The sequence below is a fragment of the Oncorhynchus keta genome, chromosome 25 (genome assembly GCF_023373465.1).
Source record: "Oncorhynchus keta strain PuntledgeMale-10-30-2019 chromosome 25, Oket_V2, whole genome shotgun sequence".
Taxonomy (NCBI): domain Eukaryota; kingdom Metazoa; phylum Chordata; class Actinopteri; order Salmoniformes; family Salmonidae; genus Oncorhynchus; species Oncorhynchus keta.
In genome coordinates, this window is record NC_068445.1 from 16,674,436 (window position 1) to 16,791,357 (window position 116,922).

Here is a 116,922-nt window from a genome sequence, read left to right on the forward strand (position 1 = left end):
CCCAACACTCTTAAACCCTAGACTACCTTCCTCCCTGATATAGAGCATATTCTGGTGACTTTTCTTTTTTTTATTTTTTACAATAGGCCTAACGTTACCATATGTTATTTGATTCAAATGATTTTTACTTTTTTGATTTTAAGTGATTCAACCATTGACTGCTTTGTGTCCTCAAGGTCAGGAATGTAAGGAATCGACCTGTTGTTAACGATGTAGGCCTCAGTGGACACTGTCAGAGGATGTGTGCGTGTGTGTGTGTTTTAAATAACATGAGGAAAATGATTGCAGTAGCCTACTTGATCATCAGCAGGTGCACACAGTGTTTGTATTTTAGAGGATGAGTCTGTCTGAGGTTACCATTCATGCATTTATCTGTGTAAGTTTGCATCAATACGTGCATTGATTGTGATATTTTATTTATGAATGGGCCCCAGCCTCCCCGTAAGACAATGGGCCCCACCCTCCCCCTCCTCACCGATGCAGCTGTTTAGTGGATCCGGCCTGTTATTCTACTTAGCCTTTTGTCTTCACATAATGTGTTGCTGATAGCACTGCACAACCAAATGTTGCTGTCAATAACCATTAGCTACCCATTTGCATAGTTTTACCCCTTGACAGCTTGATTTAGCTCTCACTATTTTTATGGTGATTTCTCTGTGCGTTTTGCTCTGTCATTGTTCCCATGTAAATTTCACACGGGTTCAGCCAGGACAATTGCTATGACATTTTTTGCATTATACAGTATTTGGTTTCTGCTAACCATCACAAAATATATCTTGATTTGATTCTGCAAAATGTCATATCCCCCATCGAAACAGTAGGGTAACTGCAGAGGGCTTTAGTAGTCAGCCCTCAAAAGTAGATTCTCCCAAAACTGATTGGTGGTAGAGAAATGATTGGTACAGTTTTGGTATACATTTGCATAGCACAACTGCTATCCATGTTTGTGGCATGCACAATACAAAGAATTTGCAAAAATAAGTCACAACAAAATAAAAATAATCTTAAACAATAATTGGGTGTTAAGAGAAGGTTTACTATAGCTACAATTCATTTAAGTTAGTTTTACAAATCTAATGCATATAAACATTTTAACATGTAACTACACAAATCAGATACAGATAAGGTACCTACAATGTAATTACACTGTACACACTGTACCGTCTACCATATAAATATATAGGTATTAGGGACAGTTATTGTATATTAGTACAGCATTTAGGTTTATTTATGTTGGGGAATGTTGTTCTCTTTCAATTACTTGCTCATTGTCTGCTTCATCTACAGGTGCAGGATCATAATTTAATCACCTCATTGTTGCAGGAAATGTTCTGCACAGCGGGAAAATGCAAACTCGTACTGCATTCAAGGTTTAAAAAGGCTTCTAAAATGTGTAATTTTCTCTTTAAAATTTCAGACTTGATTTGCCCTAACAAAACATGTATCAACCCCTACAACAAATTAATATGAATTCTAATCCACACAATAATTCACATTTCCAGTTACTGAAGGATTATTTCCCTGTTTTGAGAAACTGGTCAAATTAAGATCCTACACCTGTAAGTGATTAAAAGATTGGACCACTTACTTGGGTATATATTGAGCGGTTTATGTACTTAAATACTTTTGAATAATTTGACACGGTTTTGTTTGATCCGAGCATTTTTGTGATTTGTGTATTCTTAGGTTTATGATTCAGTGTAGGCCTTACTTTGCATGGAGTAAAGATCTCTAGTCATATTCAGGTTTACACTTTTGCCGTGTTATAACCTTCCACAAATATAATCTCAACCACAAATGGATTACTTTAATGTATTAATATATATTTTTTAAATCCTTTGACATAGAGACCAGTCAAATGAAAAGGAATTCTGCAAGCTGTGAATAAGGAACACAATATTGCCATCATGTGACAGACCTTTGTTATTACAACATAACTTTTCTTGAACGGCAGCAAAACAACAACTCAGGAAGTGGTATACAACTACTGTCAAACACCATAGAGAATCATAAAGGACTCTTCATTGTATCGGTATGGCATATGTGAGCGCACTGACAGCGCCATTGAGGCCATTTCTATTTTTTAAGTAGTCAATTTTCTTCTACTACAACTTTTATTTTTTATTTGATTTATTTCACCTTTATTTAACCAGGTAGGCTAGTTGAGAACAAGTTCTCATTTGCAACTGCGACCTGACCAAGATAAAGCAAAGCAGTCAACACATACAACAACACAGAGTTACACATGGAATAAACAAGCATACAATCAATAATACAGTAGAACGTACAGCATGTGCAAGCGTGTGCAAATGAGGTAGGATAAGAGAGGTAAGGCAATAAATAGGCCATGGTGGCAAAGTAATTCCAATATAGCAATTAAACACTGAAATGGTGGGATGTGCAGAAGATGAATGTGCAAGGTGAGATACTGGGGTGCAAAGGAGCAAAATAAATAAATAAATACAGTGTGGGGATGAGGTAGATTGGGTGGGCTATTTACAGGTGCAGTGATCTGTGAGCTGCTCTGACAGCTGTTGCTTAAAGCTAGTGAGGGAGGTAAGAGTCTCCAGCTTCAGAGGCCACGGAAGGAGTGTTGTATGGCATTGAAGCTCATCTGGAGGTTAGTTAACACAGTGTCCAACGAAGGGCCAGAGGTATACAGAATGGTGTCGTCTGCGTAGAGGTGGATCAAAGAATCACCAGCAGCAAGAGCAACATCATTGATGTATACAGAGAAGAGAGTCGGCCCAAGAATTGAACCCTGTGGCACCCCCATAGAGACTGCTAGAGGTCCGGACAACAGGCCCTCCGATTTGACATACTGAACTCTTATCAGAGAAGTAGTTGGTAAACCAAGCGAGGCAATCATTTGAGAAACCAAGGCTATTGAGTCTGCCAATAAGAATGTTGTGATTGACAGAGTTGAAAGCCTTAGCCAGTTTGATGAATACGACTGCACAGTAATGTCTCTTTTTGATGGCGGTTTGATATCTTTTAGAACCTCGAGCGTGGCTGAGGTGCACCCATGACCAGCTCTGAAACCAGATTGCATAGCGGAGAAGGTACGGTGAGATTCGAAATGGTTGGTAATCTGTTTGCTAACTTGGCTTTCAAAGACCTTAGATAGGCAGGGTAGAATAGATATAGGCCTGTAGCAGTTTGGGTCTAGAGTGTCTCTCCCTTTGAAGAGGGGATGACTGCGGCAGCTTTCCAATCTTTGGGAATCTCAGACGAGATGAGGTTGAACAGGCTAGTAATAGGGGTTCCAACAAGTTCAGCAGATAATTTTAGAAAGAGAGGGTCCAGATTGTCTAGCCCGGCTGATTTGTAGGAGCCCAGATTTTGCAGCTCTTTCAGAACATCAGCTATCTGGATTTGGGTGAAGGAGAAGTGGGGAAGGGTTAGCCAGGTGGAAAGCATGGCCAGCCATAGAGAAATTGTTGACATTCTCAATTATTGTGGATTTATAGGTAGTGTCAGTGTTTCCTAGCCTCAGTGCAGTGGGCAGCGGGGAAGAGGTTCTCTTATTCTCCATGGACTTTGCAGTATCCCAGAACTTTTTTGAGTTTGTGCTACAGGATGCAAATTTCTGTTTGAAAAAGCTAGCCTTAGCTTTCCTAACTGCCTGTGTATATTTGTTCCTAACTTCCCTGAAAAGTTGCATATCACAGGGGCTATTCGATGCTAATGCAGAACACCACAGGATGTTTTTGTGCTGGTCAAGGGCAGACAGGTCTGGAGTGAACCAAGGGCTATATCTATTCCTGGTTAAACATTTTTTTGAATAGAGCATTCTTATTTAAGATGGTGAGGAAGGCACCTTTAAAGAATAACCAGGCATCCTCTACTGACGGGATGAGGTCAATGTCATTCCAGGATACCCAGGCCAGGTCGATTAGAAAGGCCTGCTCGCTGAAGTGTTTTAGGGATCGTTTGACAGTGATGAGTATACTGCCACCTGCAGTATACTGTTTGAAAAGGTATAAAGCCAAGTTTGACGATTTCCTGCCACCTGCAGTTATGGAATGTTTACTCACAAGTATAATTCATTGGCTGATCCCTCCTGATGACCTGGATGGAATTATGTGATTCTTCCTTAACCTTTAGGAATTGACTACTTCAAATGGGGAAAGTCCACAATGGCGCTGCCCATGCTGAAACATGCTTTTGGGCACAAGAGTCCTCTATCAATCTCTATGTCAAACACCTTCTATTTAGAGAACATTCCTGTGCTTGAGTCATGGTATTATTAGGGGATATTCCTAAAATCTCAATAATGCTGATGAGAGACAGATTTAGGCTCAAGAGACCATTGTGTAGGATTGTTTCATGAACAGTCTATCACCCCAGGTGCAAGCTTTATGTAAGCATTATATAAGCATAACATCTCAGTTTGGTGTCGATAGGGTCGATGAATCAGTCAAGCAGACTGGCATGTATGTCTTGTCCTCCCTACACTCTAATTAGCAGAACTGCCTGTAACCTCTTCATCCTGTTCTCACCTAATGCTCTAGTTTAATGAGATTGCATCATACACTCCTAGAGAGAAAGCATGACTATGAGCAGAGATAAATAGTACTCAAATACTGGTGTTTTCATATTCAGTCTACCAAATGGATTAATGGTTATTTTGAGAAAAAGTCAACTGTTGTCCTACTACAGTATGTCTTAAGCAGCATGTTTTCCCTTCTCTTTCCATGTCAGAGGCCCAACCGCAAGATGTGCTGGGATGTAAAGGCAGCCTGAGCTACAAACACTGAGCTAAATCACTTCTATGTTCGCTTCGAGGCTAGCAACACTGAGGCATGCATGAGAGCATCAGCTGTTCTGGATGACTGTGTGATCATGCTCTCCATAGCCCACGTGAGTAAGACCTTTAAAACAGGTCAACATACACAAGGCTGCGGGGCCAGATAGATTACCAGGACGTGTGCTCCGGGCATGTGCTGACCAACTGGCAGGTGCCTTCACTGACATTTTCAACATGTCCCTGATTGAGTCTGTAATACCAACATGTTTCAAGCAGACCACCATAGTCCCTGTGCCCAAGGACACAAAGGCAACATGCCTAAATTACTACAGACCCGTAGCACTCACATCTGTAGCCATGAAGTGCTTTGAAAGGCTGGTAAGGGCTCACATCAACACCATTATCCCAGAAACCCTAGACCCACTTCAATTTGCATACCACCCGAACAGATCCACAGATGATGCAATCTCTATTGCACTCCACACTGCCCTTTCCCACCTGGACAAAAGGAACACCTTTGTGAGAATGCTATTCATTGACTACAGCTCAGCGTTCAACACCATAGTACCCTCAAAGCTCATCACTAAGCTAAGGAACCTGGGACTAAACACCTCCCTCTGCAACTGGATCCTGGACTTCCTGACGGACCACCCCCAGGTGGTGAGGGTAGGTAGCAACACATCTGCCACGCTGATCCTCAACACTGGACCTCCCCAGGGGTGCGTGCTCAGTCCCCTCCTGTACTCCCTGTTCACCCATGATTTCATGGCCAGGCATAACTCCAACACCATCATTAAGTTTGCATACGACACAACAGTGGTAGGCCTGATCACCGACAACGACAAGACAGCCTATAGGGAGGAGATAAGAGACCTCTGGTGCCAGAATAACAACTTCTCCCTCAACGTAACCAAGACTAAGGAGATGATTGTGGACTACAAGAAAAGGAGCACCGAGCACGCCCCCATTCTCATCGACAGGGTTGTAGCGGAGCAGGTTGAGAGCTTCAAGTTCCTTGATGTCCACATCAACAACAAACTAGAATGGTCCAAACACACCAAGACAGTTGTGAAGAGGGCACGACAAAGCCTATTCCCCCTCAGGAAACTAAAAAGATTTGGCATGGGTCCTGAGATCCTCAAAAGGTTCTACAGCTGAAACATTGAGGGCATCCTGACCGGTTGCATCACTGCCTGGTATGGCAATTGCTCGGCCTCCGACCATAATGCACTTCAGAGGGTGGTGTGTACGGCCCAGTACATCACTGGGGATAAGCTGCCTGCCATCCAGGACCTCTACACCAGGCGGTGTCAGAAGAAGGCCCTAAACATTGTCAAAGATCCCAGTCACCCCAGTCATAGACTGTTCTCTCTACTACCACATGGCAAGCGGTACCGGAGTGCCAAGTCTAGAACCAAAAGGCTTCTCAACCGTTTTTACCCCCAAGCCATAAGACTCCTGAACAGGTAATCAAATGGCTACCCGGACTATTTGCATTATGTGCTTCCCCCCAACCCCTCTTTTATGCTGCTGCTACTCTCTGTTTATCTTATATCATAGTCACTTTAACTATACATTCATGTATATACTACCTCAATTGGTCTGACCAACCAGTGCTCTCGCACATTCGCTAACCAGGCTATCTGCATTGTGTCCCGCAACCCGCCAACCCCTCTTTACGCTACTGCTACTCTTTGTTCATCATGTATGCATAGTCACTTTCACCATACCTACATGTACATACTACCTCAATAAGCCTGACTAACCTGTGTCTATTTTCAAGTGTCTTTTTACTGTTGTTTTATTTCTTTACTTTCTTTACTTTCTTTACACACACACACACACACACACACACACACACACACACACACACACACACACACACACACACACACACACACACACACACACACACACACACACACACACACACACACACACACACACACACACACACACGCTACTGTTATTTTCAAGTGTCTTTTTACTGTTGTTTTATTTCTTTACTTTCTTTACTTTCTTTACACACACACACACACACACACACACACACACACACACACACACACACACACACACACACACACACACACACACACACACACACACACACACACACACACACACACACACACACACCTGTTTTTCGTACTATTGGTTAGAGCCTGTAAGTAAGCATTTCACTGTTGTATTCGGCGCACGTGACCAATAAACTTTGATTTGATCTGTTTGGTGTGTTCCTTACTCGTCAACAAGGTGGCGGTGAGTAGAGCCTCTGCATCAGAGGACGATCATAAACAACTCTTGTCCTCCAACCATCTATTCAAAGATGAGATCATGAAGGGATCCCTTATATGATCCCTTCTCCCATGGATGTTTCTGCATTTCTCCAGTGAACCAAGGAGGCTAAAATACTTATGAGTAGTACAGTGTATACACAGTACAACACTTTGATATTTACATTGTTTTCCCAACAGCAAATCAGGTGATGATTTGAGTTGTTATGTTTGCTTTGGGACATTACCCTTGTAATATGACATACACATTAAGTCCAACTTGTTAACTTCCCTTTTTTTTTAATTTTTTTTTTATACAGAGAATATGTGCTGGTATCAATTTGATACGCATGCTGTCTCCTCATTCACTCTTTTGTTTCAGGAAGAAAGGGAAGGTTGGAGGGAGGAGCTGTAGAGGATAGGGTGAGCTGAGGACAAAGAAACTACAGAGGGGTAAAGAGGGAGGTGGCAGCTGCAGATTTTGGGGAGATGGCTTTCTAATACTGTATGTAACAGGGCCAAAGGTCAAACATAGAGGACTGCATGTTTTTTTTCCCCCTCAGTTCTGCTGTTAAGTTTAACTTTTGAGAGCTCTGTAGCATTGTAGTCCAATTGTTGGTGTAAATAGCATAGTGTGGGTTATGCCATATATTACAAAGGAATACAAGTTTCTGTGACTGTTTTGGAGAATAAAATGAATAAAAATGTGAAGAGAGAGTGATGATGGTAAATAAACCATATGTCATCTCAGAATAACAGTGACACTAAAGAGAGGGAACTTTAGCCAAACAATCAGAAGATTTATAGCCACTGCAGAAATTAAGACCCTCTCTGTGTCCCTGTCAAGTAAAACTGATATCCTTGAAAGAACAAGTGTTCTCCTTCTTGGGGATACACAGCCACAAAATTCAACTTGATATGAATAGCAACAAGTCACATATAGCCCATGGTATGTATGTAATCATTTAGCATTCATACAGTGTTCCTGTATGTGTATGAATGGCTGTGCATTTCCGCCACCAGTGTGGTGCAAAAAGAGTGTCTGGAATAAAACAGGACCGTCCTCTGTCAAGATTTAATGCAGTAGGATTTTCCTCTCTTGTTTCTCTAATGGAATTGCTTTTTGCTGGCATCCTCCATCAGTAGACATTTGGCCAGATTCTTTGGTGCAGCACCAACTTAGCTGAGTCATAACACTTCTGAATTATGGCCAGTGATGTAAAGGAGAGTGAGCTAGCAGGAAAAACACAGGACCTTATGAGGACACACACACACACACACACACACACACACACACACACACACACACACACACACACACACACACACACACACACACACACACACACACACACACACACACAAAGGCTCCTGCTCTCTACTTACTATCTGTCAATTTGAAAAAATAAATATCGAAATGTCTTTAATTCTTTTTCATTGTCTGTCAAAGGGCCATCTAAGAGGGCGTCTCTTAGATGACACATACAGGTCGTAGGTACATTGTGGAGAAATTACATCATCTATCAACCAACCTATAATTGAAACAGTTGTTCTAATACACGTCCCTTTTATTCTAAAAGAACATCCTGATTCGGCAATGCTATTATCTATATACTCCATACACTTATTGCTGACTCATCTGGCCAGTCATGAAAATGAGTAGTAACTTCATAAGTGTAGTGAATTGAGTCGTGCCATAATTCATGTTTCATGTCTTTATTTGTGTTCAGTACTGTACATCATGGATCCCACGAACAAGATTTGGTCTAAGGCATTTCAAATCAAGTATTGAACACAATGGTGTTCTTATAGGCATATTGTGGTGACAGAAAAGCACATAGGTTTTTCAAACAAATATTTCACAGACTAATACAATACAGTATTTGCTCACAAAACTCCACACATGCTCTCTCTTGTTTCTCGCACCCAATAATTAAGCAATCATATTGAATTTATTTTGATGTATTTCATATACAGGTATTTGCTTTTTATTGTTCTGAAGAGCACCTTGCAGGCACACACATGCATACACTCTCATGCTCTGCTTCACTCAGTGTACAGCCATACTGTTTATTTGAACTCAAACATAAAGGCCTCTGCTGTATATACAGTGGTTTCCTGATTGATTGTACTGAACTGATCTATTTATAGAGCACCTCGATAGGGAACAATCAATGTGTCATTCATTCTTGATTTAAATATTTTGTTCTTTTGGCTTCTCTTTTTCTTCTGCCACTTCTACTTCCTGTTTGCTTTCTTCCTCTTCTCCCTTATCATCCCCTTCTTCTGTTTCAGTGGCTCCATCCTCCACTCCATCTCCTCCTTCTTGGCTTTCATCTTCTCCATTTTCTTTAGGCTCCCCTGCTTCCTCTTTCTCCATATCTCCATTATCACCTGTAGAGACAATGTGATTGGTTGTTAACCGCAGTAGGCAATGAACCTGACAATGCAAAACCATTAAAAAAAAGAAGTGAAATCACATTAATTCAAACTCTAGACAACACTGACCTGCTTTTTGCTCTTCTTCCTCTTCCTCTGCTTCCTTGACTCCCTTCTTCTCTTCTTCCCCCTCTTCTTCCTGAGGACTTGACTCAGCAGGCTGTGCTTGACTGGCAGCTATAATCTCATCCGCAGAGGAGAATGATGAGCTGTACATGCGTAGGTAGGGGGCAGCAGAGCTCAGGCTGGACTGCATGAAGAACATGGGGCGGTTGTAGGATGGGGCAACACTCAGGCTTTGGGAGTAGACACTGGACATTTCCCCATGTCCTCCAGCACTGAAGCGATTCTCCTCCCCTTCAAGCAACTTCCTGGAAACAGAATAGATACATAGATCACAAGAGATGGCCCTGGTTGGCACTCAGTTAAATTTGTTGTACTGTAAAACACATATAATCCAATCTATGATCATATAGTAATGGTACAATTATAAACTTCTGCAGGAAGTTCCTCTCTGCGAAGTAGACACAACATGCAGGTCTAATGTTATGAGTTACAGACCTGTAAGCTGCTATCTCGATGTCCAGAGCCATCTTAACGTTCAAGAGGTCTTGATAGTCCTTCAGGTACCTGGCCATTTCATTCTTAGTTGTCCTCAACTCGTCCTCCAGCTGGCCAATTGATTCCTATTTTGGAGATATCATTAATATGATTCATGAGGTGTTGATTGTGGAATATATCTGATGTATGTAAAGGTTTTTCCAAACATCATGACCAAACAACATATTCTATAGGCCAAAACTTACTTTGTTGATCTAAATGATGCATTAAGCAGCATTTCTGTAGAATATTCATTGTGCGCATTTGTCTGAAAGATTAGGCTCAGCAGAGTCTGCTACACTACTCATGCTGATGCAGATATTTAGACAGGTTAGATTTTTCATTCATGCTGCTCTGGCACTGACACTGACCTGTAGGGCTGCGATCTCAGCACTCTGTTTCTCCTCCACCTCTTGTAGCTGATTCTCCAGGGACTGGTTCATCCCACGGCATGCTTCAATCTCCAGGTTCCGTGTTTTGATCAGGCGCCGGTACTCCCCGGCCTCGTCTTTGGCACTGCGAACGTTGTCTGTGTTGCGGGTGGTGCCTTCTGTCATCACACTCACCTTGCTGCGGAACCATTCCTCGGCTGACTGGAGGTTGCGGTGTGCCAGTTTCTCATACTGGACACGGATGTCTCGGAGGGCTGCGGACAGGTCTGGCTTGGCCACTTCCATCTCCACTGACACCTGGGCATTGTACTGCACCTGGGCCTGCAGCTCCGCTATCTCCCCCTCATGGAGACGTTTCAGGAAGGCCAACTCATCCAGTAGTGTCTCTGTCTTCTTCTCCAGCTCAACACGGCCCAAAGCAGCCTCATCCGCCCTCTTCCTTGCATCCATCAGACGGCCTTCTACCTCTTCTCTGCTGACTACCTCCTCTTCATAACGGCCCTGTAGACTCTGCAGCACCTCCTCCATCTGGTCCCTGTGGTTCTGGGCAGCCTGTTTCTCATCGCGGGCCTCCTCCACAGCAGCACGGAGCTGGCGGATCTCGTGCTCATACAGGGACCTGAGGTGGGAGGGCTCGCCATGCTTCTGCCTGAGGATCAGCAGGTCAGCATCCAGCAGCCTGTTCTGCTGTTCCAGCTCGTGGACGCGCTCGATAAAACTGGCAAAGCGGTCATTCAGCTCCTGCAGCTGGGCTTTCTCCTGCGTCCGCACGGCCTTGAACTCAGTGCTGACCTGCACCGCCTGGCTTATGTCCAGTTCAGCAGTGGCAGCAGATCTGGGGGTAGACAGCAGCATGGAGGAGCTACGGCTGTATGTTGGGTAATGCAGCCGGGATGACCCATGGGATGAGAGGGGGGCAGAGAGGCTGGAATACACCGACCTGGATGTCATTCCTCCTGCACTGCCTCCATACCCTCCACTGCGCAGCGTCACCCTCCTCTTGTGGGAAGAGGAAGGAAAGTAAGGGTCGTAACCAATGGAACTCATGACTGAAACAGGCAGCTCTATGTTTGATGGAGTTGCTGGGTCGACTGCACAGTGGGATCTGCATCACCGTGGCTTTTATAGGGCTGTAATGACTGTGACGCAAACCTTTTAAAGCACTGACAGCAGGGATTAATGACAGCGCCAGCCAGCCAAGTCTGAGCTGTTAAAAAAGGGATTGAGAGATAGGGTGAGAGGAAAAGAGACATATGTAAGGGGCGGGGATAACCAGTGGAGAGAGAGGGAAGGCAATGAGGTCAGTCTGTAACGACAAAACATACATTTTGCTGTGAAGCATGTCTGTCTTTCTGAAACAGGATGAGTAGGAAATGTTACTTTTAGCCCTAAAAACAAACTATAGCAGTGCATCAGGCGACTGCAGTGCAGAGGCTTGAAACTACAGCGCTGGCAATTGAGGGAGCAAGTACTTTTGCCAACAATGACTCAGCACTGCACCATTTTGCCACTCCCATATAGCTGGGTAAGAGTCCATAGCATTGCAGAAAACCTCATTCTTGTATCAATGTATATTTTGCTCAACATTTGTATCAGTATTAAAAACCTTTGTCATAAAATGTAGTCCTTAGTGCAGGCTTTATAATGACAGCACTACTGGACTCACAGGTGCACGTTTCTGGGTTAAAACCTATTTGGGCTTGCCTGAATTTTCTACACTGGTGTCACAGAGGAAAATCCCACTTGTCTGGCTACTCAGACTCTATTCTAGATATAACACCTCTCACAGACTCCAAAACAATCTCTACATGATGGTCACAGGATGGGGACGTCTTTTGAACAAAATGTAAAGTTGTGAAAGCAATAGTATTCGTGTGCAAATGGTTTAATCATCTAAAAACATGAATTTAGGCTACTCAGACTAGACTAGATATACTGTATCATACCAGCTTTCACAGACTTCTTACAAATATCTATTTAAAGTTAATGTATTGAGGAAGCTTTATGAAGACAATTTAAAGTTGTGAATGTAATTATATTTTTGTGAAAATGTGTTATTCATAAAAACAACATGGATTTTCCTGTATCTGGGTACTCAGAATAGGCACAAGATATACCATGCCACCTCTCAAACGCGCCAAACAATCTCTACACACAGTGGTCACAGCTTGGGGAAGCTTTCTGAAGGCAGGCTAGAGTTGTGAATGCAATGATATTTTATTTTTTATAAATCATTTTGACAGTAACACCCTGAAAACTCTTTCATAAAGCTGATTCATTTCCATATGTACTAGGAAGTTAGGTGTTAAAAAAATAAACTGATTGAAAGTAAGGGGATATCGGTGATCAAATGCCGTGGTCAAGGCTACGATGGCGCCAGTGCAATGAGTTGAGCTTACTCAGGTATTTAAAAGCACATATTAGACCAAGAGCCTAAAAAACGATTTATGCTTGATCCGGAAATGTGGTCCAGAGGCTCCATAGGAGGGTGTGGCCCAATTACGGAGCCTCCAGAGGCTTGTGTTGGCCAAATCAAGCTCGGTACCACATCGCCGTGCCCCTCCCAAATTCTGTTACAAATGCTCTGTATAGCTACGCATTGACATAATTGGTTGACTGTAGTTGGGGGCAGTATGTCCTGTATAAGCACAAACTCACTTCTTTCACAACAGCTCTGCAACATGCAATTAGTATGAATGCTCTTACTTCTGCAGAGGCCACATCGCAGTAAATGCTGTACGGCCAATACAGATGCCAGATTGACCATGAATCGGCTTTAATGCTTCTATAGTTCTTTATGAGTTTTAGTGTAGAAAATGATCTTCCCGCAGAAGCGACAGTTACAGGGATGGTAAAAACGACTCGATTGCCATAGCAACATAAGGGAAACTGGGCAGAACGGAGTGGTGCTTCAAATACAACAGTTCTGTTGCCTTCCTCAACACATTACGGAAAGAAATTAACTGTATAGGAAGCTCTGGGGAAAGGTCATCTGGATACTGGACAGCCAATAAATTGGCAGATGCAAAGAGGTTATCACGATTAGCTGTCACGACCTCCTCCGAAGTCGGTCCCTCTCCTTGTTCGGGCAACGTTCGGCAGTCGACGTCACCTGTCTTCTAGCTATCGCCAATCCACCTTTCATTTTCCATTTGTTTTGTCTTGTCTTGTCTTCCCACACACCTGGTTTCAATTCCATCAATTACATGTTCTGTACGCACTCCATACATTAGCCAAGGGAAGCCAGGCCTCCGCAAATATTTGACCAATAAAAAAATACAAAACCTTAATTTCTCTTTCGTCTCTCTCTTTGTTTTCGTAATTTTACGCCAATTAGCAAGTGGCTGAATCTCACCTGAGAAATCATCTGAGCGAGGGAAACAGCGCACCTCTGTCCTAGTATGTGTAGCCCGTGTATCTGATGCTGTCTGAACCAAAAGAGTATAACATCTTGAGGCCGTAGCATTTGATTGATTGATGCCAGCAAGTTTTTGGTCACCCTTGATAAAATAATTATAAAACAATTAACCAATCAGCATTGAGCTGGGCTCAGCTCAATGTAATTAAATACATGTTTTGCTCCATGAAGTAACCCAACAATGTGTACGCCGCCATCTTGTCTTTTTCAAATCTTAATATCTTATTGATTGAGACAGGAGGGTGTCCACCCCAAAATGCTGCATGTCATGAGTGCAACTCGGAAATCAAGCGTCACGTTGAATGACATTCACCGTCCTCAATCTATGAGAAGATTTGAAATAGACAAGATGGCGGCTTACACATTGTTTGACTACTTCATAGAGAATTTTTTTTATTTTAATTTAATAACAGAAAATGTTCTAAATTCAAACGAACCACCTGCAACTAGCCATGAAAGATTAGAAGACATACTTTGTATAGTGAAGTAAAGGTTGGAAGAAAATTATCTGTGCTACACTTCACACTACCTAAATTATAACCAGTGGTGGGAAAAGTACCCAATTGTCATACTTGAGTAAAGTAAAGATACCTTAATAGAACATTACTCAAGTAAAATGATAGTCACACAGTAAAATACTACTTGAGTAAATATAGCTTACTTAAGTATCAAAATTTAAAGTATAAATCATTTCACATTCCTTTTATTGAGCAAACCAGACAGCAAGGTTTTCTTGCTATTTTAAGTTATGGATAGCCAGGGGCACAGTCCAACACTCAGCCATCATTTACAAATTAAGCATTTGTGTTTATTGAGTCCAACAGATCAGAGGCAGTAGGGATGACCAGGGATGCTCTCTTGATATGTGTGTGAATTGCACTATTTTCCTAACCTGCTACGCATTAGAACTGTAACAAGTACTTTGGGTGTCAGGGAAAATGTATGGAGTACAAAGTACAATATAAATAGTAGTGTATAGTACAGATGACCAAAAAACTTTACACCACTGGTAATAACGCCAGGATTGTAAACTGTCATGGTGAACACATACTACAGTAGCTAAGATGGGGAGAAGTCTGTCCATAATAAAGTGCTGCTCTGCCTTTTTAACAACACTATCAACAAGGCAGGTCCTACAGGCCCTAGTTTTGTCACATCTGGACTATTGTTCAGTCATGTGGTCAGGTGCCACAAAGAGGGACATCAAAAAAATTGCAATTGTCTCAGAACAGGGCAGCACGGCCTGCCCTTAAATGTACACGGAGAGCTAACATTAATACTATGCATGTAAATCTCTCATGGTTTAAAGTGGAGGAGATATTGACATCATCACTACTTGTTTTTGAAAGAAGTGTTGACAAGCTGAATGTACCAAGGTCTGTTTAAACTACTAGCACACAGCTCAGACACCCATGCATACCCCACAAGACATGCCACCAAAGGTCTCATAACAATCGTCATCGGCCTTTTTGGACGCAGATTTTGGCCGATTACGTTGCAATCCACGAGGAGACTGCGTGGCAGGCGAGTGCGGCGTCAAAAGGACCTTGTGGCTGCAAGGAGCCAAGGTAAATTGCTAGCTAGCATTAAACCTATCTTTATAAACTATCAATCTTCACATAATCACTAGTTAACTACACATGGTTGATGATATTACTAGTTTAACTAGCTTGTCCTGTGTTGCATAATCAATGTGGTGCCTGTTAATTTATCATCGAATTGCAGCCTACTTCAACTTCGCTAAAAGGGTGCTGATTTAAAAAAGCACAATCGTTGCACAAATGTCCCGAACCATAAACCTCAATGCCTTTCTTAAAATCAATACACAAAGTATATATTTTTAAACCTGCATATTTAGTTAAAATAAATTAAAGTTAGCAGGCAATATTAACTAGGAAAATTGTGTCACTTCTCTTGCGTTCAGTGCAAGCTGAGTCAGGGTATACGCGACCATTTCTTCCTATGAAAGGCCGTTATTAATTTGCCAGAATTTTACATAATTATGACATAACATCGAAAGTTATGCAATGTAACAGCAATATTTAGACTTAGGGTTGCCACCCATTTGATAAAATACGGAACGGTTCCGTATTTCACTGAAAGAATAAACGTTTTGTTTTCGAAATGATCGTTTCTGGATTTTACCATATTAATGAGTCAAAAGCTCGTATTTCTGTGTGTTTATTATATTATAATACAGTCAATGATTTGATAGAGCAGTCTGACTGAGTTGTGGTAGGCAGAAGCAGGCGCGTAAGCATGAATTCAAACAGCACTTTGCCAGCAGCTCTTAGCAATGCTTGAAGCACATTGCTGTTTGACTTCAAGCCTATCAACTCCCGAGATTAGGCTGGCAATACTAAAGTGCCTATAAGAACATCCAATAGTCTACGGTATATGAAATACAAATGGTATAGAGAGAAATAGTCCTCGTCATAATTCCTATAATACCTACAGCCTACAACTTCTTAACTGGGAATATTGAAGAACTGGTAATATTGAACCACCAGCTTTTATATGTTCTCATGTTCTGAGCAAGGAATTTAAACGTCAGCTTTTTTACATGGCACATATTGCACTTTTACTTTCTTCTCAAACGCTGTTTTTTTGCATTATTTAAACCAAATTGAACATGTTTCATTATTTATTTGAAACCAAATAGAATTGATTTATGTATTATATTTAGTTAAAATAAGTGTTCATTGTTCATTCAGTGTTATTGTAATTGTCATTATTACAGAGATGACTCACGTTTTTGCCGAGGAGATCTTGGTCATGCAATTTTATATCTAACAAATGTGTTTGGAGCAGTATTTCTTAATGAAAAAAATGTGTATGAAAATGAGTCGTCTCTCGACAAATCACCGACGAAGGGGCGCAGACTTCTGCTACCGACTTCGGTTTCCCTCAAGAAAAAACGGCGTGCCCAAACAACCCTTACCAAAGTCCAAAACGAGCAAAAAAACGTCACCTCATAATATATGCACAAACTCTTCTGAACTGTTTCGTCTGGGAAGCATGCGGACGCCTTTTCCCTAACCCTTATTCTAAACCTAACCTTAGGTAAGTAGTTGCTTATAAACAGATAGTTTGTTGATAGTATGACCATCTGTAGAGCATCTATAGATGGACTTTCCGGACTATCCAAGTAAAGTGTTACCTAATTATCTATCACAATATTTTCCAGGCTGTTTGTATTTCCTCAGCAAAGCTTTGAAGAGCAGCCTTTTTTGAAGAGGGACTCCGTGCAAATGTTACTGAAGTGGTACGGCCCTACTTCTACTGTCAGGGGAGACCGTTGCTGTTAATATTCATACATGCATTTGTTTTTTTGCAGTTGACTCGCTTGCTGTTCATTGTGATTAAGGGTAAGAATGCATTGTTTTAATTGACGAAAAGCATTTTGGACTTATTCTCATATGGGAGAGAGCCTCCTTGCCATGTACAGACATCAGACAACCTTGCGAGCCACCATGCCCAAGCCTGGGCCGCAGGATCAACCTGTCCCAGTACTGCAACCCCAACTGCCTCCAGGCCTTGCCTCCTGAGCCCTGCCCTCCTCCTGTCAGTGAGTTCCAGACCATCCCCAGCAGCAGCCCCAGCATCTCCCTGCCTCCACTCCCTGAGCCATCACCACTGTCCCAGCCCAGCCCTCTGGTTCAGATCACACAGACTACAGCCCCCTCTGTTGGTCAGTAGCTTCTTTTCATCTAATTTAACATGTCAATTCCATTGATTTGCAAGCATGAAACCATTTATACAATGTCAAATTGACTGGTTTATTGTATACTCTGATAATGTGTTTTATTGTTTAAGGATCAATTTGTACCCTCACAGCTATGGAAACCTCCCTCACTGAAAAGGAGAAGGTGAAGAAGGCCCCTGAGAGGAGACACTGCCAAGTGCAGCTCAGGTTGGGTCATAAACACCAAGTGCAAGGAGGAGAAGATGGACTTCCAGGAGCTGCTGTTCAAATACCTACCATCCAGGTATTGTCATGAAACCTCAAGGGGAAAACTATCAACACATTGCAAGTATATATTCTTATTGGATGATAACTAGGCTCTTCCGTTCCACTCAGACTGAAGAAGTTTGACCTTGAGGAAAATGATGAGAGCCTGAGTAACCTGGAGGCCCAGCGTGAAATCAAGCAGGACTTCCAGCTGCTCCATGGCGCAATGCTGCATGCCTTTCAGACTACTGATGGGTGTGGAGGCACTTGTCATCTCCGTCTGTTCTCTCCGTGCCATTAAACCCCGCTCCTCCGCTCTCTCCATCAGGTACATGTCTTATGTAAATGACGTCACGCTGCTTGCTTAGTGAGTACAGCTTCCTCCTGATTCAGTTTATACTGAGGCTCGAACCCAGGACCTCTGCCTCACAAACTGCATCATGTACTCGCCCTCCTGTGGCGTCTTACACATTCATCCCTCTGAAAAGATAGCTTTTCAGCAGTGCAGGTGGAGTGAGTTTCACAGATCCCCATCTGCAACATTTACACAATTCCCTGACTGAAATGCAGAGTCGGATGTCAAACATCTCATGGGATTTACATTGTCTTACTCTTTCCTCATCCCCAGAACAACAGGATATCCACGACTTCCTGCTCAATAATATGAGCAATGGTGGGATATTAGAGATGACGATGTGCCATCTGAAAGCGGTGGGTCAGAGGTTCATGGAGGAGTGGGCTGACTGTGGGCTGACTGCAGTGGTGCAGGAGGTGTATCATAGTTGGAGGAAGCACAGTAGTGGCCTGACCAACCCTCTACTCCGCAACTGCAGTAATTAACACAAATGGGTATAGGACATCTATTCTGACTCTTTTGATATATTACTTTATTGAGAGTGTTTTTAATTGAGAAACTTACATCTCTGCCTGTGTTTTTTACATTCCACCTAATGCGAATGTCAAGCTGTCGGTAAAAGACTTGTGATTGGTGTTTTATGCAGGAAATGTAGCTGATGAGCCTATCATGTCAGGAGCAGTGGTCTCACAGCAAAGGCAAGAGTGGTACGTGTCAAACACATTGGTGTACTTTGGTATTCTTTATGAAATACAGTTTTCTGTTGGTTTCTTTATTTTGCATGAACCATATTGGTATATTCCTTTCTGTGTTTTTATTGTGAAGGGTCCCCAAGAAAGTGCAGTGGGGGCCAGAGCAGTGTTGGGTGTGATGCAGAGTTCCCAGGGCAGCACTCTGAGGGGGACCTGTTATAGCTGAGGAACCTGTTTGAGGAGAACTGGATGGCTGTGGTGGTGCGTGTTTCCTTGCTCAAGGCATGCTTCTTGGCCCTGCAAGTAACCTTCACATTCATCCTGCAACATAATTTACCCATGTTTCCTTGACTATTTACCATAACACTTGAATATTTGTTTCTAGTATGATACTGAGTTGACCTCTTTCCTCGTACATCTCACATATTAGTTTCAATGATTAAGACAAATCAATCTGATCTACATTTGCTATTGACATGTGTAATCCATAACCTAATGTGCTTGTGACATCTCACAGGGAGACCTGGACCAGGCCCTGGAGAGCTATGATGTGTGTGTGTGCAGGCATACTGCAGAGATTCACGCACGGACCACAGAGGAGGAAAGGTACACCATCTACCTGCCCAACCTGCGTGCAGATGCAGCCATCTCGGTGGAGGAGGTCAGTGGAAGAGCTGAACAGTAAAACTATAGCACAAATAGTCTATTTGAATAACATGCACTTGGCCCTCAACCATCCCATGAGAGCATGTAGTTCCCCTGTGGTTTTGAGTTGTCTGGTTCATCAGAAAGTGTTCCCTTCTCCCCATTGCATGGACAGATTGATAAGAAGATGGTGTCTCTGGAGCATTGTCAGTCCCTGGCGGAGATCCAGCGTCTGAGTCTAGGGACTATGAGTCTGTGGTGTGGCTGCTGCAACCCACCCTCAGCTATGGCTCTGGGCGGGTCAAGCCTCTGGAGTTTGTCCAGCTGCTGCAGTTTACCTTCTGGATTAATACAGCAATAGATCATTTTGTAGATATACTGTAGTATTTGTCTTTATATGGTTCTTTTAGTTTCAACAAGTCTTTCTCTTTGAGGCATGGTTTTCACTACTAATCAGTGTAGTACCGATGTAGGAAAGCAGTATTAAATGTACAAATATGTACCATGATGACATTTTTCCTCTTCCTGGCGTCTGCCCCAGAACTCCCTGTTGAAACTGAAGGACTACCGTCGGTGTCTGGAGTGCACAGAGGTTGCCCTGAATGAAGCCCTGCAGCAGCTCAACTCTGTCCCAGTCAGCTCTCACACGGCAAAGGAGGTGTGGTTCTCTACCATCACAACGCTGCTGGGAGGCTTCGAGGTCTGCTTCACAGAGGACCCTCAGCTTCCGAGCAACGTCAACCACTACACAAGCATGGCCCGGCTGGCCAACAACCTCATCCGGGTCAACACTCGCACTAATATACCTGGTAGAGACAAAGTGTGTTTGGAAACAGAAAATGATATATAAATGTGTGCTGTGTCCAGCTCAGCCCTGCCCTGGATTCTCCTGCACCACATCATCAAGCACGAGGAGGCTGCCTTCAACTGCCTGCTTCGCCAGCACATATATTCGTAGGGGATGATGAAGGTACATTACATGACCAAAAGTATGCTCATCGAACATCTCATTCCAAAATCATGGGCATTAATATGGAGTTGGTCCCGCCTTCGCTGCCATAACAGCCTCCACTCTTCTGGGAAGGCTTTCCACTAGATGTTTGAACATTGCTACAGGGACTTGCTTCCATTCAGCCACGAGCATTAGTGAGTTCAGGCACTGATGTTGAGCGATTAGCCTGGCTCACAGTCGGAATTCCAATTCTTCCCAAAGGTGTTCTTTGGGGTTGAGATTAAGGCTCTGTGCAGGCTAGTCAAGTTGTTCTTCACCTATCTCCACAAACCATTTCTGTATGAACCTCGCTTTGTGCACAGGGGCATTGACATGCTGAAACAGGAAAGGCCTTCCCCAAACTGTTGCCACAAAGTTGGAAGCACAGAATCGTCTACAATGTCATTGTATGCTGTCGGGTTAAGATTTCCCTTCACTGGAACTAAGGGGCCTAGTCCGAACCATGAAAAACAGCCCCAGACCATTATAAACCTTTTACAGGTGGCACTATTTATTGGGGCAGGTAGTGTACTTCTGGCATCCGCCAAACCCAGATTCGTCGATCGAACGGCCAGATGGTGAAGCGCGATTAAAAATAATCAAATCAAATGTTATTGGTCACATAAACATGGTTAGCAGATGTTAATGCGAGTGTAGCAGAATGCTTGTGCTTCTAATTCTGACAGTGCAGTAATATCTAACAAGTAATCTAACAATTCCACAACTACCTAATACACACATCTAAAGGGATGGAATAAGAATATGTACATAGACACATATGGATGACCGAGCGGCATAGGCAAAATGCAATAGATAGTGTAAAATACAGTATATACATATGAGATGAGTAATGTAAGATGTGTAAACAGTATTGAAGTGGAATTAATTAGAGTGCATTGTATAAAGTGACTAGTGATCCATTTACTAAAGTGGCCAATGATTTGAGTCTGTATGTAGGCAGCAGCATCTCTGTGTTAGTGGTGGCTGTTTAATAGTCTGATGGCCTTGAGATAGAAGCTGTTTTTCAGTCTCTCGGTCCCAGCTTTGATGCACCTGTAATGACCTCGCATTCTGGATGGTAGCGGGGTGAACAGGCAGTGGCTCAGGTGGTTGTTGTCCTTGATGATCTTTTTAGCCTTCCTGTGACATCGGGTGCGGTAGGTGTCCTGGAGGGCAAGTAGTTTGCCCCCGGTGATTTGTTGTGCAGACCGCACCACCCTCTGAGGAGCCTTGCAGGTGAGGGTGGTGTAGTTGCCATACCAGGCAGCCCGACAAGATGCTCTCAATTGTGCATCTGTAAAAGTTTGAGGGTTTTAGGTGACAAGGCACATTTCTTCAACCTCCTGAGGTTGAATAGGCAATGTTGCACCTTCTTCTCCACACTGTCTGTGTGGGTGGACCATTTCAGTTTGTCTGTGATGTGTACGCAGAGGAACTTAAAACTGCTGTCCCATCGATGTGGATAGGGTGGGTGGGGGGAGTGATCCCTCTGCTGTTTCCTGAAGTCCACGATTATCTCCTTTGTTTTGTTGACAGGAGAGGGGGGACCCGCAGTCCTTGGTAGTAGGCCGCGTCGGTGGCACTATTATCCTCAAAACGGGCAAAGAAGGTGTAACTCTCCGTGGTTAAACGCGGTGGTTCGCAGTTTGTTTTGCGCGAATTCCGTCTATCCACGGTTTCTGGTTAGGGTAGGTTTTAATATTCACAGTGGGTACAACCTCTCCAATGCACTTTATCACTCCAGAGAACACGTTTCCACTGCTCCAGAGTCCAATGGCGGCGAGCTTTACACCACTCCAGCTGACGCTTGGCATTGTGTATGGTGATCTTAGGCTTTTGTGCGGCTGCTCGGCCATAGAAACCCATTTCATGAAGCTCCCGATGAACAGTTATTGCACTGATGTTGCTTCCAGAGGTAGTTTTGAATTCGTAGTGAGTGTTGCAACCTGACGACAGATGATTTTTAAGCGCTACGTGCTTCATCACTCGCTGGTCCCGTTCTGTGAGCTTGTGTGGCCTACCGCTTTGTGGTTTAGCCATTACTGCTCCTAGATGTTTCCACTTCACAATAACAGCACTTACAGTGGACCAGTGCAGCTCTAGCAGGACATACATTTGACAAACTGACTTGTTGGAAAGGTGGCTTGTTAGAAAGTCACGGAGTTCTCCGGTAAGGCCATTCTACTGCAAATGTTTGTCTCTGGAGATTGCATGGCTGTGTGTTTGATTTTTTAAAATATATCTGTCAGTAACGGGTGTGGCTTAAATAGCTGAATCAACTCATTTGAAGGGGTGTCCAAATACTTTTGTGTGTGGTGGTGGTGAAGTCCATCCTGTTCATAACTGCTATAATGCCCTATTTTTAAATCAATGCTGGAAGCCCTAAAATGTCTTGCTGTTTCCTGTGACTCTCTTCAGATTGCTCTAACACCCCCATTCTGGCCTCCTCCCTGATGCTGCTCAACCTGGCCCATGAGTACCTGGGCCGCCGCTCCTGCTGCTGCAAATCAGATGGAGCTCTGTTCAGGTGCTATGTGAGTCGGTCAACAGAGCTGAGATTGTGTGGACATTCTCTGTTTTTGTTTTCCTATGATATGGTTTGAATTAGTTTCTAATATCTTTCAAAGTATTTGTCAAAGATTAATCAGGATAGAACTAACCTCATTGTTGTATTCATGTTCATGGTTCAGGTTCGTGTTCTGGGGAAAGGGGCGTCTCCCTCAAGTGGAGGATACTCATCCGTACAAAGATAAGATGATGGGCGTTGAGCAGTGCTTCTACTGCCTGTATGCTTACCCCAGCAAGAAGATCATGGCCCGTTATCTGGAGGAGCACTCTGCTCAACAGGTCAAACACCCAGCCCTCTTAATGGTATATTACTGACTGTCAATCTTTCAATGCCGTTCACATATCTGAGGATTAGCTAACAGAGATCATGTAATGTGTTCCAACTGGCCACTAGGTGGCGGTCAATTCCACATTAGGTTGTTTACTCACTGGGATTGGCTTGTAGTGTAACTGTGATATGCAGTAATTGCATGATGAATAGACTCTGTTCCAAAGGGACAAGGTTCATTAGTTAATGAATGCAGTCCCCCGACTAATTAACTACTGGTTGGTCCACTGAGTCATACGACCCAGGAACTCCACTCGAGCAGGTCAATACAGGAGGAAGAAAGCAATTGAATGAGATTAATTATCTGACTGCCTCTGCATCATAATGTACCAGCCTGTGCTGTTAGTCCCTTATCATGCTAGAGGGAATCACCAGGGTTTCACTTAGGAAGAGTTGAATCTTAGGGCAAACTCTTTGGTGGTGAGTTTTAAAAAGTGTGTGTGCATGCGTGCGTTAGTACTAGGATTTTTTTTAACAGTACAATAAATGTTTTGCTTATCATCATAACTAACTGTGTTTTTCTAAGGAGGGCAGGTGGAACTCCTTTGGAGCCACGCCCTCTTCATGTTCCAGTACTTTAAGCCTTTGAGGTACTTTGAGGTAGTATGTACGTGTAGATATGGTTAAAGTGACTATGCATATATGATGAACAGAGAGTAGCAGTAGCATAAAGAGGGGTTGGCGGGTTGCGGGACACAATGCAGATAGCCTGGTTAGCCAATGTTAGCACTGGTTGGTCGGGCCAATTGAGGTAGTATGTGCATGAATGTATAGTTAAAGTGACTATGCATATGAGATAAACAGAGAATAGCAGCAGTGTAAAAGAGGGGTTGGGGGGGCACACAATGCAGATAGTTTGGGGAGCCATTTGATTACCTGTTCAGGAGTCTTATTGGGGGTAAAAACTGTTGAAGCCTTTTTGTCCTAGACTTGGCACTCCGGTACCGCTTGCCATGTGGTAGTAGAGAGAACGGTCTTTGACAATTTGTAGGGCCTTCCTCTGACACCGCCTGGTGTGGAGGTCCTGGATGGCAGGCAGCTTTGCCCCAGTGATGTACTGGGCCGTACGCACTACACTCTGTAGTGCCTTGCGGTCGGAGTCCGAGCAATTGCCGTACCAGGCAGTGACGCAACCAATCAGGATGCTCTTGATGTTGCAGCTGAAGAACCTTTTGAGGGTCTCTGGACCCATGCCAAATCTTTTTAGTTTTCTGAGGGGAATAGGCTTTGTCGTGCCCTCTTCACGACCGTCTTGGTGTGTTTGGACCATTCTAGTTCGTTGTTGTGGACACCAAGGAACTTTAAGCTCTCAACCTGCTCCACTACAGCCCTGTCGATGAGAATGGGGGTGTGCTCGGCCCCCCTTTCCTGTAGTCCACAATCATCTCCTTAGTCTTGGTTACGTTGGGGGATAGGTTGTTATTCTGGCACCACCCGGCTAGGTCTCTGACCTCCTCCCTATTGGCTGTCTCGTCGTTGTCGGTGATCAGGCCTACCACTGTTGTCCTATGCAAACGTAATGATGGTGTTGGAGTCGTGCTTGGCCATGCAGTCGTGGCTGAACAGGGAGTACAGGAGGGGATTGAGCACGCACCCCTGGGGGGCTCCAGTGTTGAGAATCAGCGTGACAGATGTGTTGCTACCTACCCTCACCACCTTTAAAGGTCAGTGTGGGGCATTTATGAGTCACAAATGCTAATTGACTGGACGTAGCCACAGCCTGACTTTACATGTTGTCACGTTGAACAGTTTAGCAGAGTTGGGGTTAATTCCGTAAATTCTATTAGAATTAAATTCCCTCTAACTGTAAATTCAATTTAAATTCCAGGTCACTCCCAATTCAATATTATCCAGAAATCCAAATTTCCTCAGGCTTTCAGGCCGATTATGTCACTGTTTAGATAGCCTAGCGATACTAGAAATATAGTAATATAAATTGAAATGATTTTTAAACATATCCAGAGTTCCATTTTTTGTGCATTAATTCCATTGACTGTGAACTGTGCAAATATTGAATTCCAAAGAGGACTTTTTTTTTACTATTTCAATTCCAATTCAAACACTCAAGTCTCATTCCAATTCTGTAACTTTAAAGACTGTTGAAATTTGAATTGATTTCAATGTAAATTCTCTACTTCATGAGTGAATTTATTGGAATTGACCACAACCCTGCTGTTTAGGCCTATACATCACGTCATGACCATTCATTATAGGTGATGACACTGTACAAGTCATTATGCATTGAAATATATAGGTAACTGCCAAAATAAAGGAAATACCAACAGTGTCTAAATAAGGCGTTGGGCCACTACAAGCCGCCAAAACAGCTTCAATGCACCTTGGCATAGATTCTACTCGTGTCTGGAACTCTATTGGGAGGGATGCGACACCATTCTTCCACAAGAAATGACATAATTTGGTGTTTTGTTGATGGTGGTGGAAAACACTGTCACAGGTGCCGCTCCAGAATCTTCCAGTGTTCAGTTGGTTTGAGATCTGGTGACTGACTGACACCTACACACTTTAAACCCCCTATGCTCCTTTTTTGAGACCCCGCACTGAGATCTCTTCTACCCATGGTAGCCAAAATAATGGGCAACTGGGATTTTTTTTAAATACGTGGCCCTAAGCATTATGGGATGTTAATTGCTTAATTAACTCAGGAACCACAGCTGTTTGGAAGCACCTGCTTTCAATATACTTTGGATCCCTTTTTTCCTTTTATTTTGCCATTTTACATGTCTGATTTACAAATGGAATGCACCTGCACAATAGCTGAAAACTTTATAAATCACACATTGATCTATATGGGAGACTTGGGAGTACTTGTCAGGACCTATCATCTCAAATCAGGATTAGAGAGGATCTCTACATGTATCAGATTCTAGTTGAATCTGTAAGACTGCTGTCAGACCTGACAGTAGCAGCATCCAGTCTTTGTGTTCCCACCCAGGAGCCGGTACATTGCCTTCCTGAGAGGGGCGCTCCAGCACCCCCTGTTGTCGAGATCTTCTCCCTCCTGGCTGACTAGTTCTTTGAGAACAGTCCAAGGCCGTTAAGTTCTATATGCATGACATCTGTGTCCAAACAGGTCAGGAAAAAACAAGTCAAATGTAATTGTGGTTGTGCTTTTTAAGATACTCATATTACCTTGAGTTGCTTTAAGTATTTCACCTTACAAGTGAATTTCATGTCATGATGATAATGACATTTCCTTGGCATGCTCAATGCTGTGTGTGTGTGTCCTGGACAAGTTAAACTCTATTTAAACTGAAGAGCGATGGCCCCATCCAGGACAAGATAAACTGCAACGAACTGAAGAGCGATGGCCCCATGTGGAAGCACTCCATGGCTGTGTTCAACTGCTTTAAGAGGGCCCTGGAGATGGACAGCACCAACCTGGCTCTGTGGATCGAGTACAGCACCATGTCCTACGCCGTGTACTCCTTCACCTCGCGCCAACTCAAACAGTGGAGGACTGAGCTTCCCTCCGAGGTCATCAAACCGGTGCAGTGGACAACCAGTGTACAGAATACTCGTATATATATATATATATATATATATATATATATATATATATATATATATATATATATATATATATATATATACTGTTTTGTGTTCTACTTTTCTAAACTTCACTTCTAGTCATGCTGTGTGAATTCATTGTTCAGTAAATTGATCACTGTTGACAGTAGCAGTTTGTGTGTGTGTATATTTCAGATGGAGGAGAGAGACCATGCTGGAGACGTGTTTCCAGGGGACGTCTCTGTGTGAGGGGGGAGGGGATAGGGATGAGGAAGAGTGGTTCATTCACTACATGCTGGGGAAGATAGCTGAGAAACGCAAGCAGCCACCCCGGGAATACATCCAGCTCTACAAACAGGTGCACAGCAGGGGAAACGATCTGTGGACTCAAGTGATTCATTAGTCTGCCTTGCAGACTAGATTTATACAGACAGGGGAGCCCTAGGGCTCAACCGAGCAGAAATCTTCATGGAGGTCAGTACAGTGGAAGAGGGGGAAGGGGATGTGAGTTATAGGGAAACTAGGAAGTCAGAGGTCCGATGAAGCAGCTCTGTCTGTGTTTCCCTGTTACCTTCACTGCGTATTCACCTCTCCAGACCCAGTACTTCCATTCTATAGCTCCATTCTATAGCTTACACTAGAATCACTATGTATCTGTTTGTTTTTCCAGTACATTAAATGCTGACATTTGACCATTGAAAGATATTGACCATGGCAACCAGCTTTTCATCCTGTGTTATTAACAGCCATCAGATGAAGATCTGATGCTCTCGTCTCTTTCTCTTCCCATGAAGGCCGCACATTATCTGCACAAGGGAGCTGCCAGATACACTACCACAATTCCCCTGACTTGTCTATGGAGGCCCTGGAGGTACTTGTTTTAAACCCAAAGTCTAGTCTTTTGTTCAATAATAGATATATATATATATAGAGAGTATAACTGTATATAGAGAGTATAACTGTTATTAAAGCTGTGTGACTCTCTGGCATCTCTCTCCCCCTAGCTGTACTTCCATCTGAGCGCCACTCTCCTCAAGCTGCTGGAGTCAATCACCACCTTCCGGAGACACCTGAAACCCCACCTCTTTAAGGAATACCTAGGATAGGATAAAGTAATCCTTCTCACCCCCCTTAAAAGATTTAGATGCACTATTGTAAAGTGGCTGTTCCACTGGATGTCATAAGGTGAATGCACCAATTTGTAAGTCGCTCTGGATAAGAGCGTCTGCTAAATGACTTAAATGTAATGTAAATGAGTCTGAGGAACCAGACCTGGAGCATGATCTTCTTCAACATCCTGGCTGAGGTGGCCACTGGACCCTTTGCCAGGGGGGGAAGAGAAGAGAAGAGAAGGGCAGGCCCAGGTCCAATGAAAAGTGAGGGACCTCAACCTTTGCCTGGGATCTATGCTCTGTCTTATAAAACTCATTCTGTGACTCGACTACAAACCAAAAGGAAAAACATAATTCTCCCCCTCTGGCCCAACCTTTTGTTTTGTCCCCACCCCCTCTCTCACCTCAGGGAGAAGCCCCTCTCCATGATGGACGAGGACTCCCACTGCTGTGTGTCATCTGTGTGTGATGGATGTTCATGGGGCCTCCCTCCCCTCCAACGCTGCAGGTCTGACGTCCCCACCTTACACGGCCACTCTGGTCGACCACAATTACACCAAACGTAACAGCCTCCGGCAGCAGCAGACCAAACGTAACAGCCTCCGGCAGCAGCAGACCAAACGTAACAGCCTCCGGCTGCAGCAGACCAAACGTAACAGCCTTCCGGCTGCAGCAGACCAAACGTAACACCCTCCGGCTGCAGCAGACCAAACGTAACACCCTCCGGCTGCAGCAGACCAAACGTAACACCCTCCGGCTGCAGCAGACCAAACGTAACACCCTCCGGCTGCAGCAGACCGGCTGCAGCAGACCAAACGTAACACCCCTCCGGCTGCAGCAGACCAAACGTCCGGCTGCAGCAGACCAAACGTAACACCCTCCGGCTGCAGCAGACCAAACGTAACACCCTCCGGCTGCAGCAGACCAAACGTAACAGCCTCCGGCAGCAGCAGACCAAACGTAACAGCCTCCGGCTGCAGCAGACCAAACGTAACACCCTCCGGCTGCAGCAGACCAAACGTAACACCCTCCGGCTGCAGCAGACGAGGAAACAGTATGAGGAGGAGCTGATGGTACAGTCCCAGTCCTAGACTCTGGTTCTCTGGGGTTGGGCCCATTCTTCACCGGGCTGGGGAGTGGTGTTTGTTATGAGGATAATCACTATGATGATAATGGCTCTGGTTCCAGTGATGACTCAACTAGCACTGGGTGATTGGGATGTCTTGGGGAATTGGGCAATATGGTATCTCAGGTTATTTGGACATTGTTTTACTGCTCTATAAAAATGCAATGGCATTTAGTTCAGGCAAACAGAGGTGTGAAGGTAGAGTTTGGTAGAGGGCGTCCTGGCCTGTGTGTGTTAATATGTAGAAGTTTGTGCTGGTCACCCTCTTCCTTTCTTTCCCATTTCCCTTGCCTTTTGATGACATTGTTTTCTATTGTAACTTCAGCAGAGCTTGTATCCATGTGTAACCAGTGTGAAATGGCTAGCTAGTTAGCACTGCGCGCTAGTGGCATTTCAAACGGTGATATCATTTTCTCTGAGACCTTGAAGTAGTTGTTTCCCTTGCTCTGCAAGGGCTGTGGAGCGATAGGTAACAATGCTTAGATGATGGCTGTTGTTGCTGTGTGCGGAGGGCCCCTGGTTCAAGCCCAGGTTGGGGTGAGGAGAGTGACGGTTGTCATCACCTCTTATGAAGCAATTTAGATTGAGAATAGATCTTGGCTTTTGATTTGATAAAGTTTTGGTTTTAGCTTCTAATTGTAAAGACCAATGCAGTCAACTTGATTTTCCTGTTTTTTATATATATATCTATTTCCACTTTTTAAAATTATTTATTTTATTTAACCTTTATTTAACTAGGCAAGTCAGTTAAGAACAAATTCTTATTTACAATGACGGCATACCCCGGCCAAATCTGGATGACGCTGGGCCAATTGTGCACCGCCCCATGGGACTCCCAATCACGGCTGGTTGTACAGCCTGGAATCGAACCAGGGTCTGTAGTGACTGCTCTAACACTGGGATGCAGTGCCTTAGACCGCTGCGCCACTCGGGAGCACCATGAGGTGGGAATAATAATGTGATAATTTCCTTTTTAGTGTGAGAGTTGTTTAAAAAGAGCCTGCAATTGCAGCCTATTTTGGTGGCCTGCCAATAAGAAAGAGTTCCAAACCTCCCTGCCAATAATAGTTAACTTTCAATTTTCCCCTCCCATTTCAGATCACTCCCAGACAGTCCTAGCAGCATTCTTGATTGAGAAATTGCTCTTTGCTACAAAGCAATTTTTGTTTCTCATTTGAATTGAAAACAATCACAGTAAGATACTTAATTGTTACCCAGAAATGATTTGATATTGAGATAAAACCGGATGCGCTGGACCTTTTTTAACTTTTGATTTCATCGTTTTTTTCTGATGACTTCTTACTAATCAAATCATAGCAGGGCAATTATTTTATGAAAGAATGCAAGCTTGCTGGCTATCGCTTTAGACTTGGATATCGATATGTTCTCTGTAAGGTGTGCTGTCTTTTAGAGGGGGAAATGGCCAGTAAAAGAGAGCTCTGTTCTGGACACAGCAGGCTTTTAGTGTGTTGACTCTAGACTCATATGACCAACACAGAGCCACAGGCAAGACACAGCCAGGCTTCCATTGAGAGGTTTTACCTGATCCCAGGGAACAGTTGCTGCATTGTCCTGGCAATGACATCTCACTACAGGTTCACTTGGAACGACTGAGCTGAATTTAAGATTTTGTCACACTGACAGGACACTTATAGAGGGAGGCAGTTTACTTGTCCTAAGCTTGTCTTGATATAAATATTATGTGTCAAAGAACGTTTGGTAGCTATTCTGACACTTTAACTGGTTTCTGTAATATGCCTCTCACTGTGTGCAGATTCATTACTAAACCAAAGTCTAGTGCTGCTGAGTGTTACCTGTCAGTTGGAACAGTCGAGAAGGGGCTGCATTTAGAGTACACATTAATGTCCTGTTTTAAAATGCTAGAGTGGGGTGAATCACTCACCTTGTAAAGAGTCATTTAAATTATTCTACTTTACTAGACCTATACTGTCCAAATATAGATGATATTGACAGACAATATAAGAGCATGGTTAAAAATCCTTCACTATGAAAGGGGTAGCTTTTCAAAATGAATTACCAACACAATATGATATCAGTTAATGCACTGATGCAACTTTGCTCTACATTTTAACACTTAACATTGCATGACAGTAGTGTGATGACAGACACAAGCAGTTTACTCTTAACCCCCAATTTGTTGTTGTTGAGCTGATTGTCTCCTTCACCACAGTGTGTATTCTGCATCTTTTAAAAATGTGCCACATCTAAGTGCACTAAACCTACGTTTAAATGTATGAACCATTTTTAAGAGCATATTTTAGAGGGGAAGCAATCGTAACAACACTGTACAAAAAAAGTGTGTTTGTGTGTGTCAGTTCATACTTAGTAGGAAATTAGGACAGATTTGCCTAATATGTTCCTGAAAAAAGCTGAAATGCAATGTATGAAGCAGTATTCTTAGTAGCTTTTCCCTTATAGAAACTTAGGGCTACATACAGGAATGTACAATTGGCTCCGGTTACCTTTTCTCCAGCATGTCCCATAACTGAAATGATATTGACATCAGCATTGTGTAGTTGTTTACATTGTTGCAAAGACGTCAAGGGTAAACACAAATATTTGCAATAAGTGAAACAATGTCATTAAATAAATGCTGTTGGTTGTGTATATTGAATGTAAACTGACCATTCATTACAAATGGCTTTGCAAAATATCTTTGCACTATACTGTAAAAACATCCTTTAGCATGTTGTTTCCCCCCTATGCCCTATAGCTTGAATGTCTGAATACTGCAGCCATGTTGCCCTGTAGCTTGAATGTCTGAATACTGCAGCCATATTGCCCATGTTGCCCTGTAGCTTGAATGTCTGAATACTGCAGCCATATTGCCCATGTTGCCCTATAGCTTGAATGTCTGAATACTGCAGCCATATTGCCCATGTTGCCCTGAAGCTTGAATGTCTGAATACTGCAGCCATATTGCCCATGTTGCCCTGTAGCTTGAATGTGTCTGAATACTGCAGCCATATTGCCTATTGTTGCTGCAGCCATATAGCTTGAATGTCTGAATACTGCAGCCATATTGCCCATGTTGCCCTGTAATGTCTGAATACTGCAGCCATGCCCTCTGAATGTCTGAATACTGCAGCCATATTGCCCATGTTGCCCTGTAGCTTGAATGTCTGAATACTGCAGCCATATTGCCCATGTTGCCCTATAGCTTGAATGTCTGAATACTGCAGCCATGTTGCCCTGTAGCTTGAATGTCTGAATACTGCAGCCATATTGCCCATGTTGCCCTGTAGCTTGAATGTCTGAATACTGCAGCCATATTGCCCATGTTGCCCTGTTGCCTGAATGTCTGAATACTGCAGCCATATTGCCCATGTTGCCCTGTAGCTTGAATGTCTGAATACTGCAGCCATATTGCCCATGTTGCCCTGTAGCTTGAATGTCTGAATACTGCAGCCATGTTGCCCTGTAGCTTGAATGTCTGAATACTGCAGCCATATTGCCCATGTTGCCCTATAGCTTGAATGTCTGAATACTGCAGCCATATTGCCCATGTTGCCTGCAGCCATATTGCCCATGTTGCCCTGTAGCTTGAATGTCTGAATACTGCAGCCATATTGCCCATGTTGCCCTGTAGCTTGAATGTCTGAATACTGCAGCCATATTGCCCATGTTGCCCTGTTGCCTGAATGTCTGAATACTGCAGCCATATTGCCCATATTGCCTGAATGTCTGAATACTGCAGCCATATTGCCCATGTTGCCCTGAACCTTGAATGTCTGAATACTGCAGCCATATTGCCCATGTTGCCCTGAACCTTGAATGTCTGAATACTGCAGCCATATTGCCCATGTTGCCCTGTAGCTTGAATGTCTGAATACTGCAGCCATATTGCCCATGTTGCCCTGTAGCTTGAATGTCTGAATACTGCAGCCATATTGCCCATGTTGCCCTGTAGCTTGAATGTCTGAATACTGCAGCCATATTGCCCATGTTGCCCTGTAGCTTGAATGTCTGAATACTGCAGCCATATTGCCCATGTTGCCCTGTAGCTTGAATGTCTGAATACTGCAGCCATATTGCCCATGTTGCCCTGTAGCTTGAATGTCTGAATACTGCAGCCATGTTGCCCGTTTCTGTCATTCTTTCCTGCCTGCTTGTTTCTGCCACCTGCTTTGTCGTTTATATGCATGTAGATCCCAAGGAATAATGCTGTCACTGGACAAATTCAGTCCTCTCTCAAACAATCCATTGAATGGTGTGACTTGGACCGTGGGCTACTATTTGACTTGTGTTTTGGTGTTGGCTAACGTTTGCAACAAAGATCTTAAACCTATTTGATTGTATTTGAAAGATATGCCATAGTTAGTGTTTTCTATTGAAATTGTGTTCAGTTGATATGATGATATAATGCCAAATCAGTCAGAATGTGGTTGGCACCTCATTGGCACACATCCTTTGATCTAGATGGCAGAAATGAACCACCATGTGCAGGCAGGTTTGCCAGTGGGTGCCAAGCCCTTCTTGCTTAATGCCTGTTTAAAACACGTCATGCTAACAGTAAGCAATCTGTCAGCAATTACGAGGAGTACTATTGTCAAATCAGGAATGGAGTTTTTTTTTGTGTGTTTTAAAACAAACTCCCGATATCTTTTAAGTCACCCCAGAACTTGACATGATTACTGCCTTCCCAGGTGTCCAATGTAGCTGGCATCCCTGAATTGTACTGAACTTACGTCCCTCCCACAAACTGCTCTTAAATCCATCTTCAGGACATTATTGATATGCACAATTTTAGGGGAAACAATTATTCAATGTAAAGGTGTCCCGGAATGTTCACAACTTAGTCACTACCCCACACTTCTCTTTAAGGGGCAATCCTTCTTGCAACACCTCTATCGGCTACATTTTTGGGCTGTAATTACAGGAGGCCTTTAACAAGTCCCCAGAGCTCCTTTCATAGAACTGTGTTTCCCTCCTGCTAATTTGATTATTGTCTGCAGAAGACTGCAGCTTCTTGCTGAGGATGCACAATGTGCTTAGGAAGAAGGCAGGCACCTAGTTTTTCATTGGCTTGGGTGCTGACTAAGGTCTAGTGCTTTTTATGTTTGTACGATTACTGTAATTGCTCTCCTGCTGATGATCCTGGTGTGTATAGAGATTTTACACTGCTATGCACACTTTACCCCCTTTCATGGGATCTACATACCTATTTTATTCCTGAATGGTAACCTTAACAGCTTTGTGATTGATCCCTTGAGAACCCAGAGGATGGTCCATGGGTGTGACTGGCACCCAGGCCAGGCTCAGAGTTGGCCACATGACCTGTGTTTGTGACTCCTGGCAGAGCGCAGTCAGGATAGCGTGGTGGCGACGCTGTCGGTCTCCAACTCCACCCAGGAGGCCTTCACAGACCCTGCCAGCTCCCAGGACAGTAGCCATGTTAAGCTTCAGTCTGGGAAGGGCAGTGCCTCTTCATCTGAGAACATCACCCCCATCAAGGAGGGCCAGCCTACAGTTGAAGACATAGGTGGATTTTGTTGGTTTTATCCTGAAATGCAGTAATGGAAATGCATTCTACCCTTTATTAGTTCCTAAATGAGATGTTCTTTAGTGATATTGTGGAAGTCAATGTTGTGTTTAAGAGAGGGTATATTGAGACTGGATCATGTTAATGTTTGAAAATCTCCTCTTTAAACCCTGAATTGCTCAAGTTCACGTGGTTGGAAAAAAGCAACGAGGACGGGACCGTAAATCTTGCTGGAAGACCAAGAAGTAGTAGACTCCGTGACAGTACCTGAGGCTGATGCGCTAAAGCCAACCATGGAGCCCTGCTCTCATCCACTGCCTGTTCCATCCACCTGACCAAAGGCCTAGTCCACTCACCAGGACCCCCCCAGAGATGGTTGAGGTGCCCAAGGCCCTCCCTACTGAGCATTGTCGCATGCTGTGGGACGTGTGTGTCCGTAGTGTCTTCTTCTGCCTGAGCTGCTTCCCTCAGCACGACAAGAGCCTCTACCGTCTGGCCTTTTCCATCAACAGCAAGGCCCAACAGGTTAGTTTGTCCACCCTCCCTCCATATCATATATGGTTCGCTTACATTCATTCACAGAATGTTTTGACAGGAATATTCGCCCCTACTCTTATCATCAGTGGCATTTCCTGCAATTAACTTTGACATTTAAAACCCTCAGATCTGATACCATGAATCTAGTTTACACCATTTCCTCAGGTATGGTATATTGGTATTCAAATAGATGGTGTTTTTCTAAGAATTGCATGTCTGTAGTTTGTTTGGCTTGGACTCTGACTTCCTCTTATCAATTGTGCTAGTTTGCCTGTGGGACTGTGGGGTTAATGTGACCGTATAGTACAGTAGGTGCTGAAACAGCAGAGTGTGAATTGGACACAAGGCTCTGTGTGCAGAGGTGTGCGTGGGTGGCAGCAGCACAGTGCTCTCTCAGCCAGGTTTGGCACAGCTAGACTGTTTAGTGTCGTGACGCCCTACAGTCAGCACTTTGCCAGTCAGACCCTCCTATGGGACTGCTGATCCCAATTCAATGAGGTTGGGTTAACCAATTTCCAGGGCAGAGTTTTGGTCACTGATAACAGACTAGTGAACTGTTGCTGTTCTCTTTATTCACCTATTGAGACCGTTATGTAGCTGTTCTCAGAGCATGCTTTTCATATTTAGATTAGGATTCTTTCAGTCAGCTGGACTGACCTGGGCCCCTGACTGGCTGTAGTTTACTGCTCCATTGTTTTAGGATTGACAAAAATGGATTAAGAATCTCAATCGCAGAGCTTGCACCTGTTTTAAGAAGTGAGTATGTCCTAAAGGTAGGTGAAATAATTGGTTCTGTATTACATTTCCTTTTGGAGCTGAATGAAAAACAAGGAGTTGAGCTGTTCTGCTAAATTGTCAAGTAACTACCTACGGCTCAGCGTTACAGACCAGAGGCAGCATTGTGGCTGTTCAGGTCTATAGCCCTCTTGGTTAATAAGTGACAACCCTGTTTGTTATTCACTACAAATCCTACGTCTTCTGGGGTTTGAATTACAAGCTAATGTAATCATACGTTTCTCAGCGAATACTAAATTCATGTTATGGGTTATTATTGGGCAAATTACATGGTAACAAAGTGATGCAGAGTCATTTAATTTTTTTAAACTTTGCAATCATTGGTTTTTGTTTGGTTTATATTTTAAAGTGAAAAATCTGAGTTTCAGCATCACCCTGTTACGTTGAATTGCCCTATTGTAACAGGAATGTGTGGTGGATGGATAGTTGAGAAGTTAAATAGCCTACCTCTGATTCCTTTATGCAGAACCTAAAAATAATTCAGATGGCTTTCATAGATTTGTCATGAAATATAATCATTTACATCTGTCCACAACACTTGACTTTGGTATGGAATTTCATGTACAAGGCCATTCCTGCTGAAACAGATGTCTGCTGAGCTTTCCTGATAGCTGGTCCAGGAGAGATGCCAAATGCCTGGACCAACTTTATTGATATGATACATTATTGAAACACAGAAAACAACACTGGGAGAATCATAGTTGTTTGAGGATGAACTGCACCCTTCTACTAAAGCCTCTGCATGTCTTTAGCTCCCAGAAACAGTTAGGCTAAACCTGCATGGGCTGGGACCGTCAGTGTGAGACTCATTAAGGAAGTCAGGGATTGGCAGGAGGGCCTGTAAATCTCCGACCATTTGGCACTGGGTTTTTACAGCTCAGTGTCTAGAGTTGGCTTTTCAAAAAGGCAGTGATGGAAATGTCTTGTCAGCGATATGTTCTATCTGAATGGCCATTCCTCTGCCTAACCCAACCTCTCCACTATCTAATAAAAACATCAGTGCTGATTTAAAAGGAGTACCCCTTGCATGTCAACAAATTGACTTCAGCTACAGTCCCCTTGTACTGTTAAACTACAGTTAATGGACATTGGAGCTGCTATGACAGAACAAGGTAACAATACAGTGATGTTAGGTACTGTAGTGGATGATTCATCTGAAAATGATTGATTCAATGAAGCTTGTGGTATGATGTAACATTTGAACCTTTTTCTTTGTCTCGTGTTTGTGGTTTGTGGTCTTCCTCTTGAGGGGCATCCCCCACGTTTTCTGATCATTTTTTTGTGTTTTCGCAGAATCTGCGGTGGCCACGTGATGTGTTGCTAGGAAGCAGTGTCCCATGGCAACAGCTGAAGCATATGCCAGCACGAGGACTTTTCTATGAGGGGAACAAGACAAAGCTGTTCATTGTAAGTTTCACAGTTCACCAAGCCAGCTCCGCCATCAAGTTTCTGCTACCCTGGCTGGCTCACCTGGCTAACATTACTATGCACTAGTCCTGGTTGTTAGTTAGTTTGTTTGTTAATATTGTTTTTAAACAATGACCGATAGCTTGGCAAAATCAGGCGGAGGTTCCGATATCCTTTTGCAATAACAATCACGGTCCTTATCCTTAATATTATACCAACTATGGGGGTATGTAATCTCGCTGAGACCTACTTTCCAGGTCTCTGATAACTATAGGCTATGGAAAATTGTTTGTATAATTTGAACTTTGGTTGTTCATACATGCATGTATGTGTGTATATATATATATATGTGCAGACGCAGAGAGTCAGGTAGAATCCATTGTGTTCCATGATACACTCCTGTGTACACTCGAATGATGGCGTTTTTATCATACAGGAGGGTTTAAGTTGACCCCCACTGCCTCCACCACCTTGTCCTCTAATACCCAACTGTTGAACTTTTGGGGCCAGTTTTTCCAACAGACCAACACCCGTTTTTAAAAATATTTTTAAAAACATTTTCTCTCTTTTGATTCCTGAATTTCCTCCACGTGAAAGCCGTTGTCTTTACCCAAGTGTACCTTCTGTAGTTCCTTCTCATAAGCTATAAGCTCCCCATCATAATCTTTTAACTTGTAGACAGGGGGTATATGTGGTAGACATTCGGTAACTGAACAACTCATTGCTGTAACCGTGCTCATATTTTTTGTCAAACACCCCTCAACTTGGATATACCTACCAAGTCCCCCACTATGCATTTAAAATCAATGATTTTCTTACGATGAAGGGGAACAAACCATACAGATTTTTAAAGACCTCGGAGGGTTTCATCCGCATACTCTTATGGTAGTTGTAACCCTTTACTAAATCTTGAACTATATCGATATATCTATGCGTGTTGTGAGCTGTAAAGTATTTCCACATCCTCTCCTTCAAAGTTATGTTAAAGCGTTCCACAACTGAAGCTTTCAAATCCGAACCTGTAGTAAAATGTACGATATTGTGCTTTTTCATGAGTTTCTGAAAAGTATTATTAAAAAGAAAAACTCTGTCAGTCTGCACTTTCTTGGGTGCTCCTCCTTCCTTTAAGATAGTCAAAGGCCCGGGTCACCTCTGCCCCAATAATTTTTTTTTAAGACCCTTACAAATGCTATTTTAGAGAAAATGTCTAACTGTTAGCATGTAGCGATTTCCATGTTTATCTGCAAGGGCCTGCATATCACACAGATCTGCCTGAAACTGGGACAAGGGATGGGTAGGAATTGTTTAAGCACAGGTTTATGCAGAGTGTGAGCATCCTGCTCTGCTCGCCATTCATTCACTTGAGCAGCGCCTAACCTGCTACCTGTTTCTTCGTCTATAGCTCTATGGATCCACTCCTTCCCCCCATAAGACCCTGGGTTAGAGGGGGTATATAAATGTTTTTCAAAATCTGCTCCGCCATCCTTCTTGCCTCTCTGATGTACAATAACATTAATGAGCCCCTTTTAAATAACGACATTTCATTTTAAATTTTATTTTTGCAAATATCAAGTATTACATATGCAGACAAGTCAGGATACATAGCAGGATATTAGTGCCCGTTTTCTCAACGACCCATGCATGCAACACCTTGTGTACTTGGTTTACATTTACAGGCTTGTGTCTCTGAATTTTTAAAACACACACATCTGTTATATAAGCAACATATGACACATGTTACAATTAAATGGTGTTTCACACAAATAAAGTCAAATCTTAGACAAGGGTGTTTCTAGTTCTTCAGAATCATCCAGTAGTGTCCATTGTAGACTCTCGCTCGTATCTTACATGATTCATGATTTGCTCCATTTTTAGCACACACTCTGCAGTAGCCCATGTATTGTGGGTTGTGTAGAATGATAAATTGTTCACTTTGTTTTCAATAATTTGCTGCATAACATTTGTAAGTTCTCTCAAAAGAAAACATGTATTTATTCTCTAACATCATATGCATATAGGTACCCATTGCTTTACATCTAAATAAAACATATGAATTATTACTCGTTCTCTTGGTTTATTGAGCCAGAAAGTCACCACATCAGCCACCAAAGCTTCCTTGTATTTGTTGTCGTCCACCAGTGTATGCCGGATTTCTTTGAGTTTCTCGTGGATGTAGATCACCTCCTTCAAATCAAATTTATTTATATAGCCCGTCGTACATCAGCTGATATCTCAAAGTGCTGTACAGAAACCCAGCCTAAAACCCCAAACAGCAAGCAATGCAGGTGTAGAAGCACGGTGGCTAGGAAAAACTCCCTAGAAAGGCCAAAACCTAGAGAGGAACCAGGCTATGTGGGGTGGCCAGTCCTCTTCTGGCTGTGCTGGGTGGAGATTATAACAGAACATGGCCAAGATGTTCAAATGTTCATAAATGACCAGCATGGTCGAATAATAATAAGGCAGAACAGTTGAAACTGGAGCAGCAGCACAGTCAGGTGGACTGGGGACAGCAAGGAGTCATCATGTCAGGTAGTCCTGGGGTATGGTCCTAGGGCTCAGGTCCTCCGAGAAAGAGAGAAAGAGAGAGAGAAAGAGAGAGAGAAGGAGAGAATTAGAGAACGCACACTTAGATTCACACAGGACACCGAATAGGACAGGAGAAGTACTCCAGATATAACAAACTGACCCCCCCCGACACATAAACTACTGCAGCATAAATACTGGAGGCTGAGACAGGAGGGGTCAGGAGACACTGTGGCCCCATCCGAGGACATCCCCGGACAGGGCCAAACAGGAAGGATATAACCCCACCCACTTTGCCAAAGCACAGCCCCCGCACCACTAGAGGGATATCTCCTTCAGTTCATGTAGGAAAGCCTCGGTTACCCTGTAAACTCTGGGAATAGATGGCACAAGACCCATAGACTCCAGGGCTCTGACCATTGATGGTATAAAGCAGCAGGACCACAGTCTTTTCACCAGCTCCTCAGGGTTGTTGAAGAAGTAGTACCGGGGTGGGGCATATAAACACGGAGGTCGTCGTTGGCTGGGATGACTGATCTCACAACCGTGGCATTGTTCTCTTATATACTCTCCAATAACCACATCTAAAAGTGCAGCTGCAGAGGCCTTGATGGTGTCCACAAAAATAGTACTGACCACCACATCAAAGACATCCTCAGGCGGTGTACATGTCGGGGGGGCTTGCCTAGGGGGAGTAGAATGGAGGGCTGTGAGGCATAGAGTTCTTAGGGTCTGGTACACATGACGTATCGATGGGATATGAATATCCATGGTATATGCTGAAATGATGAACCAGTGGCTTTATGGTCACCCCTTTTATTGGTGAACCATTCCTTTGGTATCGGGGCGTGGTAAACATAGCAGCCCTTACTTATTTTTCTTCCGGGGCTGACCCTTCTGAGGCTGAAACTTCTTGGGGTTCCTTTGAATCATAATCCTTAGGATTCGTATATATCATGCACTTCCTTAGCTGAACAATGCTCTGCCATTTTTGGCTCTGTACAAAAAGAGCATCCACTAACTCTAACATTTTCAATTCCATAATATCCCAACTTTTAAAAGGAATAAGCATATGCAACCTAAAATCCCCACTCAGGCCACCATCACTGTTTTCGTTGCGGATTTCGTCGTTGCTGATATAAAACTCCACGCATCCACATGGAAATCCATTCTTTCTTTGTATTTTCACCCTATGAAATATTCTTCCTGAGGAGTCAGGGGCACCTTCCCATTGGGTCTCGTAGCCCGTGAACAAGCTATACCCCTTTGATAACTCTGTTCGGGACACACCACCTGGCGAAACACCTGCCAGTCTTCAAGCCTGTAGTCCTCTCCTAAAGTCTGGTCTGTATATTCTTCTCCTTCGGCTACAGTATAGAGTTTCACTCGACAGGCCGGATAATCAAACAGAACCCCATAACTGTCCATTAGTCATCACTTGATCTTTCAGCGCAGTTGTGGGCGGTATTTGGGTTCTATACATGTTTAGAAACCTCTTTTTTGGCGCATCGTATATTGATGCTTTATTTCTCTGTTTCAACCGAGACCCTGCTTCCGTTGTTACGGTCATCACGTGTGTGTCACTGATCACAAAATCCATGTTTAATTTCTTTAGTGGTTTATCGTGGTCGCTTGTTTGGTGTTCTGGGGTTTATTTACAATGCGTCTTCCCCCACAATAACTCCGGACATTCCTGTTTCATAGACAACAGCCCTAAGGTCATTACAACAGGGTGGGGGCCATACTCTTTGAAATGTTCAAACACATCCCCCAGTTCAACGAGGTTCCTACACATCAATCATCATGACAGTGCATCTGTTCCTTTGAAGCTATCAGGTTAAATAAACACCCTCCCCCTATCGTGAGAATGGAAGGGAGGATGTCCTGCAGAATGCCCATATATGGGCATACACACCTGACCCATCAAGTAGGGTCATAAATCACACGTTTGACGTGTGCGGTCTACTGTATTCTCTCTGAGGTAAACCGCTGATTTAATCAGACAAATAGTTTTGGGGTAAGTCAGTCACAGTGAATAATTTCAGGATGACCCATAGGATAGCAAGAGGAACTCATTACATGAGGATAAAGGGATGTAAAATCTACATCCTATTGTCTCATAGGGTTGCGCTACATACCGTAATGTCAAAGCATTGGTACGACCTCCATACAATGCCTGTCGGGGTTCCAAGGGTTCTGGTGTGTCAAAGCTGGAAAGGAAAGCTCGAACATGAGGATCAGACTTTTTGAGTTCTGTCCACTCATGCTCCCACATCACATTCACTTTCAACCCATAAGTAGCCTGTAAAGATTCCAATTTGTCTTGGAACTCCTTGTACATATCCCCAAAAGTCTTTTGGGTTAGGACACACATGGCCCGGGGCACAAAGCAACCGTGGAAGAAACAACCGTTGTACTCAAACACTGTCTCAACACCGTCGATCTGTGTATATACATCTACGTGATACGGCCCAACAGCCTTCTCCCCACTATTCAAAGCATGTTGAATAAAAATGTTTTTATCCTGGGCCAAGTACTCCATCCATTGAATGGACCAGCTAGAGTATGACTTGAATTGTCTTCGGTTTCCTTCTCTGACCCCCTCCACCTAGGGGTTGACGTACGATTTGTACAATGAGCTCTAGGGTCCTATCAGCTATGATGGATAAATTAGATTGAGCAAGTCGTTCCAGCAGGGCTATAAATTGTTCAAGATCTGCGGCACCATTGGGTAAAACAAGAGAGAGTATGCCGAATTCCTCCTCGATCTCGTCCTCTTGACATATTGGGCCTTCTGTGTTGGTATACGCCTGGGAGGAGTCTGGAAGAAAAATATATACAAAATAGGGTATTAAAAATAAAATATATTATATAAACATTTCAGATATATTAACAATATATAGTTAGAGGTCATTTGTTTTTTTGGCGCTTGCTGTTCTGAGGAAGCCTGGATAACACGGGTCCTATCCCAATGTCCTCTGGCTTTGTAGATTCTGCAGGGTTTGTATAGCCATCGTTGGAGTCTGAAAAAAAACATTTATTTGACATTGTTTTAACATATTCTATCAAAAAATGTATAACTAAGAAATTTTTTTATAATAGGGTCATACCGTATCCATAGAGAGCATGTTCTTGAATCCAATCGTTTTCAGACCAGTCGCCTTGGCCGATTATGTAGCGATTGGCTGGAGGTTCTAGGGGGTGTGTAGCTGTGTTAAAACGGCGCTTCTTGGGTTGTTTGGAGTTCTGGTAAAGCCGTTTGTATTGAATGGTAGAATATCATCTGTTTCAGCGCCCCCGAAGTCGTTCAGAGGTAGTCAATAATGCTTCTGGTATTCTTGTTGGGGTTCTGTCGGCTGTGAACACAAGATTAGCTTTTTAAAATAGTGTACACACTTTTTTTGTTTCCATGTATAAATATTATTACGCATTTTATTTTTGGACTTACGTCGAAAATAGCTTGATGGTGACGGGCTGCGTAAAGAAGAACCGGGCACTGTTTGCACCTCTGTTTCCTCATCTAATGTTGGATGATCCAAATCAATTATTCCCGGTAGCAGCTGTATAAATGTTGGGTATCCTATAGACGTTTTTTAAATCATATTTAAATATATTTACACGAAATATATACATTTTAACTTTTTTTAAAATACAATAGACATAAAAACATACCTGAAAATTCAATGTCCACCCCTTTTAGAATATCTGTAAAAACCATATATAACAACGGTTTAATATTAGAGTTCCAAACAGTGCAGTAATGTCAAACATTTCCCACAAACTACCTAACGCACACATCTAATATATGAATTCCAAATCCTCACCTTCAAAATTCTCCATGTGTATGGGTTTGCAGAAAGGCTGGAAAATACTTTCAGATGAGCAGCTGTGTCCGAACGGAGAACAAATATATGAAATGAATTTACAGACCTGGGGGATTGTTTTTTTGCTGACTGTTTTGTTGTTGTGTGGAGACAACCTATGTGCAAATGACCCCCTAGTGTTGGTATTGTTTTGGGAAAAACACATTGTTTTTAAACCTTAGAGGTGTCAAGACCTATTCTTTGCTGGTTGGTTGGATTGACTTTTGATCCCCAAACATCATCGGGGAACCGACCAACGTCTGTTTTTGAGAGGCTTATGTGCAAATGACCCCTAATTTTGAATTGTTTCAAGCACAATTGTTGAGACACACACACACACCCCGAAAACCCCAATGTTTTGAAACACGCACACACACGTCTTTCCTGAAGCCGTTCCAAGACACACACACTTAGAGAAAAAAGGCGAGATACATTTTTAAAACCCTATATTTAACCCTTTATTTAATTCTACATATTTAGTACAGACGTTTTCAAACATGTTAAAATGTTTTTAAAAAAAATAAAAAAATTACAGCGCAATATTTATCCATGCCAGAATGTTTTTATACACATACAAAATAACTTTGTTATACAAACTATATACACTGCTCAAAAAAATAAAGGGAACACTTAAACAACACAATGTAACTTCAAGTCAATCACACTTCTGTGAAATCAAACTTAGGAAGCAACACTGATTGACAATAAATTTCACATGCTGTTTTGCAAATGGAATAGACAACAGGTGGAAATTATAGGCAATTAGCAAGACACCCCTAATAAAGGAGTGGTTCTGCAGGTGGTGACCACAGACCACTTCTCAGTTCCTACGCTTCCTGGCTGATGTTTTGGTCACTTTTGAATACTGGCGGTGCTTTCACTCTAGTGGTAGCATGAGACGGAGTCTACAACCCACACAAGTGTCTCAGGTAGTGCAGCTCATCCAGGATGGAACATCAATGCGAGCTGTGGCAAGTGTCTGTCAGCGTAGTGTCCAGAGCATGGAGGCGCTACCAGGAGACAGGCCAGTACATCAGGAGATGTGGAGGAGGCCGTAGGAGGGCAACAACCCAGCAGCAGGACCGCTACCTCCGCCTTTGTGCAAGGAGGAGCAGGAGGAGCACTGCCAGAGCCCTGCAAAATTACCTCCAGCAGGCCACAAATGTGCATGTGTCTGCTCAAACGGTCAGAAACAGACTCCATGAGGGTGGTAAGGAGGGCCTGACACCCACAGGTGGGGGTTGGGCTTACAGCAGGTTCACACTGAGCACGTGACAGACGTGACACAGTCTGGAGACGCCGCGGAGAACGTTCTGCTGCCTGCAACATCCTCCAGCATGACCGGTTTGGCGGTGGGTCAGTCATGGTGTGGGGTGGCATTTCTTTGGGGGTCGCACAGCCCTCCATGTGCTCACCAGAGGTAGCCTGACTGCCATTAGGTACCGAGATGAGATCCTCAGACCCCTTGTGAGATCATATGCTGGTGCGGTTGGCCCTGGGTTCCTCCTAATGCAAGACAATGCTAGACCTCATGTGGCTGGAGTGTGTCAGCAGTTCCTGCAAGAGGAAGGCATTGATGCTATGGACTGGCCCGCCCGTTCCCCAGACCTGAATCCAATTGAGCATATCTGGGACATCATGTCTCGCTCCATCCACCAACGCCACGTTGCACCACAGACTGTCCAGGAGTTGGCGGATGCTTTAGTCCAGGTCTGGGAGGAGATCCCTCAGGAGACCATCCGCCACCTCATCAGGAGCCTGCCCAGGTGTTGTAGGGAGGTCATACAGGCAGGTGGAGGCAACACACACTACTGAGCCTCATTTTGACTTTATTATATCATTATATCAAAGTTGGATCAGCCTGTAGTGTGTTTTTCTACTTTAATTTTGAGTGTGACTCCAAATCCAGACCTCCATGGGTTGATAAATTTGATTTCCATTGATAATTTTTGTGTTATTTTGTTGTCAGCACATTCAACTATGTAAAGCAAAAAGTATTTAATAAGAATATTTCATTCATTCAGATCTAGGATGTGTTTTTTATTTTTTTTTGAGCAGTGTATAATTATTACAGTACTAGACTTTAATATCCTTTAAATTATTATATTTATAACTGTCTGTTGTAGGAAAGACTTCATATATATTTTAAAAAAACACTGTTTTGAAACACACACCTTTCCCAGAACGCCTTTCTCTGAGACAGACTGAGAGAGAAACTGAGATTCCATTTGTTAAAGGTGAGATACAATTTGAAAACCCTTTATTTAATTAAATGATTTAGTACATACCTTTTAAACGTGTTATAATTAGTTAAACAATTGTACTATTCCTTTCTTACAGAAAAGGGGGAGGCTAAATGGTTAACCCAGACACATGCCTGTGTCTAATTCCCCATCTTCCCGAAAGTGTCTCTTCCCTGCACGATGTCCAGCACACTCCAGGTTCAGTATGTTTTCTTTACCTGGATAGATCGAACGTCTTGCCTTTAGACCCAGGGTCTATCTTAAAGATAGAAGCGCCCAGCGGTGTAATTGTTCACGATGTTGGAAAAGATTGTCCAGCTGTTTTATCATGGCCAGCTCCACTTAAAGCTAAAGACAGGCACAAGATGGTTCACATCCTTGCAGGCTTTGGAAAATACATACGAACTAACTGATTTTGTAGCATTGGAACTATTGAATTGGGCACATGCTAATTGTCACTTTGGAGTCTGGACTATATGCCACTGAAGAGATTCTTATGGCTTTCAAATCATCTCGCCTGCACACTTCCTCTTCCAGCGCGTACCCGGGCAGGGTTGTCCCACTCAGGGCGTGTTCGATCTGGCATAGCGCCAGCCGTATCTTAAGCCATTCTCTCATATGCAGCGCAGGAGAAAAACTCCCGGGTTTTGTTTGATAAAGGGGACTGTGGCCGCTGTCTGTGAAAATCTTCACAGTTGAATCCTCGGGTTGGAAAATGTCCATCACTCATATCCTGCACTTCATTAAAACAATCAGGGGCATCACACAGAATGTCTTCAATGTTTTTGTCATTGTGTTCTTGACACGAGGCACAAAGTACACCTACAATTGGCCTAGGAGACATGTTTAATTTGTTATTTAATGTTCTGGGTTTATTGTAATTTCTTGTATAGTATTTTCTGGGGTTTATCGAGGTCGCTTGTAGTGTTCAACTCTTATTTATAATGCGGCTGCCCCCAATAAACCCGGACATTCCTGTTTCATAGACAACAGCCCTAAGGTCAGTACAACTGGGGGGGGGGGCATACTCTTTGAAATGTTAAAACACATTCCCCAGTTCAACGAGGTCCCTACACATCAATCATAGTGCATCTGTTCCTTTAAAGCTGTCAATATCTGGTTAAATAAACACTCTAAAGCGTGAGAACTTGACAGGATGTACATATATGGGCACTCCCTAGAGAGCGTGAGAACTTCCTGACAGGATGTCCATATATGGGCATACACATGTGACCCATAAAATAGGGTCATAAATCACATGTTTGACGTGTGCCGTCTACTGTATTCTCTCTTCTGCGCTGTCTTGTATTGCTTCCCATATGAGAGCTTTGGTAGAAAATGTGTGATCAACAAACAATATGAGAGAAGATATACGGACGTTGTTGTTTTTTTATACAGAGTTGGTCCCCGTTAAGATACCTTGCTATTTAAACTATTTCCTCTCAATGTCCCTGTTATTCATGAGCTGACCTGCTATCTGTATAATCAACTCAATTTAGCCAAATAGGAGATATTCTGTCATTTGTTGGAGGTTATCTAGCAAGCTTAGTAATTTTGGTCATTTGACTTTTGTTTTATTGCCGTTGCAAAGTCTGTATGATTCGACAACGCTATGGCCTACTCGGGGTGTTTCGAGATGGCCTACTGCTGAAATGTGCTGAATTAATTGAGGAACATGATAACGCTCTGAGTGACACTGCCTGTTTTTCAATTCACAACAATGTCATTGGCTATCATTACTAAATATCAGTTTCACTTGCTGTGAAGTCTTTTTACATAGTGGAGAGCTGCCAAGATGGCAATGTGGCGCAGCGACAATCTTATTTTGGGAGAACCCTGGCGTAGTGACCATATCTTGGTTTTAAATGCTTTAAATGGGCACTTCTGATTTTTGCACTATGTCCCGGAACTCTAGGGATAAATGTGAATTATTCCCGCTTTTGAAACTTGGTAGATTTGTTGTGACCTTACTTTACAATTTGGAAAGTAAAAAGTTATTTTGAATATTGACAACTCAAAAGTGAATAACAGCAATTTCAAACAATTTCACAACAAATCAGAAGTAAATGATTGGAAGGAAATGTTTAGAGTACAAGTTCCGCATTCATTTGGCATGTCATCCAACAGACTTCCTCCTCGACTTATAGCAATAACATACTGCACCAAGAGACCCTTATTAATGGCTAAAACAATGGAGTGAGAACTGAGACATTCTAACATTGCATCAGTTGTTTAAATCTTGAAAATAAAAAGCCTACTTTTGGGAAAGACATACTCCGTGTCCACCATCTCATTACATTTGTTGTAGTCCTATAAGATAATTCCCCATGCTGCAACTATTTTTATTCCCCGTGATCCATGCAGCAAGTTTACCTTTTTTTTTAGCATGCTGTGGTATGGTTGCTTTTAGCCTAATTGTGGAATCCTAGGTAGCACTGTCATGAATGTAAGCCCATGTGGAGGGAGGCCTTGCTCTATTGTGTGCCTGGTAGGATGATTAGGTCTGGAGGATCTGTAGAAGAGATGACTGTGGTCATCTCTTCCGCACACCAGTAATTTACAGTGCCTTCAAAGTATTCACACCCCTTTTTCCACATTTTGTTGTTACAGCCTGAATTGATTAAATTGAGAGTTTTTGCCAAAGTGGAATTAGGTTTTTGGACATTTTTACAAATTAATTAACAATGAAAAGCTAAAATGTCTTGAGTCAATAAGTATTTGACATTTTTGTTATGGCAAGCCTTAAGTTCAGCAGTGAACATTTGCTAAACAAGTCACATAATAAGTTGCATGGACTCTGCAATAATAGTGTTTAACATTATTTTTGAACCAGTGACCACCATTTCCCTCATGCAGCGCAACACATCTCCTTGGCATAGAGTTGATAAGGTTTTTGATTGGCCTGTGGAATGTCCCACTCCTCTTCAATGGCTGTGCGAAGTTGCTGGAATTTGGCGGGAACTGGAACACGCTGTCGTACAGGTCGACCCAGAGAATCCCAAACATGCTCAATGGGTGACATGTCTGAGTATGCAGACCATGGAAGAACTGGGACATTTTCATCTTCCAGGAATTGTGTACATGTCATTGTGACATGTGGCTGTGCATAATCATTCAGAAACATGAGGTGATGGCACGACAGTGGGCCTCATGACCTCGTCATGGTATCTCTGTGCATTCAAATTGCCATTGATAACATGCAATTGTGTTCGTTGTCCGTAGTTTATGCCTGTCCATGTCATAACCCTACCGCCACCATGGGGCACTGTTCACAGCGTTGCCATCGGCAAACTCCTCTCCCACACATCTGCCATCTGCTCAGTAAAGTTGATTCCGGGATTAATCTGTGAAGAGCACACCTTTCCAGCATGCCAGTGGCCATCGAAAGTGCGCATTTTCCCACTGAAGTCACAGATGAAGATGCTGGATGTGGAGGTCCTGGGCTGGCGTCGTTACAAATGGTTTGCGGTTGTGAGGCCGGTTGGACATACTGCCAAATTCTCTAAAACGATGTTGGAAGCGGCTTATGGTATATAAATTAACATTAAATTCTCTGGCAACAGCTCTGGTGGACATTCCTGCAGTCTGCATGCCAATTGCACGCTCCCTCAACTTGAGACTTCTGTGGCATTGTGTTGTGTGACAAAACTGTACATTTGAGTGGCCTTTTATTGTCCCCAACACAAGGTGCACCTGTGTAATGATCATGCTTTTTAATCAGCTTCTTAATATAAGGGAAAATGCTCACTTCCAGGGATGAAAACAAGTTTGTGCACAGCATTTTAGAGAAATATGCTTTTTGTGCGTGTGGAACATTTCTGGGATGTTTTATTTCAGCTCATGAAACATGGGACCAACACTTTACATGTCGTGTTCAGTGTACTTGAAAAGCTATTGCAAGGCCTGAAACTGGTTGTCTAGCAATGATCAACAAGCAATTTGACAGAACTTTAAGAATTTTGAAAATAATAATGAGCAAATGTTGCACAATCCAGTTGTGGAAAGCACTTAGAGACTTACAGCTGTAATCACTGACTCAGGGGTGTGAATACTTATGTAAATTGGATATGTCTATATTTCATTTGCTAAAATGTCTAAACATGTTTTCACTTTGTCATTGTGTGTAGATGGGTGAGGGGAATAACATCTATTTAATCCTATTTGAATTCAGGCTGTAACACACAACAAGATGTGGAATGAGTCAAGGAGTATGAATATTTTCTGAAGACACTGAACCTCCTTTCAAAATGACTTGAATGACAGCCCCATGGAAGCAGCTATTAGTGCTTCTTTAAAGTGTGCATCATGAAATGGATATGTGGTAGCGACACGTCGTAGCCTTATTATGGGAGAGGAAGACATTTTGGTCCGAATCCTATTTTTAAATCTGCATGTCCAATTTGAACTTTCATGCAAGATCCTTTTGACACACAAGCAATGTTTATTGCGAAGTCTAAAGAGTTACGTGTTATGTTAAATAAGGGTTTGGTCTTATTTTGGTATCTTGCGTTGAGCTGGTGTAGTAGGAGGGACCTCGGCTGTGGTATCCTCTCCATAAAGCTGTTAAACAGTGTGTGAAAGCCATGCTTAGGCTGATGGAGGGAGCATGCAGCACAGCCCTGGCTCCATCTGGACTCAGCAAGCTACCCTGCCTGACAAACCGAGTGTTAGTCACTGACAGTCAGACTCTTTATTAAAGGGCACAATAAACCTCACCCTGAAATACTAATTGTAGCCAAAATAAGATTCTGAAAGCCACGCTGCTCAGGGTGCCACACTCTTGTCTTTGGGAACTGTGTGGGCGGGGGGGGGTGCTCAATTTGCCAGACACTCCTCAATCATGAAAATAAGCAGGCGAGCCACCCTACAGCTGCTGTCTGACATAGCCTGCCCAGTGGTATCACTGAACCTCGAGCCTGACCGACAGATCAATCATTGTCGGTAATATGTGTTGTGCCTTTTGTATGGCAGACAGAGGGGACAGTCATTGCTGTTCTGTGGTCCCTCAGTGACAGAATGGCCAAATGACTGGATGGGAAATGATAGCATAGGCCTACAGTACAGTGTGGCTAGATCAGACATGAGATGGTAAGCTACATGATGGGACTTGGTCTTCAGTGGGTGGCCAGGCCACCTGACATGAGTTTTCTGTAGGTCACTCTGTCCTATAGTGTAATGTAGGTCTGACTGGCCTAATTTTCCTCTGGGTTCAGCTAGTGCATTATCAACTGGGCCACCATTAAGTGTCGCCTAACCCATGATCTGTTGTTTTGACACGTTCCAGCTCAGTTGGGAGTGACTGTTGCATAATTTATTGCGCTGATCAATGCCAAGGTTTCTGTTTGACTGGTAAGCCTTCAAATAACTGATCATTTCAGCACAATAATCCTGTTGCACCAATTCCAAATGCTGTTATCGAATAATGCTTTAATGCCATAACTGAACAAGTTTAATTGTAGGGATATCAACATAGAAGAGAATAATTTTTTCAAGTTGAGCGTTTCAATCAATCGTGACATTTTTTCTACTTGTGTTGGATTGTGTGATTTCCACTCTAATTTCCATGTCTTCTTTGTACATTGAAACATATTAGGCTACAAATAAATCAACCATGACAATGAATCCCCAGTGGAAACACAGCTGTAGATGGACAATAATATGATGGATTAGAAATGGCATAGATATACAGGTAACTGCCAAAATAATGTAAATGAGAAATACAAAGTGTATTGAAAACAGGTGCTTCCACACAGGTAATTAAGCACTTAACATACCATCATGCTTAGGTTCAAGTATAAAAATGCTGGGCAGGATATTATTTTGGCTACCATGTTCATGCCCTCATAGGATGATAATGGCCCCATCCACTTGGCTCGAATGGTCAATGAATGTCCGTCTCAGGTACCAGATCGCAACCCAATCTAAAACTCATAAAGGACATTCTGGAGTGGTGCCTGAGACAGTGTTTTCCACCACCATCAACAAAACACCATATGATGGAATTTGTTGTAGAAGAATGGTGTCTGATTTCTCCAATAGAGTTGCACCAACTTGTGTAATCTATGCCAAGGAGCATTGAAGCTGTTCTGGCTTGTGGTGGCCCAACGCCCTATTAAGACACTGTTGATGTTTCCTTTATTTTGTCAGGTACCTGTAGATATAACCTACAGTGCATTCTGAAAGTATTCAGACCCCTTGACTTTTTCCACATTTTGTTACAGCCTTATTATAAAATTGATCACATCGCCCCCCAGACTTGTCCCGAAGCCACTCTTGTCTTGGCTGTGTGCTTAGGGTCTTTGTCCTGTTGGAACGTGACCCCTTTGCCCCATGTGCCTTTTGACTCAAATCGAATGTTATTTGTCACATACACATGGTTAGCAGATGTGAGTGTAGCAAAATACTTGTGCTTCTAGTTCCGACAATGCAGTAATAACCAAAGAGTCATCTAACCTAACAATTCCACAACTACTGTCTTATACACACAAGTGTGAAGGGATAAAGAATATGTACATAAAGATATGAATGAGTGATGGTACAGAACGGCATAGGCAAGATGCAGTAGATGGTATCGAGTACAGTATATGAGATGGGTATGTAAACAAAGTGGCATAGTTTAAAGTGGCTAGTGATACAAATATACATAAAGATGCAGTCGATGATATAGAGTACAGTATATACATATGAGATTAGTAATGTAGGGTATGTAAACATTATATTAAGTGGCATTGTTTAAAATGGCTAGTGATACATTTTTTACATACATTTCCATAATTTTCCATTATTAAAGTGAGCTGGAGTTGAGTCAGTATGTTGGCAGCAGCCACTGATTGTTACTGGTGGCTGTTTAACAGTCTGATGGCCTTGAGATAGAAGCTGTTTTTCAGTCTCTCGGTCCCTGCTTTGAGGCACCTGTACTGACCTCGCCTTCTGGATGATAGCGGGGTGAACAGGCAGTGGCTCGGGTGGTTTGTTGTCCTTGATGATCTGTATGGCCTTCCTGTGACATCGGGTGGTGTAGGTGTCCTGGAGGGCAGGTAGTTTGCCCCCGGTGATGCGTTGTGCAGACCTCACTACCCTCTGGAGAGCCTTACGGCTGTGGGCGGAGCAGTTGCCGTACCAGGCGGTGATACAGCCCGACAGGATGCTCTCGATTGTGCATCTGTAGAAGTTTGTGAGTGCTTTTGGTGACAAGCCAAATTTCTTCAGCCTCCTGAGGTTGAAGAGGCGCTGCTGCACCTTCTTCACTATGCTGTCTGTGTGGGTGGACCAATTCAGTTTGTCCGTGATGTGTACGCCGAGGAACTTAAAACTTACTACCCTCTCCACTACTGTCCCGTCGATGTGGATAGGGGTGTGCTCCCTCTGCTGTTTCCTGAAGTCCACAATCATCTCCTTTTGTTTTGTTGACGTTGAGTGTGAAGTTATTTTCCTGTCACCACTGGCTTCCGTCTGGCCACTCTACCGTAAAGGCCTGATTGGTGGAGTGCTGCAGAGACGGCCAGCTCTAGGAAGTATTGGTGGTTCCAAACTTCTTCCATTTTACAATGATGTAGGGTAAGGTGTTCTTGGGGAGCTTCAATGCTGCACACATTGTTTTGGTACCCTTCCCCAGATCTGTGCCTAGACACAATCCCGACTCAGATTCTTCCCTTTTAAAATGCATGCCCAACAAAATACAATGATTCCAAAGTTAAACCATACAACTCTATGCACAAGGACTACTTATTAACAATTTTCCTTGTGCGTAGAGTTTTATGGTTTGTTTAACTTTGCCATCATTGGTTACTGTTTGGCATGCATTTTAAAGGGAAGAATCTGAGTTTCAGCATTACTCTGTTATTGTGGAATTGCTCAGTAATAAAGGTGTCAGTCCTCTGGTCTGCTCCCTCAGGCTGTGCTCTGCTGTACTGTGCAGGGCTTACTGCTCTGATTTGCTCTGTGATCCTGCAGAGTCACAGTGTGCTTGCTAAGGCATGGTGTTGCCCCCACATGTATGTGCTTACATATTCATCCGCCCACACATGCACTCTACTGCAAGCTCCAGACAAAATGGATGTCATCTTACTGGATCCTAATTCAGAGGAATTACATTGTTTTCTAGTCTTTAACATTTGTAAATAAATCTTGTGTCTTTTATCCTCACTTTAAACCGTTGTCTTCATTGCGCTGAGATGCTAGCTAAGTGTGTTTGTAGCTATAAAACAACGTGTTCTTTAGCCCAGTACTTGTATAAACTATAGTGTTAATTGGGTGTGTTTTGTTAGCCGAGGAGAACTAGTTGGTATGAGCAGGCAGGCAGGGGAGGGGAGGAGTGTGAAGGCTGGGGAATATGTTGTAATATATGGACTATTTTGATGTGGTTCTTTCTCTGAGGTCATATCTGGCGTTGTAGCAGTTACTCCTCTGCAGTACCGTCTGTCTACCCTCCCTGCTGGAGAGCTCATGTCAGCAGATTTTTATGTTTTTTTTTAAACACTAACAACAGGAAGCAGGAAAAACAAGGTGTTTGCGTTAGTGATGAAAGTTTGACTCTTTTTTTACTGACTCTGATATTTTCGACTCGTTCAGTCAAAAGAACAAATCTTTTGACAAATTTTGTTCAGTTGATTCCGTAATGCCCAGAGCACACAGGACCCCTTACCAGCGAAGGTTGAACTGAAAACATCTTGATTCTAAAAACCTCTTGTTCACATGCTGGTCACCATAAGGGGCTTAATGGAGCTGTCATTTGTGACTGACTTGACTGACTTGATTTCTAGGCATACAACTAAGACTATTTCTTGATACATCTTGAAATGGCATCTAGTTGTGGCTGCAACCGGACTAGATTGTTAACAACTTTTGGCGGGAATGCATTGCTTGACTGCAGTGAGGGTGATGAGCACAATATCGTTCAAACTGCAGCACCCAAAACAATTAGTTCTCGAGTTAGTTTGTTGAGCAAAGTCTGTGTGTATGTTTTGGTTCTACAAATATGTATCCATGATATCATAACATTAAATAATCAATTACATGCGTTCATTCTTGCACCATGCCATCCATAATCAGTTCTTAAACATGTCATTTCTGTTCTCTATGAACGGCACATCACCAGTTTGCATAGCATGTTTGTGGGCCAGCAGGAGATAAAGAGAGGAAGGGGAGGAGGCGAGGCTTGTTGTCCGTGTGCTACTATGTTACATTGGCCTCCTGCTGCAGGCATGCTTTCTTTTTAGTCCTGCAGATGTGTACAGTCATTTGTATTGGCCTACACACTCATTCCTCTTTCTACTTACTCCTTCTCTATCCTCCCGCCTACAACTCCTTCTCTATCCTCCCGCCTACAACTCCTTCTCTATCCTCCCGCCTACAACTCCTTCTCTATCCTCCTGCCTACAACTCCTTCTCTATCCTCCTGCCTACAACTCCTTCTCTATCCTCTCGCCTACAACTCCTTCTCTATCCTCCCGCCTACAACTCCTTCTCTATCCTCCCGCCTACAGTTCCATCTTACTCTTCCTCGCTCTCTTTTCCTGTTGCTCTCTTGCTGTTGCATGATCGTGCTCTACCCCTCCTTGTTGCTGCTCTCACTAGCGCTCTTCCTCCCTCTCCCTGTTGCTCTTGCTCTCTTTCCTCAGTGCTCTCTCTCCCTTCTGTTTGTGTATTGTGTGGGTGTGTGCTTATGGGTGGGAGTAAGTCAACCTGTCTCTGATTGGATGGGTACAGTCTAAAGGGGTGGGCACTAGGATGTGTATAGAGTGCGAGTGGAGGGAAAGAACCCGAGCAGGCTGGGGTCAGGGGAGAGAGAGTGCGTGGGTGTTTTTGTTTTGAGATGGCATGGTTTGAAAAAGAGAGAGGAGCGAGTCAGCCCGTCTGTCACTGGCATGCTGAGTCTGGGCCCTGACGCCAGCACCGTTTCTCCTCTCCTTGTCCAGGCGGCTGCCCCCCTCCTCTCCTCCTTCTCCAGCTCTGCCGTGCGCAGCTCTTCTCTCCTGCAGCTTTCGCAGCCCCAGCGCCTGCCTGCAATCCACCCCCCGCTATCTGAGTGTGAGTTGCTCTGTGGGTGTGTGGGGGGGGTGCTGCCAGGGGCTCTGGTGCTGTTACAGCCAGCAGGAAACCATCCAAAAGAATACACACAGACACGAGTGGAGTAGCTTTCGTTGGTGATGGTGAGTGTCTCTCTCTCTCTCTCTCGTTTCGTGCCTTTCTCTCGCTCTCTTTTTCATTCTCACTCTCTGTTTACTGGGGAAAACGCACATGGTTGTATAATCTTGTTTATGTGAGTGGAATTCCACCATTTGTGAAGTTAGTGTAGTAATTCTACAAGGCATGGGGGTGAGTCATTTGAGTTGGCCTATGGAGAAGGAGGAAGAGTTGTGTTGAGCCCCCTGCTTGCAACAGAGATTGCTTACTCTACGCATGTCTTTTCTCAAGAATAGCATGGTGTTGTACAGAGAGAGAGTGAAAAAATAAATATTGGAGTGATATGGAAAACTCATTGTAAGAAAGTGCGTAGTAAAAGTAATTTCCTGTTGCTATTTCAGTGTTTCCCCTTGACTGTTGGTTTTGCTGTTCTGCAGGGTGTAAAGGTTTGATAGGAGCTAACGATGTGAGATGTTTGTTTGAGCCTGAGGTGATGTGTTCTGACATAAAGTAGGCATGTGGAGGGGATTAATGGGTTATGGCTTGGCTAGGGGGAGTGAGGGGAGCTGGGGGGGAGGGAGGGAGGGAGTGAGTGGAGGGGAGGTACTCAACAAGCAGAAAATACAAGGCAACAAACATGTCGTCCCCCACGTATAACACAGGCCAATCAGTGTAATTTTGTAAATGGTGGCTCTCTATGGCAAGACTCATTCATTCACCCAAATTTCCCTCAAAATCAGGCCAGTGGGTCTGAGATATTGTGTAGCTAGACTCCTATCCCTGAGCATGTGCCAAATTTCATCACTCTGAGTCAAACAGATCAAGAGAGATCAACATGTGCCTGTTATAGCGCCACCGGGTGGTCAATGTTCTTGCACATGTTGTCTTGACAGTGTTTGCAACATGTACCAAATGGTGTTACTATAACAATATCCTTTACTGGTTTTATATGCATTTATTATGTACCAGAACACTCCAACGTGAATGTTTTTTTATTTTTTGTCATTTTTATTTTACCCCTTTTCCTTCCCAATTTCATGGTATCCAATTGTTTTTTAGTAGCTACTATCTTGTCTCATCGCTACAACCCCCGTACGGGCTCGGGATAGACGAAGGTTGAAAGTCATGCGTCCTCCGATACACAACCCAACCAAGCTGAACTGCTTCTTAACACAGCGCCATCCAACCCGGAAGCCAGCCGCACCTCTGTGTCGGAGGAAACACCGTGCACCTGGCAACATTGGTTAGCGCGCACTGCCCGCCACAGGAGTCGCTGGTGCGCAATGAGATAAGGATTTCCCTACCGGCCAAACCCTCCCTAACCCGGACGACGCCCCACAGACCTCCCGGTCGCGGCCGGTTACGACAGAGCCTGGGCGCGAACCCAGAGTCTCTGGTGGCGCAGCTAGCGCTGCAGTACAGCGCCCTTAACCACTGCGCCACCCGGGAGGCTCCAACGTGAATGTTTATTGGTCAATAGCGGCCATGTTGTTTTAGGTACTAGTCTGGAAAATATTGCATTGAGACCTTTGTCCATTGATGACCATGTAGCAAATTTCGTGCAGGTCGGTCATTCGTTGTCAGAGTAGCATTTTAAATGGCTGAAAATCCACCTTATTATGGGTCCTTGAGGCAAATGTGTTCCTGTGTTCATGTCTTTAAGTCAAACCGTATTAGGGGCGTGACCTTTCAAAGTTAGCATTCTCCATTGCTTGTTATTGTGCCACAAGCTGGCCAATCAGTGTAATTTTGTAAATGCCGGGTCTCTATGCCAAATTTAGTCAAAATCTTAGATATTGCTTGTGACGAACGTGCTAGTGTATGGAGATGGATCCACAGTCCCCTCCCCGATTTTATCGTGGGGGCGGACAATGATTGCAAAAATGACTGAACAGTAGGGGAAGTTGGTTGTAATATTTATTGAGAGTGTTATGAATTAGACTATTAGGCTTTTACTGACTAAATTGATTGGTAGTGTAACCCATGGTAATGTAACCCACATGAGGGATAACTAGCCTCCCCAGGAAACATGATCAATCCTGGACAACTCTGAAAAGCATGGTCCCACTATGGAGTTGAATATGGTCTCTTGCATCACAGTGGTGGTGTTATTTGATAAGCTACCTGCTACACTATAACGTATTGTGGATTGAGAGTCCCATGCATGGAGGGTTAGAGCGGTTCCATCTGAGAGGAGGGGTGGTGTGGGCCAGGCTGATCTATGCATGCTAGGACTCCTAGCATCAAGGGAGAATACACCTTTAACGGTCTGTCTTTAATTTTCTTGTTTTATCTATATTCTTAAATCTGGAATTTTAAATCTGGAATTGACGCACTAACAAAGCGGTCACCCTGCTTGTGTTTTTGGTCAAAAGCTGAGGGATGGAAGGACTGACTATGTATGCAAGGACTGACCATCCACGATAGCAAAATTATAGTTTTAACCATGTTTTGAGGCTATACAGTGTTTGTTTACATTTACTTTGTTTGCAAACATTGGAGTATAACAAGCTTATATTTTGGGTTGTGATGGGGTACAACAGTTGAACTAAGCTCATGGGGCATTTATAAGTTATATTCTTCAAGAATTAGTGTGTCTTTGGCTATGCCCGGATTAAGTGATATGACATGCTATTCTATAAAATAGTTTCTCGGTAATTAATATTACCTGATTGAGCTAATTATGTAAATGTAATTAACTAGAGAGTCGGGGCACCACAAAATAATATTTATTGAGCTGTTATCTTCCGAATAAACTCTTAAAGACCGAGTAATATTTTACATCAATAGCAGTCAATATTAATCGTCATCTTAATTCAGTCTCATCTGAAAGTTGTAAATTCTTGGTTATCTGCACGAACCCTGGCTAACAAGATGAAGCAGCAATACAAAATTGGGTTTAATTATTTATTTACTAAATACCTAACTAATCACACAGAATTACACATACACACAATTAAATCATAACTTCATTAAAAATTACGTCAAAGGAAAATGTCCCTTGCGGGCGGAACAGATATGACAGCTGGTTACACAAAATAAAAGGGGCTGGGTTTGAGTGAAAGAGCGGGAAGACTTATGCATTCTAAATTACTGCCCATTTGGAAAAGGAAAATGCAATAAATATTTACTCTGAGCTCCGCTTCGGTAGGTTGGTGGTAGATGGAAGGCCGTGTTGCCAAACCGAGTCCTTTGTTCTTTGAAGAATGTCCCTGCTGGTAAATTGAATACATTGTAGTAACGTTGTTGTGTGGTAGACTGGATACTCTGTCTGTTCCTTCCTAACCCTCATTTGCATCTGCTGTTGCTAACTCAACGGCTAGGAGGTATCACTTCTGTAGTGAATAAGAGTTCAAAGTTCATACCATTTGCAACCAAATCTCACGCTGATGTTGGCTTCGTTCTGTAGTTATTATCTGAACCATTCTGACATCGGACCGTCGTCCTCATGTCCTCGGAACAGAAGGTTATATTGTCGTCAAGGCTTTATAGGAAGGGAGAGGAGGGCGTGTTTGAAAAGTTTTATAGCCCATGTCCCTTCACAGGGGCGGGCCACTGATTGAGCAGAGCCCCATCTATTGAAAACCCAAATTTCACATTTTAGAAGCTAAAATCACATTTCATCCCATCACTAATAATTTCATATTCAAACATTTTAAATTGAACAATTCCATGTGAATCCAATAACTCTGTGTAGACTTTCCACTGTAGTTTGTCATCTTATCATTGATGAGAATGTCTCAGATGACAACCGAACTGACAACATATTCATTAAGTACCACCGCATATGATCAATTGGTCGGATTACCAGAATATAGTTAATTTCCCTCCACCTTCTGATGTTCCCAGAATCTCTATGTTAACCAAGGGTTTTGCAAATGTAAGATCAGTAGGGTAGAGAGGAAAAAGGGGGAAAGAGGTATTTGACTGTCATAAACCTACCCCCAGGCCAATGTCATGACAGTATGTATGTATGTATGTATATATATATTAATTATATGATGTAGTAACTAAGGATTCTAGCTCCAAGGTTGGCTGCCAGGGACAAAACATGAGCACAAGGCAAATTCTTTCATGTCTGCCTGAATTATTGATGCAGTCATTATTATGTTGCGATGTTTAATGCCTGACCAAATGATACATTGTGAATTCCCTGTGATAGAGCTTGTGTTGTGTTTGGGCCAGGGGTGTAAACACATCTCCATCTCTCACACGGACCGTGAGAACAATAACATTTACCCCTGAACAGCTTGGAAACAATTGCTGCAGAGAGCAACAAATAAGTAGCAGATCTTGACTTCCATTAGAAGAAGAAAAATGTATTGTTGATAATGTATTGTTGATAATCAGCGGTGCGGCATGTCATTTTTGAAACGGGATGTAATTCATTTGAGTCAAATATTTGTTTTCACTTCTACCAAGGCGGATTCATCAACATCAACAGGCACACAAACAAGTGTTACTGGTTACCATTCTAGGAAAATTGTTAACCATTTGTGACCGACCACCTCGATTATGTCTCATGTTGCAAAATTATTCCTTGCGCACCTGATTACGCATAGAAGTAGGACTAAAGTATTTCTGTATTGGCTTAATGCACCACCACTAAAGTAATGTTTTCTTCACCTCCAATGGCAAACAAACGGTCTATTTTTACATCCATTGAGAATGACAGTTCCTCAATGTATTTGTAAAATCTTTCCGGCTCTCTCCCTTTCGATAACCACTTACCTTGAAAAGGACAAATGTCATGGTCTGATCATGGCCCATCTTAAGCACTGTTTTGCGCAAATAGCCTAAAGTTGTATCTGTCACAAGCTCACTGGTACGGGAAACTCCTGAGGGCCCAGAAATAATTTTTTATACAATAAAGTTCGCTAGCGTGAGCTTTGGGCCGGAACCAAGTTAATAGTTGATACAATATTTCAAGTCCATTGCAGACAGGCCATGTGTAGCCAATGTGATTTATAGGATATTTATTTTTATCAGGATATTTTCTACCTGCTGGTGGTTTTTGTTTGTTGGATTTATGTAGGCTATTTTTACATTGTTGGAAATGTTAATAGAAGTTCGTTTTTAGGTTTTTCGATTTGGATAGAATTTTGATTAACCATGTGACAATGATATGAAGACATTATTATTATTATTATTATAAATGAATTGAAACTATTCCACAAATGTGCTTATGAAAACCATAACTGGCACGCAGATCAGTAGAAATGGTAAGAAGGATTGGTAGAAATGGTAAGATTCCACATGAGAAAGGTTACAGACTCCTCATGTAGCCTATTACCAGCAACTTCAGGAGAGTAATGTAAGGAGAATGGTTAGGTCAGGTTTTTCTCTTATGGTTATCTTGATCTCTGGCTCCCTCTTTGAGTAATTTGTCTTATTTCATCAAACAGTAACATTTAAAGCATCAAACAAGCTCAATGTATATAGTTGATTTTATTAAAACTAGGGAAGCATGACATTTCGGTAAGGATATCAGAATCGGACGATATTAGCTAAAAATGCTGGCATCGGTGTCTAGTTTTAAAGTCGATGTGCAAAACTGATTTCAAAGCTGGCGTGCATATCTATATTACGTAGCTAGATGACGTAATAACGGCAAAACAAAATACAGCGCTACACGTGCAACAGAGCATTCCTAACCTAGCCCACAATGTCTGCGGTGTGGATCTATTATTAAGTTTCAACTGAAGATAGCAAAAAGGCCATGTGCAACGTTTGTGCTGCTATTATTTCCCAAGAAGGGGAGAAAGTGAAATCTTTCAATAGCACAAACCTAATTACTCATTTGAAAGTGAATCACCCCCAGACGTTCAGCGACTACTTAAAACAAAAGCAGAAAAAAACAGCAAAACAAGAGACAACTCAAAAGCGAAATCCATTAACGGCAAGATAATGGCATTCATTGCTCTTAACAATCAACCGTTCTTTGTCGTTGATGATGTTGGCTTTCGCCGACTGGTCGAGCACCTCGAGCCCCGGTACACACTACCAATACCAAGTAGGCGCTGTTTTTCAGATGTTGCCCTACCGGAGTTGCACAGTATTGTTGAAATGTACATCCATGAGCTACTTGCTATGGGCATCACTGCTATTAGCTTCACGACTGACATTTGGACCAACAATTTCAGCCCCATAAGCATGCTTAGTTTGACAGCACAGTGGGTCGATGAGGATTTCGTATTGAGGAAAGCCGTATTGCATATTCAAGAATGTGCTGGTTCTCATACCGCTGCTGCCATTTCAATGTCATTTGAGAACATGTTTGAAACTTGGAAACATGAACACACTCCTAGCACCATTTGAACAACTGACTCGAGAAATAGGCTCATCAACTGCGTCTGCAGCAGACATAATACCCTCTGTCGTGGCATTGAAACGCCTGTTCAACAAAACTGCCGACACAGACCGTGGGGTTAATAACTTGCAAAAGTACTCTACTTGTGGCTGTGAACAAGCGATTCGGTGGCATTCTCTCTGAGACTCTTTACTGTGTCGCCACAATGCTCTGTGCTAGGTACAAGGACCGCTACTTTGATGCCGACACGAAACAGGGTTTACGTGAAATGTTAGACTCAGCTGGACAAGATGGAAACGGACACAGTGACAGTGCGCACCGAAGAGGACCCACGACAGAAGAGGCCACGGATAGATAGAGCTGAAACTTCACTGTTTGACATGTATGATGAAATCCTGGTTGAGAATGAAACGACTGAACAAATGAACAACGAAACTGCACAGCAATTAAGTGAAAGAAATAGGTTTTGATTATGTTTTACTGGCAATGGGGACGTACGTAAATGCCAACAAAATAACTTTTTGGTGTGTGTGTGTGTCAACTATTTAACTGTACTAGAGTGTTTAAAAGGCCGCTGAAATTGTAAATATCGGTATCGGGTTTTTTGGCAAAGAAAATATTGGATATGTGGATGAATGCTTCATGGCAGACTGGAACCCCTTTAACTCAATTTTACTTGTACAGCTTGTTTGGCCCACGTTGTGTCAAGTCACTTGAGTTGACACTGACCTTGTGCAGAAAGTAGTCCATCACAACTTTTTCCCACTGATATTTGTCGATAACGCCTGCTAAATTCGGGGCAGCAATGTTGTTGTGAGCAGTAGCCTAATTTTTGCAGTTCTAGATGGCTAACGTTATATCTTTCAAAAAAGCTGCGATAGCAAGTATTATCTACACATACCGAGCAGCTCATGCTGAACAGAAACATTTCTCTACACTCGCAATAACATCTGCTAACCATGTGTATGTGACCAATAAAATGTGATTTGATTTGAGAAGCACGCTACATGGCAGACCAATCCCAACTCCTCTCTCGGCATGTCCAGCCCATCCATCATCTCAGCCAGTCATGGCTAGGGGGGAGGTTCCTGTCTTTTTCCATGGCTAAACCAAATAGGCTCGTCATTTCACAATATTATTTGTATTTACAGATGGCAAACAAGTTTGTTATTAAGTCGCATGAAAGTTCACATGTTCCAGAATGCATTTCTGCCCAAAGCCACATTTTGAAAATAAAAAATCAAATGCTTCCTGAAACGTCACATTTTAAGAAGTCTATAGGAGAAATACATTATTTTAAGATGGATATTTTTCTCTAACTTGAAATTCTACCCCACTCTTGATGCCTGAGTGACACATTAACTTTATGTTCCAAGCCAAAGCAAAAATTTTCCCTCCCTAAAAAGTATGCTTCAAAATCATTGACGGAAAAGTCATGTATATCTGCTATATCTGTTGTGCTACAGCATAATCTGTGCAAAGCCATGGCTTCACATCTGCCTAAACAGATTTATTGTGCCCATGGGGGAACCCCCCCCCCCCCACCTCCCTTAGATCTGTTTATCGAAGTGAGCAGAGCCCAGATCACCCCCTCACCAGCCATACTACTCCTAGTCTTGTTTGGAGGCATTTGGTAAGCTGTGCATTGAACGTTTAAAGGGAAGATTGCAGACTTGTTAAACATCCTGATTTGTTTGATCCTTCTAACTGAAAGTACCAATACAACTTATCACTTTACATTTGTATTTTTGGAGAAATGTCAAATCAATTTTTGTCACATACACATGGTTAGCAGATGTTAATGCGAGTGTAGCAAAATGCTTGTGCTTCTAGTTCCGACAATGCAGTAATAACCAACGAGTAATCTAACCTACCAATTTCACAACTACCTTATACACACAAGTGTAAAGGGATGAAGAATATGTACATAAATATATATGAATGAGTGATGGTACAGAACGGCATAAGCAAGATGCAGTAGATGGTATCGAGTACAGTATATACATATGAGATGAGTAATGTAGGGTATGTAAACATTATTAAGTGGCATTGTTTAAAGTGGATAGTGATACATTCTTTACATCAATTTTTCCAATATTAAAGTGTCTGGGGTTGAGTCAGTATGTTGGCAGCAGCCACTCAATGTTAGTGGTGGCTGTTTAACAGTCTGATGGCCTTGAGATAGAAGCTGTTTTTCAGTCTCGGTCCCTGCTTTGATGCACCTTTACTGACCTCGCCTTCTGGATGATAGCGGGGTGAACAGGCAGTGGCTCGGGTGGTTGTTGTCCTTGATGATCTTTATGGCCTTCCTGTGACATCGGGTGGTGTAGGTGTCCTGGAGGGCAGGTAGTTTGCCCCCGGTGATGCGTTGTGCAGACCTCACTACCCTCTGGAGAGCCTTACGGTTGTGGGTGGTGCAGTTGCCGTACCAGGCGGTGATACCGCCCGCCGAATTTCTTCAGCCTCCTGAGGTTGAAGAGGCGCTGCTGCGCCGAGGAACTTAACTTACTACCCTCTCCACTACTGTCCCGTCGATGTGGATAGGGGGGTGCTCCCTCTGCTGTTTCCTGTAGTCCACGATCATCTCCTTTGTTTTGTTGACGTTGAGTGTGAGGTTATTTTCCTGACACCACACTCCGTGGGCCCTCACCTCCTCCCTGTAGGCAGTCTCGTCGTTGTTTGTAATCAAGCCTACCACTGTTGTGTCGTCTGCAAACTTGATGATTGAGTTGGAGGCGTGCATGGCCACGCAGTTGTGGGTAAACAGGGAGTACAGGAGAGGGCTCAGAACGCACCCTTGTGGGGCCCCAGTGTTGAGGATCAGCGGGGTGGAGAAGTTTTTACCTACCCTCACCACCTGGGGGCGGCCCGTCAGAAAGTCCAGTACCCAGCTCTACAGGGTCTCGAGCTTGATGACGAGTTTGGAGGGTACTATGGTGTTAAATGCTGAGCTGTAGTCAATGAACAGCATTCTCACATAGGTATTCCTCTTGTCCAGATGGGTTAGGGCAGGGTGGTTGTGATTGTGTCGTCTGTGGACCTATTGGGGCGGTAAGCAAATTGGAGTGGGTCTAGGGTGTCAGGTCGGGTGGAGGTGATATGGTCCTTGACTAGTCTCTCAAAGCACTTCATGATGACGGAAGTGAGTGCTATGGGGCGGTAGTCGTTTTAGCTCAGTTACCTTAGCTTTCTTGGGAACAGGGACAATGGTGGCCCTCTTGAAGCATGTGGGAACAGCAGACTGGGATAAGGATGGATTATGTCTGTAAACACACCAGCCAGCTGGTCTGCGCATGCTCTGAGGACGCATCTGTGGATGCCGTCTGGGCCTGCAGCCTTGCAAGGGTTAACACGTTTGAATGTTTTACTCACATCTGCTGCAGTGAAGGAGAGTCCGCAGGTTTTGGTCGTGGGCCATGTCAGTGGCACTCTATTGTCCTCAAAGCGAGCAAAGAAGTTGTTTAGTCTGTCTGGGAGCAAGACATCCTCATCCACGACGGGGTTGGTTTTCGTTTTGTAATCTGTGATTAGCTGTAGACCCTGCCACATACCTATTGTGTCTGAGCCTTTGAATTGTGACTCTACTTTGTCTCTATACTGACACTTAGCTTGTTTGATTGCCTTGCGGAGGGAATATCTACAATGTTTGTATTCGGTCATGTTTCCCGTCACCTTGCCCTGGTGAAAAGCAGTGGTTCGCGCTAATGCTGCCATCAATCCACGGTTTCTGGTTTGGGAATGTTTTAATAGTTGCTGTGGGTACAACATCACCGATGCACTTGCTAATAAACTTGCTCACCGAATCAGCGTATTCATCAATGTTTGACACAATGCGGAACATATCCCAATCCACGTGATCGAAGCAATCTTGAAGCGTGGAATCAGATTGGTCGGATCAGCGTTGAACAGAACTGAGCACGGGAGCTTCCTGTTTTAGTCTCTGTCTATAGGCAGGGAGCAACAAAATGGAGTCGTGGTCAGCTTTTCCCGAAAGGAGGCCTGGAGAGGAATTTATATGTGTCGTGGAAGTTAGAATAACAATGATCCAGGGTTTTACCAGCCCTGGTAGCACAATCGATATGCTGAAAGAATTTAGGGAGTCTTGTTTTCAGATTAGCCTTGTTAAAATCCCCAGCTACAATGAATGCAGCCTCAGGATATGTGGTTTCCAGTTTACATAGAGTCAAATAAAGTTTGTTCAGGGTCATCGATTTGTCTGCTTGGGGGGAATATATGCTGCTGTGATTGTAATCAAAGAGAATTCTCTTGGTAGATTATGCGGTCGACATTTGATTGTGAGGAATTCTAAGTCAGGTGAACAGAAGGACTTGAGTTCCTGTATGTTGTTATGATCACACCACGTCTCATTAATCATAAGGCATACCCACCGCCCCTCTTCTTACCGGAAAGATGCTTGTTTCTGTCGGTGCGATGCGTGAAGAAACCAGCTGGCTGTACCGACTCCGATAGCTTGTCTCGAGTGAGCCATGTTTCCGTGAAGCAAAGAACGTTAGTCTTATGTCTCAATGGAATGCAACCCTTGCTCAGATTTCATCAACCTTGTTGTCAAGAGACTGGACATTGGCGAGTACTATGCTCGGGAGCGGTTTGCAATGTGCCTATCTCCGGAGCCTGACCAGAAGACCGCTTCGTCTGCCCCTTTTACGGCGTTGTTGTTCTCCTGGGTGGTGTGCAAAACACAGTATCCACTTTTGGAAAGTCGTATTCCTGGTCGTAATGATGGTGAGTTGACGTTGCTCTTATATCCAGTAGTTCCTCCCGACTGTATGTAATAATACCTAAGATTACCTGGGGTACCAATGTAAGAAATAACACGGGAAAAAAACAAAATACTGCATAGTTTCCTAGGAACGCGAAGCGGCCATCTCTGTCGGCCCCGGAAGTCATGTGTGGTCAAGTATATTTTATCTGAATTTTGAAAAGTGTTTGTAAATGTGATGTAAAGAAGGAGCACTACACGACCGGAGGGAAGACGATGTCTACAAGATGGTGAAAACCCACATATTAAGTCTGAGGTTTTTTTTGTAATTTTTTTTAATTTTTTTAACTCATCTGACCATATCCTGGGATTTATTTATTCTGTATTAGCATAGCCGCTTTCATACCCCTGGCTTACCTCTACTAGCTAACCCTTATCAGGGTAGCCTAGTGGTTAGAGCGTTGGACTAGTAACCGAAAGTGTTGCAAGTTCGAATCCCCGAGCTGATACGGTACAAATCTGTCGTTCTGCCCCTGAACAGGCAGTTAGCCCACTGTTCTTAGGCTGTCATTGAAAATAAGAATTTGTTCTTAACTGACTTGCCTATTAAAATAAAGGTAAAAATTAAAATAAAATAAAAAATCAGCGTTGGAAGGAACACATTACTTATTAGCAGTTCAGCACGTGAGCATTTCTCGTACTGTTAAACAAAATCAAGATAAACCGTTGCCATCCATAGTAAGAAATTGAATGTCTATAACCAAACTGGCTAAAACTCTGTTGTTGGCCGATGGTATTTAGAGCTAGCCACATGCTAACCGCTAGTGCTACTACTTGCAGCAGTAAATCCAGTTATAATGGTTAACACAAACATGGGCTATTATGATATTCTGCAAGTTATATCGGCCAATAAAGATCAGGCAGTTCAGCCAAAATAAAAACGTAACTTGAATTAAACAATGACATTTAATATAATTGGTATTTGACCATTTTATTTGGTTTAGTATTCTGTTGGAGTTTTTGTAGCTTGCTATCTAGCTAGCTTATTCCATCCCCAAACACCATGCTAGCTCTGTGTGAGTGCGCCAGTTGGTTTTGCATGGCCAGGTGAACTTAGATAGCTGGCTATGTTTTTTAATTTTTTATCATCTACTAGCAACATGACAAAAGTCTTTGGGCACTAGTACCTTCCTGCCTGATTCACCGAAGCCGCCCACCCTCGTTCTGTAGTAACACCAGTGCTGTCACTGGACTTGGAGCCTACATTGACTGTGGGAACAGAACAGGTTTTTAACCTCCGCTTCATGGGCTGTGATTCAATCTCGTTATTTTTACCCCATCAGCTCTCTCCCTCCACTTTCCCTTGGGGGAATCCCAGTCGAAACCGGATGCAGTTTGATTGCCATCTTAATTGGCAGTCAAATTCACAAATGTTGCCCCCTCTGCCCTTGATTTAGCTCAAGGGAGCGAATGAGCAACATTGATCACTTGCGGGTTTGGTAAGACCCACAATTCAATGCAAACTGTAGTCACGTGTCCAACTCCGGTGGCCACAAAGTATAACATTTTATCAACATGCTAGCAATTATTTTTTTAAATGACAATGATTTTAGCAGTGGCAAATGGGAATATGACGCTCAGTGGCTCAGACTGATAGCGAGGAGCCTATAAAACGTAGCTAGGTGGCTTCATAAACACATTTTGGGGGATTTGGGAAATGTATTGGAATAAATGACTGAACTATGAAACTAGCTAGGCAGCTATGGCTGTAGCTAGATACCTGACAGGAGTGATGACTACGTTAGCTTGCTAGGTACATCAATAGCTTTAGGTTGGTTGTTTTTAGGCTCAACTTCAAGATTTCCACCAAGGACATTGCCTCTCCGATCATCACTCTCCCTCACTTTGGAAAGGGACATTTAAGGTACACTCTGATGTGACGATGTAAAACGTCCTTCAAGGGTTGAGGGCATAGGGCTGTCTACTTCACGTTTGGACCATAGCCATGTTGGAGCCACTTCCACTGTTGGTAGCCATCTTAATCGTTTGGGACAAAGTGAACCCTGCATATAACTGAAACGCCATGGGTTCCCCTGACCCAGTCTGCCCGCCTCATCTTCAAGAAGCAGTCACACATTCTTCCCATCTTCTCGCATTTCAGCCAAACATGCATGCCGGTAAACAGTATTGCAGTCACACCCACTACCACCAGGCCGTTCCCTCTTTGACATCAAAGCAGCAATGTGTTGTTGGTATATGAGTTTTTGATAAATGTAATTCAAATTGTGAAAATAGAAGTGTAGAATATATTGATTTATATAAACTTTTGCATAAAGACCATTTATACTGAATATCATTAATGTTTTTAGATTTGTGGAAATATATTGTGTAACATCCCCTTTTAAAGCTCTACATGATTGAACTACATACCATATAGTGATGAAGGGGAAATCAATACAGTAACATATATTATATGGGTATTTGGCTCCCAAATATCGATTTGTAGCGTTCGCTACTGCTAGTTGGCTGTACCTGTGCCAAAACACAGGTATTTTTCATTCTCATCTTTTTAAATAGTGAGCCAACATGTTTTCAGTGCTTTTGTTCCCCCTGACTAATCAAAACTTGATTTTTCATTGTCTCTTGTATACATATGGTATCGTGAGAATCACAATGCATATCGTATCGCCACCTAAGTATTGTGATATTGTATCGTGAGGTCCCTGGCAATTCCCAGCCCAAATAACATACTTTTGGTCATGTAGTGTATGTGGACACTTGTCTCATTCCAAAATCATGGGCATTAATATGGAGTTCTTACCCTCCTTTGCTGCTAGATCAGCCTCCATTCGTCTGGGGAGGATTTCCACTAGATGTTGGAACATTGCTGCGGGGACTTGCTTCTATTCAGCCACAAGCATTAATGAGGTTGTGCATGGATGTCAGGAGATTAGGCCTGGCTCACAGTCGGCATTCCAATTCATCCCAAAGGTGTTCGATGGGGTTGAGGTCAGGACTCTGTGCAGGCCAGTTAAGTTCTTAAACACCGGGCTCAAAACCATTTGTGTATGAATCTTGCTTTGTGCACGGGGGCATTGTCATGCTGAAAGCTGGTGCCACAATTTTGGAAGCACAGAATTGTCTAGAATGTCATTGTATGCTGTAGCATTTAGATTTCCCTTCACTGGAACTAAGGGGCATAGCCCTAACCATGAAAAACGGCACCAGACCATTATTCCTTCTCCACCAAACTTTACAGTTGGCACTATGCATTCGGGCAGGTGGGGTTCTCCTGGCATCCGCCAAACCCAGATTTGTTCATCGAACTGCCAGATGGTGAAGCATAATTCATCACTCCAGAGGACACATTTCCACTGCTCCACGGAGTCCAATGGCGGCGAGCTTTACACCACTCTAGCCGATGCTTGACATTGCACACGGTGATCTTAGGCTTGTGTACGGCTGCTTGGCAATGGAAACTCATTTCATGAAGCTCCCGACAAACAGTTCTTGTGCTGACGTTGCTTCCAGAGACAGTTTGGAACTCAGTAGTGAGTGTTGCAATCAAGGACAGACAACTTTATGCACTTCAGCACCTGTTCTGTGAGCTTGTGTGGCCTACCATTTCGCGGCTGAGCTATTGTTGCTCCTAGACGCTTCCACTTCGCAATAACAGCACCTGCAGTTGACCGGGGAAGCTCTAGCCAGGCAGAAATTTTACAAACTGACTTGTTGGAAAGCTGTAATTTGTATTTTTTATTTAACCTTTAATTAGGCCAGTCAGTTAAGAACAAATTCTTATTTACAATGAAGGCCAAGCCCTAACCCGGACGATGCTGGGCCAATTGTGTATCGCCCTATGGGACTCCCAATCACGGCCGGTTGTGATACAGCCTGAAATCGAACCAGGGTCTGTAGTGACGCCTCTAGCACTGAGATGCAGTACCTTAGACTGCTGCGCCACTCGGGAGCATCCTATGACGGTGCCACGTTGAAAGTCACTGAGCTTTTCCGTAAGGGCCATTCTACTGCCAATGTTTGTAAATGGAGATTTTATGTCTGTGCTCAATTTTAATGCAATTCAATTTCTTAAGTCTGTTGTGTTTAGCATTTCTTCTTCTTTCTTCTTTCCTGCCTGGCTTCTCACCAAAGGCTGTGAAAATGTCAACAGACAATGTGGACCTGTTTGGTAGGATGAGGAAGAGGCTCTCAGGTGTAGGGGCGGGCCAGTTGCTTCTGTGGAGGCATATCATGTATTTTTATTTCATCATGATATGCCCAGCTTCTCCTCCCTTTCGTATACACCTCTAAGCTGCTCATTACAAAGTATTTTTTTAAATTGCACATAGAACATAATCAGCGCTCAGCTCACATAGTCAGCTCTGCTGTGGAGCACCGAGCCTTGCCTGTACACACCTGCTGGGATGACGTGTGCACTGGGTTTTTTGGTCGTCACATATGCTGTCAAATGATAACGTGTGTGTTCAGATCTGATTGATCGTTACCTGTGATACTCCTCGTGCTCTGAATACTTACCAATCCTTCAGAGATATTGAAATGAAAAAGTCAATGTGTGTTTGATGTGCTGCTGCTCTCTGGTTCCCTGAACCAACCTGAACCCAGACAGAACACACCGCTAATGAGGCTGCTTGCCCGGGGCGGGATCTGTTATGCCTGCCTGAGGTCAGTCCCCAGTCCACCCCCACCTCCACTCTTCAGGCACTGTCTTTCCCTACAGCAACTCTTTCCGTTTTCTCATTAGGGCTCCCATCTTCCAATTCCACAGTTGCCTTTTCACCTCCTTTTTCTCTTTCTTTCCTGTGGGTTTGCCCATTTTTTCCCCCTGTTAATTGTTTGCTGGTGTCAGCCCTATTAGCAGCCCAGTGCCTGAAAGAGTCTGCAGTAGCATTAAGCTGTGCACATGCTACATACACACAAAGAAATACTGTGGCGAGTTTCCATTTGAGATTTACACCGCTGGCAGCCGTGTCTCACTGGGCCATGGCTCCAGCGGATCAAGGCACTTGGTACTTTTCAGCTTTCATTTACATAACAATGGATAACTGTGATCTTTAACACCTTCTCAGGAAGCAACTGTCTTGATGCAGAGGTTGTAGATTCTGCTCGCTCCAAGTCTAGTGTCACACTCCTGACGTGGAAACATAATCATTACACTAGGGCTTACATTAACATAAACCACTGGCGACACACTGGTGTGGGGTACGTCTCAGGTCGATGTGCAGCACAAAATATTTCATTTACCAGCCCGTGTCCAGTGAATACATGAAAGAACCTGTTGTTTCTCTGTAATAACACCTAAACCCAGATTTTATTCAGGTTGGTGCATGCCGTTACCTATAGACCTTAGCAGGGGTGAAAGTGGAATGAATTTCTTCCCGGTACGGGACCTCCTATGTGTGCTTGTCAAACAGTCATTTCAAAGGGCTCCTTTACTAGGCTACCCATGCAGGTTCATCTGCTCACAACATTTCCAGCCTCCAAACAGTAATGAATGGAAAGAGACCTCTGTTACACAACATACCAAAAAGTGTAATGACATTTGCCGATTGTCATTAGTCCACAACGTCTCGGCCACTCAGCTCTGCCTTGGCAAAATGTACATGTTCTTGTCAAACCACATCGCATTTTGAGGTGTAGGCTATACCACCTGTTTTTCATGAGGTAATTATAAATAGTGGTGTAGTAGCCTAGAGTTTAATTTGTATTTATTTTTTATTGACATTCTGTTTTCATTATTGTAGTAGGCTCATGTTTTACTAGTACTGTGTACCCCCACTATTTATTTTTCCGGGACACCAGACCGCATTATTTTCACCCCTGATCCTAAAGGATATTTAAACATGGTCCTCTACCAGCTGGCCAGAATGTTTGCTTCATAATTCTGTATGTTAAAAAATGTATTTATTGAAGGACCCATGCACATGATCAGTGTTCTCTGTGTTGCGTGAGTAAAATAAGCACGCATTTAGCTGTTGCCATTACTTTCCTCTCACCAGCACTAATTCAAAAGTGCTTTCCTCGCAATCTTAAATAAGCATGCCCCATTCAAAAAATGTAGAACTAAGAACAGATATAGCCCTTGGTTCACCCCAGACTTGACTGCCCTTGACCAGCACAAAAACATCCTGTGGCGTTCTGCATTAGCATCAAATAGCCTCCGCGATATGCAACTTTTCAGTGAAGTCAGGAACCAATATACTCAGTCAGTTAGGAAAGTTAAGGCTAGCTTTTTTAAAACAGAAATTTTCATCCTGTAGCACTAATTCCCAAAAGTTTTGGGAGACTGTAAAGTCCATGGAGAGTAAGAGCACCTCCTCCCAGCTGCCCACTGCACTGAGGCTAGGAAACATTGTCACCGATAATCGATCATTTCAATAAGCATTTTTCTACGGCTGGCCATGCTTTCCACCTGACTACCCCGGCCAACAGCGCATCACCCCAAACTGTTATAGACCTATATCCATCCTGCCCTGCCTTTCTAAAATCTTTGAATGCCAAGTTAACAGATCACCGAACATTTCGAATCCCACCGTACCTTCTCAATTAGGCAATCTGGTTTCCGAGCTGGTCATGGGTGCACCTCAGCCACGCTCAAGGTCCTAAATGATATCATAACCACCATCGATAAAAGACGTACTGTGCAGCCGTCTTCATCGACCTGGCCGAGGCTTTCGACTCTGTCAATCACCGTATTCTTATCAGCAGACTCAACAGCCTTCGTTTCTCAAGTGACTGCCTCGTCTGGTTCACCAACTACTTCTCACATAAAGTTCAGTGTGTCAAATCGGGAGGGCCTGTTGTCCGGACATCTGGCGGTCTTTATGGGGGTGCCACAGGGTTCAATTCTCGGGCTGATTCTTTTCTCTCTATATATCAATGATGCTGCTCTTGCTGGTGGTGATTCTCTGATCCACCTCTACGCAGACGACACCATTCTGTATACATCTGGCCCTTCTTTGGACACTGTGTTATGCTGCCAAACATACTCTCATAAAACTGACTATCCTACCGATCCTTGACTTCGGCGATGTCATTTACAAAATAGCCTCCAACACTCTACTCAACAAACTGGATGCAGTCTATCACAGTGCCGTCCGTTTTGTCACCAAAGCCCCATATACTACCCACCACTGCTACCTGTATGCTCTTGTTGGCTGGCCCTCACTACATATTCGTCACCAAACTCAGTGGTTCCAGGTCATCTATAAGTCTCTGCTAGGTAAAGCCCCGTCTGATCTCAGCTCACTGGTCACCATAGCAACATCCACCCGTAGCACGCATTCCAGCAGGTATACCCAAAGCCAACACTTACTTTGGCCACCTTTCCTTACAGTTCACTGCTGTCAATGACTGGAACAAATTGCAAAATGTCGTATATCTCTCTCTCTAACTTTAAGCATTAGCTGTCAGAGCAGCTTACCGATCACTGTACCTGTACACAGCCAGTCTGTAAATAGCACACCCAACTACCTCATCCCCACATTGTTATTTATCCTCTTGCTCTTTTGCACCCCCAGTATCTCTACTTGCACATCCTCATCTGCACATCTATCACTCCAGTGTTAATGCTAAATTGTAATTATTTCACCTCTATGACCTATTTATTGCCTTTACCTCCCTACTCTTCAACATTTGCACACACTGTACATAGATTTGTCTGTTGTGTTATTGACTGTATGTTTGTTTGTGTAACTCTGTTGTTTGTGTCGCTTTGCTTTATCTTGGCCAGGTCGCAGTTGTAAATGAGAACTTGTTCTCAACTGGCCTACCTGATTAAATAAAGGTGAAATAAAATCATTATCTTGAAACTTGCACTGCAGATCTTGGGTAATATGCTCATACATGGAGAGGCATGGTGGTTAATATATTGCCTAAAACAATATACTGTCACACTTCTCTCCCTCTATCCTTTTCTCTTGCCCTCCTTCACTATCAGTCTGTGTAAAATAAATCCCATGTATGTAAAAAGAAATATCAGGTACATCCACTTTTCAGTTGAGCTTTTGCACTTTTGTAATTAAACTGAAAACCCACCAGTGGGGCACATTGAAAAGCTCATGTCAGGGATCTGTTGGCCTTGTGAGTGTGTTAGTGGAAAATATGTTTTGAAACAGAAATCTAGTTAGCCTGACAGGTGAGGTCATACATAAGCCGGTCTCCATGACACGCTACCAAACAGTGTTAGTGAACTGTTGCCTCTTCGACTCCTCCTTTTCCTCCTCCCCCTCTTCTTCCCCTCCTTCCTGCTTCAGGGCATCTGGCATATTCCAGTGGATGAGATTGATCGCCCTGGCAGTTTTGCATCTCATATGAACCGATCCATCGTCCTCTTGCTGGAGGTGCTGTCTCAGCTGAAGGACCACGACACACTGATAAAATTCTCTTTCATGCTCCAGAGAACCCCTGACCAGGGAAAGTAAGGATCTCTCATGACTCAACCATGTTTCTGTTTTTCATGGCAACCATTTTTTCTAGTGTTTTTGTGTGAATTTGTTACTCTTCTCTTTCCTTTCTCTCTCTCATGTCTTAAAGGAAGTATTTGCGGGATGTGGATCGTCAGGTTTTGGCCCAGAGAGCATTTTTCCTAGCTGTAAAATTCCTGGAGGACAATCTGAACAAACTCACAGGGGTTTGCAACCAAAGCACTCTACACACTTGGAGAGGAGCTGAAAGCAGCTCTGTAGTTTATAGTTTCAGCATGCTCTTACTTGTGTTGTGACGGCCTCTGTTCTTTCTCAGGTGTCAGAGCAGCCTTCCAAAGTGCCTGCGCCCTCCATGGGGGAAATGACAACCGCGGACACGTCCAACAGGCCCAGTGCAGAGGACAGCAGTCATGCACTGCATAAGAAGCCTGAGCTCACTGAGGAACCCCAGGTCACTGCCCCAGGCCCTGACTTTGGGTCCCGGGAGACCCCTCAGACACAGCCAGCCCTGCTGGCCACAGACAGAAACAGGGGGGATCAGCAGCAGAGAACTCCATCTGGGAAGGTGGAGACTGCTGTGGGTGAGTGGGCCAGAGCAGGGCCAGAGGAGCCCATGGAGCTGGATGCTGTCCACTGGGGGTGTCCCTCCAAGACCACAGACTCACAGGGCAGACAACCAGGCACGGAGTCTCCCAGAACTGTCCTGGTGCCTGGGGAGAAAATGGTTGAGAGCAGCCGCGCACCGGAGCTTTCTCTGGAGGACCTGAGCATCAGCTCCAGACAGCAGCAGCAGCAGCTCCAGTGCCTGGTAGCTAAGGGCCCAGTGTTAGCCAGCGGAGCAGAGCAGGGACTAGCCCAGGGGGCGCTATGCAGGCCCAGCAGGAAGAGGAAGCTCCTGGATGATGCGGAGTCAGGCGAAACTCTTCTGCTGGATGCCTACCGGGTGTGGCAGCAGGGCCAGAACGTCATGACCTACGACCTGGGGCGCATTGAGAAGATCATGTCAGAGACATACATGCTCATCAAGCAGGTATGCTGTACTTTTATGAGTTATTGTCGCAAACTCCCCTGTTTACCGTCACGTTTACAGCCACATTTCTCTCTCCCATCAACAATTGATTTATAACTGTGCCATGTCATGCACACATAATATATACTCACTGAAAAAGGAAATGGGTTTGGGAAATCCCTTTTGATATTGATTTTGCAAAGAGACCTGAAACACAGAGTGGACTTTCCCTACTCATGCAACTGCTATAAAATACTTTCATAAGGAACCAAATAGCACACAAGACCCCTTTTAGCCTAATCATCTTCCCAGTGCTACATGTATTAACTAAGATATTAACACAAATAGCACTATTAATATTTACAGCTCATAATCATAAGTATAATCATAAAAGGGCAGCAGGCAGCCTAGCGGTTAAGAGCATTGGGCCTGTCGCTGGTTTGAATCCCCAAGCCGACTAGGTGAAAAATCTGCCTGTGCCCTTGAGCAAGGCACTTAACCATAATTGCTCCTGTAAATTGCTCTGTATTTGCTCTCTCGTTTGCGAAGTGACTAAAAATGCAAAATAAGTCATTATAAGCATTAGGACATCTCACCCTAAATTGAATTGGTGTTTATATTACATTTTGTAAATCCTGACCTAGCTAATAGGGAACTGTACAAAGTGTTTATTATTCTAAATGTCAATTATTCTAAATGTCTTATTTTCCAACAGTGATAGAATTGATCATTTCCGATGAAAGGTCTTCTGTATTACGTGGCCCAGTAATGGCTTCCGTGGATTCAGACAGAGAGAATGACCCATTTATTATTTCTGTCTTACCAGCAGACAACACAGATTTATTGCTCACTGACTAAATTACTGGTTTCCTGTTTCTCTGAGACAACTGTTACCTGTTTGAAAGGTGAAGGTTGTGCCTAGTGGGCGGCAGCGTAGCCTAGTGGTTAGAGTGTTGGATTAGGACCCGGAAGGTTGTGAGTTCAAACCCCTGAGCTGACAAGGTACAAAACTGTCATTCTGCCACTGAACAGGCAGTTAACCCACTGTTCCCAGGCTGTCATTGAAAATAAGAATGTGTTGTTAACTGACTTGCCTGGTTAAATAAAGGTAAAAAAATGTTTTATTTTTTGGTCAAGACAGCAAAATGATTTTGTGCTTTGTGATTGGGACCCTTTCTAGTGCACTGGCACTGCTTGTGTAGAACCAGTCATGGTCTTGCCCGCTCACTGACTCTGAAGCTAAACGTAAACGTCTGATTCAGTTTGGACTTCTGTTACCAAGAACTGACACTGTTGTATTAAGTAGGTACCCTACTAGTTCTTGAGATTCCGTTTGATAGACTGAGCAAAAAGGGACATTTCTATTGCAGCACTGTAACCGGAATGTTGAGTTGATTTAATTTAGTAATTTCTTCCACTTGCATAGCAGAACTGATCAAATAATAGAGGGATTAGTTACTTGGTGTATTGCATCTGAGCCAACTTCTCATTTTCTGTTGGCTGGCATTGAGGGTGTTGTTTGAGCACAGCTCTCATCAGCCTCTCGACGCATAGCTAGTGATCAATGCTGACCGTGGGGAACCTGGTATGACATTGGCTATGTGTCAAGCCACAGAGATGGAGTGGGAGGCAACAGAGGATGGAGGGGCTACGACTAAGCTGACGAGAGGGAGATGGCTAGCTACTACAACCCTCGCTCCATTTAGCTTCTTTCAGTGTCACTTCTCTCTCTTCTTTCTCACACGCACACTGACGGATGCTATTTTGCAAGTTAATAATATTGAAACCATTGGAAAGTGTGCTGAGACTTTGGCTGAGATTTGCTTCCCATGTTTTGCGATCAAGGGAAATTACTTTTTTCCCCCTGTGGCTGGAAAGGGGTAACATGACAGTGTTCTGACACACTCTAATAGGGCTTACATATCTCCTGAACAAAGTGAGCAAGCCTAGACACAACTTTCTTAGTACAGTTGAGTCAGTGACACTACATGCTTTTCCCTAACATGTTTTTAAGTGAAGCGAAATTACAGTATTAGTGCCAAATTCTTTCCCTAACATGTTTTTAGTGAAGCGAAATTACAGTATTAGTGCCAAAATCTTTCCCTAACATGTTTTTAGTGAAGTGAAATTACAGTATTAGTGCCAAATTCTTCACCTTGCTTCTCACTTTCCAAATACAAGCCATCTCTTAAAAGTTAGCTTCTAACCCAATTCCACAAGGCTTTTGCGCAGCACAGCAGTTTTGTTTCATGCCATTGGATCTGTTTTACAGTTCAGTGATGTAGCCAATAGCCATGAATATAAAGTACAGAGCAAGAGCAGTTGGCAGGTTGTGTCAAAAGTTTGTTAGCTTTGGCTCAGCTTTAATCTGACATGTTTGTGCCCAGGCAAGCCCTCATAGGTCTGTTATGCTACTTCAGAAGAAGGAAAGTTCTCGAATAGCCCACTCCTCCACTCTACCACGCTAGGGGGGGGGGGACTTCCTCTAAAACGTATCCAAAATGACAGCTCTCCAGTGTAACCAACCTCTGTCTGAGAGTGCTGCCTCTTGCAGTCCTCCCAGTCTTTGGCCCCCAGGTCTGCCAAGTCATTGATGCATGGAATTAAAGAAGTGTTCCTATAAGCCCATATTGCGTAACATTTCTATAGCCTATGCAATTGCGCAAGTTTTGATGGCCTCTATTAAAAAGAGGATCCCATGAGCTTTCTATAGGCAAGGTCTAGTATATTTATTTCTCAACTTTCCTAATATTAAGAACATTGGTTCACAACCTGAGTAGCCTACTTGGCTGGCATGAAAATGAACCGCGGGAATTAGCGTGCTACATTTTTACACATTTTGTTACGTTACAGCCGATTCTAAAATGGATTAAATGAATTTTTCCTCGTCAATCTATGCACTGTACCCCACAATGACAAAGCAAAACATTTTTTTTTTAATGTTGCTAATTCATACTTTTTTTTTTTACAGATACAGCTGAAGTTGGACGTTTACATACGCCTTAGCCGAATACATTTAAACTCAGTTTTTAACAATTCCTGACATTAAATCCTAGTAAAAATTCCCTGTCTTAAGTCAGTTAGGATCACCACTTTATTTTCAGAATGTGAAATGTCAAAATAGTAGAGAATGATTTATTTATTTCATCACGTACACAGTGGGTCTTAGGTTTTACATACTCAATTAGCATTTGGAAGCATTGACTTTAAATTGTTTAACTTGGGTCAAACGTTTAAGGGTAGTCTTCCACAAGCTTCCCACAATAAGTTGGGTGAATCTTGGCCCATTCCTCCTGACAGAGCTGGTGTAACTGAGTCAGGTTTGTAGGCCTCCTTGCTCGCACACACTTTTCCAGTTCTGCCCACAACTTTTCTATAGGATTGCGGTCAGGGCTTTGTGATGGCCACTCCAATACCTTGACTTTGTTGTCCTTAAGCCATTTTTCCACAACTTTGGAAGTATGCTTGGGGTCATTGTCCATTTGGAAGACTCATTTGCGACCAAGCTTCAACTTCCTGACTGATGTCTTGAGAAAATATCCACATAATTTTCCTCACTCATGATGCCATCTATTTTGTGAAGTGCACCAGTCCCTTCTGCAGCAAAGCACACCCACAACATGATGCTGCCACCCCCGTGCTTCACGGTTGGGATGGTGTTCTTCGGCTTGCAAGACTCCCCCTTTTTCCTCCAAACATAATGATGGTCATTATGGCCAACAGTTCTATTTTTGTTTCATCAGACCAGAGGACATTTCTCCAAAAAGTATGATCTTTGTCCCCATGTGCAGTTGCAAACCGTAGTCTGTCTTTTTTCTGGCGGTTTTGGAGCAGTGGCTTCTTCCTTGTTGAGCGGCCTTTCAGGTTATGTCGATATAGGACTCGTTTTACTGTGGAAATAGGTACTTTTGTACCCGTTTCCTCCAGTATCTTCACAAGGTCCTTTGCTGTTGTTCTGGGATTGATTTGCACTTTTCGCACCTAAGTACGTTAATCTCTAGGAGACAGAATGTGTCTCCTTCTTGAGTGGTATGACGGCTGCGTGCTCCCATGGTGTTTATACTTGCATACTATTGTTTGTACAGATGAACGTGGTACCTTCAAGCGCTTGGAAATTGCTCCCAAGGATGAACCAGACTTGTGGAGGTCTACAATTTTTTTTCTGAGGTCTTGGCTGATTTCTTTAGATTTTCACATGATGTCAAGCAAAGAGGCACTGAATTTGAAGGTAGGCCTTGAAATACATCCCCAGGTATACCTCCAATTCACTCAAATTATGTCAATTAGCCTAACAGAAGCTTCTGAAGCTTCTACACCTGCATTGCTTGCTGTTTGGGATTTTAGGCTGGGTTTCTGTACAGCACTTTGAGATATCAGCTGATGTACGAAGGGCTATATAAATACATTTGATTTGATTTGAAGCCATTACATATTTTTTTCAAGCAGTTTAAAGGCACAGTCAACTTAGTGTATGCAAACTTCTGACCAACTGGAGTAGTGAAATAATCTGTCTGTAAACAATTTATGGAAAAATGTCCTAACTGACTTGCCAAAATTATAGTTTTTGTTGACAGGAAATTTGTGGAGTGGCTGAAAAACTAGTTTTAATGACTAAAACTTAGGTGTATGTAGACTTCAACTGTACCTTATTTACGTATGTATTCAGACCCTTGGCTATGAGACTTTAAATTGAGCATCCTGTTTCCATTGATCATCCTTGATGTTTCTACAACTTGATTGGAGTCCACCTGTGGTAAATTCAGTTGATTGGACATGATTTTGAAAGTCACACATCTGTCTATATAAGGTCCCACAGTCAACAGTGCATGTCAGAGCAAAAACCAAGCCAAGAGCTCCAAGGAATTGTCCTTAGAGCTCGGAGACAGGATTGTGTTGTGGCACAGATCTGGGGAAGGGTACCAAAACAGTTCTGCAGCATTGAAGGTCCCCAAGAACACAGTGGCCTCCATCATTCGTAAATGGAAGAACCCTGGAACCACCAAGACTGTTTCTAGAGTTGGCCGCCCGACCAAACTGAGCAATCGGGGAAGAAGGGCCTTGGTCAGGGAGGTGGCCAAGAACCCGATGGTCACTCTGACAGAGCTCCAGAGATCCTGTGTGGAGATGGGAGAAACTTCCAGTCGGACAACCGTCTCTGCAGCACTCCACCAAATCATGTCTTTATGGTAAAGTGGCCAGACGGAAGCCACTCCTCAGAACATGACAGCCCACTTGGAGTGTCCCAAAAGGCACCTAAAGGACTCTGACTATGAGAAACATTTCCAAACAAACACCATATTATCTGGTCTGATGAAACCAAGATTGAACTCTTTGGCCTGAATGCCAAGCGTCACGTCTGGAGGAAATCTGCCACCATCCCTACAGTGAAGCATGGTGGTGGCGGCAGCATCATCCTGTGATGTTTTTCGGAGGCAGGGACTGGGAGGCTAGTCAGGATTGAGGGAAAGCTGAACAGAGCAAAGTACAGAGATGCTTGATAGAAACCTGCTCCAGAGGACCTCAGACTGGGGCGAAGGTTCACCTTCCAACGGGACAACGACCCTAAGCACACAGCCAAGACAACACAGGAGTGGCTTCTGGACAAATTTCTGAATGTCCTTGAGTGGCCCAGCCAGAGCCTGGACTTGAACCCAATTGAACATCTCTGGAAAGACCTGAAAATTGCTGTGCAGCAATACTCCCCATCCAACCTGACAGGGCTTGAGAGGATCTGGAGAGAAGAAGCTTGTAGCGTCATACTCAAGAAGACACGAGGCTGAAATCGCTGCCAAACATGCTTCAACAAAGTACAGCGTAAAGGGTCTGAGTACTTACCTTTATTTTTAATACATTAGCAAAAATGTCTAAACCTGTTTTACATTGTCATTGTGGGGTATTGTGTGTAGATTAATAAGGGAATAATAAACTATTTAATCCATTTCCGAATAAGGCTGTAATGTAACGTAACAAAATGTGGATAAAGTTGAGGTCTGAGAACTTTCCTAATGCACTGTTTGTAAAGACACGATTAAATCGAGAATAGTCTGATGGGTAAGAATACATGCATCATGTAGCAAAGGCCTAATATATGTTGATACGTTTTTCTTATGACAACTAAAGTGGCCAAATAACTCTAAGCATAGCCTATAGGCCCAGGTTCCCTGGAACAGGGTTGGAGAGCACAGAGCCCAGTGACACTGTTCTTATAAGCCCAGCCATTGCGCAATCGAGTATGAAAAGAGTTTTGTCTGGACATTATTTAAAAGAGGATTCCAGCTTTCGCGTGCTGCCATAAAATGAAGCACATTCATCCACTTTACAACCGGTGTGGCCTACCTGGCATATTAAAAAACATAACCTCCATTCACTATTTAAGTGCAGGCTATGGATGACATCAATCAAAAACAATTCCACACATATTAGTAGGCTATATGTAAAGGCCAGAATTAATTCAGATGAGTCTGATGTACTTGTCAAATTGTGAATGAGAGACTGATGAAGGGTGTGCAGCCTGTGCAAGAAACAGAGCAAAGCGAGCGCGTTCCTTTCATGCGACTTTTTTTCAAATTGTCATTAGTCACATCATGCAGCCTTAGGCTACATGGTTTAATTTCTAATATATCCTAAGGTTTGTATCACAACTGAAGTTGCATAAATAACTAAATTAAGCATATAGCATATATTTGTTAACCGCTCAACACAATTGCCGCATGTGTCCCTCAGAAATCATTTTTGGGAAAAATATCCTTTCTATTTTATTCAGCTATCTTCAATTGTAGTCTTCATACTATAAAATGCCACAGGAATTATAAGCAAATATTGTAATTAACTAGTGTAAATTAACTAGTGTAGCCCTCAGCCATATGGCATAGCCAGATCAAGGCTTAGCGTAAGGATTACTCAGAATATGCTGTTCTGTTCTTCTGAAATAGGTCAAATGTTCTTCCTGTCATAGGTTGTTTCTTTTAGCCTGCCTAAAAGGAACAATGGATTTATTGATGGTTTAGGCTGTATTAATTATAGATTTTTTTCGACTTCTTAAATTGTAGATGTTCCAAAGGTCTGCATCGGTGGCTTGTAGGCTAAGGGTGGACACCCAGCAACGCTAAACTGGTTTCTGTTAATTAACATCAATGACCGTGAGACTGGCAGTTATTTGCATGACAGTTACCGCCTGACAAAATGTCATGACTGTCACAGCCCTAGACTCATTCCACAGGCCATTTCCTGTGGCAGCAGCATATTACAATCTAGAGGGTTCCACCTACAGCGTGTGGTCAATGCAGAACCAAACAGTGTTTACCACCACACCACCACATAATGGTGTAGCGTGTCTGAGGGAGAGGTGAACATGGAGACTAGCTTTCATGTGTGCTTCTCCTGTACAGCATCAGCTTCCTGACTCTCACACAGACATCTACAGTCTGGCAGATAGAGAGCAGCCAGCCTTCACAGAAAGAGGCCTAATGAGGGCCGCCGTCTCCTGTTGCCACGGCCACATTCACTCTGAGAAAGGCCTTTTTCCATATCTGTTAGCTACCCAGAGCAGCATCAGCGGTGCTAAGGTGGCTGTGTAAACGGTGTGTTGCTCTGCTCTGATTGTCTCTGTTCTCTTCTCTTCCCGCATGGTGTGGACAGGTGGATGAGGACGTGGCGCTGGACCAAGCCGTGAAGTTCTGCCAGATACAGATGGCCACGTCAGCACAACGACAGGTATGGGGGATGACCTGGTCCACAAACACAGTGCACATACACATCAATACAAAGTACATTACATTTCATGCATATACCCTACACCTACATGGACCCCATACAAATACAACACTCACAAATGTAAACATTCAATATGTACATACCAGTGGAGACTGCCGAGGGGAGGACGGCTCATAATATTGGCTGGAACGGAGCAAATGGAATGGCATCAAAACACTTGCAAACTATGTGTTTGATGCCTGTCCTCCCCAAATAAGGTGCCACCAACCTCCTGTGGTACATACACTCAGTGGCCAGTTTATTAGGTATACCACCCCGTTCACAAAAATGGTTTGCTCCAACAGACAGTGTGGCCGTGGCTTGCTATATAAAGCAGGCAGACAGGCATTGAGGCATTCAGTTACTGTTAGATTGAATGTTAGAATAGACAAAACGAGTGACCTAAGCAACTTTGAGCATGGTATGATTGTCAGTGCCAGGCGCGCCGGTTCTAGGATCTCAGAAACAGCCGGCCTTCTAGGCTTTTCACGCACGACAGTGTCTAGGGTTTACCGAGAATGGTGTGACAGACAAAAAGAATCCAGTCAGTGGCAGTCCTGTGGGTGAAAACAGTTTGATGAGAGAGGTTGAAGGAGAATGGCAAGAATCTTGCATGCTAATAGGCGGGCCAAAAACTGCGCAGTACAACAATGGTGTTCAGAACAGCATTTCGGAACACACAACTCGTCGGTCCTTGTCACGGATGGGTGATTGCAGCAGACGACCACAACAGGTTCCACTCCTATCAACTAAAAACAAGAAGAAGCGGCTCTAGTGGGCACACATTTACCAACACTGGACGATTTGAGTGGAAAAACATTGCCTGGTTCAACAAATTCCCGGATCCTGTTGCGTCATGCTGATGGCAGAGTCCAGATCTAGTGTAAGCAGCAAGAGTCCATGGACCCATCCTGCCTGGTCTCAATGGTACAGGCTGGTGGCTGTAGTGGAATGGTGTGGTGAGTGTTTTCCTGGCACACGTTAGGTCCCTTGATACCAATTGAGCAGCATTTGAACGCCACACATTGTAGAATTCATGCTACAAAGAATGCAGGCTGTTCTGGAGGCAAAGAGGGACCCGGTACTAGATGGGTGTACCTAATAAACTAGCCACTGAGTGTATATCACATCCCAGGAGTTGAATCAAAGCACTTTGCACAAATATATCTGCCCCAGATATCATATTCTCATTTGTTCATCTGACTGGAGACGTCTTCCAAAGCCAGGACCTCATTTATACATCTGGGCTTTGATTGAAGCTATTCGAGGGATGTGTGGAGAAGTCACACAATTCAAATTAAACTTCAGGTTCATTGCCTCTTGTCTTTCCCATCCACGAGATGTTAAGATCTAAATGATCTGGCCATTCAGTGGTCTACTCGCGTTCATATTTTATGACCAGTATACGGTCACACCTATCTGTTGTTGGGGTACGCCCACACCACTCCAACACACAGGTATTTTTTGTCTGTAAAACTACACTGAACAAAAATATACGCAACATGCAACAATTTTCTAAGATTTTACTGAGTTACAGTTCATTTAAGGAAATCAGTCAATAGAAATGCATGCATTAGGCCCTAATCTATGGATTCCACATGACTGGGCAGGGACGCAGCCTACCCACTTGGGTGTTAGCCCTACCAACTGGGGAGCCATGGGGGCGACTTTGGAGAGAAATGAACATTCAATTCTCTGGCAAGAGCTCTGGTTGACATTATTGCATGCCAGTTGCACGCTCCCTCAAAACATCCTGTGGCATTTTGTTGTCCCCAGCACAAGGTGCACCTGTGTGATACTCAGCGTCTTGATATGCCACACCTGTCAATTGGATGGATTATCTTGACAAAGGAGAAATGCTCACTAATAGGGATGTGCAGTTTTGTCACGCAACACACTGCCACAGATGTCTCAAATTTTGAGGGAGCGTGCAATTGGCATGTTGACTGCAGAAACTTCCACCAGAGCTGTTGCCAAATAATTTAATATTCATTTCTCTACCATAAGCCGCCTCAAATCGTTTAAGAGAATTTGGCAGTAAATCCAACCGGCCTCACAACCGCAGACCATGTGTATGGTGTCTTGTGGGCGAGTAGTTTGCTGATGTCAACGTTGTGAACAAAGTCCCTTATGGTGGTGTTATGGTATGTGCAGGCGCAAGCTAAGGACCACGGTGATTTGAATGCACAAAGATACCTGGAATAGATCCTGAAGCCCATTGTCGTGCCATTTATCCGCCGTCATCAACTCATGTTTCAGCGTGATCATGCACGGCCCCATGTTGCAAGGATCTGTACACAATTCCTGGAAGCTGAAAATGTCCCAGTTCTTCCTGACCTGCATATACGGTGCGTTCGGAAAGTATTCAGACCCCTTGAATTTTTCCACATTTTGTTATGTTACAGCCGTATTCTAAAATGTATTTTAAAAAAAAGGTTTTCCACATCAATCTACACACAGTACCTCATAAACTGAAATGTAACCTTTACACAAGTATTCAGACCCTTTACTCAGTACTTTGTTGAAGCACCTTTGGCAGAGATTACAGCCTCATGTCTTCTTGAAGATGACGTTACAAGCTTGGCACACCTGTATTTGGGGAGTTTCTCCCATTTTTCTCTGCAGATCCTCTCAACCTTCGCCCCAGTCTAAGGTCCTGAGCGCTCTGGAGCACGTGTTATCAAGGATCTCTCTGTACTTTGCTCCGTTCATCTTTCCCTCGATCCTGACTAGTCTCCCAGTCCCTGACGCTGAAAAACATCCCCACAGGGATGGTGCCAGGTTTCCTCCAGACGTAACGCTTGGCATTCAGGCCAAAGAGTTCAATCTTGGTTTCATAAGACCAGAAAATCATGTTTCTCATGGTCTGTGACTCTTTAGGTGCCTTTTGGAGAAAAATCGGGCCTTGATATTCCTTTTACTGAGGAGTGGCTCCGTCTGGCCACTCTACCATAAAGGCCTGATTTGGTGGAGTGCTGCAGAGATGGTTGTCCTTCTGGAAGGTTCTCCCATCTCCACGGAGGAATTCTGGAGCTCTGTCAGATTGACCATCGGGTTTTTGGTTACCTCCCTGACCAAGGCCCTTCTCCCCTGATTGCTCAGTTTTACCGGGCGCCAGCTCTTGGAAGAGTCTTGGTGGTTCCAAACTTCTGACATTTAAATCAAATCTAATTATATTTGTCACGTGCACCGAATACAGTAAAATGCTTACAAGCCCTTAACCAACAATTAAGTTTAAGAAAATCCCCCCAAAAGTATGAGAAAAGAATAACAAATAAGAATAAGTCGGTGATCAGGCCTACCACTGTGGTGTCATCGGCAAACCAAATGATGGTGTTGGAGTCGTGCCTGGCCGTGCAGTCATGAGTGAACAGGGAGTACAGGAGGGAACTGAGCACGCACCCCTGAGGGGCCCCGTGTTGCGGATCAGCGTGGCGGATGTTGTTACCTACCCTTACCACCTGGGGGCTGCCCATCAGGAAGTCCAGGATCTAGTTGCAGGGGGAAGTGTTTAGTCCCAGGGTCCTTAGCGTATTGATGAGCTTTGAGGGTACTATGGTGTTGAACACTGAGCTGTAGTCAATGAATAGCATTCTCACAAAGGTGTTCCTTTTGTCCAGGTGGGAAAGGGAAGTTTGGAGTGCAATAGAGATTGCATCATCTGTGGATCTGTTGGTGTGGTATGCAAATTGGAGTGGGTCTAGGGTTTCTGGGATAATGGTAATCATGTGAGCCATGACCAGCCTTTCAAAGCACTTCCTGGCTACAGATGTGAGTGCTACAGGTCAGTAGTCATTTAGGCAGGTTACCTTAGTGTTCTTGGGCACAGGGACTATGGTGGTCTGCTTGAAACAACATGTTGGTATTACAGACTCAGACAGGAAGAGATGGACAATGTCAGTGACTTGCCAGTTGGTCATATAAGAATGATGGAGGCCACTGTGTTCTTGGGGACCTTCAATGCTGCAGGCATTTTTTGGTACCCTTCCCCAGATCTGTGCCTCGATACAATCCTGTCTCTGAGCTCTACGGACAATTCCTTCAACCTCATGGCTTGCTCTGACATGCACTGTCAACTGTGGGACCTTATATAGACAGGTGTGTGCCTTTCCAAATCATGTCCAATCAACTAAATTCACCACAGGTGGACTCAAATCAAATTTATTTGTCACATACACATGGTTAGCAGATGTTAATGCGAGTGTAGCAAAATGCTTGTGCTTCTAGTTCCGACAATGCAGTAATAACCAACGAGTAATCTAACCTAACAATTCCAAAACTACTACCTTATACACACAAGTGTAAAGGGATAAAGAATATGTACATAAAGATATATGAATTAGTGATGGTACAGAACGGCATAGGAAAGATGCCTAATGTAGGGTATATAAACATTATATTAAGTAGCATTGTTTAAAGTGGCTAGTGATATATTTTACATCAGTTTCCATCAATTCCCATTATTAAAGTGGCTGGAGTTGAGTCAGTGTGTTGGCAGCAGCCACTCAATGTTAGTGGTGATTGTTTAACAGTCTTGATGGCCTTGAGATAGAAGCTGTTTTTCAGTCTCTCGGTCCCTGCTATGATGCACCTGTACTGACCTCGCCTTCTGGATGATAGTGGGGTGAACAGGCAGTGGCTGGGGTGGTTGTTGTCCTTGATGATCTGTATGGCCTTCCTGTGACATCGGGTGGTGTAGGTGTCCTGGAGGGCAGGTAGTTTGCCCTCGGTGATGCGTTGTGCAGACCTCACTACCCTCTGGAGAGCCGGTTGTGGGCGGAGCAGTTGCCGTACCAGGCGGTGATACTGCCCGACAGGATGCTCTCGATTGTGTATCTGTAGAAGTTTGAGTGCTTTTGGTGACAAGCTGAATTTCTTCAGCCTCCTGAGGTTGAAGAGGCACTGCTGCGCCTTCTTCACGACGCTGTCTGTGTGGGTGGACCAATTCAGTTTGTCTGTGATGTGTACGCCGAGGAACTTAAAACTTACTACCCTCTCCACTACTGTCCCATCGATGTGGATAGGGGGGTGTTCCCTCTGCTGTTTCCTGAAGTCCACAATCATCTCCTTTGTTTTGTTGACGTTGAGTGTGGGGTTATTTTCCTGACACCACACTCCGAGGGCCCTCACCTCCTCCCTGTAGGCCATCTCGTCGTTTTTGGTAATCAAGCCGGCCACTGTAGTGTCGTCCGCAAACTTGATGATTGAGTTGGAGGCGTGCCTGGCCACACAGTTGTGGGTGAACAGGGAGTACAGGAGAGGGCTCAGAACGCACCCTTGTGGGGCCCCAGTGTTGAGGATCAGCGGGGTGGAGATGTTGTTACCTACCCTCACCACCTGGGGGCGGCCCGTCAGGAAGTCCAGTACCCAGTTGCACAGGGCGGGGTAAAGACCCAGGGTCTCAAGCTTGATGACGAGTTTGGCGGGTACTATGGTGTTAAATGCTGAGTTGTAGTCGATGAACAGTATTCTCACAGGTATTCCTCTTGTCCAGGTGGGTTAGGGCAGTGTGCAATGTGGTTGAGATTGCATCGTCTGTGGACCTATTTGGGCGGTAAGCAAATTGGAGTGGGTCTAGGGTGTCAGGTAGGGTGGAGGTGATATGGTCCTTGACTAGTCTCTCAAAGCACTTCATGATGACGGAAGTGAGTGGGAACAGGGACAATGGTGGCCCTCTTGAAGCATGTGGGAACAGCAGACTGGGATAAGAGTTGTTCCTACAACTCCCAAGTTGTAGGAACATCCTAAAGTATGATTGATGGAAACAGGATGCACCTAAGCTCAATTTCACGTCTCATAAGCAAAGGGTCTGATTACTTGTGTAAATAAGGTATTTCTGTTTTTTATTTCAAATAAATGAGCAAAATAATATTAACTCTTTTCGCTTTGCCGTTATGGTGTGTAGATTGATTAGGAGAAAACATTAATTTAACATTTTTTTGAAAAAGGGTGTACGGTAACAAAATGTGGAAAATGTCAAGGGGTCTGAATACTTTCTGAATGCACTGTATTCACCAGACATGTCACCCATTTAAGCATACGCATACAACCGTGTGTTCCAGTTCCCACCAATATCCAGCAACTTCACACAGACATTGAAGAGGAGTGGGATAACATTCCACATGCCACAAACAGCCTGATTAACTCTATGCGAAGGAGATATCACGCTGCATGAGGCAAATGGTGGTCACACCAGATATTGACTGGTTTTCTGATTCACGCCCCTACCTTTTATTTAAGGTATCTGTGACCAACAGATGAATATCTGTATTCTCAGTCATGTAAAATCCATAGATCAGGGCCTAATGAATTTATTTAAATTGTCTGATTTCCTTATATGAACTGTAACTCAGTACAATCTTTGAAATTGATGCATGTTGCATTTTTTTTTTTTTTTGTATATAAGAAATCTAAGATTATATATCATCTCAGGGCTCCAGCTATGCATTTGGTTTGCTAACTTGCTAGCTAAGTGGCTAGATGTCGAAATTAAAATGGTTACAGCAAAGACATTCAATACCTCCTGTATCAAGATAAAAAAAAAAATTTGCATCAAAACATATCACCCCTTGTGTGCACATTGGGTAATACTGTTTACCCCAGTATGGTACAGAGACGGTATGATAGTATCAAATTTTATTGGTCACATACACATGGTTAGCAGATGTTAATGCGAGTGTGGTGAAATGCTTGTGCTTCAAGTTCCCGACCGTACAGTAATATCTAACAAATAAAAATACTGCATAGTTTCCTAAGAACGCAAAGCGAGGCGACTATCTCTGTCGACGCCATCTTGCCTTACTAAGATGAACATCTGGATACCACTCAACCTTAAATATTGCAGTTGTCAATACTGCAATTTCGATGTGAATTTGATGAATTGTGCAGCTCCAATTGCCAGCCATGGATAGATGCCCTGGGGGAATGATACAGTACGCTACTCAATAAATATTGGAACAGCATTGATTCAGTGATTGTTAATCATGACATATTCTGTTCTATCACCTCTTTGCTATCTGGAAACAAACCGTTTTTAAAGAGATACTTAATCATTTTGATGCATGTTTGTTTATTTCGAGATGTTAACGCATGTATTTTCCTCTCCTCTGTTTGCATTGCACATTCCATGCCATTTCACTCTTTTCCCCTAAGCCTGCTGTAACTTATCTTTTGACAACTTTCCATTGTTTTCAAAGCACCCGTTTGCATATGTGTCAGTTGAGTTTCAATTACTTTAGCCAAACTTTAGCCAAACCTAATAATGCACTCCTGGGAATGTCTGACTGCTAGTGACTTGCTATATAGGAAAGACTTCTGGGTTAATAACAAAGATGATTTGATGACACAAGGCGACAGTTGTTTGGACCCTTTCACTGTAACCTTGTTTACCACTGTAGCCTAACTGAGGGAGATAACTAGCTGGGGAGTTGTGCTAGTTCTGTTTGCCCTTATTATTTGGGTGCTGTGCTGTTTGATTTTGATGCCTGCAGAGCTACATGGGTGAGCAGCGCAGCAGTGACTGACTGCAGAAGAAGTCAACTAGATCAGAGTATTGAGTTTCCTAATGGACTCACTGACATTCTTCTCCCTTTTCACAACGTGAGACCGGGTGGCCCATTAACATGCAGTCTCTGTCTGTAGTAAGATGAGCAGTGTTCTCAGCCACAGGACTAGCCGGGTAGATCCCAGGGCTTTTGAAGTCTTCTCTGTACCTGTGCATTAAGAATATTCCCTTTTGTCCTCTTCGTCTTCACACTTTGCAGTAAAGTTTATTGGTTTGAACTGTGTATTTCATTGGTATCCACAGCATTTTTACATTTACATTTAAGTCATTTAGCAGACGCTCTTATCCAGAGCGACTTACAAATTGGTGCATTCACCTTATGACATCCAGTAGAACAGTCACTTTACAATAGTGCATCTAAATCTTAAAGGGGGGTGAGAAGGATTACTAATCCTATCCTAGGTATTCCTTAAAGAGGTGGGGTTTCAGGTGTCTCCGGAAGGTGGTGATTGACTCCGCTGTCCTGGCGTCGTGAGGGAGTTTGTTCCACCATTGGGGGGCCAGAGCAGCGAACAGTTTTGACTGGGCTGAGCGGGAACTGTACTTCCTCAGTGGTAGGGATGCTTAAATAAGCATTGCTTATTTGCACATGAAAGGCAATGCTACATTCTATGGGGAAAGTTTAACACAAGTTTCTTCTGTCGCCAGATGCAGAAACTCTAGACACAACAGTGATTTTCAATTCATTCAAATGCAAGTTATATCCAACGTGAAACTAGAAAAAAGGCCATTATAATAGCTTTGTGTGAGTGTGATGCTTACCCTAACCTATAATCATCACAGCTGAGCTTTGTGTTCATCTCTCACATTCTTTATAAAATCATCAGTTATTTTGCTGTCTGTGACTGATTTATGCCCCCCCACAGCCCTGCCTCCGCATCCGGCATCTCTCATCCTGTTGTCGTGGTGACTTAAACCACAGTACACTATACTGGAGGAAGAAAACAATGGGTTGGCTACCATAGCTCGCAATTGACAGTTATTTAGCATAATTTATACAGATGAGGATTGTGGTCATGACTCATGGCCTTATAAAAGCTCAGTGTATGCATGTGCATTAAAAGTCATGATGTAGATCAGATTTTGATGCTGGATCCAAGCAGGAGGGTTTCATAAGTGTGCATGAGGTCCGCTGTAATCAGTTTGTCCCATTTATCACACCACATCCAGGTTACCCATGGGTTTCTTCCCACTTCTCCATGTTTCGACCTGATTGACATTATCGTTTGTATTCAAGGTCTAGTCACTATTCTAGTGGTTATGATTTGGAAGGGATAATACAGAAGAGCAGAAGATGACTTCTGGGTGATCCTCTGCTCACTGCAACCTACTCGCTGTCACCTGTTCACACCTGAGACGGAAGATTCCTACAACGTAGCCTAGCATCCCCTAGGTCAGGGTTTCCCAAACTCAGTCCTGGGGGCCCCTGCTGGGTGCACTTTTTTTGTTATTCCCTAGCACTACACAGCTGATTCAATTAACCAACTCATTATCAAGCTTTGACTATTTGAATCAGCTGTCTAGTGCTAGGGCAAAAAACAAAACGTGCACCCAGGGGGGTCCAGGACCAAGTTTGGGAAAACTTGACCTAGATCACGTGTCAAACCCATTCCACGGAGGCAGGTTTTCGCTCCTCCCTTGTACTTGATTGATTAATTAAGTCATGAATTAGTAAAGAACTCCCCTCACCTGGCTGTCTAGGTCTTAATTCAAAGGAAAACCCAATAGATTTCAATATCTACCAGACACAGATTTTGTACCAGCCAAAATACACAAACTGATCAATTAAATGTATTACTAGTAAGAAGTAACTAGTGTCCAAAATATCACAGATGAGCCAAAAATGTTCACCTGCCTGTTTAGGGGCGGCAGGTAGCCTCGAGGTTAGAGCTTTGGACTATTAACCCTAAGGTTGCTCGAGCGAATCCTCGAGCTGACAAGGTAAAAATCTGTCGTTCTGCCCCTGAACAAGGCAGTTAACCCTCTGTTCCTAGGCCGTCATTGTAAATAAGAATTTGTTCTTAACTGCCTTGTTAAATAAAAAAAGACATTAAAAAAAGGGTGGGAAGTTACCGAGGTAGCGTGACTAGTCATGTTTGTGCCTGTCACCGACCTTTTCTGAGTCAAATTGCAAGCCAAGATCTACCACTCAGATTTGTTTTAAACACAAGACTATGGAACATTAACCATTTAAAAACAGTACTGTAGCAATGAAGATTGTCTAGTAAGCGATAGACCCAATATATTATCACCGCATATTGGCTTTGCTTGAATTGCCCTGCCGATGCATTGTTAAATAAATAAATAAATAAAAACAGCAGATATTTTCTGGATTCCTTGACAATTTCTCTCTAGTGATGGTTTTGAAATCTCACAGTATCAATTTTTCTGTTGCTTTCTTTTATGCCTTCTAAATTACTGCAGACACGGTGATCTGAACCATCCGATTGGCCAGCGGTAAACCTATAGTGCACTTGATTTGCTCTCTGGGCATGCAGGGAAGGCAGAGTTTGTACCTTCAGACACTTTAAATGGTTCAAAATGGCAACAGTTTGCTATCCGGCGCATGAATCGGGTGTACCTAATGCCAACAGCTCGAGACGAATAAAAACATATAGGACACAAGGCATTATCGTTTTTACATAAATGTTTGGCGATCGACTAGGTTGGTGACCACAGGACTAGTAGAATCGTTGTCTTCTCTTCCCTAGCAGTTGAAACTCAAACATAGAAAAACAACCTAGCTGGTAAACAAAACAGTGTAAATAGCCAAGAAACACAAGGACAAAGTCTCACTTTAGTAGACTTCCGTTTCAAGTAAATTAGACCAACTTTTATGCTTGTGCACTTCTAAAATTGTATCTTTCACTTATTTCTTCACCTGAGTATAGACCCCATCCAGGCAGTGTTGCAGCGCAAGGGGGAAGGGAAAGGGGGATACTGGGCTATATAGGATTCGTAGTTCTTTGACTGTGTGATTAATTCACCAGCTATAAAACAAAACGTCTTACTTTTGAGAACAGCTTCTCCATTTATTTTACTATAAATGTGATCATACTTGACTATTTTTATTCACAAATGCTCTAAGTGTGAAGCCCTGACCAACCGCCAACGTGGCTGGTAAAATATTTTACCCGCCAATGCCAAAATCTTCCCACACCGGTGGGGGTGTTCATTTTGTCATTTTTAAAGGTGCTACACAGGATTTATTTTTATTTCTGCATTGTAATTTCATAAAATATCTATCTGCAGTAATAGTGGAATGATATTTCACAGTATTACTAACCCCCCAGTGTTGTGATTGGCTGTGATATTTGCCTATTGATTTCTCCCGCTGGAGAGTCAACTCTTGTCAAAATGGGAAAGCTGTTCTGACTTTGGCGGTATTATCTAGTGGCATTCTCTTGGTCTTTTCCTGGTTGCTAAAATGCTACGCTGTTCGCTCAATTTTAGTTTGTGAGAAAACAAGCTCTGAATAATGTAGGGAATCCTTGTACCATCTACATCTCTGTGAAATATATTTCCAATAACCAATAAATATATTTGAAGCTGATGGACCAAAACCGAAAATAAAGGGTCAAGCGCAAGTCTCCGAGATGTTACGGGGAAGTAGGATAAGATTTGGTTGGAATGCAACCTATTGCTAGGTGAATTGCTAAATATTTCACAGCAACTTAGATGGTTCAATGATTCCCTACACTGAATAGTGTTTTCAAATGCCGCTCCGGCCAGAGAAATCAATTGGCGAAAATCACAACCCTAGCGGGTAAGTAATACTGTGAAACACAATCATTCCACTATTTTTAATTCATTGATTTAACTAGGCAAGTCAATTAAGAACAAATGATTATTTACAATGACTGCCTACCCCGGCCAACGCTGGACCAGTTGTGCGCCCACCTATGGGACTCCCAATCACGGCCAGATACGATACAGCCTGGATTCAAACCAGGGACTAAAGTGACACCTCTTGCACTGAGATGCAGTGTCTGACACCACTGCGCCACTCGAGAGCCCGAGTTAACTGCAGATATATTGACATTTTATGAAATTACAATAAAAAAGAAACATATATATAGCACCTTTAAAGTACAGAAGTTGTTATTGTACATCTAGGCTCTTTGTTGAGTCCGAGTTCACACCTGGGGAGAGGTTGGCATAAGGCTAAGTAACTCCCCTGCAGGGACCTGGGCGTTACTCGTGTGGGTGGGAGGATCTGCTGTGTTTTGAGAGGATTCATCATAATATCTTGCTGTTTCCCCCATTAATTTACCTTAGACTTATTTGCACTATTTTGTGAGGGGCTATTTTGTGTTCGTCCATTGTTTTCCCTCACCTGTACCTCTGACCATTGTCTCATTGGTACTCTGCTCAGAGTTACGCCCTCCTTACCAAAAAGTCCAGTCACATCTCAAACACTTCAGTGCCACCTGCTGCATTCACAGACTAAGTCAAGGAACAATATGGAGCTTTGGCTCTCAAAGAAACAATGACAGCCTTGAACTTATTTAGAGGCAATTTCATTAAAATGTGATAATAATAAAAAGATGATCAGAACAGGAGATGACCTACACAGAACTGATAAGCTGCTTTCAAACCCCATCTCAGTAATTGCAGAAGGGACCATCCATGGTCTGAATCTGACTTTGTGACCAGTCTGGCTGTAAGCAGTCTTCATATGATACACAACGAATGGTGGATACGAACTAGGCTACACGGAGTCTGCTGCAGTGCTCTCAGGTACTGTTTCTCAGAGCAACGGGTCTTTATTGTATTCCAATGCTTTTATGTATAATTCCTGATATATATATCCATATATTATTATTATTATATTATATAAGAAGCTTCACAGCTAGCGGTGGAAACCTGTAGGAGCTGCTGCTGTTGGTCTGTGTTGAGCTGTGCTTTGTGGTGGGTCTATTGCAGTTGGAGTTTGGGGGGTTGGTTGGTTTGTTTGTTGAAGCCTGTGTGAATCCACCAGGGAGCCTCGTTATTAATGACTCAGAGCAGGATTTGACTAGAAATCCCTGAGGTGGGATCCTGAGAAGAAAATACCATTGTGGTGAGCTATGTTATCAGTAGATCAGCTGACTTATCCAGACTAACCTTCTGTTGTTTTGTGGCAACTTTGTAGCCAGGGTCTGAGTTTTACTGAGTTATGGGCTTTTAGGAAAGTTGAATGCTCATTTACTGCATTTCTAAACAATTTAAAATCTATAAAATGCTATTTGGAAAACAGGGAAAAAAGCAATAAGTACTGCAGCCATTATCACATTGGTTGCTTCATTCACCACAGTTGATCAACAAACACAGCCTGTTAGCTCTACAATTATCTGCTACACATTAACTCTGCACTGGGATTAAAAACTATTAATAAGTACAGAAGGATCTGTTTGCAGAAAATGTATTTTATTAACAAAAGGTAAACACAAGTTTGCTTTACAAAACTTTTTGTTGTTGAAGTTTTACAGCTAATTTCCTGCAATTCTACACATTTTGCCATGACTTATGCTATGTTAATATGATATCTGAGTGAGAGTGACTAACAAAATCAATGGGGGCCCCTTTGAGGTCAGGGCCTTAAATAAAGGTGAAGTAAAATAAATAAAAGGGCCCCTGTCCCCCATCATTGAAGCCACAGCAGTTCAAGGTCGACCGCGGTACTGCATAGTTTTGTTAACACTAGCCTCTCTATGTCCTTGATTTGAGTTCTAGAACAGCTGCTTTGATGTGTCGGCAAGAAGTGACGATAATGAAGAGACTCCTCAGACTTCAAGACTGAATGAATCAGGATCTATTGTTTTACATAGGACTGCTCCAGCCCTTCCGCTTCAAGCCAGCTCACAGTAGCTAGCAGTAAACACACAGTAGCTAGCAGTAAACACACAGTAGCTAGCACAAACCTTCGGAGTTTGGGCATCGTTTGCTGCTAACATGAATAGAGCACACAAATCATCACACACATTTTCAAAACATAACAACCTGTCTATACTAAAACGAGTGACATTAGACAACTGCATCCTGTTAAACATTACGATCTTGCGGCTAGCAAGTAGCAACTAAAGAAAATACAAAAGTAGTAACTAATGTTACCTAGCATTGTTCAGCTCATAGAAAGCCAGCCAGGTAATTACCAGCTAGCTTGCTATCAACTCGAAATCATCTAGCTAATCAAATGTATGTGTTAATTTATAACCAACTAGTTATAGGCTGAACATTTCCTTACCCCACTTAAGTTATTCATTTTGCTTTTCAGAATGTCCTCTGTTTACATAGTAGGGCAATGATGTGAACTGGGGCGGCAGGTAGCCTAGTGGTTAGACTAGTAACCGAAAGGTTGTAAGATCGAATCCCCGAGCTGATAAGGTAAAAATCTGTCGTCCTTCCCAGAACAAGGCAGTTAACCCACTGTTCCTAGGCCGTCATTGTAAATAAGAATTTGTTCTTAACTGACTAGTCTACTTAAATGAAAGTAAAATAAACTGTATTGAACTGTATGTTCAATTCTGATAAGTTTCCTCCCTTCCCTCTAATTTTTGGCAATGCATGAACACGAAGTACCCTAAACATTAATAGATCATAGTCTGGCCCCAAAATATCAGACTACAGCAAGTATGAACAACAAAACCAAAAGGGTTATGAATGATCTTTCATCAAGTCAACCTAAAAGGTATATCTAATGCAACATTTACTAATGTAAAGATAAAGAAAAGAGAGCATGTACAAAATGTACTTTTATTTTACAGGATTATATATAATGCGTGAAGAAAATCGGGAATGACTGTGAAGGTGTAAACTCAGTAAACTCAGTGAAGGTGTCTCATCCCTCTGTACCCTGGTGTAGTGGAACAATTCTTGTTCAGCCTCGTAGCATGGTTCTGATTCTGAATAGTAGCATGGTTCTGATTCACCCTGCATCCCACTGCTGGCTTGCCTATGAAGCGAAACAGGGTAGCTCCTGGTTGGTCCTTGGATGGGAGACCAGATGCTGCAGGGAAGTGCTGTTGGAGGGCCAGTAGGAGGCACTCTTTCCTCTGATCAAAAAATATATATCCCAGGGCGGTGATTGGGGACATTTCCCTGTGTAAGGTGTTGTCTTTTGGATGGGACGTTAAATGGGTGTCCTGTCTCTGGTGACTACAGATCCCATGGCACTTATCGTAAGAGTTGGGGTGTCCGACCTAAATTCCCAATCTGGCCCTCATGCCACCATGGCCACCTAATCATCCCCAGCTTCCAATTGGCTCATTCTTCCCCCTGCTGTAAATGAGAATGTTCTCAGTCAACTTACCTGAAAAAAATGGCTGATCTCCTGTAAATAGTGAAAGGACATTTAGATGTCTATGGGACAGTTGACAAACCATAACATTGTAAAACACTCAGTGGGCTATGAGGTTTTCCAACCTGAGACCCTATGGAGGATGAATGACCCGTCGAATTACAGAAACCCTGTACTTGTTCATATGAATTTAAGACTAAAAGGGGGGAACAACTGCAATTGGACAATAGAACAAATAAGGCTGAACTTGCTTTATGCAGTTTCCACCGTCTAGTAGTTTGCACCTGTAATTAGTTATTCACACAGTATACATGAGTATTGACAATTTTAAAAGGTTCTATGAAAATCTATATAAATCAGAATTAAACAACCGTTTGACTGATCCTACAGCCGCCTTAGACTCAACAACCCTGAAGAAATGATCAGCTGACAAAAAAGAATAACGGAAATCACCCAAAGACAAATATTAGACACTGTTAAAAGATGTGCGTGGGAAAAAAGCTCCAGGAATTGGACGGCTTTCCCATAGAATTCTATTTAATATTTTGGGACAAAGTAGTGTGCTGTCATTTGTGTAAATAGGGGCACATGTCACTCAGTTCAGTGCTTCCTGGTTCCATGTATCAAACAGTTATTCCAGTTATAATAAAACCAGGAACATCTGGAGAGTCCCCTGCTGCTTACAGACCCAGTTTAATAAATTGTCACAATGAAAAGCTGATAAGCAATACAATGGCAAAAGTCTTACCAGACCTCCAAGATGGCGTAGCAGTGGGATGTCTGTTCTGATTGTATATATTTTTTATCTCATTTTCCATCTATGGACTGAACATACTCTCCTGCAACCTGCCTCTTCTACGTTTGCACACACTACATAGATGTTTCTATTTTTCTTTTGTTTTGTGTTTTTGACTGTACGTTTGTTTTTGTGTAACTCTGTATTGTTTTTGTCGCAACACGTTGCTTTATATTGGCCAAGTGGCAGTTGTAAATGAGAACTTGTTCTCAACTGGCCAACCTGGTTAAATAAAGGTGAAATAAAAAAACCTGATACATATAGTTCAAAAGGTGTATTTTAAAAATGGACCCAAACGAATACAAGAACATGTTTCAGCTTAATACAATATGCTAAGAAACGAGATATAGATTTATCAATAATGGCTGTTGATGCCGAAAAGGCTTGAATGGCCTTTTCTATTCAAAAATTATGAAGCTTTCAACTTTCCAGCTGAAATCATAAATAAATAAAACATATTATATACATGTCCTAAAGAAGAAATATACACAAATAATACAACTGAAATTGCTTTAAATGGGATATGAGACAGGGTTGTCCTCTCTGACCCCTCCTGTTTGCACTGGCAATTTAACCGATTGCAGAAAGAATTAGAGAGGATCCAAATGTAACAGGTATTGGTAAACATGAATTTTAACTAAACTTATTTGCACATGATCTCCTGATATACCTGACCAATATTGAAAACTCGATGCCCCCCTTGCTAAAAAAAATAAAATACACCTGAATACAAAAATATATTACATTTACGTGGAATAAAACTAAATAATGGTAATAAGAAAAATAATGGCTCATCTACAGCAATCCGTTAAATGGACCACAAAAATAAATACTTTGGATGCTTAATAAGTGACAACAAATATATAAAGATAACTATATCCCATTACTCAACAATATGAAAGCAGATCTAATTAAATGGAACAATCTTCCCATAAATCTTACAGGTACAAATAAAGCTCTTCAGAATGGCTTGGATCGCAAAGTTTTTATATTTGTTTTTGGTATTACCAATTACCCCACCGAAGACATTCTTTAAAAAGTATACTCGTCATAAGACTTAATATTGGCAAATAAAACTCATAAAATAAAAAGGAACGTTTTACATCTTCCTAAGTCTGAGGGTGGTTTTAACCTTCCAGACTTGGAATTGTATCAGCTCGCTCAGGCTTTTACTTGCACTAAAGAGAGGAGCAACATGCACATCCCCAGAATTTTTTCACATGTCGATTTTCAAAGGATAAAGCTAAAAACATTAACAGCTTAATAGTTAACAACACTAACAATATGGAAGAAAATGACACATTATTCTAAAGGAACCAATATTACTCCCTAAAAGCACAACCCTATGGAACAATCTTTGGATAGCTTTTCAGAATTCAACAATAAATTGGTCCACATGGAAAACTAAAGGCATAGAAACAGTAAATGACTTGGTAATAGGAAATACATTTATTTCAATTACAGAATTAAAAATCTATTTTGGACTGACCAATGTACATATTTTCAAGTACATGCAACTTAAACGTTTTATATCACAACTTCGATGTGAAATCTTTTCGACATCAGAGCAATCTTAAGGGAATCATATTTGAGTCAGAAAAAGGATATTCATGTAATAGAAAAGATATACAGAACCTTGCAGAGAGCCTATCCAACTGACAATCTCTTCGAAAAAATATAAACTATTGGAACCAAGACAAAAAATAACTGATATTGGCACAAGATGGAGGGAATGTGGGAACATAACTTACAAACTACAGTTATTGAAAATTCACACTTAATCCAGTATAAACTCATGTATATAATTGATTTTTCAAGAGACAAAATTCACAAATTCTACAGCACAATGGCAGTCATGTCTTAAGTGTAAAACTAGCAATGACTCAATAATCCATGTCTACTGGGAATGTTATAAAGTCCAAAAGTTATGGGCGGAGCTAGAAAGTTGGCTGTCAGAAGTATCACAATGTAAATGTACCTTTTAATCAGTCTGTCTGCGTATTTCAAGACATGTAATATGAGGGTGCAGTGAGATACCCGATGGGTTGTTTGATACTTTTCTCGTCAATCATCTTGAAAAAAACATGCAGATACCTGGAAACCAACCAATCCGCCATCGTCAAATGCTTTATTATCTAAATGTTGAAAATGCGTGGGCGATGGAGAGACACTAAATGGTGCAGTTTGTGGCCATGTGGCAGAGAGTGATGCGGGCACTGGAGATGTGGGTGTGGAGCAGGCAGGTCTGGGCAGTGGTGGTGATGTGGATGTTTGAATGCGTCTGCATGCTGTCGTTTGTATGTATGTGTGTATGTATTGTGTCATAAACAATTTAATTGCTTTTAATACACCAGATGTGTAGAAAATATATATAATAATTTAAAAAATACACCAGATGTACACTGAGTGTACAAAACATTAGGAACACCCACCTAATATTGCATTGTTGTACCCCCCATTTTGCCCTCAGAACAGCCTCAATTCATTGGGGCATGGACTCGCTCAACAGGGTGCTGGCCCATGTTGACTCCCATGTTTCCCACAGTTGTCAAATTGTCTGGACGTCCTTTGGGTGGTTTACCATTCTTGATACACATGGGAAACTGTATGTCATAGAAAGTGCAGGTGTTCCTAATGTTTTGTACACTCGTGTATGTCCTTGAATTGATTATTTTAAAATCGCAGTGATAAGGATAATTTAGTCCGGTCGGCCTTCAACTTGATATGTAGCTATGGCTGTGCTTGGTAGTCACATTGCCATAACTTGGAAATAAGTCATGATACTATTATATACTTCTGTATATCATTATCAGTGCCCTGCCTCTAATTCCTCCTTCCCAGGTATCCAATGTCTCTCTCCTATTCGGGTACTTTTAAAAGAAGAGATGGTATTCAGTCCAATGCTCTCCTCTTTCAGAGGGGAAACTGAACAGAATCTGTATTCATACTGTTTGCCATTGGCTGTGTTCTTCCTGGTTGCCGTGACAGCAGTTGTTTGTGCAGCTCTTGTGTTTGATTGGTCCTCAAAACATGCCAGAAGATACCGACCATTTACACTGAGCTGCACTGGGGACAGAACGCAATCATGGTTACTTTAAGACACCTTGGAGCGGGCATGAGATATGGGTCGGAAAACGTACTTCAGTGCAGGGATGGGATATGCCACTGTACTCCAAATGTTACCTTTATCTATATTGATGCCTCGAAGGTACAATTTGGAGTAAAGTGGCATATCCCATCCCTGCATTGAGGTACGTTTTCAGACCCATATCTCGCACCGGCTCCACTGTGTCTTAAAGCAACCATGATTGTGTTCAGACCCGGTAGGGTCGGTGTCTTCTGGCAACACAGAGAAGTAAGACCTCCACAGGACACTGCTCTAGCATAAAGCCAGCGTAATAGTATCATCTAACTGTAAACAGTGAGATGGTATCAGCTATGTTGACTCAACCGATTTCTACGGTGGTTCTGTCTGGGACATTTTTCCCTCCAGGGAAGCAGATATGCAGTTCTCAGTGTTCTATCTACAGTATCAAGGTCAAGCGCTCCTCCTTATTACCACACTCTGTCTTTATCTTTCTCAGTCTGCCGGTGATGCCCCGACAACACCCAAGTACACTAAGGATAACCGCGACATCTTCTTCCCTGCCTCTCTGCCAACCCCGGTCTTGCTCAGCCACACTGCCTGCCACCCTCTGTCCATCCAGATCCAGGACAGCCAATCCAAACTCCAGTACGAGCCCCTGGGCAAGGTGCCCAGACCTCCAGCCAGCGGCTCCCACGAGCAGCCCCAGCAGAGGAGAGCCCCCCTGCCCATCCACCCTGCTTCAACTATGGCCTTCAACCCCCAAACAGGTCGGTTTCATCCCTCCTCATCTCAGTACATTTCACAATGCACAGCAGTGAAACTGCCTGTTCTGTTTGAAAACAGACTCTAAAGCAGTTTAAAGTATGCTGCTACAAAGAGGACATTGTCATCAAACATTTTAATTACAATTGCGTAGTTCCTCTTTGGAGAATATAGTGTAATGTGAATTGATTTGTAACACCCGCAGTAATTTTGCTGCAAACTGGTTGTGTTCACTGTGCTGTATCTGCAGTTTGATTCCCTGCGTGGTACCTGCTGCTCTAGGGGAGAAGGATAAATGACTGTCAAAGCTGCTCTCTCGCTGTATTTATATAGAGAGCCAGCAGGGGGCACACTTGCCCACTCAGAGCTGTGTTACGTAACTACTGTACACTATGAACTGGTTGAATGGTTTCTGTTTTAGTAAGTCACTTATGTCTCCCTGGTAATAGTACATCTGTTGACACTTGCAGATGGAAGTGTATAAAATAATGATCTGTCTTTAACTTGGAACACTGTTCTCCTGATGATGCATTGTTTCTGTATGACACAACTGTGTCAAGCCTCTTTAGTTTACAATCCTGATTGTTGATTCAAGGAGGATATCATCCACACACACACGCGCATACACATACATGAGGTTAAGGAGAGCTTGGCACTGCAATCTACCAATGGTTTCCCAGGCAACCTGAATGAAGAGGTTGGGTAGAGAGGGAGTGGGATTATTGTATTTGTTGTCAGTGCAGCTAGCGCTATTGTACGTTGCTACATGGGGATGTTATTCTCACAGGCAGGCAGGCTGAGGCATTACCCTCCCTCATATATCCTATCTGCCTCCAGCTTTCATTGCGGGGTCTGTTATGGCAGCCTGGAACAATATTTGAAACCAGTGTTTGTCTGTGTATAGCAATTACATTTATGTTCCAGTAAGCTCATGTTAATGTTGGTCATTACAAACATTGTTGTTATAGTATAGTGCACTGCATATTAAATCAGTCTGAAATGGATTATTCTGCTAACCTCAGAAGTATGAGTGAGAGCCTGTCATCTTGTCTTTCTTCTCTATGCTGGTGTGTTTGGATGATGTATGGATTGTGACCCAGCCAGGTCATGTGACGTAGTTGTTTCTCCAGATAAACTTGAGGAGCCTGCAGAAGGACTGTCCTACAGACAGCAGGAGTCTCATCTGTGCCAACAGATGAAGCTGGCCACTGTGTCCCCAGGGCAGGAGGCTGCAGGCTGGCCCCATGACGAGCCTGCTTCCTGTAGTACCACACAAACCTGCTTAGGTAAGAACATTTACAACCAGGAAATACCAAGCGGGAAAGTAAGAATTCTAGTAAGTGGAGGACAGGATCCTTGTTAGAAGTTCTCATAATGTTCAGGGAAGTCAGGAACCAATACACGCAGTCAGTCAGGAAAGCAAAGGCTAGCTTTTTCAAGCAGAAATGTGCATCCTGTAGCTCTTAACTCCAAAACGTTCTGGGACACTGTAAAGTCCATGGAGAACAAGAGCACCTCCTCCCAGCTGCCCACTGCACTGAGGCTTGGTAACACGGTCACCACCGATAAATCCATGATAATCGAAAACTTCAACAAGCATTTCTCAACAGCTGGCCATGCCTTCCTCCTGGCTAATCCAACCTTGGCCAACCAAACGAGCTTCAATGCCATACAACACTCCTTCCGTGGCCTCCAACTGCTATTAAATGCTAGTAAAACCAAATGCTTGCTTTTCAACCGTTCGCTGTCTGCACCCGCACGCCCGACCAGCATCACCACCCTGGATGGTACCTACCTAGAATATGTGGACATCTATAAGTACCTAGGTGTCTGGCTAGACTGTAAATTCTCCTTCCAGACTCATATCAAACATCTCCAATCCAAAATCAAATCTAGAGTCGGCTTTCTATTTTGCAACAAAACCTCCTTCACTCACGCCGCCAAACTTACCCTAGTAAAACTGACTATCCTACCTATCCTCGACTTCGGCGATGTCATCTACAAAATAGCTTCCAATAGCTTCCAATAGATGCAGTTTATCACAGTGCCATCCGTTTTGTTACTAAAGCACCTTATACCACCCACCACTGCGACCTGTATGCTCTAGTCGGCTGGCCCTCGCTACATATTCGTCGCCAGACCCACTGGCTCCAGGTCATCTACAAGTCCATGCTAGGTAAAGCTCCGCCTTATCTCAGTTCACTGGTCACGATGGCAACACCCACCCGTAGCACGCGCTCCATCAGGTGTATCTCACTGATCATCCCTAAAGCCAACACCTCATTTGGCCGCCTTTCCTTCCAGTTCTCTACTGCCTGTGACTGGAACGCATTGCAAAAATCGCTGAAGTTGGAGACTTTTATTTTCCTCACCAACTTTAAACATCTGCTATCTGAGCAGAGCAACCGATTGCTGCAGCTGTACATAGTCCATCTGTAAATAGCCCACCTAATTTACCTACCTCATCCCCATACTGTTTTTATTTATGTACTTTTCTGCTCTTTTGCACACCAGTATCTCTACTTGAACATCTTCATCTGATCATTTATCACTCCAGTGTTAATCTGCTAAATTTGAATTATTCGTTCCTATGGCCTATTTATTGCCTACCTTCCCATGCCTTTTGCACACACTGTATATAGACTATTCTATTTCTCTACTGTGTTATTGACTTTATTGTTTACTCCATGTGTAACTCTGTGTTGTTGACTGTTCACACTGCTATGCTTTATCTTGGCCAGGTCGCAGTTGGAAATGAGAACTTGTTCTCAACTGGCCTACCTGGTTAAATAAAGGTCAAATACATTTTTCTTTCTATATCTCTAATGTTCAGACCAGCAGCTGTATGGCAGCAGTGAGCAGTCTAAGATGTTGGACCCCAGTCGTGTGCGCTCCCGCATCCCCCCCAACATGCCAAAGCTCTTCATCCCCTCCACCGTCACCAAGTTCCCCCCGGAAATTACCGTCACCCCGCCTACACCCACCCTGCTCTCCCCCAAAGGAAGTATCTCTGAGGAAACCAAGCAGAGACTCAAGGTACTTTCCCGCTTCCTCTCTCTTTCCTCTTCTATCGCTCTATCTATCAATTCCATCAATTGATCGATCTCTGGCCACTGTTAAACTGTCTTTCAGTCAGACTAAACCCCTCCTGTTCTTTGTCCCCTGTTCCTGTTCCTGTCCAGAACGTGATCCTGTCCTCCCAGTCGGCGGCCACAGTGAAGGAGACGCTGAGCCAGCCAGCCCTGGAGGTGCAGGAGACCTCCAGCCAGGAGTCCTCTCTGGAGAGTGAATCAGACGATGAGGATGAGGAGGATGATTACATGGACATCTGAACTACTGACCAGCTGTGCCCCCCCACCCCCTTGTCCCCTTCTCACAGCTACAAGAGTGAACAAACCCAGGCTGCTCATTTGAGCTAGACCTGACTACCGCCAACCCTTCCACCTTGTCTTGAAACAATGGAATGGTACATGTCACTGCAGCTAGTGTCTCTGTGTTGATGCAGTTGGTCTATCTTGTATTGAATGGGAAAAGTCAAACTGTGGATGACTGGGGATGTTTTTAGTTCAACAACAATTTAGCAAAGTGCCATTTTACACTCATCACACCGGTCTCCATAGCCTTTCACATGAAAATTGGAAAGGGTGTAGAATGATGATCAACACTTACTGTAAGTTAAATGGTCAGAATTTGTGGATTGTTGCTATGCAGACAAATTCTTAGCCTTCAATGCAATTGGCATCCTTGGCTGTGATTTATGCATCTTTCATAAGTAATGGGGTCAAAAATTCTGCCTGCTTTTACTATATTTCAACTGCAGCTACATCCTTGTTGGTGGGATGCAACATCCCACACTGAGGTACTTCAACATGATATGTGCCATGGCAACATACAACTGTTGCCAGCCAACTTTTGTCCATACACATTGATATAAGAACCTAAACTGCAAGAAACCCACATTTGTATGTAACCTGTATTTTCATGGACACTACGATTTACTGAGGACCATCAGCTGCAAACCAGGCTTTTATATGGGTCTCCTAACGCAATGTTGAGGAACCTACTTCTCCAAAGTGAATAACATGTAGCAGATTGGATATGTTTACACTTCCACGTGTGATGTCTTTTGTTTGTTCTATTTTTGTACTCCACTGTATTATTTCAAGTCTCGTTTGATTTTGTCCTTTGTTTCTGTGTGGATTTGTAGCTTGGAGGAGTCTTTACCAGGAAGAGGTCTTGTCACCAGCATTGCTCAGGATAATAGACAGAGAGATGTTTTGGATTAGCCTGAATTAGCTTTTGTACATCACACTTAAAACATATTTTCCAATGAGGCAACTCTTATAGGGTTTGGGTGTTTTTATTTAGCATTGGGGTCAAGTACATCTCCATTCTAGTCAATTTAGGAAACAAATTCAATTTAACTTAATCAGTTGTGCTTCAGTTTATTAACTGAATTCACTGGCATTGTAAGGGAAAATGCCTTCCCGATGGATCAGTTTTGGTAAATAGGTTTAAATTCAAAGTAAACTCGGAACGGGGATAGCTAGTCTGTTGTACAGAAGACAATATAATGTTTTTTACAGATTGTTTTCTATAAAAAGGATATGTGCTGTATGTTTGTCAAAAACAATACTTTTTAAAAAGGAGGAAATTATGAATTAATAATTGTAAAGGACACCGCCCAAACAAGTCTTGCTTGACTACCTGTAAATGGATGTTTGTATTTTTTGGTGTAAAATACTGTTTTGTATTTCTACTGCTGAGCGTCTTATGGGAATATAGAATGGCTGAAAGGTGACTTTGGGTTCAAGGCTTTTCTTCTGCTCTTCAACCTTAGTTCAGGCTGGGGAGTTGTTGTTCTCTACATATTGACTTGCCACATTAAAGATGTCACAACAAAAATATATACTTGATACACTCATACCTGGTCTTTGCTCTTTAACTCTTATTTCAATTACTTACATTTTCTGTTTGTTTTCATATTTAGTTTGAACTTCAACCTCTGGCAGCTGTAATGGTTATGTATTGGTTGCAAAAGCTGTATGTATACAGTAGTTTAGACCAATTGGCAAGACAACCTCAATGTCATTTAGACTACAATTCCAGTGAAGTTTGACCTAAACAAAACAACCTGTGGCAAAGTGTTACTCTTTCCACCAACATGTCCCCTGTGTATCAATCATGTTTTCTATCTCCATAATCTCCTCTAGCTGAGACCACCCTGTCTCTCTGACATTTTAGTCAAAGGGCTCGTACACTTCAGTGTGAAGTCTCTGACACGAGGGAAGTCATTAGCCTTCATTAGCAACTTCCAGAAGTTTCTTATGAAGTGCTGTGAGTTTGTCATTTGCCCCTTTGTCAGGAAAGCTACATTTGAGGTTTGTTTTCTTATGAGGTGGACCAAATGTGTGATCCCCCATCCACTAGGTTGTAGTTTGGAGATCTCTCTTCTCCAAGCCTTGATAGGGCAGAGGGGGTTGGTTAGTGATTTGTTCAGTTTTATCTGTCTGTCAACAGGAAGAAGTTAACCACAGTTGAAGTCGGAAGTTTACATACACCTTAGCCACCTACATTTAAACTCAGTTTTTCACAATTCCTGACATTTAATCCTAGTGAAAATTCCCTGTCTTAGGTCAGTTAGGATCCCCATTTTCTTTTAAGAATGTGAAATGTCAGAATAGTAGAGAGAACGCTTTATTTCAGCTTTTATTTCTTTCATCACATTCCCAGTGGGTCAGAAGTTCACATACACTCAATTAGTAATTGGTAGCATTGCCTTTAAATTGATTAACTTGGGTCAAACATATCGGGTAGCCTTCCACAAGCTTCCCACAATAAGGTGTTCCGCAGGGTTTGGATATATATTTGGGGCCCACTGTTGTTCATTTTGTATATCAACAACATTGGGGATCTTATTGAAACAGCGGATGTTAATTTTTATGCAGATGATACTGTTCTTTATTAAAGTGGTAGTAGTTTATCTTAAGCCTTTGAAAATGACCAAAGAGCATTTAATATCGTACAACAGAACCTGTATGATTTAAAGCTGGTTCTAAATTCGGGTAAAACAAAATGCATGGTATTTTCAAATGTCAGGCATGTTACTAATCATGCCATTGCTACATTGGCTGGACATACTATAGAGCAAGTAAGTGTACAAATATTTGGGGGTGTGGGTTGATAAGCTGAGCTTCACTGTGCATGTGGAGAACTTGATAAGGAAGCTCAAGCTGAAAATAGGTGTTTATTACAGGCAAAAGGCTTGTTTTTCTTTTGAGGCCAGGAAGGCCTCAATGTACAATGTACATTAATGCCGTTTTTACATTTTAGTGATAACATGCAGCCCTCAGGTTCATTACAGTTGGCTGGTCGTCATTGACCTTGAGTAGGCTTAAACACTGGTATACACTGATTTATAAGACCATATTGGGTGAAATGCCATTTTATCTCTGTTCTTTTTTTTAGTCAGGTTGGTAAATAAATATGAATTACGGTCCCATTCTCTTATGCTTCTAACAGTACCAATAATTGGAACCGGTCATGGTAGAAATAGTTTTAGTTACTTACAGTGCCTTGCGAAAGTATTCGCCCCCCTTGAACTTTGCGACCTTTTGCCACATTTCAGGCTTCAAACATAAAGATATAAAACTGTATTTTTTTGTGAAGAATCAACAAGTGGGACACAATCATGAAGTGGAATGACATTTATTGGATATTTCAAACTTTTTTAACAAATCAAAAACTGAAAAATTGGGCGTGCAAAATTCGTTTTACTGTGGATATAGATACTTTTGTACCTGTTTCTTCCAGCATCTTCACACGGTCCTTTGCTGTTGTTCTGGGATTGATTTGCACTTTTCGCACAAAAGTACGTTCATCTCTAGGAGACAGAAAGCGTCTCCTTCCTGAGCGGTATGGCGGCTGCGTGGCTCCATGGTGTTTATACTTGCATACTATTTTCTGTACAGATGAACGTGGTACCTTCAGGCGTTTGGAAATTGCTCCCAAGTATGAACCAGACTTGTGGTCTAAAAAAAAAAACTGAGGTCTTAGCGGATTTCTTTTGATTTTCCCATGGCACACGTCCAATTGACTCAAATTGTCAATTAGCCTATCAGAAGCTTCCAGAGCCATGACATCATTTTCTGGAATTTTCCAAGCTGTTTAAAATAGGTCAATTTAGTGTATGTGAACTTCTGACCCACTGGAATTGTGATACAGTGAATTGTTAGTGAAATAACCTGTCTGTAAACAATTGTTGGATAAATTACTTGTGTCATGCACAAAGTAGATGTCCTAACCGACTTGCCAAGAGTATAGTTTGTTAACAAGAAATTTGTGGAGCTGTTGAAAAACTCCAACCTTATGACTCCAACCTAAGTGTATGTAAACTTCTGACTTCAACTGTACCTACCTATAGCCCGAATTATAATTGTCACCATTGATAAAGATGAGCAAAAAATATTAAAATAAATAATACAAATTGAGCTATATTGCATGCAATTTTTTTTATATTTTATATTTTTTTATTTTTTATTATTTTATATTAATACAATTGCTCAGAGAATGAGATTTTGTTTAAAAGTATATTGTTTTCAGTACTCTAGCACCCTACAAGGAAAACGACAGCCTTTTTCTGAGACGTTTTTTATTTATTTAACCTATTGTGCGTCGCCCTATGGGACTCCCAATCACGCCCGGATGTGATACAGCCTGGATTCAAACCAGGAACTGTAGTGACGCCTCTTGCGCTGAGATGCAGTGCCTTAGACTGCTGCGCCACTCGTTTCCAATGGGGTTCATGGTTTCCAATGGGGTTCAAGTCCGGAGACAGATGGCCTTTGCAAAAATTTTATTTTTATGGTCAATTAACCATTTCTTTGTGGATTTTGATGTGTGTTTGGGGTTATTGTCTTGCTGGAAGATTCACTTGCGGTCAATTTTCAGCCTCCTTGCAGAGGCAACCATGTTTGAGCTAAAATGTCCTGGTACTTGGTAGAGTTCATGATGTTGTTGACCTTAACAAAGACCCCAGGACCAGTAGAAGCAAAATATCCCCATAACATCAAAGATGCACCACCATATTTTACCATATGAGGTACTTTTCTGCATATACTTCAGTTTTTCGACGTCAAACCCACTACTGGTGTGTGTACGTGGTCAAAAAAAGCGTGTTTTTCATGTAATCTGACCATAGCACCACCTGGAGTTTGATTAACGACATTGGCACTTGGATTGGAACCGGTGCTATGCTCAGATGACATGACAATACAGCTAGTGGTGCCATACACAGTAGTGGTGGGTTTGGCGTTGAAAAACAGAAGCAAAATCTCTTTGAGCAATTGTATTATTATAATATATAATTTACCAAATGTTATGAGCATACAATATATCAAGGGTGACTAATTATGGGCCTGACTATATTATCTACAGTATTCTTCTAAAGAATGCAAATGTAATTCACTAAAACATTGCATTTAAACAAATTCCGAAGTGCCTCACTGACAGTTTTCTTCTGTGCTCAGTGTTTTGCAGAGAAAAAGTGTTGTCACTATGTTAGATCAATTTAATCCTTTCAGAATGTATCCTGTGTTATTGTGCAATCATCTTTAAGATTCACTGATTAAGAACATCATAGTCGTTGTTTATAGCTGAAACAAACTGCACTTGAGATTAAGTTGTCAGCCAACAATCACAAAATGACAAAACTAATAGCCCTGATGTCAGGTTTAACAAAGGTGAGTCTTTCCAGTGTTTGAGGTGATGTACCGGTAGGCTGAATCAGAAGGGATTGGAGCACCACTGACATCAGGTTGTCTTTAGCCAGCGACTGCTACCTATACAAACCCCTCAAAGTAACCAATTAAGGCATCAAAAGGGCATGCTGCATAGTTAATGTGGACCAAAGGTGTGAGATTTCTCGTCGGCCCACTGCAGGGGCTCTTTATTGGGCTGGAGGATAGCCGTCTGATCCTTGGGCCCGGCTGTGTATTGGCAGCTGTTAACTATTCAGCACAAGGGAATCTGCACAGTTAAAACAAATGGCCAGAGACTGACACCTGGGAGGTAGAGCATCAGTGGTAAAGGTTATCAGTGAGCAGACAGAGTGGCCTGGCCAGCGGCCCCGCCATAGACCGCTCTGAGGACCAATGCTTTGCAGGGAGGCTGGGCCCTAGTAGGCTCATCGGACTTGGAGAACAGTCAATTAGCTCTATTGACACAAACTTGGTGAGTGAGCAGAGTCACTTTAATAACTCTACCTACATGTACATATTACCTCGACTAACCGGTGCCCCCGCACATTGACTCTATTCCGGTACCCCCTGTATATAGCCTCGCTATTGTTATTTTACTGCTGCTCTTTAATTCTTTACTTTAATTTTTTTTAATTGTAGGTGTTTTTCTTAGCTGCATTGTTGTTTAAGGGCCTGTGAGTAAGCATTTAACTGCAAGGTCTACAACTGTTGTGACAAATAAAATTTGATTTGAGTTCATTTTTATATACTGTAAATTACTGTTTGCCTTCTCTGAATCTCTATCCCATGTCTGTTATGGCAATGGTATTACTTTCTACAACTTTGTTACATCCAGTGTAGAGATCATGTTAGGGATGGTCTTTATTCCTCTTTTCATACGTTATGTTGAGAATAAAGGGAATATTTATGTTGTTTGACATATTTTGTCAGATCTACAACCCAGTGCTTCAGTGTTGACTCATTAAAAACATTCAAAGAGATTGAATAACAACTATTTGGGTCACTTCACTGTGATTATAGTTAGCTACACTAGTTCTTAACTCAGTCATTGTCTTCAAGGCCACAATTCCCCTGATGTGTTACCCACGTCTAAATATAGCAAACAGCAGCATCTGTAAAATATAATAGTCGACCCTCACCTGCCACCCTGACTGGCCTGTATCCTCTGCCACGGACAACAGCCTGGCTATCACACCTGGCTATCACCTCCATCTTCACTGCGTAATGGGATTGACACCGCCACCACTGAAATGTACACCTTAGCTCTGAAAGTGACATGCTCACATTAGACTTCCCTGTAAGCCTTTAAACCATGATTACCTAAAATATTCCACGTCAAAATTGGTCCCTTTCCTGAAATAGACACACTCTTGTAATCACACAAAGAGCTGAGCCATCCTTGTTTTGAATTCTCATGACACGGCTCTGAGAGGACTGATGCTGGGTGACTGGTAGGAAGCCCCTGCTGGAAAGCTCTCGCCAGGGAGACGGCACAAGAGGCCCTGCGAATATGCATTTGTTCTCAGAAGTGCAAAGTGAGGAGAGCAACATTGAACCTGTGATTAATAACTCCTCAGCAACAATTGGTTTCACATATAAGGAGACTGAAACCACATCACACTTCCTAAAGCTCAGAGTGGTACTAGCAAGCTGGCCCTCTATGCAGGGGGATTGGTGGAACCAGTTATGTATGTGACATCTGTCTTTTCCCCCTCCAAAATAGCCTTTTAGAGTCAACGTGAGGACCTGTGCTGTGAAAATCCAATGCTGGTCTCTCTGAGTGGTTCTGTTGGAGTAATGGGAGAAATATACATTGACTCAACTTAAGCTCTTTAAAATAGCCAGTCAATATTCTCACAGCCCAGGCTTTCTAGTTGTAAACCTCTCCTGTGGCCTGTTTAATTGCTATTCCTTAGAGGGATGTTTCTCTAGTTGCCTGGTTTAATACAGCCATTTCCAAAGGGCTAACTTTATGGACCTTTTAAGGTATCAAGGTCAATTCAGAATTATTCTAGTATTTCTCAAAAATGGGGTGCCATACTTACAGTATGGTCTCCCACATGATAACTTAGGCTTCAGTAGAGGCTGCTGAGGGAGGACAGCTCATAATAATGGCTGGAACAGAGTAAATGGAATGGCATCAAACACAAACTATGTGTTTGATACCATTCCACTGATTCTGTTCCAGCCATTACCACGAGCCCGTCCTCCCCAATTAAGGTGCTACCAACCTCCTGTGATAGGCTTATACAGATTCACAGACGCAAATTACAAAGACAATTGGGCTCACAATAATACTATGGAAACTTGGACCATACAATACTACCCCTGGAGGAACTGTATGCAATATGCCCACATAAGCATACAATGAGAGACTGACTAATTGTATAGGGACTGTATGAAAACTGCTTGGTTTTGTAGAACAAAGCTGAGTAAGACATGTTTGTAGATCTATTGAGGGTATTTGAGGAACTTTAAGTGCCAGAGGAAGTGGAGATGAGGAGGAACTCCGCTGAAGTGCTGCGAATGGTTCTCTGTTTAGCATTTGTTTAGCCTGTGGTAACAGAGGCAAATACAGGTGAATGCAGGACACATAGCCAATGGACGCTTGCGGATTTGCCTGGAAGATGGCGAGTGTGGGAGGGAGGGCTCCTTTGGAATGGAGGGGAGGTTGCGCCCAGCCTTCCTTCTGTCTCTGCCTCTGTCTCTTTCAAGCTGTGGTGCCTTGGCCCTGTGGTGCTAACTGACTGTTAATTGCTGGCCCATACAGTGCCTCTCCGCATGGAGAAACTGTGGCCTACAAGGGAAACTGCCCTAATGAGATTATCTATCGGAGCATTGTCCTGGCTAGACAGATCAATACACAACCCCGGGGCACTGCCTCCAGCCCCAACACCCAACCTGGCTCACCCCCAGGTAAGACTCACCTGCAGAAAGACACCGGTATTATTGTAAGTTATTACACCATTATAGGTTTATTGGTCCCTCACACACTCCTCACTTTCTCAGATGGAGAATGAGACATGGCAGAGACCCTGTTTGGGCAAGATTAAGTCATTGTTTCAACCAATAGTGCAAATGATATACATATGACACGTGTATATTTTACAGTTATGTTATAACTGTGTTGGAAGAGTGACTCAAGATGGGATAGCATTTCTTACATTTTATTGTCAGAAGCACACAAGTTCAAAGTGAACAAGTTCATTCAACAGACTATTTTGGTAATCATAAAAAAAGGAATTAAGGCTACATTCAGCAATAGTTACTGCCGTTCAATGGTAATTTCAATCAATGATATATACCCATTAATTTTGGAAGAATATAACTGTCTTACCCCATCAAAACCCAAAATACAAGGTTACTCCATTGTTTGTAAACAATGTCTCTGTTAACAAGCAATATATAGCTTCAAATATGTTCAAAACTATCATGTTGATCTCATGAACTGTCACTCCATAGCTCCAGCTATGAATTTGAGAATGGTTACATTTCTCCAGCCCCATCCCTCAGCATTATAGTAAACAAAGTGTCTGGGCTGGCGTTTGGCAAAAACATGAATTAAGGAATGTGACACGGGTTGCAAAGGGAGGGTATATATATATAGTCCTGGAAACTTTCGAAGTTTACCAGTAAACTACCATTTTGGTATCTTTCAAGGATTTTTATGTCCTTTTTATGTTTTGGGTGGCTCCTGAGTGGCGCAGCAGTCTAAGGCACAGTATCTCAGTGCAAGAGGCATCACTACAGACCCTCGTTCGATCCCGGGCTGTATCACAACTGGCCATGATCAGGAGTCCCATAGGGCGGCGTACAATTGGCGCAGCATCGTCCGGGTTAGGGGAGGGTTTGGCCGGGGTAGGCCATTATTGTAAAATAAGAATTTGTTCTTAACTGACTTGCCTAGTTAAATAAAGGTAAAAAAATAAATAAATAAATCGTGCACATAAAATTTCAATAATGCACAAAATAATATTTGTTGATTAGATGCTTTTTTAATAATAAGGTTATTTTCTCTTGAACCATATGGTCTATCTACTAGAAACTGATGGACAATATGGACACAGTTACAAAAAGGAATACTATATATGGATACATTTTTTTTTTAGTTTGAAAAGTTATTCAATTATAAACTAGCAAAGTTACGTTAGATTGCCATAGATTTTCTGTTTAATACCAAAATTACTGAAGTAATTATTGTTATTATTGGTAATTCTGGAAAATCAGTAGCTTTGCAACCCTAATTGTATCAGTAGCTTTGCAACCCCGAC

The 116,922-nt window shown here is 42.9% G+C and overlaps 2 protein-coding genes and 1 long non-coding RNA gene across 4 annotated transcripts; 1 reads left to right on the plus strand and 2 right to left on the minus strand.

The window, feature by feature from the left end:
* Positions 1-8,726: 8,726 nt before the first annotated feature.
* LOC118358304 (neurofilament light polypeptide-like) lies at positions 8,727-11,561 on the minus strand. Its single transcript, XM_035735950.2, has 4 exons — positions 10,437-11,561; positions 10,027-10,151; positions 9,535-9,836; positions 8,727-9,420 (listed from the first exon to the last, which is right to left on the minus strand). The coding sequence occupies exons 1-4, from the start codon at positions 11,502-11,504 to the stop codon at positions 9,221-9,223; spliced, it is 1,695 nt and encodes a 564-aa protein (XP_035591843.1). The 5' UTR covers positions 11,505-11,561; the 3' UTR covers positions 8,727-9,220.
* Positions 11,562-12,919: 1,358 nt separating this feature from the next.
* Positions 12,920-108,818, plus strand: LOC118357853 (calcineurin-binding protein cabin-1-like). Its single transcript, XM_052479987.1, is given in 32 exon segments — positions 12,920-12,998; positions 17,324-17,566; positions 17,692-17,788; positions 17,957-18,090; positions 18,456-18,659; positions 18,829-18,889; positions 19,008-19,047; positions 19,439-19,535; positions 22,929-23,044; positions 23,201-23,235; positions 23,237-23,388; positions 23,936-23,996; positions 26,728-26,931; positions 27,130-27,292; positions 27,729-27,759; positions 27,762-27,805; positions 27,939-27,979; positions 28,456-28,496; positions 28,555-28,729; positions 28,885-29,119; positions 29,626-29,641; positions 34,493-34,675; positions 34,959-35,200; positions 37,301-37,414; positions 75,472-75,635; positions 75,752-75,848; positions 75,959-76,672; positions 84,290-84,364; positions 103,627-103,897; positions 104,993-105,178; positions 106,726-106,928; positions 107,075-108,818. Coding segments are annotated over 32 exon segments (4,668 nt in total). The 3' UTR covers positions 107,225-108,818.
* On the minus strand, positions 28,066-34,941 carry LOC127911684 (uncharacterized). Of its 2 annotated transcripts, none has more exons than XR_008078890.1 (3): positions 32,963-34,941; positions 28,895-32,038; positions 28,066-28,737 (listed from the first exon to the last, which is right to left on the minus strand). It is a non-coding gene; the product is annotated as an uncharacterized LOC127911684 (long non-coding RNA). The 2 variants fall into 2 exon arrangements; XR_008078889.1 differs by having other exon boundaries at positions 28,895-32,132.
* Positions 108,819-116,922: the final 8,104 nt, after the last annotated feature.

Excerpts from the sequence above, each read along its gene's own strand:
- LOC118358304 (XM_035735950.2), bottom strand. The coding sequence starts at position 11,504 with ATGAGTTCCATTGGTTACGACCCTTACTTTCCTTCCTCTTCCCACAAG. Across the intron at positions 10,152-10,436 it reads CTGAGATCGCAGCCCTACAG|GAATCAATTGGCCAGCTGGA; the intron begins GTCAGTGTCAGT and ends TCTCCAAAATAG. Across the intron at positions 9,837-10,026 it reads ATCGAGATAGCAGCTTACAG|GAAGTTGCTTGAAGGGGAGG; the intron begins GTCTGTAACTCA and ends TTCTGTTTCCAG.